At 32.9% G+C, this 144,179-nt stretch overlaps 8 protein-coding genes across 12 annotated transcripts; 3 read left to right on the plus strand and 5 right to left on the minus strand.

Annotated features, from left to right (window-relative positions):
• Positions 1-6,149: 6,149 nt before the first annotated feature.
• Positions 6,150-14,936, minus strand: LOC134712636 (uncharacterized). The gene is made up of 5 exons (XM_063574373.1): positions 14,859-14,936; positions 12,378-12,525; positions 11,025-11,201; positions 9,037-9,228; positions 6,150-8,708 (listed from the first exon to the last, which is right to left on the minus strand). Exons 2-5 carry the CDS (start codon positions 12,439-12,441, stop codon positions 8,485-8,487), a joined length of 657 nt encoding a protein of 218 aa, XP_063430443.1. The 5' UTR covers positions 12,442-12,525; positions 14,859-14,936; the 3' UTR covers positions 6,150-8,484.
• A 191-nt stretch (positions 14,937-15,127) lies between these two features.
• LOC134712637 (ras-related GTP-binding protein A-like) lies at positions 15,128-22,185 on the plus strand. The gene is made up of 9 exons (XM_063574374.1): positions 15,128-15,261; positions 16,956-17,055; positions 18,092-18,158; positions 18,710-18,932; positions 19,191-19,286; positions 19,679-19,801; positions 19,960-20,167; positions 20,711-20,804; positions 21,866-22,185. The coding sequence occupies exons 1-9, from the start codon at positions 15,250-15,252 to the stop codon at positions 21,891-21,893; spliced, it is 951 nt and encodes a 316-aa protein (XP_063430444.1). The 5' UTR covers positions 15,128-15,249; the 3' UTR covers positions 21,894-22,185.
• A 2,261-nt stretch (positions 22,186-24,446) lies between these two features.
• LOC134712640 (G2/mitotic-specific cyclin-B3-like) lies at positions 24,447-40,625 on the minus strand. The gene is made up of 10 exons (XM_063574378.1): positions 40,327-40,625; positions 38,033-38,137; positions 37,116-37,294; positions 35,345-35,438; positions 34,558-34,650; positions 33,558-33,788; positions 31,652-31,807; positions 30,048-30,197; positions 29,587-29,714; positions 24,447-26,902 (listed from the first exon to the last, which is right to left on the minus strand). The coding sequence occupies exons 1-10, from the start codon at positions 40,393-40,395 to the stop codon at positions 26,848-26,850; spliced, it is 1,260 nt and encodes a 419-aa protein (XP_063430448.1). The 5' UTR covers positions 40,396-40,625; the 3' UTR covers positions 24,447-26,847.
• LOC134712638 (uncharacterized) lies at positions 40,624-67,695 on the plus strand. 3 transcript variants are annotated; one of them, XM_063574375.1, is made up of 12 exons: positions 40,624-40,745; positions 50,436-50,603; positions 51,296-51,397; positions 51,947-52,114; positions 52,873-53,133; positions 54,295-54,362; positions 55,877-55,984; positions 57,131-57,308; positions 60,354-60,453; positions 63,815-63,921; positions 65,381-65,512; positions 66,136-67,695. In XM_063574375.1, the coding sequence occupies exons 1-12, from the start codon at positions 40,716-40,718 to the stop codon at positions 66,256-66,258; spliced, it is 1,545 nt and encodes a 514-aa protein (XP_063430445.1). In that variant the 5' UTR covers positions 40,624-40,715; the 3' UTR covers positions 66,259-67,695. The 3 variants fall into 3 exon arrangements, with proteins under 3 accessions (XP_063430445.1, XP_063430446.1, XP_063430447.1); XM_063574376.1 differs by lacking the exon at positions 40,624-40,745 and adding an exon at positions 48,292-48,453; XM_063574377.1 differs by lacking the exon at positions 40,624-40,745 and adding an exon at positions 49,431-49,546.
• A 1,472-nt stretch (positions 67,696-69,167) lies between these two features.
• On the minus strand, positions 69,168-96,886 carry LOC134712642 (vacuolar protein sorting-associated protein 4-like). Of its 2 annotated transcripts, none has more exons than XM_063574381.1 (10): positions 96,732-96,886; positions 82,398-82,527; positions 81,511-81,664; positions 81,012-81,164; positions 73,514-73,667; positions 72,436-72,484; positions 71,382-71,608; positions 70,598-70,788; positions 69,941-70,017; positions 69,168-69,475 (listed from the first exon to the last, which is right to left on the minus strand). In XM_063574381.1, exons 1-10 carry the CDS (start codon positions 96,752-96,754, stop codon positions 69,350-69,352), a joined length of 1,284 nt encoding a protein of 427 aa, XP_063430451.1. In that variant the 5' UTR covers positions 96,755-96,886; the 3' UTR covers positions 69,168-69,349. The 2 variants fall into 2 exon arrangements, with proteins under 2 accessions (XP_063430451.1, XP_063430452.1); XM_063574382.1 differs by lacking the exon at positions 96,732-96,886 and adding an exon at positions 91,653-91,743.
• LOC134712641 (uncharacterized) lies at positions 75,916-80,371 on the minus strand. Its single transcript, XM_063574379.1, has 2 exons — positions 77,903-80,371; positions 75,916-77,368 (listed from the first exon to the last, which is right to left on the minus strand). Exon 1 carries the CDS (start codon positions 80,328-80,330, stop codon positions 78,048-78,050), a length of 2,283 nt encoding a protein of 760 aa, XP_063430449.1. The 5' UTR covers positions 80,331-80,371; the 3' UTR covers positions 75,916-77,368; positions 77,903-78,047.
• On the plus strand, positions 90,927-114,586 carry LOC134712643 (coadhesin-like). 2 transcript variants are annotated; one of them, XM_063574383.1, is made up of 7 exons: positions 90,927-91,076; positions 94,426-94,496; positions 101,549-101,722; positions 106,146-106,319; positions 109,181-109,377; positions 110,146-110,299; positions 114,310-114,586. In XM_063574383.1, exons 2-7 carry the CDS (start codon positions 94,445-94,447, stop codon positions 114,381-114,383), a joined length of 825 nt encoding a protein of 274 aa, XP_063430453.1. In that variant the 5' UTR covers positions 90,927-91,076; positions 94,426-94,444; the 3' UTR covers positions 114,384-114,586. The 2 variants fall into 2 exon arrangements, with proteins under 2 accessions (XP_063430453.1, XP_063430454.1); XM_063574384.1 differs by lacking the exon at positions 90,927-91,076 and adding an exon at positions 93,091-93,132 and having other exon boundaries at positions 114,310-114,583.
• Positions 114,587-138,069: 23,483 nt separating this feature from the next.
• LOC134709776 (uncharacterized) lies at positions 138,070-139,603 on the minus strand. Its single transcript, XM_063569924.1, has one exon. It carries the CDS (start codon positions 139,485-139,487, stop codon positions 138,435-138,437), a length of 1,053 nt encoding a protein of 350 aa, XP_063425994.1. The 5' UTR covers positions 139,488-139,603; the 3' UTR covers positions 138,070-138,434.
• Between the last annotated feature and the right edge of the window lie 4,576 nt (positions 139,604-144,179).

Here is a 144,179-nt window from a genome sequence, read left to right on the forward strand (position 1 = left end):
CATAGTGTTTAAAAACTATTTATTGTAAGACTTGTATATGAAAAACAATACATAGCGTTAATCTTTGACACCCTATGATTTAGAGAATGATCTCATGTTCTCCGGAACTAATCTTTATGAATTGACACTTTTGTAAGATATTGACTTCTATCCTATACTAGTCTGTTTCATATTTTCTCCCCTAGTGTTGTAAATAGGAGAGACTAACAACTTTGATATATTAACCTGTTGATTATCATCAACAGACTTCCAGCTGTCCTAGCACTCCCTTTGTGTTTGGACTGATTTACCTTGTAAAATTGTTGAAAATACATCTTCATTAGTTCATTCAGGATGGGATATAAAGTACTACGGAAATAATCTTGAAAATTGGAACACTTTGATACGATACTTACTTTTTGTTCTGTTTCAATTTTTTCTTTGAAAATGTGGGAAATAGGAGGACCTTAAAACTGTGATATATCATTTGAATTAAAGACTTATACTTGAAATGAAAATAACACTTTGTGCAAGGATTTATCTAGTATCAAATCCAAACCTTGCTTTATGTAAATATATTATAAGTAAAAAAAAATTTAACACCAAATGAAACATTAATTCGACAAGACGTCAACGGTTTTACTTAGGAGTGACAAATAATCCTAAAAGTTAGATCTGGTCAACAAACTCAATAGAGTATTATTATACAATCTGTGTTTATTTGCAAACCATTTGTCAAACAGTTATGTTTGTCTTTTTCATTTTTAGCCATGGCGTTGTCAGTTTGTTTTAGATTTATGAGTGTGACTGTCCCTTTTGTATCTTTCGTCCCTCTTTTATGTTATTTCGTAAACTTTCTTATTGTCGCAATGACCTTAATTGTATGATCACGTTATGTCAGTTTATTTTCGATTTATGAGTTGGACTGTTACTTTGGGATCTTTCGTCCTTCTTTTATGGTTGGAAATTTAAACTATGTATTGAAAGTAAAGCACATACAATTTTTGCATTTTGAAGCATTTTCATATCACCGGCAAAATCTATTTCTATCGAACAGTTTTACAAATTCAATAAATACGAAGGTGTCAATTTCAAAGCTTGCATGCCAAATATATGCTGAATCGACTATGGGAATGTGCATCAATGAAGTTGTTGTTCATACCGTAATTGTAAGCATTATAAATATATATACCGAGACGCATTCATCTTTGTTCTTATTTCGAAAACCATTCGTACGTTGGTAAATTTGGAAAACGCCTTTCCCCATGTAAGAGTCGGAAGGCTTATTATATATATATTTTATTCTGAAGAACCTATGTTGATACAATGGTTTACAGAAATACATAGACATACATAATAATACTATAAAACATGGTGAGGTTACAGAAAAAAAAAGAGAAGAAAAGAATGCACAGGTTTGGAGGATTCCATTTTATCAGAGAGAATTGCTTTTTGTATTAATGATTCTAATGAGCTTACACAGCTTTTTAAGTTTTGATTGTTTTGAAAAATTCATAACTGCTTTAAACTTAAAGTATTTTAAAATGTTGGTACAGAATTTTTCATCTATACAACAAAGATATCACAGACGTCACTTTTGATAAAATGATCTATTTCAGTCTTTATCAAGAGAATAAGAGACAAAAGTCTACAGATATTACATCTAAAGATAACCAGGAGTTCTCTTGCTACACAGAAAGGATAGAGAATAGAAAGTAAAAAGTCGAAATGAGAAAACTACAAACTTCAATTGACAAGGACTTATTACGTATAGTTTCAAACTTATTCGCATGTCTGGTCGTATGATCTCCGAAGAAACTTGAGAAGAAAGTATGCTTCAAATGAGCATCAGTACCATCAACACATAAAACATCAGCAGCACCAACAATAAACAAAACAGCAACAACAGCAGCAGCAAGATTTCGTATTCAAACATCCTGGGGTTTCTCAACCATAATAACAAGTAAAATCACAAAAATACTGAACTCCCAGGAAAATTCTAAACGTTAAGTAACTAATCAAATGGCAAAATCAAAAGCTCAAACTCTTCAAACGAATAGATAACAATTATAATATCCATGACTTGGTACGGACATCTTTTTAAGCAGAAAATGGTGTATTAAACATGGTTCTATAGCTAAACCTCTCTTTTATTTGACAGCCGCATAAAATTCCATTATTTTTACAACGATGAGTGGACAAAACATACAGACTTAATAGGTAAAGGTGTAAACAAAACAAAAAGGGCTATAGCATAATTTGACCTCAATCTTTCCGTATACAAGTTACCTTAAACTTTATTCTAAGTTGTAGATGTGCTCATAAGGATATAATATTGATAATAGAAACGGGGAATGTGTCAAAGATTCAACAACCCGATCAAAAAGCAGAAGACAACCAAAAGGTCATCATAATAGGTCTGACTCTCCAACACAGAGAGAAAATCCCCTAAACAATAAAGGGGGTCTCATTGGGGGTTCCGATCCCGGATCCCGCTTACGGTTTGTCAGATTCCCGTATCCCGCTTACACTATGTACGTAACCAATTCTATTTTTTTTTGTCATTCCCCTGGTCTCGCAAGACCTCATTTCCTGTTTTCACGACACAATAATTTGACTCACGTTTCACGCTTACGAAAAATCGGCAATCCCGCGTCACGCTTAGACCCCAATGAGACCCACAATCAAATAAACAAGTTCTTCGAAGATGGATGCAAAAATTGGAAACTGAAATAAAGGGAACACCAGACGAGTCCAAACCAATTTGTTGACAGATTCGACCAAAACAAAAAAGAAACTCAGAAAGGTCAAATTTGTTTTAATCAATGACATGAACTCAAATGGCCTAGAAAATTCGTCATTACATTTTTGTGCATCTATTCATGTTTTTATCGGATCACATATCATCGGCGTTCTTTAGAGGTCATATCGATAGGTTTTTTTTCTTGTACAGTTTTGTTCTGATATGAACACTGATAGATAAGGTTTTGTTCTGATATAAGTTCCCCTAGGTGCGGTTTTTACTTTGATATGATAACTGCAATGTTTGTTTTTTCTCCTGATAAAATTTCTCCCATGCGTGATTTTTGTAACGACACATTTATTCTTAGGCATGACAGTAGTTTTGATATGAATACTTTTCAGGCATTTTTCCCTGATATGTCTACTTCTAAGCACGATTTTGTTTTGAAATATTATCTTCTATGTACATGTGTGTGTTGATAAAACAAGACGTTCACAAAAGAGGGACAAAAGATACCAAAGGGACAGTCAAACTCATAAATCTAAAATAAACTGACAACGCCATGGCTAAAAATGAAAAAGACATACAGAAAAACAATAGAACATGACACAACATAGAAAACTAAAGAATAAACAACACGAACCCCACCAAAAACAAGGGGTGATCTCAGGTGCTCCGGAAGGGTAAGCAGATCCTGCTCCACGTGTGGCACCCGTCGTGTTGCTGATGTGATTACAAATCCGGTAAATAGTCTAATTCGGTAGGTCTCAATCATGAAAGGGAAGGGGATTGTAGTTACGACGTAAGGAACATATCCGATATCATTTATGAAACGGTTATTTCATAACGGTCAACCAAATCGCAATGCAAGTATCGGCAAACAGGAAGCAACGATCTGAAGACATTCTATAGAGAACATTGTGAGAAAAGTGTGATGACAAAATTAAAGTTTAATCAATATATTGAATCATTCAAAGTACATGTATCAGCAAGCATAAGGTCTTACAGGCCCAAACTGTATTCATACGTTACAAGTCACCTGTCAAGCTGCTGATCAAACAGAAACTCCTTCTTTTCAGTAGTACATGAAAAATATATGACGGTTGTAATTACTAGAATTGGACGAACAGACGGACTGACGAACGAATAGATATATGTTGAAATCAATATATTCTCCACATTTAGTATAGGGTTGTAATAACTCCTAACACGGCAATTAACATGTGAACACTCTTATCCTATTTTCAGAAATGTGTATCACTGAATATTTTTAAATCTTATTTATATATACTGCTTCTTCTCCATGGATATGTGCAACTGGAATCGTCATGTGATTTTTACAGCTGGTTTTCGGAGAACACATGTCTTTGGAATTAGTATGTCTTTTATGTACTTTTGAGATATGTCTGACACTATAATATCTTCTCTGTAGACATTATATTAGAATTTCAATGCCAACATTGTTGTATATTACGTTCTCCTTTACCTCCAATTCTATATACTTTTAAGTATTGTGAAACTTCAATATATTAACTTTACACCTAGGGTGAGCTTTTGTACATTCGACAATAAGCTGGTTTCTGTTATGAAGTCATGAATGAACAAGTCATAACTAGTCCACTTCAACCAGTTGATACCTTATCTCAAATCATGATTTCCTTGATGGAGGTTGCTGCTCACATGGAAATTATTACACCAAGAGTTCCAAGTGGTTTAGTTGAAGTCATCCCTTCGTAAGTTTTACTAGATGATATCGGATATGTGCCTAATGATGTAACTTCTATTACGTAACAATTTACCAAATGTGACCTACGGAATAAGACTTTTACCGGGTTTGTAATAATATGTGCAACACGACAGGTGCCACACACAGAGCAGGATCTGCTCACCCTTTCACCTTAGTTCAATTCAATCTGTGGTGAGGTAAGTACTCAGGCTTTACTATGTTCTATGTTATGTTTTATGTACTATTGTTTGTCTGGATGTCTTTTTTGCTTTTTCAGTTTATTTCGACATACGAGTTTGAATGACACTCTGGTATCTTTCGCTCCATTTTTTGGATATGCAAACCCTATACAATTGTATTCTGAATTTTTGAACATGTGGTGGACTTTTAAGTTGTATTCCTTGCTATCCTTAAGTATGCTTAGAGTCAGGTTTTTATATTTGAAGTGGCATACCATTTCCAATGTAGAATTTCAATCATCTTTCGTAAGATTAGTACCAAGGACTATTTATAGGATCTTTATATGTTATATTTAGTCCTCAGGTCCAAATGTTTATCTTAAAGTTATCACTTTAGATTCACCATTTTAGTATATTTTGCATCTCTTTTGTTATTCTAGAAGGTTTAAATAGTTATCAAAGGTACAAGGATTATAATTTAGTACGCCAGACACGCTTTTCGTCTACATACTGGAAATATAGGAACCAAATTGAACAGCACATACTAGTACACCTAAGGATCTTTTTGTATAGTAAATTTCGCTCCGTGTAACACTACCCTTCACCATCACAAACAGTACAGCATATCATCCTTATGCAAATAATCATGTGTTAATGTGCATGGAAACTTTAACATTGCTGTTAGTTAGCTATAGCCATTTTTGAAGAATACAACTACTTAAAATTCAAAGGCATTTAAATAATAAGAGTAAGGATGTTCCAATAAAATCTTAACTAACGCCTCTCAGAAAGGTGATAACAACTAAAATGGTGTTGAACTATGTAATCATTAATAACAAGGTTGTGATGGTATAATTAAATTTCACTCCATCATAAAATGTTTGTCGTAGATGATAAATTAAAACAGGGGTGGACAAACAGACAGCAGAAAAAATAATATTATTTGTAAAATTTTGCATCATTGCAGGCATAGTATACAAAGTAAAAGAACCATTTTTGCATACACAATTCTGTTGAAGAATTTAAAATTTGAGAGGGGGAAACAGCAAGTGTGGTCTGTATGAAATCTAACTAGCAAAATATATCAAAAAGATGATTTTATTTAAAATATTTTCATTATAAAAGCATAAAACACAAGATATGTTTTTATTCATTGATAAGAGATTCACAATAAAAAAATGATAATCAAATAATTCTAGAAGGAATGTTAAAATAATCACAGTCAGTAGTAACATTTTCTCAGTAAAATATATCTTTATGTATCCCATGTATACAAAGCTATATGTACCATGTGCATACAAAGCTATGTGTACCAATTGTGTTCAAAGCTATATGTACCAATTGTGTACAAAGCTATATCTACCATATGTGTACAAAGCAAAATAAATCAGCATGTACCTTATGGGTACAGAGTAAAGGATACATAAAAAGATACACAACAATAACAACTACATGGTTCAATACATCTTATAAACAGCTGGGTAAACTAGAAAGCTTTGTGGATTGATCAATGGTCTTTCAATTCTAAAATCCATTAGCAGAAGCAAACCAGAAAATTATCAATTACATAAATATTGACCTTTCAGTGCGAAAAAAGCATTTATGAAAAATCACAGAACATTGACAGAAATGTCTTCCCTGTATTATCATATATCACTGAATAATATGCAATTTATCAGTCCTAACACACAATTCAAACACAAACATGTATATAAAAAAAATTGTACAATAAGTCAAAAGCCACAAAAAAACTTCAATCATGAAGCATAAACTCATAAAATGCTCTTCTAACATGTCTAACCTGTTCATCAGTAAATATTATGCACTAATTAACATTGAAGTCATTACTATGTGACAATCTGACCTACAATCAGACCTTATAGACAAAATATGATAACCTTTAAACTTAAATTATCTACAAAATGAATATAAAAAAATGTTGCATAAATTAAATAAAATAAAATCCTGTAAGCTTACTATTCTAAAAGCACAAAAGAATATCTAATCAGCACTTTGTACAATTTTCCTTTGATCCTTTGATATTCTTGCTGATCTCTTACCCAAGTCTGCAATATTATTGGTACTAGTATATATATATAGTACAATCATTTGTTGCACATATGTTTTGGAATAACAATACATATATTGGGCAAGTTCAGCACAGTTTTGATCCACATGAAAATACAACTGAATGTGTTTATTTAGATGTGACATGATTTCTTTTTCCTGAATATCTTTCTATATATACATTACAATTAGAATAATATATCACATATTGTTTTTGTGTATAAAATTATAATTTATATTCTCATAAACTGATAGAATGTAAATGTATTCCTCTCTACACTTTTTTCCGGTCTATCAACATGTGTTAACACATATCTGTACTTTTCAAAAAGAAACTGATTGTCTGTGATATATATTTCATCCTGTTTTCACTATATATTTACTATAAATGTTAAATATTTCATTACCAGGATAAAAGAGGTATTACATTTTTCACAATAATTTGTATTTCTACTATTTTTTTGGTCAATCAATCATCGTATGAAATAAAAATATAAACCATTCCTTCATCAAACAAAACAGATATCACATTCAATACACCATACAGTTACCGTACGTAAATGTGTGTTTAATTCTGTAAATGCCAGCATATACTCTGTACCTCAAAGTAAATTGTTTCAAAAATCGCTATAATTTTATTAACTCTAAAACATTTTACTATTCAGATAAATTTGAATTATTTGTTGTTAACATTTTACAACAATAGTTAGAGCAGGAGCAAGTCGACAGAAATTAAAACCAAAAGCAAAATTCAAATGGTCATGTTTACACATCATAAATAGGTTCATTTACTTTATCACACTTTTTGCAAACCTTTTATTATATAGGGAAATATATTGGTAGGCTTGAAAAGTGGTCGTTAACAGCAGGTGGTCATTCAATTGAGGTGGTCCCTACGGCAGGTTTGAATGTAGTATAACCATGATAATACTAGTTATTAAAATGAGACAACTGTATTTACAAAATTTCTCTCAAGTAAGAATAGAAGGGCTTTAGTACTTTTAAATAAATATCTCTGTTCTAAGCACAAGATGAGTCAATCTCCTTATTTCCATCATTAGTCTTTCAAATTGATGCATTGAATTTAAATTTCATTACATACCGCAATAAAACTGAAACTTATAACAATTCTAACATTAATTTAAACATTAAATTCATGGCATTTAGAGTTTATAAAAAAGAAGATGTGGTATGATTGCCAATGAGACAACTATCCACAAAAGACCAAAATGACACAAACATTAACAACTATAGGTCACCGTACATGTTTCAATCACAAAACAACCCTTAGAAGGTTTTCTTCATTGCTATGTAAATTTACATTTGCTAGAATAAAAAAGAAATAATGTAAAATGAATTGCAATGAATTTACAGAACATGTATAAACAATGTTAAGTATGTTACAGAGAGATGACAACCCCATAATATAACAAATTTACTTAGAATTTACACATAAATGTGAATAACACTTTTATATAATTGAACATGTTTGAATCACTTATCTGTATATACATGTATCATATAATAAAGTGTAATTGACCACCTATTTTAGGTTAAGTTGATAATTTCAAACAGTACAAATTTAATGATTTCAAGGCCCAATCTTGTTCTAGAAATTTCTTTTTGGGCTATGCTTGTCTTTGGTTCTGATCTTTCTTACAGACAAAATTTATACTGGGAGATATTATCAGGATTTTACACAAATTATAATAGGCAAGACGAATCCCTCATGGCACTTTATAGTGTAGATTTGGTAAAAGTATCTGTAGTTTATCTAACATTGCACTGTATCATATATGTACTGTTTCCTCCCTGGAATCAAATGAGGCTCGTCTTTCTTCTTTAGGATTTTTAAATGTTCTATAACTAAGTGGAATATGTCGTAGAAGTCCTTTTCTGTATGACCATACCATTGAACCAGCCATAAGAACAACCCCTAAGATGGCCAATGAAAACACAACCCCCAAAACTATAGATGTGGTTCTTGAACTTTCTGCTTCCACAGTAGTTTTTTCTGAAAATTACATTATGCAATATAAATATAAACATTAAGAAAAATGTGTTCATGAGAAAATTAATTGGAACAAGAAGTTCTGTTACATCTGTAGGTACTTTTAAAGATTCGTGTTATATATACTAGTTCAGTGATAATGGAACAAACTTTTCGTAGAGATTTAATCAACAGATGTATTGATATTCATTTGCACAAGGTTGATGTCTATCTAATGCAGCTCATGTTCTAAACTGAAAAGAGGACTTATGACAAACCACAGATGCAATGTGAAGGTAAATGGTAAAGTGTTCGGTACAGTAGATACTTATAGTCTTTATAAACTACCCACCTGTATTACTCATGAACTTGAACAGTGTAAAAGGTTTATTAGTTGGTATGGTAACATTTGCTGTATACATCCAGTATCTATGACTAGGTACCCACTGTATATGACCAGCAAGCTGGAATGATCCTGAGAATCTCTCACTGGATTGGTAGGTAGTTGTCTTGTTAAATATCACTTTACCAAAAACCGAATAACCTAAAACAAAATAATCATATAATTCTTGTACTACATGTTCTATACTGTTGTCAGGTCATTAAAGATTGCATATTTTGGCGTTAATATTGATTCACTTATAGGGTCTTTGCATCGGAACTAAACACATTGATTAAAAACCAGTTGTTGGCATGACACGGGTTATGTTTTTCTCATATATGTTATGATGGTTTGATACTAAACCCCTCACTGGAAGGATTGTGCCTGATATTCCTATGATGAAGACATTATCTTTCAATCGATTTAATTGAAGTTTGGAGCTGGCATGTCAGTTAACTGCTAGTAGTCTTATGTTATTTATGTATTATTGTGATTTTGTTTATTTTCTTTGGTTACATCTTCTGACATCAGACTCGGACTTCTCTTGAACTGAATTTTAATGTGCATATTGTTATGCGTTTACTTTTCTGCATTTGCTAGATTTTTAGGGGAGGGTTCAGATCTCACAAACATGTTTAACCCAGCCACATTTTTGCGCCTGTCCCAAGTCAGGAGCCTCTGGTCTTTGTTAGTCTTGTATTATTTCAACTTTTAGTTTCTTGTGTACAATTTGGAGTTTAGTATGGCGTTCATTATCACTGAACTAGTATATATTTGTTTAGGGGCCAGCTGAAGGACGCCTACGGGTGTGGGAATTTCTCGTTGCTTTGAAGACCTGTTGGTGACCTTCTGTTGTTGTCTGCTCTATTGTCGGGAATTTGTCTCTTTGGCATATATCCCCATTTCCATTCTCAGTTTTAAACATTGTTTTTTACTTCAGTACAACAATGTACTTTATTTACATTATTAATTTATGTAAATATCAGGATAAAATTCTATTTACAAAACCTGCCACTTCCTTCTCCCTATCTATATTGCCCTCTATTGAGACTTAAGGTGTAATACCACCATTGATTTTCCCCAATTAGTCTTTGTTAAATTTGGCAGAATTTATCTTTGTTTCAAATAAAGAAATACTTGGCATGAGTAAAGTTTTATCCTGTCCAGTTCTATAGAAAAAAATTCACATAACATTTCATTGCATATAGGAAAATAACCATCATTGGAAGTTAACCAATCAAATTTCTCCCCTTATTCTATGTGTGCACAAGGTTAAGTCACCATGTAACCTCAAGATTACAAAATTTTCTATAGAAATCACAAATAAAAAATAACGGTGTTTAGAAATACCCAAGACATATATTTATGACACAGAAATAGTTTTACTGCAATAAAATGTAGGATTAATTACCTACAACTGTCAAATTCAAGGGAATATTTTTTTAGACCTACTTTCGTATACAACCGGATGTGACATACCATGATTTGGTGGTATTACACCTGTCAATATGATCAACGACCAATCAAATCATCTCTTCTTTTTAGAAGTAGTAATCTCAATACTGAAAACAATCAAATTGTCTTTAATAGACCTAAATTCTCTTATTTTTCAGAACATACCCTCAAATTTCAAAATAAATAAAGTTATTTTTAGCCTGGATTTATAGTTTTTTTCGTATTTTTGTCTGATTAACCATGCTGATTTAGAGGTGAAGAATTTTCTCTGCTTTCAGATCCTTCTGTTTGAACATGTCCGGTTTTCTTACTACAACCGGCAAAGTACATGTGACATATATACTATTGGTATTGATATTTGATTCAGAATCAACATGGAACCTGTTAATGATCAGTTATAATAACTATGTGCTTGTCCAAATTGTTGAAGAACATATGGTAATGTGGTTGGATTAATAAGTTCTTCTGCTGTCCTACTGATCATAAATATGTATAATATATACCTGTCAGGTCTATATGTGTAGCACTGTCCACCAGTGAAGCTGTAACTTTACCATCTATGGAGTGTATTCCCATACGACATGCATATGATGTCTTGTTATAAATGTACTGTCCATTCCAGGTCGTGTGGTTAATAAAAACTTGTTGCCATTGTGGTAAATTTTCAACTTTTATTGACTCTGGAAAAAAATTAACATGAACATGATGAATTGTAAAATCATTCTAAAAGTGTTTTTTTTTTTCACATGTTTAAATTAGTTTATCAATTATGAAACAATTGGTTTCTTTGAATGTTTGTGCTTCACCAATTCTAAATGCCTGCCTTTCCAACATGTCTAATAGATCTGCTTTGAAGTGCAAAAGTTTTGAATTATCCTACAAAATGTATAAGTATGGAAATAATTCTATCATGATCTAGCATGCCATGCTCTATTCTCATTTTAACATGGAAAGACATTATATCTTACAACTGACTTACACTCCATATAAAATTATTAACAAACATGCCTACTCATGTTGAAACACGCCTACTCATGTTGAAATGAGCAAAACACATAGGATGAAAGAAATTGTTTTTAACCATGTTAAAACTGTAATGATCTTGTTCATGGTTTTAGTGGTCTATCTGGTGTTAACTGATCTTGTTCATTGTTTTAGTGGTCTATCTGGTGTTAACTGATCTTGTTCATTGTTTTAGTGGTCTATCTGGTGTTAACTGATCTTGTTCGTGGTTTGAGTGGTCTATCTGGTGTTAACTGATCTTGTTCATTGTTTTAGTGGTCTATCTGGTGTTAACTGATCTTGTTCATTGTTTTAGTGGTCTATCTGGTGTTAACTGATCTTGTTCCTTGTTTTAGTGGTCCATCTGGTCTGAACTGATCTTGTTCCTGGTTTTAGTGGTCTATCTGGTGTTAACTGATCTTGTTCATGGTTTTAGTGGTCTATCTGGTGTTAACTGATCTTGTTCATTGTTTTAGTGGTCTATCTGGTGTTAACTGATCTTGTTCCTGGTTTTAGTGGTCTATCTGGTGTTAACTGATCTTGTTCCTTGTTTTAGTGGTCTATCTGGTGTTAACTGATCTTGTTCCTGGTTTTAGTGGTCTATCTGGTGTTAACTGATCTTGTTCATTGTTTTAGTGGTCTATCTGGTGTTAACTGATCTTGTTCATTGTTTTAGTGGTCCATCTGGTCTGAACTGATCTTGTTCCTGGTTTTAGTGGTCTATCTGGTGTTAACTGATCTTGCATTGCTGTTTTAATTCATTGTCTGCTTATATTTTTCTTGATAAAAACCTTTAATGTTGTAAACATACTGAATAGAGGTGAAGTATTTCTATTCTCATACTTTGTACTTACTGACTTTTGATACCAGAACTAGACAGATAAGGACTGACAACAGAACATAGTTGTCTAGTTTCATTTTAACCACAGCCTGCAGGTGCCATACATCTATCTAAGGTGTAATTTGAGAAGTTTGTTCTGTGTTCATTTACTTCACATAAATCTGTACAAAAAACAAATAATGTTTATTATACGTATACTCTGTCTCAATCATGTCAATATTTATTATTTATCAGCTTCATCATACATCTAACATGTCTAATCAAAGAAAAATATCATTCAAAAGCATTGGTAGCATTTGAAAAGCTGGGTTCTTTTTAAAAGATGATAGAGATATACACAGTGCCCATTAGAATATGTAGAACATGTAGAAAATACTAGGAATTAAATTCATGTGTTTGATCTCCATATTTTTATTGGATTTGACAATTTACTATTGAAAGTAAGAGGTTTTCGTTCATTCATTAATACCAGGTAGTTATTTGAACTTTGTACATGTTATATAAAATTATCTTACCCAAATACATGTATATAATAATTACAAAACACATACTGGTAAATATGAGAACTCTGATAACCATGATAACTGTTATACTGTGATAATAAATTAATATATTTGCATTTCCTTTTATATTTCGCTGTTTCTACAAAATCCAAGCTTTCTAGTTTACTTTACAAAGTTACATGTTACTTTCATTATAAACATGATAAAATCACCAATTCAGTAATTTTACATTTGCCCTGTGTTCTTTTAATATTCCTGTTTTCCATTTGTTTGTTTCTGTTATGCATGACACATCAATTCATTACTCATAAAACACTAACCATTCATATTGGTTCATATAGATAGATATAAGAAGATGTGGTATGAGTGCCAATGAGACAACTCTCACTCAAATTCACAATTTGTAAATGTAAACTATTATAGGTCAAAGTACAGTCTTCAAAACAGATCCTAGGCTCACAACAAACAGCAAGCTTAAACATGTATAAAAGGCCTCAAAAATGACAAGTGTAAAACCATTCAAACAGGAAAATCAACGGTCTAATACATATATAACAAATGAGCACGAGAAACACTTAAGAACCACATCAAGACCACATTGCAAACCTACAACCATGACAACCTAAGATCCCAGAATTTTTGAAGTATCAAATTTTATTGGAATGGCTGTTATATATTGCCATGATTGGCAAATAGCAAAATATCTATTTATTTCACAACTTGTTTATGGATCTTTATCCATAAGCATGACAGGTAATTTAAAAACATGGCTGAAAGAACAAAGCACAAACACTATCTTTACAGGACGAAAGCAAATACTACTGAACAGACACAGGACTAACAGTGATTATTTCAGAACTGACACAGGACAATCTTTAATATAACAAAACGCACAGGACAAACTTTAATATTACAAAACACACAGGACAATCTTTAATATAACAAAACGCACAGGACAAACTTTAATATTACAAAACGCACAGGACAAACTTTAATATTACAAAACGCACAGGACAAATTAATATTACAAAAGGGACACAAGTCGAACAATAATATTAGTCTATAGCTAACAGACACAGGACAAATGTTAATATTACAAAGCAATTTTGGCAAACATTATTTCAACATAACCAACCTTGATCTAATATTTATAATATAAAAATTTGTCCATGTGGTTAAACAGGCTATGGGCATACAGGCAACCAGATTCGTATTCAGTTGTCTTGCTTTATTCTATAATTGGTTTGTTGAGACATCTGGTTGAACCCTTTAATACACTAATCTCAAATTGCTTTTTTTTTATAAATGAGTTACACCAATTATGGACCTGGCAGTAATCAAGGTGAACAATGACATCAAACAATTGGTTTTTACCATATATATTCATTTCAATTAACTTAGAATTATTAAGAAATAATTCATGGGGGCTTGAATTTAAACTCAGATTTTACCATTATATATATATATAAAAGAAATTTAGAATCGTAAAATGCTTATATTCTTAAGTCATCGTCCTACGTGTATGACGTCGGTAGATCTTTCATAAAAAAAGCATATGAGGTGGGAGTATGATCGGAACAGCCAAAACAATAAATTCATATTTTACCACGTGGGTGTACTCAAAGCATTCGAAAAGACCGTCATGTTAGAATGTTGAATATTTTAATTTTGACGTACAGAATAAATTAGAATAGTATTTCATTTCCTAATCACAGCGCCGAATGGGGGAGTAATAATTTAATCAATTATATACAATGATTATAATTTTCTTTTAACTAGAACTAGAACTAAAACTATAATAAAAGGAATAACAAGTGCTATAAACACCAAACCATCAAACTCACAACAGGTTTATAAAACCAGGAGTAAATACCAGCTGATATTTTTTGACAGTTTTTCATTGCTACGTTAAGTTTTGGTTTAAAAAAAAAAGCGTATTGAAACCTTAGGCTGATATAAGCAAAGATTATTCGAAAAAAAATGTAATTCACCTGTCAGAAGATCTGTTTATGTGTACTCAGTTGTTTCCCTTTTTCTCTTCCGAGACGATATGCGGAATGTTGACCAACTCGGCCCGGAGACAATTCGGACCGTTAATATTTAGACATGCTGTAAAATGTGGCTTTTCCAATTTTAATTTTTATTGTTATAATCGATATATAAAAAGCAGAAACATTCAAACGAGTGTTTTCAAACTGTGTTTGAAAGATTTTTATCACCTGAAGATTTATTTATTGTATGAATATTATTTTGTCCTGTGAGATCCTTTTTTTGCTACTTCCACCTTTTCCTTGTGAATTTGGCTCATGTGATTTGATCATGTGATAACAAAATGGCAGACAAGTTGATGTGATTGTTGGTCTTCATACGGAAACAAAAATCATGAAGAAAAAGGTTAATATAACATTCACAGATTTTCTTGCTATACAACATGTCAATTTTACGACTGTTAAAAATTATCTTAACATGGAATGGATACAAGCTAGCTAGGACAAATGAACCAAAGTGTTATATTTTATAAAAAAAAAAAAAGATTTGATGTGAACATGTCATGGTGATTGCCAAATTATTATAAATAATAAATAAATAAATAATAAATAGGCTTTATTTAGAGTCGGCATGGTATATAAAACATAGACAAACATAAGCTCTAATGAACTTTTAACCGACATATGAGACATTATTTAACAATACAACATTTATAACAATCCAGACACATGGAATAAATATCACAGCACAAAAATGAAGCACTAAAAGCAGAATATAAGCATAAGCTAGGTATTAAGGCTAAAAGCATATAAGTGTAAACTAGGCATAAAAGCTGGTAAAAATGCATAGCATAAAATTTGAAAAAATGGGATATGATCTAGATGGTAAATAATTTGCATAATATATAAACTAAAAGTCTACACAAACTGTGCACTTACAGTCATTTCCATTCCATGACTTTAAAATATTTTTGAACTGACTAAAATAAGCAATTTTTCTAAAATCATCAGGTAGATCATTCCATAAAACAGCAGCTGTGTATTTAAAAGAGTTCTTACCATAGGTTGTTTATGAAACAACTATTCACAAATTACCTAATGACACAAAAATAAACAAAAAATTGTCACTGTTCGGCATTCAACTATGAGCAGATCCCATTCTTTATATATATAGTCAATTCAAACTATAAAGCTGGCCTAATTTATGTACAAAAAAATGAATGTAAAACAAATATATATATAGTACAGCAACAACTGCATGACAGGCACATATATGTAACAAAAATTTTGTTCTGCTGGAACAAATTTCATATGCAATATGTTCCACCAGAATTTACAAAAAAAATGATTCATATCACAGAAATTATGTTCCAGCACTTTTGATTAGAAGAGACAGGAATCAGTGATAAATTCAGATTTAGAAAAAGAAAAAACTCTCACCAGATTGATATCATAATGTGTTACATGTAGTTCTTCGACCTACCTCCTGCTTTTTTTATGGTCTTGAATTGATACACAAAAACAAACATATTGTACTACTGTTAAAAATGCACAATGAATTAAAATATACAAAATTATTTTGTTTATAAAATGAACATTAAAAAAAATAGAAAAATATACATGGTAAGAATTTTGTATACAGGTAGTTTTAACATGATTAAAGATTGAGTTATTGCCCTTGAACACCATGTTGGAAGTGTGATTATTTGAGATTCTAACTAGATAGCTGATAAATTTTAAAAGCAAATTTTGCAATTATTGCATGACAAAAAATTAATTTGGTTTATTTATGTTGGAATATTTTGGAAAATACAGGATGAACTGTAAACCAGTCACATTGTAAAATATATTACTGTCAATGATCAGTCCAGTATATTTTAACACACTTGTTTCTGTAAATAAATCCAGTACATCGTAACATTTATTTTACTGTAAATCAGTCTAGTACATTGTCATGATTGTAACACACTTGTTTCTGGAGATCAGTCTAGTTCATCATAACACACTTACTCTTATTTGAGGGACTAGATGTCAGATGACATTTTGATTTGGTTAGGGCAGTTTGATTGTGATCATGATTGAAATTTCTTTTTTCTACAGGTTTTATTGATGGGCAAGAGTGGATCTGGCAAGACTAGTATGAGATCCATCATCTTTGCCAATTACATTGCCCGTGACACAAGGCGACTTGGTGCAACTAGTAAGTATGAGGGAGTTATTCAGTCTTCAGAAATATAAAAGTGCTATTATATATTAAAGATGGAGATATGGTATGATTGGTAATGATTTCAGCAACTTAGGTTACCCATGGCCAATTGTCATAAAAAATGAACAAAACTCATAGCAAAAATAAACCATCTAAAAAAGGTCCAACAGCCTGATTTTAGCATACAAATGAATGTGCACCATATATTAATAACTACTAGAAGAAAGAATCCTTATAACAATAGAAAAATGTATACAGGTTTACTAATGTCCAAATGATTTAAAAATTTTTGCATTACCCTTTTGACGGAGGTTGCCATGTTGTAAAGCATATGATTTCTGAAAAATTTGTATGTTTGATTACCAAAAACAAAATAGAAAATAATACAGACTTTGTCCTCTATTGTCTATTTTACAACACTTGCCTCATACTACATATAGTATTACAGGAAACTTAAGTCATGAAAGTCAGTGATATATGGTATCAAGTTTCATGCAGGGAACAAGTCATGAATGTGGTCATAATATTGATATGTAGGTTCTTACAGGGAATCAGTCATGAATGTGGTGATAATATTGATATGTAGGTTCTTACAGGGAACCAGCCATCCATAATAATAATAATAATAATAGTAATAATAAATTCTTTATTTAAAGAGGGTAACTCAATTAGAAATAGTCTAGTTTTCATTGAGGCCCTCATCTTGTGATGTTTGGTATGCAGTTTCCTACTGGAAACCAGTCATGAAAGTCAGCGTTATACAGTTTCAGTGATATAAATATATTTGAGCCAACTCAATTTGCTAAATTATTAATCAAAATTAAAATTCCAATACAAAGCTTGTATGATCTCACTTGTCTCCTAGTCCTTATATCATGTATATTCAAACTGACTAAACATTGTTGATATAAGATTGTTGATATTAATACTTTAAAATAATCACGAGTCATGACTTTTAAATATTAAATACATTTTCCATTTAGTCAGTTATGTTAGAAAACTTCAGTCATTTATTTAATTTTAATTACAGTTGATGTTGAGCATTCACATGTTAGATTCCTGGGTAACTTGGTATTGAACTTATGGGACTGTGGTGGGTAAGTCATCTTAGTAAGTTTGTGGTTTAATCCATGTCATTCTTGATGTGGACATTGATTCTAAGGTCATTATAATGCCCTTGAGTGTAATCAATACAGTATATATGGTCAAGATGGTAGCAGTCCTACTTTGTGTTTTCCCTCAAATTTTAATATATGGTGAGGTATGATTGCCAATGAGATTAACTTCAGAGACCATATGAAGTGGATATAATACAAGTCTGTTTTGATGTTGATGTAATATATATATATGTATACCTGAAAAGAAAAAGAAATCTTTTATCTTGTTCCTCTTAATCTTGATTCACTATTTTGCTATATTGTTTTGTTTACTTGATTTAATTGAAGAAGGATGGATTTATGAAATCGGTACAGTTCAGACCAGATGAACATACACATCAGCAGTGTTTTAATGGCAGTAGCTGGACTGTCTTAACTTATTACCAAGAACATACACCAAGATCAACCTGTCCTAAAACTTTGACTGTAGTGATACATACAACCATGTTATTGGTGTTAATTTTAAGTCTAATTTTATTTTTATTTTTCAGACAAGAGGCTTTCATGGAGAATTATTTTGCTAGTCAAAGAGACAATATATTCAGAAATGTAGAAGTATTAATTTACGTGTTTGATGTAGAAAGCCATGAGCTTGAGAAGGATATGCATTACTATCAGTCATGTTTAGAGGCTATATTACAGAACTCACCAGAAGCCAAAGTCTTCTGCCTCGTACACAAAATGGACTTGGTACAAGATGACCAGAGAGACTTGGTAAGCACATGATAGATTATGAATATTTCTGTTGCTGTCTACAGGTTATCTACGTTTATAAATAATCCCGTGACTGAACTTTTATTTTATAGAAACTATTAAACCATGTGACATCTTTTTCATTTTCAGTGACTTTGGTGTAGGATTTTACATATTTAATTTAGATAAAAAGAATTTAAATTTATCTTATTTATTTTCATAGAATGTTATAACACTTTTAGTATGAAAAAAAGTTATGAGACTTGTTTTTTTTTACAGGTATTTAAAGAAAGAGAAGAAGATTTAAAAAGGTTATCAAAACCTCTGAACTGTACATGCTTTGCCACTTCTATATGGGATGAAACATTATACAAGGTTTATTTATATATGTTGCCCTCTTAACTCGCATCCTTCTAATATCTCAGATTAACAAAGCTGAGAACATCACCTGTGTGAAACCAATATTTCTCCATAATTGGCGATTTAAATTCATGAAAAATATTTAAATTTCTAGACATATATCTCTGTGTTAACAGCTTATTTCGATCATTTATTTCATCAACTGTGACAGTTTCTAGTGGAGACAATGAATCATTTGTATAAAGCTTTAATTTTATGAATAGAGAAAGATTGAGCCAATCAATAGTTTAAATAGCTCATAGACTTACCGGTTTCTCACTATCACTGTCATAAGAACAGCAAGTCAAAAGAAACTGATCAACATTTCTTAGTGTTGAACAAATGTAACATTCCACTTTGTATTTCAGGCTTGGTCCAACATTGTTTATCAGTTAATACCAAATGTACAACAGTTAGAGAGTATGTTGGCTAATTTTGCTAACATCATTGATGCTGATGAAGTCCTCCTCTTTGAAAGGGCTACTTTTCTGGTGAGTAATGTTATCACATGTCGCCAGTTAAACTGCAGTACTGTTATTCCTTAATTCACATACTCAACTGTTTCATATGAAGTTATCTGGTATAATATTCCGTTGTAACTTCCTTCTATTATACTAGATTTCTTTTCTTTCTATATATTTTTCTGTAGGTAATCTCCCACTGTGAAAGAAAACCACATAGTGATGTCCATAGATTTGAAAAGATTAGTAACATAATCAAACAGTTCAAACTAAGCTGTAGTAAGTTAGCAGCAACATTTCAGAGCATGGAAGTAAGAAACTCATGTTTCTCTGCATACATAGATCTGTTTACCTCAAATACCTATATTATGGTGGTCATGTCAGATACCACAATACGTAAGTACTATTTTAAAGTGGCAGATCTTTACCATAATACATAATTTTAGATTTAGCGAGGAAATGACAAAGGCACGCTCAATTGATTGTCAGTGTTACTGACAAAAATATTTGCACTTCAGTTTAAAATGATAAACAAAAATATGCAGTCCTTTTTGTGACTGTATGTTATTAAAAGTTTTACTGCATATATATTTGTTATTTATGAAAGATGTCAAATTGAAGTTTGGGAAATTTTGACTTTTAGATATAGCTAGACAAAAGACATTTGTGGCCTTCAGCTGTTTTTACTCCTTGTTCAGATTGTTGTCCCTTTGACACATTCCCATTTCCATTCTCTATTTGATTAACATCATTTAATTATGTTAGATAAGTAAAAATATACTTAATTCTGGAATAGTTGTAATGCCACATTCCACCACTGATTTAGATCATATTGGTTTATCTGTGTTAACAGTTTTTGTCAGATCTATAAAGATCAGTATGATCAAGCTGAGTCTAATTTGAAGACTAATAATGTACAATGTATTATGACAATTTCAGCTTCAGCAGCAACTTTAATCAACATTAAAAATGCTAGAAAACATTTTGAGAAGTTAGAGAGATCAGAACCTGGACATCATACCATTGGAGCAAGGTGAGAAAACTTACAACAGAACATTAGAGTTTATTAATTGATATAACATTAGCAATAACATTGATTTTACTGGGATTATGCATGATTATTTGATTCAGAATTATTTAAAAGTAATCGATTGTGCCTTTTATTACACTTTGGATAAATAGGTGGCATTGTGATTGGTTAAAATTAACAAATGGTGACCCCTATGGATCTATATAGGGTCAGTAGATTTAATAGAGGATTCATGATAACACCCCTTCTATTTTTATACAACACTTGGAAGGAAAGTCCATTGCGATAAATTCTGCATGCAGTTAACTACCGACCCCTTAAGGATTCATATAGGTCAATAGAATTGATCAAATTATTTGGATCCATAGGGGTCAGTAGTAAGCCATATAACTTATATTATAAAATCAATGACACAAATGATTTAGCCCATTGCAAACTAATGTTTAATCAGTAAAGCACACCTTGACAGAGAGTTGAAATTGAAACTAAATAACAATTAATTTGCAATAAAAGTAGGGTTGACTTTTACTTCTTAAAATATGTGACCACCAAATATTTTCATAACATGTCCATTAAAGCTATGGTCTATCGGATACTTCATTACTTTGATTGATTGTGTCTGGCTTAACTTCTAGTTACTAATGTTTAATGTTTATTCAGGGCAATAAAAAGGAAATGATAAATTATCAATCTAAGTGCTTGTAAGCACTGAAAGGTAAAGATTGCTTTAATTTATCAGTGGGAAGTAAAATTAAACATTGTGTAGTTAATTCAACTAAAAGTATATACAATGGGAGATAACTCCAATTTTTAAAGATGACTTAAACAATGACATTATTTAAAATTTTAGAACAGATACAAGTTTCCTGCACCTTGCAAAGGTTATATAATTTTCTTGACAGGAGTAACATCATTTTATGTCTAGAATATCTGAGCATACATTACCTTCAGCGCTTGATTTATTTCACGAAATGTTTATGGATAGGATGTATTTATAGATTTTCCATATTGGCCCTTGTATCAGCCCTAGACATTTTATTCTAAATAAGCATTTTGTGTTTCAGTATAAGCAGTCATATGCAAGCAGAATAGTGACAAGCTGTAAATAAAGGGATGCACTTCTAGAATGGAGTAAAATAAATTATACCAGGACACTCCAAAAAGACGGAATTATTATTATACCACCATGACCACATTGATTAGCACAGAAGATTAAGAGAAGCCATAAGACATTATCTTCAAGGGACCAGATATATCGATGTGGACTGATAATAACTTAAATTATTTCTTTATTTGAAAGGAGTGAATTGATATGTTATATTCTGTATAAATGATGAAATAGAAGATTGGATTTTACATGATGTCAATAAAAATAAGAAGATATGGTATCATCTATGATTGCCAATGAGACAACTATCCACCAAAGTTGAAATGAAGTATATTTGTTTTATGTTTCTTATTTGCTTGGAGAAAGACTTTGCATTGCGTATTTTATTTGGCTTAAAAAATAAAGTACATAGCATTAAAAATCATATGATTTTAAGTTTGACCAAAATCTGTTAGTCTTATCATTGAAATACAAATGTAACATACTTAAATGGTCTTTCTATGGTCATAAATTGTGTTAGATTCCAAAATAAGTTGACATGTCTAGGGAGGTGAGGCATATGTATAACTTTTCATTTGCAATGAAAGCATTAAATATTTTCAAATAACTTCAATGCATAGTCCTCATTTTCACTCTGGAAGAGAAAAGTGTATAGATAGATATAAGAAGATGTGGTATGAATGCCAATGAGACAACTCTCCATCCGAGTCACAATTTGTAAAAGTAAATCATTATAGTTCAAAGTAAGTCCTTCAACACAAAGTCTTGGCTCACAGCAAACTATAATGGACCTGAAAAATTACTAGTGTAAATCATTCAAGTATATAAACTAACAGTCTAAGTCTATATGAAAAAAACGAGAAACACTAAAGAACCACATCAAAAAACGACAACCACTGAAATTCAGGTTCCTAACTTAGGACAGGTGCAAACAAATGCAGCAGGTTTAAATATTTTGATGGGCTCCACCTTCACAACAACCTGAAACTATAGCGGTTATTTATGAAATTAGGATTAGTTCTTTTCACATGCTATTTGTTTTCATTGAAATGTTTATATGCCATTGGGGGGGGGGGGGGGGGGGGGGGAGCGTGACATATGATAAAACAATCAAAGAAAAATGAGTAGCAAACTAATTTTAATTTGATTATTTCTGATCACATTGTGTTAGCAAGTCAACTCTAACCTCAATTTTGTACACATTTGGTGGCCAGGTAAAGTCTTCAGGATGAGGTTTGTACCTTAGTAACTATTACATTTTTGTTACAACATTCAATAAGTGTATTATTTGTGTTTTACAATCATTTCATTCAAAAAATATCATTGACATTTTGCTTTTTACACTTTGAGAAACAGCCTTAACCAGGAAAACCTAATATTGACTAATAAACCCTGAAAATGAGGTCATGGTATGTAGAACCTTGTCAATCACATGCCGCCCATGTTTTATTGTAATTAGAACATGGCTTTTTTCCAAAGCTATATAGATGGCTCATGTTATAGAGTTCCCAACTGTCGTCTGTCCATTGTCCTTGACCTCATTTTCGTGGTTCAGTGACTACTTGGCAAAATGTTAAGATTCTTAGTATTATTTAATAATCTATCTCTCTCTCTGAGTAATAGTAAAATTATATTTGGTATGTGTGTATTTTTCAAGGTCCTCATGCCTGTCGGATATTTTTCACTTGACCTCATTTCATGGATCAGTGAACAAGGTAAAGGGAAAGTTTTTGTGGTCAAGTTCATATCTCAGATACTTTGATCAATATATTTGGTATATGGAATGATAAGTTCAGTTGTACATGTCATAGTGGAAGGTGTCATGTGACATTAACTTTATTTTCATGTTCATGTTTAAAGTTATTTTTTTTGTTTTGGTCTTTTTCTAATACTGTATGCAATAAGTTAACTATTTGATGTATGAAAATATTTTATAATTTATATGTCAATCTTGCATGTTTCAATTGACCTTGACCTAAATTTTACAGTTCATAGCAAAATGTTCAGTTTTTTTAGGTCCGATTTTCTTATACTATAAGCAAAGTCAACTATTTGGTATATATGTCTGAATGGCAATTGCGATCTGACCATGACCTCATTTTCATGGTTCATTGGTAAATCTGATTATGTTTGTTTCTTAGAATTCGCTTTTTCTCATGGAATGTATCTAATAATTTCTTTGTTGATGCGTGTAATATCTAACATGTGGTGTTTTGTTAAGTCTTTTTAAGGAGGTCCATAGAAAAATCATTCCCAACATAAAGGAATAAACCAATTATAAAAGCAGCACAACTTTACCCTGTCAGGATACCAGTAGCTTGTTCGTTAGCTAATTTTAAAATGATGATAGAAATCACAATTCCTTTCGTTAAGCTATGAACATCAGTGACATTGATACTTAATTAATATAAGCTATCAAGAAAACTCTTTATAGAGTTGAATTAAGTTTGGTAAATATCATGGTCTCACATCTTCCAAAAGTTTAATTACCAGTACATGTTTCCAGGTGATGGTCATACAAATCAACAATTCATCTATATAAAACAACATTTATTAACAAATATGTACAAAGTTTAGGATCAATAGAATAGAGCAGGTAGAGGAGAGATTGACTTCAGACATAAATAAATGTTAGGTTGATAGAATATCTTAAAATAGGAAGCTACTTTTGAAGTCAGTTTCATACCACTGTTCACTGTATATGGGGCTAATATTCTTTACTTTCTGTTATATATTGGAATATTGAAAATTGGGTACAAGAAGGTTTATAAAGTTCAGTCATTTTTGGTTTCCATTGGCCTGATTTATTAAATATGTCCATGAAAGTTTATGCATCATTAGCAATACCTTTACATTAGACCATCTTTTTGTTCAATGGATTAAAACAGATCAAAGAAACTTGTATAATGTTACAAGTACATGTATTACAATATTAATTTAGTCTATTATAGCAGGAGTGTGAGTTTTTCTGTATTAAAGATCCTATGTAGTAATACTCTCTAATGTCCCTATGATACTGATCTCATTTAAAGGTGAACCTCTGTAACAGAGTATTTATTATTGAGGTAGATATTCACAGACATTTTCCTTGAAACCCAGGGATACATTGTAGTTCTATGAGGACAGGTTTGAATGACTGAAATAATTTTTTTAATACTTTTTAATGACAAACTGAAAAAATCAGATCAAACCAGTATGAACTGTTCCTCTGCATGAACAGAAAACATGACCATGTTTGAAAAAAGAGAGAGAGGATTGAAGAGTTGGAAAGAATGTAAAGTTAATAAGGAAAGAGTAACAGACACAAAATCAACACTATAATATGTAATAAAACTACCAATTCATGTTTCTGACATATTTCTTAGAGGATAGGGGTCACAACACTGATATTCTCTAGTTTGGTATATTATAGTACTATTTCCTAGTATGTACAAAGTTTATTCTGGGACAATAGTAAAACAAATTACCATTCTTACCAATGATATGCATAACAACCATATTTTAGTTTAATTGACCTGGAAGCTGTCTGGTTCCAGCTATGTCAAAACATTTCTAAAATTAATTAAAACAATCATAGTCTTTGACAGGTAAAAGATGTCAGAAGACCATTATCATCTTATAAATTCTAAGTCCTATAATAATTTCAGAATGTTCTTAAAATCTTAATATATACATATAAATAAAAAAATATCTATAAAATTTATGCCATGTCTAAAGGTTATAAATATATATTAGACCAAATTTAAAATCTAGGAGACTAGCTAATTCACATCAATGCTTTAATGCAACCACTTTTAAATTTAAGATGTTTGAGCTTTATGAGTTTGCTAGTATATATACCAATAACCATAATTGTATCTCATGATGAAATCTTCTCAAATAGTTAGTGTCAAATAATCTAAAAAATGATTCAAGTTATTTCAAAGTAGTCATATAAAAACTGTTTTTAAATCAAATGTTCATCATTAATAAAATAGAATACTCGCTGATTTTATCATAAAATTATCATGATTGTTTAGTTCTTAAAAGTTTATCTTACTCTAAAAAGATTTTTCAAAATGATTAAAATGAAAGAACAAAACATGTTCAAACTAGTTATTAACTGAATAAAAAGTGTGATATAAATTTGTAGAAAATATTGGAAGTCTTCCTTGTATTGCTAAAACATTCTATAATAATGATAAAACTTAAATTTATATATACAAAAGGAGGTAGGTTCATGAAGTGTCCTGAAAACCAACAAAATATCAAAACATTTCGGCAGGAATTTAGATTGACATAAAATTGAGTTATTTAAAATATATTTTTGCATTCATGACATAAATGTCTAACCTAAAACTTAATACCCCAAAAGACTAAATACCCCAAAGACTAAATACCCCAAAAGACTAAATACCCCAAAGACTAAATACCCCAAAAGACTAAATACCCCAAAAGGCTTAATACCCCAAAAGACTAAATACCCCAAATGACTAAATACCCCAAAAGGCTTAATACCCCAAAGACTAAATACCCCAAAAGACTAAATACCCCAAAAGGCTTAATACCCCAAAAGACTAAATACCCCAAAAGACTAAATTTAGGAAAAATGATGTTCATATTGTTTGCAATGACCTGTAAGCTGTGATTATAAACATCAATCGATGACAAATTAATTGAAGTCAGAAAGTGAAGCAGTTATATTTTGTTATGCTTTGGTTTCAAGGGTCGGCACTCATGGACCTATGTCCTTTTGTTGAAATGATTAGAGCAATTAAAATAAACACACGAACAGTGTGCATTAAATTGAAACTTGATGAGTAATAATGTCCAGTAGCACCATGTAACATGTGATTAAGATGTAAAACAGTTTGATGTCTCTTTATGGTTGATTTGATGTAAGCTCAGATTCCAGGACATAGTTGGAGCCAACAATATATGACTATGCTTTAACTAGCTTCAGCTCAATTCACTGGAACTTAATGCCTTGATCTTTGCTACTTCATAAAACACACTGAAAAATAAAAGATAATCATTGTAAAATTGCATACCAGAAGAGATAATTTTATTGTTATTATTAAAGCTATGAGCATGTATAATTGTAATATTTTGGGGCATACAAATAATAAAGGATAAACAAGTGAAACTGCGAGCTACTGCTCACTGATGATACCCCCGCCGCAAGTGGATAATATAAAGTGTAAAAATATGCAAGTGTTCGGTAAACAGGAAGTTGTCGAGTGATGAATCTGAAAACGCATCACACTGTAAAGCTGACTTATATAAATCCTGAAACCAAATTTCAGAAATCCTTGTACTGTAGTTCCTGAGAAAAGTGTGACGAAAATTTTCAACTTGGCTATCATGTGTAAAATCATACAAGTGTTCGGTAAATAGGAAGTTGTCAAGTGATCAATCTGAAAACGCATCACACGGTATAGCTGACTTAGATAAACCCTGAAACCAAATTTCAAAAATCCTTGTATTGTAGTTCCTGAGAAAAATGCGACGAAAAATATTCATGGGACGGACTGACTGACGGACGGACTGACAGACAGACAGAGGTAAAACAGTATACCCCCCCTTTTTAAAGTGGGGGTATAATTAAAGATGAATATTAAAGTGTATGTTTAAAAGAATGTACACAGTATTGTGTTTCATAAAGTATTGTGTTGGAATAAGGCTAACTTCTATATTCACCATGAACATGCTGTATGGCATTTAAACAAGAGTACACACACTGAATGTCTACTGAATGCTATTCAAACCATGTTTCTATTCTAAGTTGATAGTCTAAGGTTAAAGTTCTATCACATTAACTAAATAATATTATCAATGATTTCTCTAGCATGGACAGTGTTCTTGCCGGTTTGGTCATTTTCATAGGCAGTCCACCCGCCTTTTCCCAACAGACAAACTACTCTTTTAATACACCGTCAGATTTTGAACTTTTCCCCAGGTAAACTATCATGATCAGACAATAAAAAAAACATTGTTTCTCCTGATATTGTTTTTGATCAAGATGATTTGGCTAAATTGCATACATGCTAAATTTTGAATTTGTTTGGAATCATGATCATAGCAAATTATTTTTCAACTTAGCTGTGATTATTTTTATAACCTGTGAAATCATGTAAATTGGTAGTAAGATTTTTATACATTGATCAATAGTTGTAAAATTCTCAGTGATACTTAGGCCAAAAAAATATATGTCTGTTTCCTGCTGCCAAGGCAAAAACATCAGGGTCGGTAGGTCGGTTTAAAAAAAAAAAAAAAAATTATTTTTGCACTCCCTGTCAGATTTGCAGATGGTTAAATGTCATGTTTGGTTAGGGTCCTGTACCCTAAAATCATTTCATCTCTTTAAAGAAGCTTTAATTGAATAATCCTCCCAGTGCCAACATTTTTTAACCTTAATTGTAGCACATTTGTGCTGGGAGCAGCCATTTTTGATTGTTTGAGTATAGTAAAATACAAATCTGAATCAGACCGGAAACGATTTTTTTCCGGAATTGAATAAAAAGATCTAGACTGGGGGCTTTGAGTCAGGGTCAGTCGGGAAACAGACATATTTTTTTTTTGGCCTTACTTGTGTGAATATTTAGACAGTATCGTGTTCAGATGTTTATACATTGATCAATAGTTGTACTCAGTGATACTTACTGGTGTGAATATTTAGACAGTATTGTGTTCAGATGTTTATACATTGATCAATAGTTGTACTCAGTGATACTTACTGGTGAGAATATTTAGACAGTATTGTGTTCAGATGTTTATACATTGATCAATAGTTGTACTCAGTGATACTTACTGGTGTGAATATTTAGACAGTATTGTGTTAAGATGTTTATACATAGATCAATATTTGTACTCAGTGATACTTTATGGTGTGAATATTTAGACAGTTTCGTGTTCAGATGTTTATACATTGATCAATAGTTGTACTCAGTGATACTTACTGGTGTGAATATTTAGACAGTATCGTGTTCAGATGTTTATACATTGATCAATAGTTGTACTCAGTAATACTTACTGGTGTGAATATTTAGACAGTATTGTGTTCAGATGTTTATACATTGATCAATATTTGTACTCATTGATACTTACTGGTGTGAATATTTAGACAGTATTGTGTTCAGATGTTTATACATTGATCAATAGTTGTACTGAGTGATACTTACTGGTGTGAATATTTAGACAGTTTCGTGTTCAGATGTTTATACTTGATCAATAGTTGTACTCAGTGATACTTACTGGTGTGAATATTTAGACAGTATTGTGTTAAGATGTTTATACATAGATCAATATTTGTACTCAGTGATACTTACTGGTGTGAATATTTAGACAGTTTCGTGTTCAGATGTTTATACATTGATCAATAGTTGTACTCAGTGATACTTACTGGTGTGAATATTTAGACAGTATCGTGTTCAGATGTTTATACATTGATCAATAGTTGTACTCAGTAATACTTACTGGTGTGAATATTTAGACAGTATTGTGTTCAGATGTTTATACATTGATCAATAGTTGTACTCATTGATACTTACTGGTGTGAATATTTAGACAGTATTGTGTTCAGATGTTTATACATTGATCAATAGTTGTACTAAGTGATACTTACTGGTGTGAATATTTAGACAGTATTGTGTTCAGATGTTTATATATTGATCAATAGTTGTACTCAGTAATACTTACTGGTGTGAATATTTAGACAGTATTGTGTTCAGATGTTTAGGTGGTGATGCAATCATCTGATTTAATTCTTTCATAAGAGGTAGAATATCTTCATGTGTATAACCAGTGTAAAACTCTAATGTGCTCGTCTGAAAATAAATTGTATAGCAGAGTTAAAGCATTTCATAAATAGATAAATAAATAAATGGAAACTTTGTACTTTTATATTTTTTTAACTATTTTTTGATGATTTTATCATTGACAAAACTAAAGTTAAACTCTCAAGTTTTAGATATCATTATTTGTTGAATCAATTCATGTCCCATTTTTTGTACATAATTCAACAAGTCACTAAATTTTTTTATCTACAATTTACCATTAATTTCAGCAACTAGTGAGGTGAGAGGGGTAAAAGGGTATCAAAAATGGCAAAAGTAGATTTTTTTTTTGTTAATTTGTGTCGTATAAATATTGTTGTGTACCCATTCTCCACTTTTTTTCATCTTCTGAGCCAGATGTAAACAGGCACAAGCCATCTTGGATTCTCTGTACTTGATAAACTCATACTCCATCAGGGACATTTCTAATATAAATCTTGCAAGGGTAAGGGTTTCCATGGAAGCTCTGGCACACTGAAAATATAAAACATAAAGTTCTAAAATATTACATAATGGGCATTTCTAATAACGTTAGTCTGTGATAATGTCTATTTATAAAATTTCATATACTGCTTTTAAATGTTATTATCAAGGATCAGAAAATTTTATCAACACTTTTGGTCAAATTTTTTCCAAACTGTTGAAATTATTCATACTTGATTATAAGGCACTTACGAAATTGTATTTAAGAATTGAATGCTTTTTTTTGTAAATTTATTGGGGTGTAAAAGCGTTGACCGAAGTACATTTTGTATGAAGCGCAGAAGCAGAAGCGCTTCATACTAAAAATGTGTGCACGGTCAACGCTTTTACAACCCTATAAAGTTACAAAAAAAAGCATTCAATACTTATAATTACATTTTTACCTATTGGATCATGAAAACACGCCAGCTGAAGGACGCCTCAGGGTGCGAGAATTTCTCGCTACATTGAAGACCTGTTGGTGACCTTCTGCTGTTGTTTTTTTATTTGGTCGGGTTGTTGTCTCTTTGACACATTCCCCATTTCCATTCTCAATTTTATTTTATCAAGTTTTTATTTCATTTACCTGTGCACTTTATTGTGGGACCTCATGTTATCATGAATGAAAAGTTGCATTGTGTAATGCAATTGATTAAGGAATATCACGAGATTGCTAGTTAGCCAATCAGAATAACGTATTATAATGAAACATACATCTTGTGTAATTATTGGTGCTTGCATCACATTTAGGCATCAAAGTTTCTAACCATTTTTCTAGAAACGTTCAAAAATGATTTATTGAATGCAAGTTCAAAATTGAAATGTTTCAGTAACCTCAAAATGTAAACTTCCCAGGAATCACCAATGCTACTTTTGATTAAAAGCAAAATAAAAACTGGATTTTTCCAGTTGAGGATGTATTCTACTGACATTTCAGTCTCATTCAAATCTCGTTCTTGATCATTGTACTTTCGGTTTAAACTAGTTATATTATATTAAAACAAATGAAGGACAAAAATCCGTTATTTTGTTTGGTTTTTTTTAATTTCTTTCTTATATGATTGTTTATATAAAGTATATAGGATCACTGAATAATGTATATGTACTTTGTGCTAGTATGAATACTTTGTAATGCAACTAACACAAGATATAAATATATGATATATTTTGCTAATCAAATCCCCTGGTTTCATTAGCAATTAATAACACAGGGAGGAACCTTAGCGTCATTGTTGTAGCGCTAAGGGACATTGTTCATAACCAGGAGTGAAATAAAATATTTAAAGTTGAACAAAAAAAAAAAGATGTTTGGAATTATTTCCAAAACACGAGATATAAGTGGAAAATAGCAATGAATTACGAGTGATTTTTATAGCTGACTGCTGTATTGGCTACCAAGAAAATGTAATTTTGTTTATATTGTTTGTGAAATAGGCTTTGATTTTCTGTTTTAATTATTGACAAACCTTTGAGTATCTGCGTAGAAATCTGTATGACAAGGGCATGCCAATGTCATATTTTATTGTTTTAAATATGGATATTTCCAGCAAGATGAACTCTCTTCTGTTGTAAGCATCATCACATATGTAAAGGAAATCTTCTATTAATGGAGGACACCGTTCCTATAAAAATATAACAATAGCCAATATTACCATGTTTCAAACATGTACACATAATTTTCCTTCAATATATGGAATGACTAATATTTGTTTGTCTATGAAGAAATAACATCATTTTTTTATGTTGTTTCAAATAGACAGAAAAATATTACCCATTCCTTATAATTTAATTCTAAATTCTATTTTAAGCCAAAGTAAATCCTGAGTATATGTTGATGACAGCACGGTCACATGACAAAATTATGTCCATGAGCTGATAGACAAAACACTGTCAGCTAATCAGATGACTTGTTACAGCAACAATGTAACATCCAAAATCAAATTATCAAAGGATATCATTCTTAAAGAAGGCTAAAACAAGGATTAAGCTAGAATTTGAGGGCTTGAGTCACTTTAGCATGAGAAAGAAAACTTAACAATGAGATGTAACATCATAGGACAAATACAGTTGTTGAATGAACTTTAATCAATAAAAACAATTGAGGTTAATTTAGATTTTCTTTTTCAGCATACATTAGTATAGAGATTAAAGAACATGGTTTTAGGAGAATAATATCTAAATCAGCTCTAATCATGCTTATATTTATTTATTACCCGTTATTTTCATGGTTATTAAAGGTATATAATTTTATCTAAATTAAATTTTTTGAATGTACATATATATGTCAAACTTCTGTTGAGTACTACATATCAGTACTTTATGTCTTTTTGTTGTTGGGATATACAAGTACCACGTCCACTCTGTGTTTGTTACATGTATGTTATTTGTATCCATCTGATGAGTAAAGCCTTTTTCAATTGATTTTTATAGTTTGTTCCTATGTTGTACAGTTACACCAGTCCGGGTTAGGGGAGGGTTGGGATCCCGCTAACATGTTTAACCCTGCCACATTATTAATGTATGTGTACGTCTCAAGTCAGAAGCCTGTAATTCATTGGTTGTAGTTTGTGGCATGTTTGTTTTTCATTCATTTTTTGTACATAAATTAGGTCGTTACGTTTCTTTAATGAATTGTTTTACATTTGTCATTTCGGTGCCTTTTATAGCTGACTATGCAATATGGGCTTTGCTCATTTTTGAAAGTTGTATGGTGATTTCTTCGTCATTTGGTCTCTTGTGGAGAGTCTTCTTCTTTTCATAATTAATGAACTAAATAATATACTTTTATAAGTAATTTTTTTACAAACCCTAAAATTCTTAAAAAAAAGTTATATAAAAACTTGCCGTAAACAATTTTTCTCTGGTAAGCTCCTGATTTTATATTACAGTTTAACAATTCATCTCATTATTTCAAGAAATTTATTGTGCTTCGATCTGAAATAACTGCCCCTTTGAGATTTGTAAATAAGCAGTGTTTTGAAGACAACAGATATCATGGATATATGAAATTTTAATTGTCCATGAAATAACAATGAAATGATTAGCTAAGACATCTGCAAACATGGCAAAGTGGAAGGCAATTTAAATTCTTTAAGAGCAAAGAAGTCCAGAGAAATACAAGAAAAGAAGATAGTATGACTTTTTTACTTGCATTATAAGTGAAAGAATCTGAATGTCTAAGGGACATAACTAAGCAATTAAATATTCTAAAGCTCTCTGCACAAAATTCAGAAAAAGACAATCTGATGGACAGCAACATTGCTAATTAATTCAAAGTTGCTGGAAAATGATATAGAGGGAAGTGTCCAACTGAGATGTATTGATGAGTTTGAACAACTTAGTATTTAAAGTCTGCTCTGTTTTGTTTCTTACATCAAATTTACAAGCTAGGAACAACGATGTTGCTCCTACAAGTTGTAGAAGTTCTTTGGTGACGATCTGTTTAGATAGGTATGTATCCACCAGTTTGACAGCTAAATATAATGTTTCATGGTTAAGTTCAAAATTCTCCTGGACTTCTACCAACCAATCCACCAAAATAGATCTCATGTTTGTTGTCAGTGTTGGCTGATTGTCCATGTACATAGGTACCATAAACTGTAGCTACAAATAATAAGCAAGGTGAACATGAAATAAAAACTCACAATGGTAGAGAAAATGTATTATTTCTCCATATTTTAAGGGTGTACCTCACTACTTGGAGATAAATCTGTAAAATCAGCTTAACGTTTTAATCATGTTGTATTGTTATAAAGAAAATATTTAGCTTCTCAATGATCAAAGTAAGTACCGGTATTTGAATGAATGAATGAATACTTTATTTGCAAGAAGCATATACATGCTATGGCAAACGAAAATATATACAATATATGACAAACAAAAGACAGCAGAGAACAGTAGTTACAGAGTATACAATAATATTATGACAATATATGTGATCTAATATTCCAAGCTGCATTTAAATAGTTTATACATAGTTTTACTGTCAGAGATTTAGAATGAGCTTGTAATAAATTATCTAACTTGTGCCAATTTGGCCAAGAACAGTAGAATAAAGGTAAAAATTCTATATGCACATTTGTCAAACAGCTATCTATCTAACCATTTTTTTCCGAGAAAGTGATTGGTTCAAGTTTTCTGAAATTTTATATTTTTTGCAAAGGATCAAAGCAAATATTTTGTCAAAATTTTATGTAAATTAAACAAGCCAAATTAATTGTAGTTAAGGTGTTAGGTACCACCTTAAGTTAAATGTTCCTAAAGTACAGATCTTTGATGTCAAAAACTTAAACCAAAAGTGTTTGGATTTCATGAAAGAGCAGGAAATTAAACATTGTAATAATACTAGAAATGGTATGTTTGTCTTATATACCTCTCTTTCCTTATAGTAGTCGAAGATAAATGGAGCATATAATGCCACTTGTGCTATGTCTTTTAGGTTTTCTCTGTCAATATTGTCAACACCCTGAAAAATGAAAGCATTTAGGTTACAGAAAGAATGAAATCAAAAATCTATAATCTAAATTGCTCCATGCAACTCTGAATCCTTCAAATACATAACTTTCAGATAAATGGACAGACGCCCGGTATTTCCATATGCATGTCCCCTACAACATGTTAAGTGTGGGGACAATTAGATATAATCTTACCCTGCATTTCTGAAACTTTGGAAAACTACAAAATCGATACTTTAATGTGTGAATAATAAATCACTTATATCATTAATTCCCCGAACTGTAATAGGTCCTCTTCAAATGATAAAAGCTTTAAATTTTCCAATTAGAATTGAAATAATTCTATCATACCACGCTCTATGCTCAGTTTAACATGAGTAGGAATTATATTTGTCAACATTTTACACCCTGCTATTGTTCAATATAAAGATAATGCCTGCCAATGTTAAAATGAGAATAGAGCATGGCATGATAGAATTATTTCTCAATTTTGCTTCATTCTTTAGTGATGGTTTCACAAAAATATAGAATAGGAAACAAATGCTGCCAAGTGGCAAAAACAGCCAACTTATTACGCTTAAGCTAACAAAAAAGACTTGTATTATGTATATAAATAACTCATCGACTGTACTTGCAGGATGAGAGGTTACAATATATATTTATCCACATAATTTGTAGAACTATAACATGGATGTGCTAATATACCTCTGGTGTATTTATCTCAGGTTCAGTATCTTCTACAGTAAAGGTCAAGGAATGCTCTTCAATCTCTGTTTCTGACAAGTCTGATGTTGAATTGCTGTAAAAATGTTCTGTTTTAGTATGTTTTTCATTTTTTTTCCATAATGAAGTGTAAAGTTTTGATAAAATCCAAGCACTAAGTACTTTGAAAAAGGGAATCAATTTGGATTTATAGCATATTTTATCTACAATAGATTTTCATCTTGATTATTGAGATCCAAGCAATTTTTTTTATTTCTTAACAAAAACTAAGTTTTCAACACAATTTTGACAACAGGAATCAATTTGTATTACATATTTGAAATAATTCCACAGAAGTATGTATGTAATAATTTTCTTTGAAATTACAGCATTAAAAAATGTACCAGAAATTATGTGATTTAAAAAAGTTACCAGGGTCCAGACTGAAAACAAGGGTCAGTAGGTCTATTCATATGCAAATTTTCTGGCTTACCCCTGAAACTCCTATTGTGACGTCATGGAAAAAGGTGACCAAGCTTGATGACGTAATGCAGAAAGAACACATTTATTTGCAGGTTGTTCAAAATGAAGGATTCAGATTGTCTGTATATATTGTCCAAAATTATTAGAGAAAACCACTAAATCTTGTGCAATACAATGTTTATCATGTCTCTACAGTTAAATATTAAATATCTAAATTGCTCTGTTAGCCTTGCTTTTTGAATTTGAAAATATGTCTGGAGTGAATTACTTTTGTATCATAATCTATTCAGCATGTTCAGTGGTAGAATCTATATAACTAGCAAGTAATTTACTTGTCTTAAAACCTACCTTGTATTATTAAGCATGCAATCAACTTTTTACAGTTCAGCACACAATTTTAAACATGACATGCATGAAGTGATAATAAAGATTAAAAAATGCTTTGAACAAAAGCTTTTGCTATGGCTGCCATGGTTTTTGCATCACTATATATATATGTCTCCCACCTTTACACAATAACTAAGAAATTGTGGTGTGATTGTTATTAAAAATGAAACAATTTTCCACCAGAACAAATGTGTCCAAAGTACACGGATGCCACACTCGCATTATCATTTTCCATGTTCAATGGACTGTGAAATTGGGTAAATCATATTTGTTCTTAAAATTAAAAGATCACCCAATATGGGACATGTGTTGTATGAAGTTTCAAGTTAATTGGACTGTGTGTTTAACTTCATCAAAAACTACATTGACCAAAAACTTGAACCTGAAACTCCCACTTTTAATTTCTATGTTCAGTGGACCATGAAAATGGGGTCAAAAGTCTAATTTGGTTTAAAAATAAGAAAGATCATATCATAAGGAAAATGTGTACTAAGTTTCAAGTTGATTAGACTTCAGCTTCATCAAAAACTACCTTGACCAAAAACTTAAACCTGAAACTCACTTTGAATTTCTATGTTCAGTGGAGCATGCAAATGGGGTCAAAAGTCTAATTTTGTTTTAAAATAAGAAAGATCATATAAGTTTCAAATTGATTGGACTTCAGCTTCATCAAAAACTATCTTGACCAAAACTTTAACCTGAAGTGGGACAAACTGAAGGAAAGATGAATGAAGGGAAGGACACACTGACCAGAAAATATAATGCCCCTCTACTATCGTAGGTGGGGCATAAAAAGAATAAATAACAGTAAACAGATGTAAGATTTTTTGAATGAACTGTTGAATGTCTACGTGTATTGACTGAATCAGGTCATGACTGCTATTCATACTTCATATATTTATACCTCTCTTGAGAACTTGACACTACAGAACCCTGAGACAGCTGTATAACTTCATCATCCAAGTTTTCTTTCTTGTATTTCTTTGTCTTAGTCTGTTTAGATTTGTTTACAATCACAGCTTTCACAGGTATTTTTTGTTTTCCTTCTCCTTTCTTCACCAGCCCTTTATTTTCAATTATTGACTGTAAAAGATTGGATAAAATTACATGCATATACGTCAGTGCTAAATCCAGAAACTGAAAAACAGTAGAGGGATAGCTTTAAAAGGGACAGAGTACGTACACAGATAAAAACGTGAGTTCATTTAACATGTTTATCGCCATCAGTAAAATACAGAATTTAAAACATAATTCAAAATTTTTCCTTAGATGCTATTTCTTGGTCTTGGAGATAAGCCTCAATCCATTTTTCATAGTAATCCATGAAGATTTACAAACTTAACTTTTCAAAAAATATTTAATTTACTGTCTGTAAATGTTAACTAAAATACTAATTATTATAGTCCATCATCATGATCATGTCCATGTATGAATAGAGAATTGTAAAGACGAAGTACATTTTGTACGTAACATGTATGGAACATTTGCTTGACTTATTTAATGGATTTGTCTTAATTTCTTGACATTTAAAGCTTTCTGATGCAATAAAGACATGATAGAAATAGTGCTGCCCTTAGAAATGTGTGCTCTAGCTACAATGTCATGAATGTACATGATGTATATATAGAGATATATTGTAACAGCCCATAAAGAACAATTATCTATTCCTACATTAGTTATATATCTCCTATCATTTATATATAGAGATACATTGTTACAGCCAAAAAGATCAATTATCTATTCCTCATTAGTTATATCTCCTATCATGTATATATATAGAGATATATTGTATAGTTCATTAAAACTATTATCAATTCATACATTAGTTATATCTCCAAATGCAGGTCTTCTCTTCTGTATGGGATCAGCCATGTTGTCTCCTTGTCTTTTAAATCCACTGATGTGTAATTTAGAATCATGGTGAATCTGAAAGAAAGATAAAATAGTTAGTAGAAAAACAATTTGATGTTTTAGCCTATAGTGAAATTTATAAAAATAAAGTCACTAATGACTAAACAGGCTTAAAACTGTGTCCATTCATATCTCAAGTCAATATTCTATATAATATATATATGGCGTACTAAATTATAATCCTGGTACCTTTGATAACTTTCTATATCAATCAATAAAATTCATTACAATACAAATATGGATCAAAATCCATCACTTTTTTTTCTATTTTCTAAAATATATATATATATATATATCAAATTGCATTTAAATTTCAAGTCCACAATGCCTAAAAACATTTTCAAGTTGAACAGGTGGTTTTACTAATACTAAGCTAAATACATGCAGTATAGAAAGTGTACCAAAATATGGTGCGATAAAAAGGATAGGATCCTTCCATATGAGCCCCACAACGATCTTACAGACCTGTATATATACAAATGTAGTTGTACCATCAATGCAATTTGAAACAACTAATTATTCAACTAGAATTTGATTTAAAATTGGGTGCAAACTAGTAGGGTGAGAACACATAAGGGCAAGTGTATTCACTATTGGGCGCAAACAGACCTGATACCGAAATATTGTTCCTGTTTTTGTGTTTAATCAGAATTTGTAGAATCTTTAGTGGTCTGTATAGGTCTGATAGAATAAATGTGTGAATGTATTATTATTCTTGTATTGGATTGTGCGAGAAGATCTGTCGGGTAAGCTGCTGATTTTGAACACTCGAAAGATTTTTTAATAACCTTTACATACATGTATATATAATTCAGTTTGAATCAAACAGGTGTCAAACATGCAGAGTAAATGTATTTCATTTTAATAAAAAAATATACTTAAAAAATGAAACAATTTACCTGATCATAAAATGCATATATTATATATAGTGATGGTGTAATTTTTTTAATTGAAAATTTAACACTATGTTGAGTGTGGTAAAGGGGGGGTGCTTGCACGAAAAAAAAACGTGAAATAAGACAATTTCTGTAATGAACGTTGCACTTAAAAAATAAATACTTTTATTTGAACCTTTTGTGACTGAGTCACTGTCTTCTTGTATATATATTATCTCTTTGTTTTATTTGATATTCCTGATTTAGTATACACAATTATGATATGATTGGTTTATGGCTTATAAAAAAGTATTTCTTGACAATCCCTGCCAAGAGTTTGAATTTTATTTGAAAAATACCGAGCACGAAAAATAAGACTTTGAAAATGACGATGCACGTAAAACTAAATAAGCAGAACACGTTGAACGAGGCACCCGTCTTGCACAACTGAACGTCAATTAAAAAAGTAAAAACATGTTGAATGTGAAATAAAAAACAGCAATCACGTCGGTTGCACGAAAATAACCCCTTACCACCCCCTTTGTTGTCCCTTCAGAAGACCTCAGCGATAACAAGAACAATTCTAGTATATCTTCGACAACAGATAAAGCACATTGTAGAAGTACATATACCTGTAAAAATGGGCATGACTGTTCTACTTTACAATCCCAGGACGGAAGTGGGAGGGGGAGGGGGTTCAACGAGTTTCATGAAATTTGACCTGGCAAAAGAAATTATTTGTTTTGATCTACATGAAAGGAATGTCTGTTATTTCTTCTTCATTTAACTCCTTTTTGAAATATTCCTGCCTAAAATAAGGTTAGATACTGATGTGCATTTTATGTAATAAGTCTGGTTTTGAGGTAGCTGCGGAACCGTAGCTCATAGGTCCTTATGTCATGTTTTGAGGTAGTCCATATAATTATAACGTCTGGCAAGTCTATTTTCTTTTTTCTGGGACGCCTTCATAGGAAGGCGTCCCAGAAAAAAAATTAAAATAGCCTTGCCAAACGTCATAATTATTTGGACTAGTTTTGAGACTGAGCTCTGTGAGTGTGATAGATATTTTTGAGTATGATGATTTATGATAGTTTGTATGAGTGTTACCAATGTAACCATTATGTCAATGGGGGTTACAAAACAAGGGAACTGAATTATGGTGCACATTTTGTGCCTTATAATAGTTATATGGAGTGAGCATTGTAGTGCATTATTAACATAGATGGTACATTACTGGTGTTGTGGTAGTTGTTACTTACATAACGGAACGCACGCCTATGTATATTTTTTAGATTAATTTTACATTCTGCTGTGTGTGGACCAGTTTACCTGAGAAACAGCTGCTTTTGATTTTTTAACTTCAAAGCCTGTTTGGTGCTTCTGTTTCCTCGTGTTCATTTTTCTGTTCACAATTTCTTTACAAAACAATCACAAAATGTATATCTTTCAGCAGTCTAAAATTAATTACTGGTAAAATGTCATAATACTGCACCCTTTGGTTTTAACTCAATTATTTTTTAGTGTTGTAAACAAATCCGACATCAAGCTTTGAAATTTGTATATTGTGTATCTTCGTTTCATTGGATAAATCAAATATTCGTAAACCAATCAAAATGGTCATCTTGCGTCATGAATGGTCAAGAACAATAACTCTACATTTCCGGTGAGAAAAATGAAATTACCGCGGGAGTGAGAAATCTTAACAAACTGAAATCAAAATGACAGCACTGCCAAAATACAGATATTTAGTAAGGTTTAAGAAAAGTAGTTTTTAATTACTTCGAAAAAGTTGTGTCACTCTGGTTATATTTCAAAATTTAAGATTTAAAACTGAGACTATTATAAAGTCATAGTTATAGACTACTCGCCCCTATTTTTGTTAACCAACTCGCCCCAATAATAATCACAATAATAATATTTTTATTCAATAGTAAATCAAGCATATAAGTTTTACAATACACAAAATATTAAAACATATTTCATACAATAGAGCAGTAGGTGAGTGTACTGTTACAGTGTAGTAGTGCAAAAAATTATGGGGTCTTGAAAATATAAAATTTGGTAGTTGAAAGGCTATACTTTATTTTTAGCTCTGACACCTGGCCCAAAAATCTTCTACTCTGATACTACTGGGAAAATTTAACCAAACTTGGCTACAATCATCATTGGGGTAATTAGTTTTAAAAATGTTTTCCGGTGAACTGGCCAACCAACCAAGATGGCCGCCATGGCTAAAAATAGTACATAGGGGTAAACTGTAGAATTTGGCTTATAAATCTGAATTTTAAAGCATTTTGAGCAACTGACATAAGGTTACATTGTTTATCAAGTCAACATCTATCTGCCCTGAAATTTTCAGATGAATTGGACAACTGGTTGTTGGGTTGCTGCCCCTGAATTGGTAATTTAAAAAAAATTTTGCTGTTGGGTTATTATCTTGAATATTATTATCATGATTATAGATAAAGATAAACTGTAAACAGCAATAATGTTTAGCGAAGTAAGATCTACAAAATGAAATATGTCAACATGACCAAATGATGACAAAAATGGTCAGTTGACCCCTTAACATTTCCCTCCATTGAATTTTTTTTTGCATACTTGGATTTTTCAATAAAATGTTGAAAATATGCTTTAAAGTATTAATGCATTGTGAAAAACAACTATTTCATCAAATAAATTTAAATCAGATGTTCCTATGATATTCCTTTTCATATTGAATACCAATTTTATTAAGTCTACTGTACATAGACACTTTGTAGTCAAAGCATTTTAATTGAGGTACTACACAGGCGTCATTATGAAGGAAAGGGTTATTGCCCTTTATAGTCATTTTTTACCAATTTTTCATAAATTGTTGTAATTTTTTACAAATATATTCTTTTCTGAAACTACTTGGCCAAATTTAACCAAACTTAGCAAATCTGTCGAGGGGTTTGTTTATCAAGTCAATATCTATCTACCGTGAAATTTTCAGATGAATTAGACAACTGGTTGTTGGGTTGCTGTCTTAAATTCATAATTTTATAGAAATTTTTGCCGTTTTTGGTGATTATCTTGAATACTACATGTATTATAGATAAAGATAAACTGTAAACAGCAATAATGGTCAGCGAAGTAAGATCTACAAATAAGTCAACATGATTGAAATGGTCAGTTAACCCCTCAAGGAGTTATTGCCCTTTACAGTAAATTTTTAACAATTTTCATTAGTCATGTTGATTTGGTAAATTTTTGTAAATTTAAAAAAAAATATTTTCTTCTGTTACTGAAAGGCCAAGTTTATTATAGATAGAGAAATTGTAAGTAGCAAGAATGTTCAGTAAAGTAGGATCTACAAACACATCACCATCACCAAAACACAATTTTGTAATAAATCCGTCTGTGTCCTTTGTTTAATATGCACATAGACTAAGGTGAGAGACACAGGGTCTTAAGAGCCTCCAGTTTATATTATTTACTGAAAGTTTTAGCTCTAACTTTTAAAAATTATATCTGTTATAGTGCTTTGCATAGTGTTATTAGTGTTAGAAAGATACATGTATAATTAAAATTCAATGCTGAGCAAGAGGTAAGTGTGGTTGTTATATTATAACTGGTCTAAATAAAAAAAAGATGCATGTTTCCTAATACCGTCATGTTAACCGTACCCTCCCTTCTTTCTTTTTTACCACTGCTAAAAAATAGCATACATGTACCCTAAAGTTTTTTTTGTCATTTTGCAATAATCACTTAAAGTCAGAATGTCCCTCCCATTAGACGCAATGTAAAAAAAATATATGGTGAAATTACAAATAATCCTATATTTTACCTATTTTTTTCTAAAATGTAATAGGAAACTTGCATATATATATATAATTTTTGTTGGCCATATTTATTTGCATATTCTGCATGCCTTGTTTTATTTGTTTTTGCATATATGGACCATAATTTGCTATTGGGCTCCGTTTCCTATCACTATAGAAAAGTGATAAAATGTGAATTACTGTAAGAAAAGTTTTAACCACATCTAAAGATGCCATAATTTTTATCAACATACAAGTGTATGCTACTCTTCCCTAGAAAAAAATTTGAAATATACGAATTTCAAAGATTCTGCCACCGTATTTTTGTGTCGTTTCTCGCGTTATTTTTTGCTTCCAAAGAGCATAACGCGGACTGATTTGTAGATAATCGTCACCGGCAAATTCGTAACTTTTGCTTTCAAATAACAAATAACATCGACCAATAAGAATAGTGAGAAGAAAATGCCGAGAACTATAAGTATTTATGTAGCAGATGTAAGAACAGTGGCGTGATTTTTGTGTCCGATTTCATAACGCAAATTTTAGATGATGTAATCTGCTTTGTTGTAATAGAATTCTTAAAAACAATATGCAAATATGAATTCTCGCGAGATGTTCAAACAGGTAAATCAGAGATGATTTGCATTCTTGTTTTGATCTTCGTAATAATTAAGTAAGAAAATGACGTTAGCGTTATGCGTTACATTTCACACGAAACAGAAGTCCAGTTATTTATTAAAATTGTTTTTGTCCTTAAGTTCTAATCATTTCCGGTCATACGTGAAACATGTGACTACCATGTGATAACGCCATTACGGCCAGATGTACAAAAAACTAGGTCTAAACATTGTTTTTGTTTCCAACGGGATGTTAGCAAACATAATCTGTAGACTTGTTTCGTCTTGTTTAAAAGAGGAAAATACAATTGTCAAAGAGATTGCGCCGGTGGTCTGTTATTTTTCCTATGTGCAGAATGTTACATACGATCCTGTGTGAAAATAAATGCCCAATGACTTGACAAAATCGATTTCAGATTTGACAGACGTTAGAACACCCCTCGTTTCCCGATAATGACGTGAAGAGTCCTTGGAAAAATCAATCGAAATTACGTCTTTTATCATTGTACCAATGCTCGTTGGATTGATTTAACTTCAGCAGTAAATATTACTGGATATTTTAGGTAAATAAATATAATTTAATAAAAAATACATGTTAATATACCGCTACACTTGGAATGTACAAAGTTGGCATCTTGTCACAGTTTTTAATTAATATTTTTTATTCATGTTCTGCAAACACTTATCAGAAACGCAATAAACTTGTCAAAGGAGAAGTAAACTTTTACCATGCATGACTTGAAAGGAAGTACTTTATTGATTTTAGCCCACTAAAGTAGGTTAAAATGTGGAAACCATGTAGATGGTGTACAGGTCACAAGTATCACATTGTGCCTATTTTAAAGATTTTAATTCCAAGTTAAAAGTTTTTTTCTTTACTGGATTTAAAGAATGTTACATTGCCAATGATTTGGAATAAATTGTATATGACTGGAATATCAAAACCAAATATAAATACCTTTTTTTGGCTTAAACATCAAGATACAACGATTATGGTATCCTGTATCAATGAAGAAAATATGGAAAATTCTGAATAAATTGTACTAATTGTTTTCAAAACAAGCACATATTTAGAAGTTTTATAATACTGTTACATTTGAGATGGATTTTAAGAAAAAGTATACTGTTCAGATTATTTTAAGCAGATTTTGCAATAAAATAAAACTAAAAAAAAATGCTTTCGGTTTCTTATGGTTTCCTGTCAGGTTTAAAAAAAACTTTGATATAACATTGAAAATAGATTTTAAATATTAACATAAAGCAAGTAACACTAGTAATGGTGTTTATTTATGCCTTTTGAATTATATTGTGCAAAATAAAGAAAATAAAGATTGGTTTCCTGTTTGGTTTCATGTCACGTAAACGGTGAATCAAAATGTATTAATTTTTTCTCGAAAAACTCAATTGTTCCGTTCATACTATTCCAACACCAACACAACCCACAAAATAAAAGTTAAAATTTTAGAACTTATAAAAAAGGAAACAAAAAGAAACCAAAGGCCGAATACCAAATTATGGTCCATATATATGTTTTTATATTCAGTGAAAACCTCATTAATAAATAGACCTTGTGTTGTAGTATGTTTGTCCAATATATCCAAAACCGAATTAAAAGTTTTACTTACTACTTACATAAAATATTTGCTGTCAGACATTTATATGTATTAGCAATTTTTAATTACTCTGAAATTGATAAAAATATAGAAAAATAAAACACAATCCAGTATCCTGCAATACTAGTACTTTGCCAAAATTGAATTCTAGATCTCTTTTACAATATATTCATTGGTCTTTTCCCGTAATTTTTATTCCACTTTCAGTGGACAAACATGATAGATGTACTCAGACTTAAGAATTCACTGCGACCTACAACCCTTCTATTATCTGGCACCCTATCAAAGAATCATTCCACACAAGTAATTTACAACATGGTTTATTTTTGTTTATGAACATTGTTGAAGGTCATATAAATTTAGTACAATAAAGTTTAAATGTCTAGATCTTAATAAATCATTTAAAAATCAGAATTATAGTTGTGATTTTTAGGGCATTATGCCAATGAGGCTGTTGCTAAAATAGACATTGTGGAACAGAGCCTAAGATGTATTTTTGATTAAATTGCAGGTTTTTCTGGCATGGACGTGTGGTCTTCTTGGTGTTTATTAACATTTAAAAGTATTTACAGAGGAATAAGGTTTTCAAAAGTGTTAAATCTGACAAGTGCTGCATTATTACCAATCAATTTATTTGATGCAGGTTTTTTTCCTGAGCTTATAATGATCTAGTAGCATACTTGAACAATTAATTGACATGTTCAATTGAGGGGTACAACCATAAATAGAATTGGTTTCCATCATGACCATATGCAACATTTGAGACTAATTTTGATCAAATATTCCTGCTCTTCTCATCCTTTGCTTTCATGGGCTGGGGGATGGGGGAGAAATGAAATATCACGAATATACTGTTTATCTAGACTCTACATCATGTACATGTAGCTGTCTTATTCTTTCAAAAATTATATATTTCTGAAACCAATCCACTGTTGTCATGATTGTGCTAATTCTGAATCTTTTACTGACCATTATTGATATACATATACATTTGGAAAGAGTACGTAATGTTTGGTATGATGGACACTGGTTTATTTAGAAAGTGATTTTTGAACTTACCTGAATAAACAGATATATATCATGGTATATAACTTTGTACCTAAAGTTTGACCTTTTGTGTCAGACATTATAAGGGTTAATGTTTTATACATGAATGTAATTTTACTGTGACCTTAGTGTACTAAAGGTTATAGATTAGATGAAGTACATTGTATATTGATCTCTGTTAGACATTTAAAGTCCAGATATTGTTTTTAATTATACCTAATTTGACTTTCATTTTAAAAAACAAGACTTTGTCCTGTTTATAAAATGTTCATTTTTATACTTGATGGTGAATTCATGTTCATGGACAAGTGTCATTTCTGTTGTTTTCATATGCTTGTTGAAGACTGAGGACATAATGTGATAAACCATTGTCTGTTTGTCATTTCAAAGTTATTAGGACCCTTATCTTTTCAATTAAGACAACTTAACCAATGGATTTATTTCTTTTTACATTATTCTTCAGGGATTGATTCATAAAAGGAAGTTAGTTCCCTTTCAATTTTTTGATTTTCAGGTTTCAAGATCATTCTAGAGGAGCTGGAGATTTCAATAACTTTAGTTACAGTAAATGGATCTCTATGAAATTTTACGTTCAATGTCACCAAAGGAAGGTTGGGATTGATTTTGGGGGTAATGGTACAAACAGTTTAGATCCCCATGGGTGACTCGGAAGTAGAAATATGGTCACTTGGTCTTCTTTGACCGGCAGTAAAACGCTTGTCAAAGTAAGGCATCCATTTGGCTGTATAGGTTGTATCAAGTTTGAAGCAACATCCAGTCAGAATGGGGATGTTAAATCCAATGCCTCGTGTTAAGAGAGTGCCATGCTCTTTGCATGTTAAGAACCCTTGCAACAACTCTTTGAGGGTCCAAAGGTGGCCTGTTACAAGACAAAATTTCTGTCCGTATCCAAATATCCTCATTTTCCAGTTGCAGTCAAATTTTCCCCAACCATCATATGGCAGATTCCATAAAGAAAAGATTTGACACGAAATTATGTTAGCAACAGATTTGATAAAACTATTGATTAAATAAAGTAAATTGAAAGATCCAAAATGTGTATGTTTAATGTTTAATGGCAGCGGTATTTTGCAGGATATAAATATGACTTTCAACTAGGATAAGATCTCCAATGTTAGTTAAAAATCTCAAATATATATTGTCCGTCAAATTTATTTATGTATGCCCAATCTTATGTTAGCAACAAGTCTGTCAATATCTTATATTAGCAACACTATTTAGTCCGTCAAATCTTATGTAAGCAACAATAATGTCTGTCAAATTTTAAGTTAGCAACAAAAAAGTCCTTCAAATATTATTTTAGCAACAAAAAGTCCGTCAAATGTTATGTTAGCAACAAAAAAGTCCAGTCGTATCAGGATGCGCTCAGCGAGGCATTTTATTAGTTTGTTCTTATGTTGTGCTGTTACACTACTGTCCCAGGATAGAGGGAGAGTTTACCGCTTACAAGCATATTAAGGTGTAACACCACTACTTCGCGCCCGGCCTGAAAGCACATACCAGAAAGTAGTACATATATTTAACACAAAATAGTTCCTACGCATGGACATAACTTTCAAAATATTTAGAATATTTTATTAATTTTGGTGGTATCAAATGAAAGCTGCATGACTGGTGATCATTGCAGATCAATTTTTGACTGATAAATTTGAATAATAAAAAAAATGGCATGAAATTTAAAAAGGAGGGTACATTTTGCCTTTTTGTCAGATCGAAAGTACCTATTTTGGTACATCCGTAGTTCTGGGAACCAGTTCTTTCTTATACTCCATGTAAGGTATGTTTATTTTTTCATTACAGGACACCAGAAGGTGTTGCTTTGACATGTAATGATTGTCACTTTATTTGAACTTAAGATATAAGAGCTGTGACCACTGGAAATTGAGGAATTTAACATAGAAAGCAATGGGGCCATTACTTAGTGGTGTACTTCCTTAAACCCTGTCATTTGTGTTGTTTCCAATTCTTGATAGTATAGTTAGTAATTATATCCTTTATACTTCTGACACAATCAGAGTTTGACATCTGCACTACATGGACTAATGATAAAAATGTTCCCATATCAGTAAATTATCAACAATTATCTCATTACCTTATAAGGTTGCTAACACTATATAGGTAGTAAGCATCCTTTATTTAGGACAGGGTCTGTTACCTAACGTCAGTCTACCCTGGTTATCTTATCTTGATACATAGATGCACAAAAGTCATTTCAGTGATCATGACTTTGTAATTTGATGGTCATATATATCAAGAAGTGTTCTCTATAGAATATTTGTGTAATGTTTTATACCAAGTTTGCATCGGATAATGAACGTTTTGTACATTTGTGATTTAATTGGTTAAATAATGGTCACATATTTTAACCTTAAGGTAAGACTTATGGACAGTTTCAACATCTAAAGGGGGTAATTGATATTAGAAGATATATTCTATTCACAGAAATAACTACATGGACCTTTTTTCTGTCATTTCTAATTATAAAATACAATGCAAACTTATCATGCTTATTGCTCATGTGTTTTTATTTATTAATTAAAGGTAGATAGGTGGTCTAAATTAAAATCCATAGAATTTATTTAATAATTTTAAATCAGAATGAAGTTTATATCATGCATTTTTCAAAAATATTTTAAAAAGTATGGATCACCTTGCTTTTTTTTACGCTACAGGTTGTGCAAACCTGTCAGATTTTGTATAGATTATGAACATGATGAATGAAAAACTCAATTTTGTGTGATAACAGAACAAAACTACACTATAGAATTTAAGAAGATAGCTCAGACAAGAATAAGAAAAAATGGGGTTACCAGGCTCACTGTCTTAAGTACATAATACAATGTATTAATTCACAACACATTCTATTGTAAAAGTAACTTTCTCTGAGTTATCTCCCCTTATATGGCAAAATTGGAGAAAAAATGATTCAAACAACAAATCTGTGTTTTGTAAAATAAAGTTGAAAATATGCACATAATTTTTTTAATTCCGATGACAAGCCTTACTCATAAAGTACATACGACTTTCTAAATTTCAAAATAGCTTCCTTTTTTTTCTGGTATACAAACATCATCCTTGTATTTCAAGTATATATTTTTATTACTCTATATAAAGTTGTTTCAATTAAGTGGTCCTATTAGAAGTACTCTGAATAACTTATTTATACACATGTGTAAATTCCAAATATGATATGATAATTGTTTAGTATGATTTAAACATTAATAAGAAGCTGTATAAGGTAACAGGTGATATATTATTTACAGGATGATAATAGTGTCATACTCTGTTAACATGACTTCACATTTATATCCTGTGGAGGATATACATTTACTGTATGTATATAACCTGTATAATAAACTAAACATAAGTAATTGTCTGTCATCTTATGTGTACATCACATTATCCATTAAGTTAATGTGTTATCAGCTAGTCTAGGAAAACTTACAAAGTGAAAATCTTCATGTTGGTGAGTGGATAATTTATGTAATCATGTGGAATTAAAAATAAATAGTTTTGATTCCAAACTGGTTTAGATGAGGTCCTGAGTAATATAGCCGTTCTTATTATTTGTGATAAAATATAGCACATACACCTCTTGCAAAGCTTAGTTATGTTGTATTCAGTGGTTCATTTGATTGTGTTGAGTTTACAATGGTCTGACAGAGGGCAAGTTAGAAAAGGGGGATATTTAAACCCAGGGTCCATGAGTGTTTGTTCTTGTAACTATGAAGGCATGAACACTTTACTAGGCATATTTTTTCAGGAGTTGCAAATAAGATTTAGTATCTGGCTTCATATGAGCATGCAAATCTGTGTGGTACCTATCACATTTATAATTATAACTCAACAACTTCATTTTTACCCCTAAACATGATAAATACTCGATATATTTTTGCACAATATGACAACGTATGAAATTTAAGTCACATTTGTTATATGAACTACAAACCAGAGCTTCCTGAAATTTTTTAACCACATTCATTTGTGCATGATGTACAGTGAGTGTTTGATGTGTTAGTTAACATACATTGCTCTTCAACTTCCTGTCATATACATTTTTGTAATTGGTTACCTGGTTTAGCAGGGGTGCACATGTCATTAGTGAATAGGCAGTTCAAATTGTTTTTCTATTTTACACAATTTCAGTGGAGTTAGAGGGAGGTAAATTTTAAATAGGAGCTGACAGGAGTTGCAAACCTGAATTTCAGAAGGAAAAAACCCAAACTTTTCTATGATACAGATTTGACAGTGGGAGAGGGCTTGTACCCCCTTTGCAAAGCCTACCCCCAATGAATTTTCTTTGATAAAAAAACAAATCGCAAAGAATTTATTGCATGTATTTTTCTTATTTCTAGGAGGAACAGATGTCTAATGATAATGATTTAGAAACAAATGATATTGAAGAAACAAAAGATGTACCGAAGGAAGAGATTATTAATATGAGTACTTCAGGTGAACACCAAGAACTACAACATGCCAGCGACATGTCTGGGGATTCCTACACCAGTGCTATCAGAGTAGATGTATGTATTTCATCATAGAATTAAATATTTGTTTGTGTGTCCAGTTTGTAAAGACTAAATCAGGGATTTATAGTAGATCATTATAAAGTCCAGTATGGTAAATCATGATTAAGTTTAATATGGCATGTATGGTAAATCATAATTAAGTTTAATATGGCATGTATGGTAAATCATGATTAATCATAAAAAAGATTATGTGGTATGATTGCCAATAAGACAGCTCTCCACAAAAGCCCAAATGACACAGAAATTAACAACTGTAGGTCATGTACAACGACAACCACTGTATTACAGGCTCCTGACTTGGGTCAGGCACATACATACAGAATGTGGCGGGGGCATACATTAAACTAATATATGTAGCATCCCATACTTCTGTTCAATTTCAACAGCTAAAACCCTGATAATCATTGAACTTACTGACACATTTCTGTATTTTCTTGCTATTGATTATTTCTGACTCATAAAATAAATCACCCTTTTAAAATTAACACTTGAATTCATGGAACATTCAAATATCCTTGTAAAAAAATGAAAAGATCCCAATTGTGTGTAAAGACCCCTTTACTGCGAGACATGGAAGGTATAGTAATTAACATTAATTATGTCACAGTATTACATATTGTCTTCATGGTTTAAATAAACAGCAAAAGATGTGTATTATAATTATGTTTCCCTCATTGTTTTGACAGATTGCAGATTTGGATGGTGAAGACAGTTTAAATCTGACTACTACAACACTACGACGCTGTAAACAACAAATACTGAGACCTTATTGGAGACTTCTTCTGTTAGTGAGTAGGTGTAAAGATTATAAGAAATAAGTAGCTTGTGATAAGACAGAGAATCACTATGATACGCAAGAGTAAGATTTTACGTGTCTATCAAGTCTTGTTTTGAGTTGACAGTGATTCAGTGAATAAAGTATTTTTTTATGGTTTCTCATCTTTTTTTCAAAATATATGGTACATAAATGACATTATATATATTCAAGTTTCCGTTGCCAAAAGTACATGTATTCAAGTCTTCGTTTCCAATTGGTACATGACTACATGTATTCAAGTCTTCTGGCTTCATTACAATCCTACATGTCTTCAAGTTTCCATTGCCATACAACTTGACTCAAAAGCATCATTTATATATTGTTAATGATTAGTAATAAAATTTTACATGGTATAAGTAGCATATTATTTAATGTTCTGTAAATTGAGGGGGAAACAAATATTTTCATAAGTTTCAAATTTTTCAAATCTTTAAATTTTGTCACTCTTTGTGATATTTGAGATTCAATCGATTACACTAGTGTTAGAAACATGTCTTATGCTTAGTATGTATTGTTTCAGATAGGATGGCGAGGTTTTGGTCGTGAGTCTATAAACTCAGGCAGCAAAGTATACTCACTGTTGAACACTATTTATCCAGTATTTATTGTACTATTGTTGTGGTATGTTTATATCTATGAGATTGTTGCCTGTCAGTGGAAACTTAATGTAAAGAAAGATACCAAAAGTGTAAGTATTACTAAAGGCAGTAAAACATTGAAATATAATTATGTACACAAATTTTGTAAGAAGTCTTAAAGTCTGTGTAAAGTCTGTGTAAAATGAAAAGTCTGTATGTTGCAAAAAGACAGATGTTCATCTGAAAGGTCACTATTTACTTCTCAATAAAGAAAAGTAGATCAACATATGGAACCATTTACAGATAAAAATGACATATAATATGATGTTTTGAAATAATAATGTGGTTATGTAGAAGAAACCATGCCTGGGTTGCAAAATTATTAGGACTGGTTTCAATGATGAGCTATGAAAGGAAGTACACACCAACTGAGAACACTGAAAGGTCATTGAAAACTATAAAGTGATCTTATATCAAACTCAAAACCTCTAACATACTGGTAAACTCGATTATTTCCCTTATATCATTGTATTAATAAAGATCATATATAGAATCAGAGACTTATCTGGTATATTGATAGCTTCATTTTTGCTGATTGTTCTAATCAGTACATGCTTAAAACTACTTGCCGCTGGATGTTAAGCAACCAACAAATGAACAATCAATCTTTTTTCCTGAAAAATGATTTTTTTTTATCATTTACCGGTATTGATCATGTTGATGAAAGTGAAAAACAAATAATTATAAATTTTAGGTTTGATATATAAATGCATAAGTGCTATAAATTCTATAAATTCATTTAAATATTAAATGTAGTCAAAATAATTTAAAAAAAGTGTATGTCAGTAATTATGAACTTTTGTTTCAGATATTACAGACAACAACAGCAGCATTAACCACTCTATCTATAAATTCTACACATGAGTATCAACCGTTAGCTACATACAGCCCTGCAGACCTTATACTACAGAATCTCAGTCATTCCAAGCGATCCCTCCCGCCAGAGGCTTGTGAACATGTCATCACAACATATGTTATACCTAATATTTTACATTTTGTTGCCTTTATTATGGGCTTTGTACATTACAGAATACAAGAAAATGAACAGTTATATGCCATTATGGAGAAGGTCAGTAGTAGTTACATTTATTTGCTTCACAATGATTGAAACATGAGTATATAGAATTTAGCCCATGTTTATTGTATATACTCATCTTGGCTAGCTAAAGGTTACTATCCAAAATTTGTGAATACAGTGCTGCACCATGTATTGATACACCCTATATCATTCTTGACCAATGAAAGCACTTGTAGTTTATAAAGTTTGGACTTGTAAAAAATGGCTAGGAACAGAATTACAAACAAATTTGTGATAAATTTGATATTATTGCCTTTCAAACTTTAAATATGTCGGATAATATTGACATTCTATGTTTTGGGGTAGAGTCTCATTGCACATCTGCAAGTCTATTTGTTAACTTTTCCCATTTACACCGTGTCTCTGCAAGGTGCTTTTTGGTTGGATGCAGCCGGTTACACCTACAACCAATAGAAATTGTTATGTAGTGGATCACAAATTCTGGCTTAATTTGCCAAGGGTGGATAGAATGGAGCTGGATTGTAATCCTTTGTCAGTGACATTTTCTCTTTCATTGAAGACTTATTTTTTTTAGGAACTCATAATGTGTCTCTTTAAAGTGATTTTGATTTTGCCATTTGATATAAAAGGTGCTTTCCATTTTTCCATTTTTCGTTAGACTTTGATATTTTCAGTACTTTACTTTTTAGTAACATTATATAAGCATCTCAAATCTTTGATCTGCATTTCTAGTTTAATGACCAAAAAAGAAAACTTTATTGTGTGGTGAATACACAGGTCTGTAATATTTGATCAACATAACTAACATACCATAACATTTAAGTGGCACTTTAGTATTTTTCATGACCCAAAAAATAATGTAAAAAAAAGTTGTTTTCTAATTTCCAAAGGCAAAACATTGACTGTTCTATATTTTAATAATTGTGGAAGAGAAAATCTTTCAATACTTTCTCAACCAGTAACTTGATTTTGATGCTACTCTGAGACAACTTCATTTCTCAATATAACTGTTATTTACCATGGTTTTCTAGACATATATTCCCACTTGTTCAGTAGATGACTTATCATTAACACCATGTATATCTTCCCACTTGTTTAGTAGATGACTTATCATTAACACCATGTATATCTTCCCACTTGTTTAGTAGATGACTTATCATTAACACCATATATTTGCCATTTATATTACAGGTATTTTTACAAGCCACACCTTTATCAAACAGAGCATCATCTCAACATAGAATGATAAAAAAACTAAGGTATGACCTATGATGAGGATTCTGGTAATAAATATATAGGCTACAAGTTTACATTAGATAAATATTGCTTTTCTATAGACATGGCATTAATTGCAGAAACATACACATAATATGATTCTTTGGTTTTTATACGCCCGTCAAAATTTTGACGGGACGTATTATGGTATACAAATGTCCGGTGTCCGTCCGTCTGTCCGGTGTAAACATGTCGCACCGTAACTTGAGAACGACTCATCCAGACGTATTATGGTATACAAATGTCCGGTGTCTGTCTGTCCGGCGTTAACATGTCGCACCGTAACTTGAGAACGACTCATCCAAATTTCATGAAACTTAACATAGTTGTTTCTTATGATGGTCAAATGATCTGTATACTTTTTGGTGAAAATAAGATTAAAACTTTTTGAGTTACGGCACTTTGTAACTAAAACAGGGGTGTGTTTTTTTCACATGTCGCACCGTATCTCAAAAACGATTCTTGATTATGGCTTAAAACTTTAAACACTTCTTAGTTATATTAATCTTAATATCTGTATACTTTTTGGTGATGATTCAAAATTTTATTTTTGAGTTATTGAGTATTTTGTAAAAAAGGGGGAGGGTTTTTTTACATGTCGCACCATATCTCAAAAACGATTTATGATTATTGCTTAAAACTTTACACATGTCTTTGTTATATTAATCTAAAGATCTGTATACTTTTTGGTGATGATTCAAAATTTCATTTTTGAGTTATTGAGTATTTTGTAAAAAAAGGGAGAGGTTTTTTTTACATGTTGTGCCGTATCTCAAAAACAATTTATGATTATTGCTTAAAACTTTACACACTTCTTTGTTATATTAATCTAAAGATCTGTATACTTTTTGGTTTTGATTCAAAATTTTATTTTAGTGATATTTAGTTTTTTGTAAAAAAAAAAACAGCGTTGGGGGTTTCACATGTCCCGCCGTGTCTCAAAAACAATATATGGTTATTGCTTAAAACTTTCTCAGAAACTATTTATGATTATTACATAAAACTTCCACACAAGACGTCGGGCGTATCATGCGCTCATGGCGCAGCTGTTTATTATATGTCTAATGTAAAGTTGCAAATGTTTACAGTATAACTAATTGTCGTATATGAATATAGAAAATAAGATAAAGTGAGTACAATTCCAGCATTTAACAGGTGCACTGGACTCCCAATTTCAATTGACAAGGATTGTCAGTTTTTCTACCTAAGGCTGTGCTTCTCTCCAGGCACTCCGACTTCTTCCACCATTACAAACTGACTGACAGGAAATAACACAATACGACTGAAAGTGGCATTGAACACCAATCTATCAAAATTATATAAATTACATTAATTGTAATATAATAACAAGGAGATTTGGTATGCTTGGTAATTTACAGACAACTCTCTACCTACAGTCCAAAGCTATATATACACACCAGAGTCCAAAATGAAATGCTTGAAAGCAACTTGATTTTTTTTTAATGTGTAGGAATATTCCATTTTTTGTGTATTTCAGGTTATTCCAAGTTTTAGGAGCATTATGGGTTTTCAGCACACTTATTTTACAAGGAATGTATGAATGGGCATTTGATTTTCCCAAGTTGATTTTTTTTCAAGCCACAGGGTAAGAATTAAAACTATTATTTAGTGGTAAAGAATGTTATATTTTTATTATACATTAATCTGTATATCTGGTAAAAATATGTAGATTCTTGTTAAATAGTTGAAAATTTATTAGGACTGCACCAAGTTGCAAGTTGCCCTATAGTGATCAGTCTGTCTGTCCGTCCGTCTGTCCCTAACAAATGTGATCAATTGTATCAACTCTGTATCTAGGGAACTGTTATAGTTTCATACTTTATACTTGATATGTATATTAACCAACACTTAAGGGTGTGTCATAATTTTTGAATAACTTTTTATGTCAAAGTTCAAGGTCAAAAAATTGTTTCAGTTGACCACCCGTGTCCCATGAATCCTATGTCACAGATTTTGTCCCCTCTATATCTTGAAAACTGTTATGATTTTAAAGATTATATACTTAGATTAGATGTATATTAACCAACACCAGAGGATACACCATAATGTATGTACAATTTCCTTGAAAAAGATCAAAAAATTTCACAAATACAACACTTTTACTAAAATCGTGGAATAAATCACTCAGCACATATAGAGACTATGTAATAAATTAACAAACATGCTCCATATCAGCTTATCCACATCTCCCATCTCAATTATGTCTAGTTTTTATGGGTAATAAAAATTTGAAGTAAAATATTTGTTTGTTAATCATAAATTTTGTGCTATGATTTCATATTGTATGCATAACATATGACATTTATGAATATATTTCTGGATCAGTTGCCATTTTTATGCCCAATTTATGTTTTCTAGTCTGTGTCTCCTTTAATTGGTTAGTTCCTTCGTCCATTTGTTGGTTCGTCCATTTGTCCGTCTGTCAGACTTGGTCAAGGTAGTATTTGATTAAGTTGAAGTCCAAACAACTTGAAACTTAGTAAACATGTTCCCTATGATATGATCTTTCTAATTTTAATGCCAAATTAGCAATTTTATCCCATTTTCACGGTCCACTGAACATAGAAAATGATAGTGCTGATGGGGCATCTGTGTACTTGGAACATTTTCTTGTTTTAATGTTTGTATGTGTTATGTGCCATACACTACAGTGTTGTTAGAATAATAATTATTATATTTACCTTACCTTTGTATTTTTATAGCATTATTAATGAGAGTGTTATTTTTACAGTAAAACAGTACATTGGGTGTTATTTTGTATAGAGCTGTTAGGAATAATGGTGCTGAATTCTGTGTCATTGGCTGTGGTAGCTAATTATGTCACTCAATGTGAAATGATGTTATTTTATATACGTGGACTGGCACTTAGGTTGCAAGAAAAATCTTCAGATCTTAGAATTGCCATGAAGGTAAAACAATTATAGATATGATATTTGGTATGTTAACATTTAATAAATTCAATTGTATAGCTCATCTGAATGAGTAAGTAGTGTATAACAAAGTTCTTTCACTTTGATATTTAACTAATCTTTGAGCCTTTATGAATATCTATCAGACTTTGCAATGTTATTTTATGGACCAGCATGTCCAACTTTTGCCAAACCTGGTTCAAAAATGCTGCAAGGGGTGATGAAAAACCCAATCAATAAGCTATTGAAAGACTGAATTGTTTATATGTGTTATACAATGAAAAGTATGTCCAGCTTTTACCAAGTATAAAAAAAGAAGATGGGGAATGGGTGCCGAGGAGACATTTTCACAAGAGACCAAATGACTGAGAAATTTACAACTATTTGTCATTGTACCACCTTCAACAATAAACAAACCCCATACTGCATAGTCAGCTTTGAAAAACCCTAAAATGATAAATGTGAAACAATTCAAACGGGAAAACTGACAGCCTAATTAATGTACAAAAGAAATTAACCAAAAACAAATAGTAATCACAGCAACAAACTACAACCACTGAGTTACAGGCTGCTGACTTGGGACAGGCACATGCATACAGAATGTGTCTGGGTAAAAATTTGTTTTTTTTGCTGCAGAAATGCCCCTTCGGATTTAGAAATCACTAATGATTTTTGGTCAATATCTCAAGCTGTAGGTAACAGTAGCTAATCAAATACTGAAATTTGGGCACATAATGTTAACTTTGAAATGTTGAACATTTTCATCACCCATCAATTGCCTGCAGACCTTTTTGTGGAAGGGGCATTTGTAATTTATTAAGGTTGCAATTTAGGTACTCCTCATTACAGAATCCTAAATTATTTGAAAGTGGATTCAAATCCACTTGTTAATGATTCAGTTTAGATTCAAAATAAAACTTTTGAAACTATATGTAAATATTTAAATCAAAGTCCATCTCCACAATGAACACAAAACGAAATTTTTTGTCTGTTTCTTAAACATATGTGGGTGAAAAAAATATTATAATCAGTAAAGTTTTATTAGCCTCTTATTAAAGATTACAGGGAGAGACCATTATCTTGATCAAATGTTTTCAAGTTTTGGAATAACATTAAAGACCAAAAAAACAGGTTAATATAAAAAAAAAGAAGATGTGGTATGATTGCCAATAAGACAACTCTTCACAAGAGACCAAAATGACATAGAAATCAACAGCTATAGGTCACAGTACAGCCTTCAACAATGAGCAAAGCCCATACCGCATAGTCCGCTATAAAAGGCTCCGAAATGACAATGTAAAACAATTCAAATGAGGACACAAAGGTGTCAGTATTCACCTCAGAAACTTACAAAACCTTTGAATAGACTTATTAAGAAGGGATATAATTACGATACTGTTGTCAAGTCATTAAAGATTGCATATTTTGGCGTTAATATTGAGTCACTGATAAGGTCTTTGCGTTGGAACTAAACACATTTATTCTAAAAACAGTTGTTGACATGACACGGGTTATGTTCTTCTCATATATGTTATGATGGTATGATACTAAACCCTTAACGGGGAGGATTGTGCCTCATGTTCATATGATGAAATCATAATCTTTCAGTCAGTTTAATTGAAGTCTGGAGCTGGCATGTCAGTTAACTGCTAGAAGTCTGTTGTTATTTATGTATTATTGTCATTTTGTTTATTTTCTTTGGCTACATCTTCTGACATCAGACTCAGACTTCTCTTGAACTGAATTTTAATGTGTGTATTGTTATGCGTTTACTTTTCTACATTGGTTAGAGGTATAGGGGGAGGGTTGAGATCTCACAAACATGTTAAACCCTGCCGCATTTTTGCGCCTGTCCCAAGTCAGGAGCCTCTGGCCTTTGTTAGTCTTGTATTATTTTAATTTTAGTTTCTTGTGTACAATTTGGAAATTAGTATGGCGTTCATTATCACTGAACTAGTATATATTTGTTTAGGGGCCAGCTGAAGGACGCCTCCCGATGCGGGAATTTCTCGCTACATTGAAGACCTGTTGGTGACCTTCTGCTGTTGTTTTTTTATTTGGTCGGGTTGTTGTCTCTTTGACACATTCCCCATTTCCATTTTCAATTTTATTATATATATTTAATTTTTTTTTAAATGAAAGAAAAAATTGTTTTGAAAAATTTTATGAGAAAAGACTGATTACATTACTTTATGTTAGTTTAAATTGTAGAATATGCATATTTTTTCTGTGTGAATTTGAAGTTAATGACTATTGAAGAAATCATTTATGATATTTTACATGGAAGTTATACACCTAACAAAGCATATTATTATATTTGAAAATTCTGTCTTAAAAGGGCACTAGCTGTCAAATTCATGGTCATCAATTTGACTCAAATTCTCATATTTGATTTATAACAATATAAAATATTTATCCACACTATCAAAAGTCTAAAATAAACAGTTTACAGAGCATGGGATAGATAAAATATAGGTTCGTTTCGTGTGTATTTTAGTCCAGACGCCATCTAATTAACAATCGATTTGACCTCAGATGACTATATAAGCGATGTAAACATAAATAAAGATATGAATTGATTAAATCAACACGTGCAATTGTATTTTTATAGGTCTGTTTGATTTGATTTTATAGATTTAAAATAGATGTCTCTCATTGCTTTTAACCGTATTAGAATGATTTTATGTGCATAAAATTAGTAATCACATGATTTACCATAGTTTCACTTTCATTGTTGACATTCTTTTTCTATAAAAAACCAGTACAAGTACAATGCATGCGTTGTCAATCTCTAGCTAGGGGTTAAATTGAAGTTCACATGAATACGGATTTAAAGGGTTGACTCATTCACTTGCAAGTGAAAACCTAATTATCAATGTTTCTTAGCGTAATTTGACAAAATTGAACCTTTTTGCCTGCAAAAAGCTAATTGTTATTTCACTTTCATTATTGATTGAACAAAAAAAATCAAACTTTAAATTTTTTATATATCTCGTAGCTAGTGCCCCTTTAAAATATCCTACACAACCCAAATTATGTTTTCAGGATGTTTTATCAGTACGACAGAACCTGAGTGTTTTAAATGGTCCTATGGCGAGAATGACATCATTGATTTGTGTTATATTTTGTGAACTAACTATTATAGGTAAGAACTCAACATATTGAGCATGATAAAGTTTGAGTCTTAATTTACTTGAAAGAGAATTTCAAAAAAATATCAGCATATATGTGATATTTGATAAAAATAATGAGATAGCCTTATGTCACCTGGAAATTTATATCCAGTATGAAAAAACATTTGTGAATCTTTCAGGCTCAAGTGGTCTTGTTTTAAGTTTTCAAGATGATGTCTTTGTCCTTTTCCTATCCATGGTATGTCAACAATATTTGGTTTGAAGAATGGACGTGTATATATATATTTGACCGAGAAATTTCTGTTAAACTAGCTGTACATAATAAATAATATTTCCTTTTTTCATCAGTCTGTATGACATGTTATGATAGAAATGATTCATTTGTTTTCCATGTGTCTTTTTTTTGAAAGATGAAAAAGATAGCAGAACAATATCAGTTTTGTTGGTTAATTGGTTTAGTTTAGTTTAAAAAAATTTAGGCAGTTAAGCTGCCTTATGCCAGCACCCTGGATTTGTGTGCTACCCAATAAATGCTGAAATACGTGCCATTGTTACCATCTAGCTGGATACTATATTATTTATAACTTATTGGACAGTTTTTTCATACTTTTCATTCTGGATTACAAAAAATATGACCAGAAAAACCTTAAATGATCATCGATTTTCCCAAAAGTTTTGAAGTTGCACATAGGAAGTAGAGCACATTAGGAATCCTTATGTTGTTTTTTATCCCCTGAGCTTTTGGCTAAGATGTCAAAGAACAAATGTATGAAATATTTAATCGCTGAAAATCTCTAAAGACAAGTAGTTAAGATTTCCCAAATTGCAAAAGTCGTAGGAATATTGTTTGTCGTCTACGTATATATACGTCAGTAGTCTATTCAACTGATTACGCTGTTGGTGGCAATTTTGAATTAGAAGACGAAATTTTCGTATCTTTTCAATTTGGACGTAGGGGTTCAAATTAGCGGTGGTCCGAGGTCTGCGCCCTTCCACTTTTGCAGTCGGACTTTCTACTTGGTTACTAGCTACGCCCGACATGCCCGACGGACCTTGAAAGAAAATAAAAAAATAACTGTGCAAACATTTTTACCAAAGTTTCCTATAAATAAACGATCTCAAACTTATTTTCATCATTACTATTCATGACAGCGATGTCCAATTTGTTCAACCGCTATCTTTATACAGAAAATAGCCGATAAATAATGTGTAAATCCGAGTAAAATCGTTTCTCACTATCTGTCTAAAAACAACATTGAAAATAAAATGGCTGCCACGAGATTACAATATCAGATTTGATTCCGGAAGCGGATGAGGGTTATTCCGTTTTTTTAGCTATCAACAAAAAATATCCAAACGGGTGACAAGATACATGCATGGTAAATAAATATAAACACTGGAATTGAAAACAAAAAGATAAATGTAAAAGAAAGAAAAAGCAGAAAATATTTTGTACACCAATTTTAAAGTCAAAATCCAATACAATGTGACAGCTGGGAACAGAGTTTATGTAACAATATATATGTTCCTGATAACAGTATAATTTTTTTTTATCAGTGATAAATGTTGGTAATGCATGTTAAATGCTTTTCAAGTTAAACATATTACTGCAATTTCAAGGGGTATTTTTTTTCTTCTCAATTTTGATAGGTCAGTTAAAATATCTGGAAGTTTCTTATAGAAAAAAAAGTTGTGGTATGATTGCCAATGAGACAACTATCCACAAGAGACCAAATGACCAAAACTTGGTAACGGTCAAGATCCCCACCCCTAAACCATATATATTCATGTATGGGACAATATAACAAATCATATGAAATATAGATGGAGTTCGTGGGGCCACTCTACCCCTTCCTGTTTGAGAATTTATAACGGTCGAGATCCACAATCTTAAACAATATATATTTATGTATGGAACAATATTACAAATCAAATGAATTATGAGAGGGTCCCTATGGTCACTGTACATCCTCCTGTTTGAGAACTTGGAAAAATTCGAGATCATCACCCGTTAACCATATATACTGATGTATAAGACTATATAACAAATCAAATGAAATATAGGGAATGTCCCTGTGGTCACCCTACCCCTCATGTTTAAGTACTTTGAAACAGTTGGGATCCCCAACTCTAAATCAAATGAAATATAGGGGGAGTCCCTGCAGTCACCTTATTGAGAAATTGGAAACAGTCGAGATCCCCACTTTTAAATTAAACCATAGATATATTCATGTATGAGAACTAATCAAATGAAATATAGGGAGAGTCCTTAGGGTCACCCTACCCACTCCTGTTTGATAACTTGGAAACAGATGGGATCCCCACCCCTCAACGATATATATTCATGAAATGGACAATATAACAAATCAAATGAAATATAGGGGAAGTCACTGGGGTCCCCCACCCCCTCCAGTTTGAAAACTTGATAATGGTCGAGATCCCCACCCATAAACCATATATATTCAAGTACGGGACAACATAAAAAATTAAATGAAAAATAGGGGTAGTCCCTAGGGTCATCCCACACCCTCTTGTGTGTGTTTTGAAAACTTGTAAAAGATTGAGATACCAACGCCTAAACCATATTCATTCCTGTTTGTCATTTCGAAAAAGATTGAATGACATACAAGGTCAATCTCATAGGCGACACATATGCATATCACTTTGCTAGACCCTAACACCTGTCATTTATTCCAAACTTAGACATCATGGACTTGGGGTGAAGGTGGGAGTCATTTACATTTACTATGGACAGGTCAGTCAGACCACACCATTGATCCCTGTAGTAATTAACATTTGTCTGATTTGTGTCTCAAAACTTTTGTACTGTACAACACAAAGTCAGTTTTCTTTCCAGGGAAGCAAGTCCATTCATACTTTAACAAGCTCATACTAAAGTCAGCTTGAACTACTAATGTTCAGTCAACTAATACGAACAATTACGATCAACTAGAAGAACTGCAATTATTGCAAATTTGTACCACTGCTGACTCATGAGAGACTCATGACCATTCGTGGTCATGTGCGTTGCTATTGAAACCTTGATAAAATATAAATTATTTGCCTTAATGATTAATTCATTAAATGAACAAAAATGTACAATTATATATGAATGTTTAATGTTTGTTCTTTTAAATTTTTAAAAAAAAGTTGAAGCAACATTGCCACAGTTTTCATAATTATGTTTGCCTTGGTTTTTGGTTAACTGCCTACAGTGCTTACAGCGCTTTGATTATTGATAGTGGATTGGTTTAATTCTGATGCATATAGATTGCATGCATTTAAGATTGACATATAAAGAATAAAAATACCTTGTATAATGTTTAACTAACTTTGACAATGTGATTAATATTTTCTACTGGATATTTGTAGGTATAAGTATACTAGTCCTGAATAAGAATGACCTACCAAAGATCTGGCTGTATAGGACTTTTTTTCCAATGGTATTTTTTATCATGTTGTGTTTTCCTTTGTTTCAGGTAAGGCAATAGATCATTGTGCAATACAAAAGAAAATTATGCCATTCTTTCAAAACTTTAATTTAATTGATTTTATTGTGAAATCTGTATACTTCTGTGCAAAAAGTTAACTTAATGTTGTCACATCTTTTGTGTCATAACATAAACATGTTTAAATTGACATATATGACAACAAATATAAAAGAAAGATGTGGTATGATTGTCAATGAGACAACTCTCACAAGAGACATAAAGACACAGAAAAAAAACCAACTAAAGGTCATTTTATGGCCTTCAACAATGAGAAAAATCTATACTGTAAAGTCAGCTATAAAAGGCCATTTGGCATACAACAGTTTTTGGACAAAATAGATCTAACTAATAACTCACACAAATACAACTATGTGAAATACATATTGTAGCAAATCAACTCATCATAGATACCAGGACAAAATTTTGTATGTATACACCAGATGCACGTTTTGTCTACAAAAGACTCATCAGTGACTCAAATCCAAAAAAGTTAAAAAGGCCAAATAAAGTACGAAGTTTAAGAGCATTGTGGACCAAAATTCCTAAAAGTTTTGCCAAATCCAGCTAAAGTAATCTATGCATGAGGTAGAAAAATCTTAGTATCTAAATTTTGTTAACAGTTAAAAATATCTTCTTGGGTAAAGTTGTTGCTCATATCTAAATATTAGTGCAAAAAGACCTCACAATAAGTTTATTTTGGCAGATTTTACAATTTGGCATTAAAATTCAAGAAGTTTTAACCCTTATTGTAAATATCTAAGACAAAACTCATATCTTTAAACTCTTATATCCATCAGTGTAATGACTGGTGAACAACTGAAGGATGTAATCTGGTAGATTTATTATTATTATGGGACAAGACAGTTTGCCTAAACAAACCTCCTTTGTGATATTCAATTTCTAATAAAAATTGTGCTTGCTAGTATTGGAAGTAAAATAGTTTGTCCTCCAGTAAAAATTTCTTGAATTAATTGAATACACTACTCAAACAAAGGGATAAACCAACGAAACAACTGACACCCAAAAAACTCTTGTTCATGAAAAATAGGAAATTTTGAATTTTGACATTCATCTAAAATGATCTAAAAAGAACAAACTTTATGGTTGTAATAAAGTAGCATCAACAACCATTCAAGACTACATCTTCATTTTACAGAATATTTCTGCAGAAGTAAACTCAATAAAACAATGCTGTGTTAATGTTTGGGTAGTTCACACTAAATTTTCACGTCAAAGATTTATAAGTAGGAAGATGATGTAGTTTTGTGATGTAAGTGGTCAAATTATCTGTTATGTATTTGCCATTCTATTTATTTGCAAAACTTGTTTGTTTGTACTAAATTTACGTTTTTAACCTTCTGTATGGCACATATTCTAAGTAAAGCCAGAGTAAATTCTACGTGCATTTATAACATATAAAGATTATATTAGAAATGTTTTATTTCAGGCAGCCAGAGTTAATTCTGTATGCAGTAGGATTATAAAGATTGCATTAGAAATGAGAGTATTTGGTTACAAAGGAAGTTCTCAGCTAGATCTCGATTCATTCATGAACTTTGTATCAAATACTAAATTAAGGGTAAGATAATTATCTAATTTGTAGGATTAAAAATATGACTGCTTTATTTTCCAAATAAAAAGAAGACAAAATAAAACTATTACAATTTAATGAGACCCACCTCATATACCTCATTGTAGCATGCTTGTATCTAGAGTGGGTTTGTTCCATGTCAGGTCAAAGAATAGAAAATTTATATTTGATGCATTTACTCTCAGCAAGCAGCATTTAGAAGTCTGAGCAAAGACTGGTTAACTAGGTGTCATTTCTTCCTTCAGAAAATTACAGCCTTGTATAAATATCCATCTCAGCTTGTTAAGGTAGTTCACAGCATTGTTCACACATTTAAATCTCGTTAATATGTTTTCATCATGATTTGACTGTAATATTAGCCACTGGATATTAAACAAAAGTATCTATCCATCCTAAAACTCTGTTACTATTTTTTTTATTACTTTTTTTAAAGAGGATATGGATTTAACAATTCCAAGATATCTGTTCCATCATTACTAATGATTTTATTGTTATATATGTTTAACAGGAGAGGATTCAAGGTCCTAATTAAAGGAGCCTTTTGTTGTTAGATAAACAAAACAGTAGCTTTTATATGTCTAAAGTTACATGAAATTATTTGTACATTCTAGGCCAAGTTATTCCACATTCCAATAATGCCAGCGTACTTGATAACCATCATTGTTCTGTCCTGTTTGGTTCTACTGATTCTGTTCCAGACCAGTATTATTGGCCCTATCAACTATTGGTTCTAAACAAGGAAAGATTACTCTAGATACCAACTGCTTTTATTCAAGATGGAGAAATATGATATAAGACAGAAATGTTCCAAACTGCTTATTTCTGTGGTGTTGTTGTAGCACAAAGAAGGTAGAAAAGAGAAAAATATACAAGAGGACAACTAATTGACAGACCAAAAATGCATATGAAGATTACTTTGAATAACAACACATACTATTCAATTATCAATTTGTTTTTGAGAAAGTTTGAGATGGGAGATAAAAAAAGTGTATACAAGCAAATTAAAATAATGTACCCAAATTGTAGTCACTAAGCTTATCTGGTTTGTTAACACAGTCATTCCAAGCTTGCACAAATCCATGACTAGAATTTATTTTTACATTTATAATACTTTTCAAAAAGTAGTTTGTAAATGTGATATTGTATTTAGAATTAGCATAATGTGTCATGACATTGCATGAATCATTAAAGAAAAGCTGTTTTAAAAGGACCATTAATTTTCACCTATTCTAATGTTGTGTTGAAAATTTTGCAAGGGTTAATATAGGATTTTTTTCTTCTTTTTTGAAGCATACCCTTCACAGTGTTTTGTGTAAATTGTGATATTCAGTCATGCATTAACTTAGTGTAAGAAATACAATTAAATGTCTCATTTGTTTGAGTCAAGAAGTAGTTATTCTATTTAAACAGAACATATACAGGAATGTATTTTTAACATCTCATGTTATAAAACGTATCAAATCAGGACAATAATTAATTCAGAACTCTTTTTACTAAAGATTGGCTGTCTGAGAAATACTAACTGCACTATTCTAAATGGTGCAAGTGGAAATCCATAGTGAGCAAGCTCTTGTATGTTTATGGTAAAAGTAAGTTTGCTTTGTAAATGTCAATATATGTATATATAACTGTATTTTTTCATTTCACAATCATCTCAGGACAAGCCATACTCATAAATGACATTGTAGATTCTCATTCAACTGTAGCACAGCAAAATATGTACTTACTCATGATTTAATAGGAGTAATTATTTTACTGTATTTAAAAGTAACTTGTAATGAATTTGTTTTTACTTTTGTTTGTGTAAAATTGTAATTGAGAAAAGGCTAATAGCTTTAAATCTATGAATTGTGATAGTATAAATTAATTTATAGTATTTATTGATATGTTTTGAGGCATGAATGTATTGTAATGGTAGTAGCAAATGCTGGAGAAAGGTTCTAAATTATGAGATAATCATTTTGTTTTTTTAATGTTATAGATAGTCTTTCATAAAAATATTATATATTCAAAATATATTATGGCCATTTATTACATTACAGACAAGTTAGCAAAGGTGGTGTTTGTGTGCCAAAAAAATGTATTATTATAAAATAAAGACAATTGATATAATTTTGTACGGTTTATAAAATGTGATAATTCTTTTCTTCAATGTTATTACTTTCTGTGTCACTGGCCTAAATCATTGTAAATGTTAATCTTAAATGATAGAAGTTTATATTGATATTATGAATAATTATCATTGAGGTAGATAACTAAAGTGTAAATGTATTTATATGTATTTAAATGTTGAGTGCTTTATTTATAAGTCTTTATACAAGATTTACATGTTACTTCAAAGTGCAATAAACAGTTCTACAGTTATATGTCAACAGAAAGATTTGTTTACAAATTTTTAAGTGCAATATTATAAATTATTTTCATATATACTAAAATGTTCACTTGTTTCATATCTGTTGTTACTTTTTTGTGAAAATAAAAGATATCAACAAAACCAATCCATTTTTTAAATGCCTACCTTAATCTGATATACAAAATAATGCACAACTAAGTTCCAGATATTATATTACAGTGATCATTTCTCAAACAAACTACACAGCTTACTTTCTTTTTTTCTTTTTATACCACCCCCAATTAGGAGTTTGTCTTTAGATGACTGCATTACATCAGACATGGGGTATATAAGGGGACTTGAGGAGAGAAGGCTATATAGTAATCACCCTGGTGGTTCAATCATCTGTGATTTTTGTTGAGCCTGTGACTCCTGTTGCAGAAAGCTCAACATAGGGATAGTGATCCCGCATTGGCATTAGTTAACCTCTTAAAAGCTTTATATTTTAGAAAGTTAAAGACCTTGATGCTTCATACTTTGTATATAGATGTCTTATGTTACAAAGTTTCCGTCTGTCACATATCCATTGTCGCTTATGTGACTTCTTTTTATTTTTCTTTAATAAGCAGTATATTCTAATCCTTCCAGAGCACCTGGTATTTTTTTTAGGTAAAGATTGCATGAAATGCAATCAAAACCATCTGGGACTGACTTGATATCTAAATCTTCGAGGACGCATGACTACCTTTTTTGCTACACAAAATATAGTGCATTGATCATAACATTCTATACATCCAATCTATGGACATTTCCAGTAATTTATCAATGTAATATATGCTCAGATATTCAAGGCACAAAATGATGATACACTTGTCAAGAAAATTACATTACTTTTGCAAGGTGCAGGAATCCAATGTCTGTTCTAAAAATATACATGAAGTCATTGTTAAAGCTATCTTTAAAAATTGGAGTTATCTTGCTTTGTCTAGAATTGCTGTTTAATCAACTAAAACCAACGCAATATTTAATTTCACTTCCCATTGATAAATTGAAGCAATCTTTACCCTCAGTGCTTACAAGCACTTTGGTTACTTGGCCTTGTCAGATTGTTATCCACTTTTGAGTTTGAATATTTCTTCGATATCTTCTGTCGTCTTGCAGAAGAGATGAAAACCACTAAAATTTAATATAAGGGATAAATAACTCCTTAAGGGGTCAATTGAACGACGGCGGACGACAAGTGAAAAGAAAGCTCAAGTCACTTGTCATCCGTTGTCGTCATCATCTTACTACAATGAATTAAAATAAACATATTTAAATCCAACAAGTTTAATCTACTTATGTGTCAAGTCACAAATTTTCAACTATAAAATAATCGGCATAGAACTATTCTTTTGCTTAATTGCACAGAAGGAAATCATCTTCATTCATAAATTCTGCTCTTCAAAGTTGTTACAAGATAGATCACAAATTTCAGTTTTGAGATGATCAGATTAACCACTTTCTCCAAAAGATGTGGTAAAGTCATCAAACCTTTTGAGTTCCACATCTGTAACAGTTCGACCATGGCTCTGTACAGACTTCTCAAAGTCTTGTAATGCTACATTTCTAGGAATTACCTACAATATAATAAAATAGCAATCTATATAAAAATAAATGGAGGATGTGTCAATGGGACACAGATGATGACATGCTTGCTTATAGCATTATAAAGGAACTCAACTCGAGAACTGTAAAAGTGAAGTTTAATATGAAATTGATATTGAAAATGGTGAATGTGTCAAAGAGACAACAACCAGACCAAAGATCAGTTAACAGCTCGATGCCACAAAGGTCCCCAACACAGCAAAAGAAATCCCTGACCAGGAGGTGGGCTTCAGCTGGTCCCTAAACAAAAATGTTTTATAGTTCAGTGCAGTAAATTAGTTATGCCAAAGGTTGGCTATAGTTGAAATTTCTCCTCCAGTCTTCAGTAAATGAGTAGCTATCTTTAGTACATACTATGGCTTAAATTTGGTATTATCTGTAATGTACATATGCATGCGAGTAAGGTAAAGCTCCTGGAGTTACAGATAGGGCCTCACCTTTTCTGGTGGAAATGAACTCATTGTAGCCTCTATGGATAAATCTTCATCTGGATTACAAGGAATAAACTTCCCATCTGCATTATAACAAAATATAATATCTATAATCACCAGTGCATAGATAGTTCTGAGCTATGTATCAGTTGTTAAGGAAACTTTTATTTTATAGGTAAGTGTTGCAGAATTAATATTAATTCTAAATATCAAAAGAACTCAACCTTGTCAATGCAAAGATTTTAAAAAGTCTTAAAATCTAAATTATTTAATAATTAGCTGAAACAGAAAAAAAATTGTACACATTTAGGTTCAAACAAAAATACCTTAATTAATAACATACCTACTACCATTTACATTTTTAAAAGCTGATGAAAAATACAAAACTAAATTAAATTCCATTGCATATCCTTTCTTGTGAAATCAAAACGTTTGCTTATACAACTGAAGATATAAGTGTGCATGGTTTCTGCAGGAGGTACCGTAGCCATTTTTGTACAATGCAAAAAAATATTGTAGCAATCAAAATGACTAATTGCCAAAAACAATTTGGTGAAAGAAATAAAAGGGTTTAACTTTGTCCATCTTGTTTACTCTTTTATGGTTTCTCAGACTTTGTCAAAAGTATCAACTTTAAGAATACATGTGATATACATAACCCACCTGGTCTCTGTTTCCAGTGAGTAGAGGCCTGGAGATCCCTGATTGGACCAAACAAAGACTCTAACATCATATTAGCTATATCACTACCAGAATACCCTTCAGTCCTTTCACACAACTGATCCCATTCTGTATCAGTCAGGTCTATCTTATTGTCTCTCGTGTGGATTTTCATCAGGACTTTTCTGGCCTCTCTACAAATGAAATGTAAACCAAATTCATTATAAAAAATAAAAAAATTCATGTCTTACAACAAGGTTTTTCCTGAACAAATCCTCAATATTGTGGAATAATGTGATTTTGAAAATAATATTTGTCCTACAAAGTTTCTGTCTCATTTTTCTAGTTGAGCACCTCCTGGAAATGTGGAATTCATATTTACATAAATTTTACAGTTGCAGTGTAATTATGCTTAAGATAACTTCTCTCTTTAAGTCCGAGACAGTTTTATTTGTTTATAGAAAATTTTTATGTGGTGCAAGTCTCCATGCAACTAAATTGTTTGTCCTATGCATACACAAATTTCCTGCACAGTTATAAAATATATATCTTAATGTCGCCCATGGTTGTCTAAATGTTAGTATTGTGTTCATGTTTTACAATGTGTTTTTCAGACAATTTATGAAAGTTTTCTTTCAATTTCTTTGCCATAAATAATTTATTGATACAACCCTATACAGTTCTCAATGTACAGAAGTAATGTGACTGATAATACAAAGAATTCTGCATAAGATGGCGCAGTGATGTTTAAAAGACACCTTCCTATTGATGAAATAAAATTTCTTACTTTCCTGGAAGTGGAATATATATCCTTTTCTGAAATCTCCTAAGGAAAGCAGTGTCAAGCTCCCATGGACAGTTTGTTGCACATAACAAGAATATCTTATCTGCAGAATCTGAGTTGTCTGCTCCTTCCATCTGTTTTAATAATTCTGTCTTAACACGTCGTGTGTGTTCTTCCTCTCTTGAATTTCTCTGTCGACAAATACTGTCTATTTCATCAATAAAAATAACCTAAAAAAAAAAACAATAAACAACATGTCAGCATTGCATATTATGACAAGGGACCAATTGCTGGTTTCCAATAAATATATAATTCAAATCTCAAACTAATAACATTCTCTAGCACAAATATATGATAACCCTGTATAAATCCTTTGAAATTAAATACAGTTTAGAAACTACTTTGAAACATAAGCTAGTAGAACTTAATATTTAATTTTTATCTTTATCACTAGATGGGTCCATTACCTCTCCTAATATATGTTATAACTTCAAAAGACTATTTTCATGTGATTATACTTGTTTTTCAATTCAAGTATGATTTTTTTTAATTTAATTAGAAACATAAAAAAATTATAATCTAACGCTGCCTTACTTACTAATAGACCATCTTAAATTGACATACTGGTTTTCAACTAACCCTTCCTTCCTTACAAATTTTCTCTTTCAATAGATTGCCATTTTACTTTTAATTTTAATATTTAACTTTTCCATACTCTGCTTCTAACTTACAAATCTTCTCATTTAGATGGCCACTTTACTTTCAATCCTAATAATCAACTTTTCCATACTCTACTACTAACTAATTAATCTTCCATCGAATTTTGCCAAACTATTGCTAACTAGCCTTACCTAGTGATCTACAAATCTTCTATACTAAAATAACAAGTTCTAATTTGCACCTTAAAATCAGAATTACTTTATCAGATGACAATATGAATACTAAAAATTCCATAGTAGATACTTTCAGTTATGGACCTGTGATGTCACTGGTGTGTTCTAGTCACTTACCATCTAGCTGTACTAACTTATCCAGCATCATACTTTGTCTTACTTACCGATCTACCTTCTTGATGTGTAGCATGATGAAACAATTCCTTAATCAACCTGTTAAAAAAAAATCTTTTGGGTTTTCAAAGTAGTTTTTCTTGTGGTTTTTCATGGTTCAAAATACATTATCAGTCATTTGTTACTGTTTAATGTGCTATTATGATGCTATGGAGATCTGTAAGCATTCTATATACTAACTAAAACAACAAAATACCATTTTGTGAATGATCCTTTAACAGTGGGGTTAATATAAAAGAGAAGATGTGGTATGATTGCCAATGAGACAACTATCCACAAAAAGAACATGTTTCATGATATTGAAACCCTCCCCCATACCTCTAGCCAATGTAGAATAAAGCAACACATAGCAATGTAGAATAAAGAAACACATGGCAATGTAGAATAAAGAAACACATGGCAATGTAGAATAAAGAAACACATGGCAATGTAGAATAAAGAAACACATAGCAATGTAGAATAAAGAAACACATAGCAATGTAGAATAAAGAAACACATAGCAATGTAGAATACATTAACACATGGCAATGTAGAATAAAGAAACACATAGCAATGTAGAATAAAGAAACACATGGCAATGTAGAATAAAGAAACACATAGCAATGTAGAATAAAGAAACACATGGCAATGTAGAATAAAGAAACACATGGCAATGTAGAACAAAGAAGCACATGGCAATGTAGAATAAAGAAACACATGGCAATGTAGAATAAAGAAACACATAGCAATGTAGAATAAAGAAACACATGGCAATGTAGAATAAAGAAACACATGGCAATGTAGAACAAAGAAGCACATGGCAATGTAGAATAAAGAAACACATAGCAATGTAGAATAAAGAAACACATGGCAATGTAGAATAAAGAAACGCATGGCAATGTAGAATAAAGAAACACATGGCAATGTAGAATAAAGAAACACATGGCAATGTAGAATAAAGAAACACATGGCAATGTAGAATAAAGAAACACATGGCAATGTAGAATAAAGCAACACATGGCAATGTAGAACAAAGAAGCACATAGCAATGTAGAATAAAGAAACACATAGCGATACAATAAAGCTTACTTTTCACTCTCTCCTACCCAGCTTGACACAAGATCAGAACTAGACACACAATAGAATGTTGAATTAATTTCTGATGAGATGGCCTGTGCTAGTCTAGACTTCCCTGTACCTGGAGGTCCATATAGTAATATCCTTTTCCAAGGTTTTATTCCACCTGTAACATAATTAGATCATAAATGAAATAAGAAATCAAGCATAGTCAAGAGCTTCTAATATAAGCAGTTCCATATAGTACCAAATGCATACTCTTCACAAGGATATAAAACACTAAGTAACTTACCTTACATGTAAACAAATGATGGAAATGTAATGACACGATAATTGACTCACACATTGCTTGCTTAACCTTACCTGTACACAAGAAAAATCACCTCAGATATGTGAATTGGCATCCTTAGGTTTCTTTAACCTGTAAATAATTGGGGGTAGTGTAATGGCATGAAAATTGCCTCCCTTAGGGTCTGCTTTCCTTACCTTACATCTAAACAAGTATGGGTATTGTAATGACACGACAATTGTCTCCCTAATGGCCTGCATACTGAACTTGACCTGTAAACAAATAGGGGTAATATGATGGAATGTTTACCTAACTTTACCTCTAAAGGGATGGGGGTAGTATAAGGGCATTATACTTACCTCTTTCTGGCTACCGAATAAATGGCTACAAATGGGTATAATGTAATGGCACAATACTTACCTCCCTTACAATCTACTTAGCTAATCTTATCTGTAAACAAATGGGTATAATGTAATGGCACAATACTTACCTCCCTTACAATCTGCTTAGCTAATCTTATCTGTAAACAAATGGGTATAATGTAATGGCACAATACTTACCTCCCTTACAATCTGCTTAGCTAATCTTATCTGTAAACAAATGGGTATAATGTAATGGCACAATACTTACCTCCCTTACAACCTGCTTAGCTAATCTTATCTGTAAACAAATGGGTATAATGTAATGGCACAATACTTACCTCCCTTACAATCTGCTTAGCTATTCTTATCTGTAAACAAATGGGTATAATGTAATGGCATGATACTTGCCTCCTTTACAACCTGCTTAGCTAATCTTATCTGTAAACAAATGGGTATAATGTAATGGCACAATACTTACCTCCCTTACAATCTGCTTAGCTAATCTTATCTGTAAACAAATGGGTATAATGTAATGGCACAATACTTACCTCCCTTACAATCTGCTTAGCTAATCTTATCTGTAAACAAATGGGTATAATGTAATGGCACAATACTTACCTCCCTTACAATCTGCTTAGCTAATCTTATCTGTAAACAAATGGGTATAATGTAATGGCACAATACTTACCTCCCTTACAATCTGCTTAGCTAATCTTATCTGTAAACAAATGGGTATAATGTAATGGCACAATACTTACCTCCCTTACAACCTGCTTAGCTAATCTTATCTGTAAACAAATGGGTATAATGTAATGGCACAATACTTACCTCCCTTACAATCTGCTTAGCTAATCTTATCTGTAAACAAATGGGTATAATGTAATGGCACAATACTTGCCTCCCTTACAACCTGCTTAGCTAATCTTATCTGTAAACAAATGGGTATAATGTAATGGCACAATACTTACCTCCCTTACAATCTGCTTAGCTATTCTAATCTGTAAACAAATGGGTATAATGTAATGGCATGATACTTGCCTCCCTTACAACCTGCTTAGCTAATCTTATCTGTAAACAAATGGGTATAATGTAATGGCATGATACTTGCCTCCCTTACAACCTGCTTAGCTAACCTTATATGTTAACAAATGGGTATAATGTAATGGCATGATACTTACCTCCCTTACAACCTGCTTAGCTAACCTTATCTGTAAACAAATGGGTAAAATGTAATGGCATGATAACTACCTTATCTTACATGGTTAACAAATTAGGGTAATCTAATGGCGCATTTACCTCTTTCAAGGGTAGTTTACTTAAATACATATAAACAAATGGGAGTAGTGTAATGGCATGATAACTGCCTCCCTCAGGAATTATCTACTTAAATTAACCTATTTACAAATGAGGGTAATGTAATGGCATGATAATATCAACCCTCAGGGGTTGTCTACCTTATCTGTAAATGAATGGGGTAATATATTGTATAGTGATTGTCTACTTTTATAACACCAAAACTTAATAATTGTAAAGAAGTGAAGGTATTGTATTATGGCAGGTTGATTGCCTTCATCAGGGGTTGTTTATCTAACCTTAGGTGTAAACAAAGGGGGTAATGTAATGACATAATGATTACCTCCCTTAGTGCTTGTTAACCCAACCATACCTGTAAATAAATGTGGTTATATTCTCCCTCACTACGTTCGTCCGAATATAAAGTAATTAATATTCTATGGCCTTAACAAAGAACAAACGACATAAAGTAGGTGTGCTACTCGCTATAACCTTTAATTCTATATAATACAACAATGTATGTACCACATACAAACATAATAACAATAATATCATAATTCCAATTACAAATTCACATTAAATCAACCGTGAATACACGTGTCTACTTTAGGCTATAGCGAGAGTCGATGGTCAGAAAGATGACCGCACGGGTTTTAAGTGCGGACAAATGGTCACATGTCATGAATATTCATGAACTACTTACGTATGACGAACTAAATTTTATTTATATTCTCCCTCACTACGTTCGTCCGAATATAAAGTAATTAATATTCTATGGCCTTAACAAAGAACAAACGACATAAAGTAGGTGTGCTACTCGCTATAACCTCGAGACAAAGGGCAAAAAATAGCAAATTCATAGTATAATTGAGCTGAATAATATCACCAAAATTGTTAAATATCTATAACCTGTTATATACCAAGATTTGACGAAACCGTTAGTTGCTTTTTAACAGAATCTTTGATATAACCATCTTTAGCAAAATCGGTACGCCACCTTCCATGCTCTTTAATTAAACGATCAGAAACGTCATTTCTTACAGCAGCAGTTGCACCACCACTGCGCAAACTATGAAGACAAAAAAGTTTACAATCAAGACCAATCGCAGTTAATGTGCCCAAAAGTAACTCCCTAGCTCTAGTATAAGATAACGGACGATTAACCTCTGCTAACTTATAAGAATTTATTGATTTAAAAAATCTAACAGAACGAAACACATATTGATTAGAATCCAAAGCCAATTTAGCTAAATTAATGTATGTCAATAACCAAACTACTGGACAGGTAGGCAAATTTGTTTTAGAAATTATAACATTATTACCCCTTCTATATACATCAGTTTTCCCAGTTTCAATATTCAAAGAAACATAAGTGTCAAAAAATTTTATGTTACACATTTTTAAATTTGCTATCTCACTGTAGCGTAAAAATCCTGCATAACCAACTAACATCATAGCACAAATTCTAACATTCGGCAAATGAGCACGATCACTACCAATTTTGTCCACTATCTTCTGTAAATGATCTGCTGTAATTGGCTCTTTTTTCAAAACTGGTTTACTTAGAATTCTCTTAGCTCCTTCAATCATCATCTGAATAAGCTTGTCTTCACACGGATTGCACACTAAACTGAAATCATGATACCACTTTATGCTATAAAAATGAGCTAATAAAACAGACTCAGATACGGATCGCTGCACAAGGCCACTAATATAAACTGCAACGGAGGATACACTTGCAGGTAACGGAATAACTTTATATGAAATACACCATTCTTTAAATTTTTTGAAATACACATCATACTTTTTATTTGTAGAAACTGCTTTACTGCTTCTCACAATATTGAAAATGCTTTTTTCACATCCGGTAAACTCTTGATTTGAATTCGCAAACTGAGAAATTTTCCTCCATGTTGCACTGTCCTGTAATAATGAAACATAAATAAAACTAAGCACAACTTAGCTTAATGATAAATATAAATATATCACTTTAACGGATCAATCATGCAAAGTGCATCTTAAACACCTGTACAAGGAGCATATTTTAAAGCGCACTCAGTGCATCTCTTATCGTAAATCTTTTGTACTGTAACCGCATAATGTAATTCTCAATTAAAGTCTGCACAAGGTGCATTTTTGCATTTAAACTGCACAAGGTGCTTTGTGATTTTATACTGCACAAGGTGCCTCTCAATTATAAACTGCACAAGGTGCTTCTCAATTATATATTGCACAAGGTGCTTCGCAATTACAAACTGCACAAGATGCATCTCAATTATAAACTGCACAGGGTGCATCTCAATTATAAACTGCACAAAGTGCTTCTCAATTATATACTGCACAAGGTGCATCTCAAAAATAAACTGCAAAAAGGTGCATCTAAATTATATAATGCACAAGGTGCTACTCAAATTATAACCGCACAAGGTGCATCTTAATTCTTTAAAGCTAATATACTTTGAACTAATAATGTATACATATGTAAGCGTGTGGGTCCATTCCGTAGTAATTACCTATTTTGATACGTGTATTTTACCGTGTAGTAAAAATTTACACCCGATAGTAAAATTGTGCATTGAACCGTACAAAGGAATGTGACCTCCTACGATGAACAATCAAGTTTAAAAACAAGGACGCTACTGATGAATGGGGATTTAGCAAAAACACTGTCTCTGTCTGAACCAGATAAAAAGAAATGTTTAGGACGATCAAATTCAACAACATCTGTGATAAAATCGTTAAATTTATTTTCTGTGTTGTTCCAAACCATAGGCCAAAATAGAGCAGATTTCCATTTAGGAACTACCAATACACCTTTTGCGCGACAAGTTAACATATGATTTAAAACTCGGCAAACTAAGCAGACTGGAGGCACAATCCAGTTGTTTTCTCCTGACCAGTCGAAAGCGAAAGCGTCGACTCCTGTAGTTCCTGGAACCCAAAACTTTGAATTAAACCGTGCAATTTTATGATTTTTATCGTCTGCAAATCTGTCAAACGTAAATTTCCCCCATCTGTTATTAAACATAAGAAAAACGCTGTCGTCCACAGCCCAATCATCAAAATCAAAAATTCTACTTAAGTAATCTGCTTGTACATTTTCGGATCGAGGGATCCACTCAACCTCAATCGTAATACTATTAACTATGCAAGTTGTATAAATATTCATAGCAAGTTCATGTAAATCAGGCTTCATGCTGCCAACTCGACAAATATGCACGACATTTTGATTGTCAGTATAAATTTTTACAAGTTTTCCTGCTAACTGTGCAAACATACTTTCTAATATAAACTCGACAGATTTCAACTCTCTCCATGTGGAGCTCTTAAGTCTTTCTTGTTCGCTAAACATATAATGAGCAATTTGTAAAACATTACCATCGACAAAACCTGCTCCAGCATACATACTGGCGTCGGAAAAAATAATACGTTCTGGAATCTTGTGTATAGGACATACCAATAAATTAGGTATAGATTTACAATTACTTTTCCAAAACTCAAGTTCGGTTTTGACTTGGGTGGAAATTTCAAAATATGAGTCCCAAGTATTTCTCTGGCAAACAGACACGCATAAATTACGTGTCATCAATTGGCAAATCTGACCAAAAGCTGGAATCAAAGATATGATTTTACCAAGAACACATGCCAAGTTTCTAGCAGTTGAACGATTATCTGAAAGAATTTTTTCAATTTTTAACTGTATTTTTTCAATTTTCTTTCTGGGAACTTCAATAACGCCAGATACCAGATTCCATGAAAAACCTAACCAGTCTAATTTTTGCACTGGTGAAAAAATTGATTTCTCAAAATTTGGTAAAAACCCAGATTTCAATAAAGTATGTAAAACAGATTTTGACATGCGTACACATCTTTCCCTACTGTCACAAGCCCATCCGTCGTCCAAATACACAATAATCGGGAAACTTTGTGATCTCCAAAAGTTAACTAATGTACGAACGACTTTAGTAAAAATATGTCCAGCTGAAGATAGCCCAAAAGGTAAAACTGAGAAAATAAAATATCTTTCTTGTCCATCAATTACCCAGGAAAAACCTAGAAATTTCTGATGTTCTGGGTGTATATTAATATGATGATAACCATGCCGTAAATCGAACTTTAGCATGAAAAAACCCTTTTTTGCGTATTGTTTGGCCTCTTTAACCCCTTCAAATTTTATTTTCTGTTTTTGTACATATTTGTTAACATGTCTCAGATCTAAAACTAATCTCTCTTTCTTCGAATCACTGATGGCTACAGTTAGAGGATTTATTACATAAGGTTTATTTGAAACTTCAGTAATACAACCATTCAGTTTTAATTCTGTAATAGCTTTCAAAACAAATGAGGAATTATTAAATGCTGATCTGTTATTATTCAAATAAACTGATGGAGGTTCTTGAATAAAAGGAATAACGTAACCAAATTTTACAGTGCTTAAAACTAATTCAGAAGGTTTTAAACTATCTTCCCAAAACTGAACATGATCTTTTAATCGATTTTTTACGGTCTTATTGCCATCGGTATATTCATAACTATCAAATTCTATATCATACTCAACTTTTTCATTAAGACAGGGATGGAGCACTTGTAATAGTGGCTGGTGCTGACTTGGTACTACTGAAGGCACGTGCTTTGAAGGGACAGAAACGGGCAGTGTGTCCTGGTCTTTTGCAGTAAAAGCACAGTCCGTCGTTGTACTGCTGCTGGGAGTTGTTTTGTTGACTGTAGTTGTCATTTCTGGGTCCAGATTCTTTGCTGAAGCCACGAAAAAATTCTCTAGCATTGAAACCTCCTCTGCCACCACCTCTGCTGTAAGGCTTGTTAGCTGTACGTTTACGGTTAGCTCTGAAAACGGCAGTGCGTAACTTTGAAGCATCTTCAACATTGTCAGCAAGAGGATCGTCCAGATATTCGTGAACGGTATCCCACCCATGACGATCAGCGATTTTCAGAATTTTGTTTTGCTGGTTCAAAGTGTCAAGCTCAGTTTTAACAATAGACTGTAGGTCAAGAGTTTGGTCAAGTGACTCGGAAGTTAGCAAATGTTCAATTCTTCTTAATGAAGAAATACGGTCGGTGTTAAAATTAAACTGTATTTTAATCCCTTCCTGTCTGAATTCAAATGACGGAGACTGGGAAGCAATTGTAGAGGGTTGACCACTGACTAACGTGTGTGTGTTTGTATTGACAGAGCTTACTTGGGTCTTTTTGAACTCCGATAAAATCTCACTTTTCTGTCTCTGAAGGGCCTTATTTAAAGAACTGTTAAATAAGGAAACTGCATCAGCTGTAGTAAGATCACTTTCGTCGTCTTTTAAAAGTTGACTTTCGTCCATTGGCTCCACGGCAGAAATTTCTTCTTCGGACATAATACACGTGTCTACTTTAGGCTATAGCGAGAGTCGATGGTCAGAAAGATGACCGCACGGGTTTTAAGTGCGGACAAATGGTCACATGTCATGAATATTCATGAACTACTTACGTACGACGAACTAAATTTTATATAATGTAATGGCATAATGATTGCCTCCCTTAGTCATGTTAGTGCTTGTTAACCCAACCTTACCTGTAAATAAATGTGGATAATGTAATGGCATAATGATTGCCTCCCTTAGTGCTTGTTTAGCATCTTTTAAGCCTGCAATGTCATCAAACATCAATCCACCTTTTCCTATGATTGTTTCCTCAATGGCACTTCTCCGCTGGCTCTTTTCAGAATCTACAAAAAAAGTTAAGTGCATAATTATGGTTGTAACTTGGACCATATAATATTATAAGTATCACCAAGGTAGCATTTACTTGAATGCTTTAACAAGAAAGGGAAGAATCTTCTGTTTTCTCCAAATTAACAAAGTTACAAGGAAAATGCAGTCTGACTCTACAAAGTTTATATATTTATCACATTTATATATTTTGTATATACTTATCTCATAAAAAAGAGAAGAAAGAATTAAATCATAGCAGTAAGCTAGAACCAGTGTTCATAGTTTATATTCTAACGACGTGAAAAACCTTAATATTTGTTGTGAGAAATAATAACAGACCAAAGTGATCTATGTTTTAACCTGAAACTGTTTCTGGTGATTTCTTTCTTTTCTTTGCTCCATCTGCTATTGTAGGGATGGTACCAGTTGATTCATTACCATTCAGCTGTTTGATTTTAGCTTGAAGAATGTCTGTATGGTTATTCAATGTCTGTTCTAAGTTTACTAATACATGCTAAAATAAATTGAATGTTGTGAAAAATACATGTATGAGGTTATCCAAAAATTATTTTATCAAAAGATCACAGAGCTTCTTTTTGTGTAAAATACCTTTTATTATGTGCACACAGTGTACAAACAGTCATATCATTTTTTTTCAAAATCTTACTGTAAGGGACGACATTAAAAGTTCAATGTAAGATAAAAAACTTAATTCACATAGCACAGAACCCCCCCGCCCCCCCCCCCCCCTCTTAACTTAATTTGGGAAAAATTGATTTACCTATATATGGATGTATGTAAAATCGATTTTGGATTAACAAAACTTGCAGCAATGTTGAACCCCCCCCCCCCCCCCCAAAAAAAAAAACCCAAAAAAAACCTATTTGATTTAAGTTTTTTATCCTACATAGATATTTGCCTTCTATCACATCTTTTGATGTCGTCCCTAACTAGATAAATATTTTATTGTATTGATTCTCTTTTATTATTATAATGATACAAATAGTTTATTAACGAGGACTTTATAAGTCTGTGTAACTTGTGTATCATCCCTTAAACAAACATAATATGTTTTAACTAAAAACCAGCTGACTGGCTAATGAGTGTTAAATATATGACAAGAATGAAATAGAGAAGAAAATGTACCTTTAAGCCTTGATGTGGTGACAGATGGAAACAGAAGATCAAAGATTACAGGCATAAAGGATAAATTAAAGGATAAAGGATAGATTTCATTCTTTACATACTGAATAAAGTTGGTCTTTTTCTGTACCATGTAACTGCTGTATAATTTGTCTACATCTTTCAATGTTAATCCACATCAAATATATATCTACATTGGCAGGTTTCTGTCCCTCTGACAGGACTGTCTCCAGGCTAAAATAACCAATACATTGAATTTACCAGACAAGAATCATTTTGAGAATTGTATACTAAACATTACTGGCAATCCTAGTCAATTAATATTGAAAATAAAAGCACCTGCAACATAATAGTTTGATCTAACAACTACATGCAGTGTTGACATGTTAGAGATTGCTGTAGATGAAATTCTTCAGTGTTCTAGTCAGGATTTGAAAAGGGCAATTTAACACATAAATGTCATTGAAAAAAGGGCAATTATTTATTGGGTGTTAATTTATTACAGTGACTTGACTGTGTTGCTCTCCACCAATTGCAACTTATTCAAAATTCTGACCAAATTGCAGTTTGTTTTATTATATCAAATTGTTCAACTGGTCAGAAATATGAACGAACTGCCAAGTCATGAAAGTGCAAGGTGATAAAATAAAACATACTTAAAATCCTATAAGACTTTAACTCCACTTTAATGATGCAGTGACAAAATTTGTGACATTTTTATAGCAATTCAAAATAATAACAGTTCACATTCAGCATTGGAAATGACTATAATATACCTATACAAACTGATAAACTAATTTTGTCACAACATTATTTAAGGTGGTACCCAACACTCTCCCTAAAATTAATTTGGCTCGTTTAATTTTCATAAAATTTTGACAGGGTATTTACTTTGACCCTTTTACAAAAATATAAAAAAAATCAAAAAATTTGAACCAAGCGTTTTATCATAAAAATTACACTGGTTGTATAGCAGTTTGACAAAGACTAATTTTGATCATTGAGAAGCTTAACATTGCCTTTACAATGAAATGTAATTAAAACGTTTAGCTCATATTACAGAGTTATCTCCCTGTAGTGTTAGGTACCACCTTAAGTGGAGTTAAAGTCTCATATAAATAGGATTGTAAGTATGTTTTATTTTATCACCTTGCACTTTCACATTTGGACTGAACGATTTGTTCAATATTCTGACCAGTTGAACAATTTGGTTTAATAAAATAAATTGCCCGTGGTAAAAATTTGAATGAGTTGCAGTCAAGTGACTGTAACAATGTGTTGGACACCAAAGTTGTCAAGTGAAGCCATGCATTTAATGAGACAAGCAATCTAAGTTTACGCAGTTAGCTGAACTTACTGTTCATGACAGAATTACAAGTTTGCTGGTATTTCAAAGGCAGAAAGGCAAAGATTTTTGCCATAAAATGGACGGGCACCCAAGAAACGACAGAACAAAGGCAAGGGCCCCAATAATAATTGGTGGTCGCTGTCGGGCTGTTCAAACTTTGTCACCAAGGCCCCTGGGAGTGGAAATAATAAAGAACAGGAGCTTAATATTCTGTAATACAAACATTACATTGAATGCAAAATAAAATCCTTTCGTTTACCAGACATGGGTTATATTTCATCTATTCCCATTCCAAAGAGGATAAATCTCAGTATCCTGTATTCCCTTCACTTCAACATGTTATCTTGTAGCAGTGGCGGATCCAAAAATTATCAAAAGTGGGGGTTCACTGACTGCCTAAGAGGGGGCCCAGCCCGCTCCAGTCATGCTTCAGTGATTATATTAGCAAACAATTTTTTTCCCAGATAAAGGGGGGCCCCTGAAAAAAACTCTAAATCAGCCTCTGATCTGGCCTACAGAAGTTCAGGATGAAATCATTTCAAAATTTACAATGGTCTCTGAATGCAGGACTTTTAATATGGCAAGGTTGGCAAAAACTGTTTTTTTATTTTTAGTAATGCCTTGACCAGTGGGAAATACTGGGAAAACACCGGTTTTACTGAGTTTTAGTGGGTAGAACTGGGCAAATCAAAATATTATTATGACTTTCCAAGAGGAATCAGTGATTACAATTACAAATGCAATATGCATTAAAAAAAAATTTAAAGACATATAATTTTTAATTTATTAGCTCACTTGTTTTGAGATTTATATTGTAAAGTGCAATGATTTATGAAAGTTTTGGCCCATCAACTATTAAGACATACATCATTTACATGGGCACACAGACTCAATCTGTTACAATCTTATACCCGCGGCTCTCCTTAACTATATTTTTTATCATGTGAAGTTCATGGTCACAATGGTATTAAAATCTCCACATGTACATTGTGTACATAAAACAATTAATGTTCTACATGAAATTGAATTATTATCTTTAGTCAATACTGTATAAAACAGATTAATTGATCTAGCAAAAGTACTTTTTTCTGTAAATGGATCTAAATACTTTATATTTGGCGTTGAATAGTAGAAAGCAAAGGACATATATTTATACATAAAGCACCTTGCCTTGATTGGCAATATTTGTTACAGATGAGAAAATATTTCAAATATACAGAATTATGTAATAAAAAAGAGACAAACAGAAACTAAGAACATTTTTTAAATAGAAGATTTAAACACTACTTTATTGTACAAATTGAATCAAACATAATTTTTCAGTAACTCACCATACAGCAGCTTCTGAGAAGAGACAAATGACACTTGTTTCACATTGTATCAAATTAGTGCAATCAGATCAAGAACGGACTACATTAGTATACATTCTAACACTAATGTTAGAATTTCAGGATTAAATATAAAATAAAATTTCCCCAATAAGCCTTGTGATATGGCCTCTAAATAAAAACAAGACATAACTAGAGGCTCTAAAGAGCCAGTGTCGCTCACTTTGGTCTATGTGCATATTAAACAAAGGACACTGACACATATGGATTCATGACAAAAATGTGTTTTGGTGATGGTGATGTGTTTGTAAATCTTATTCTACTGGATATTCTTGCTGCTTTATCTTTAATGAACTTGGCCCAATAGTTGCAGTGGAAAATATTTTGTAAAAATTTACAAAAGGAGTAGGAAGTATGGGCATTTCGGCCTGGTTTGGGCCCAAGAAAATAAAATATTTGATAAATGTTTCAAATTGACACATAATGTAAAAAGAAATACACGTTATGGGCTTTGCTCATTGTTGAAGGCCATACACTGACCTATAGATATAGGAAGATGTGGTGTGAGTGCCAATGAGACAACTCTCCATCCAAATAACAATTTAAAAATTAAACCATTATAGGTTAAAGTACGGCCTTCAACACGGAGCCTTGGCTCACACCGAACAACAAGCTATAAAGGGCCCCAAAATTACTAGTGTAAAACCATTCAAACGGGAAAACCAACGGTCTAATCTATATAAACAAAATGAGAAACGAGAAACACGTATATATTACATAAACAAACGACAACTACTGTACATCAGATTCCTGACTTAGGACAGGTGCAAACATTTGCAGCGGGATTAAACGTTTTAATGGGCCCAAACCTTCTCCCTTTTTCTGAAACAATAGCATAACATCACAACATATAAAAACATACGATAAAATATCAATTAGCAGACTTATAGCTGTTAATGCCTGTGTCATTTTGGTCTTTTGTGGATAGTTGTCTCAATGGCAATCATACCACATCTTCTTTTTTATATAAAGGTTATGAGACACAAATCAGACAAATGTTTACTACATTGTACTACAGGAATCCATGGTGAGGTCTGACTGACCTGTCCATAGTAAATGTAAATGACTCCCACCTTCACCCCAAGTCCATGATGTCTAAGTTTTGATTAAAATGACAGATGTAAGGTCTAGCAAAGTGATATGCATATGTGATGTCTATGAGATTGACCTTATATGTCATTCAATCTTTTTGAAATGACAAACAGGAATGAATATGGTTTAGGAGTTGGTATCTCAATCTTTTACAAGTTCTCAAAACTTAAAACACACACAAGGGGTGTGGGTGACCCTAGGGATTACCCCTATGTTTCATTTGATTTTTTATATTGTCCCATACATGAATATATATATGGTTTAGGGTGGGGATCTCGACTGTTATCCAATTTTCAAACAGGAGAGAATGGGGGACCCCAGTGACTTCCCCTATATTTCATTTGATTTGTTATATTGTCGCGTACGTCCAATACCTGAATATATATGGTTGAGGGGTGGGGATCTCATCTGTTTCCAAGTTATCAAACAGGATTGGGTGGGGTGACCCTTAGGACTCTCCCTGTATTTCACTTGATTAGTTCTTTTGTCCCATACATGAAAATATATGGTTTAATTTAAAGGTGGGGATCTCTACTGTTAAATTGAGACTGTTTCCAAGTTCTTAAACAACAGAAGGGGTGGGGTGACTGCAGGGACTCCCCCTATATTTTATTTTATTAGTTATTTTGTCCAATACATGATTATATATGTTAAAGGGGTGTGGATCTCGATTGTTTCCAAGTTCTCAAACATGAGGGCGCAGTGACCCTAGGGACTCCCTCTATGATTCATTTGATTTTTTATATTGTCCAATACATGAATATGTATGGTTTATGGGTGGGGATCTCAACCTTTTCAAATTCTTAAACAGGAAGGGGTAGAGTGGCCGCACGAACATTCATATGATTTTTTATAGTGTCCTATACATGAATATATATGGTTTAGGGGTAGGGATCTCTACTGTTTCCAAGTTCTCAAACAGGAGGGGTGGGATGACCCACAGGGACTACCCCTATATTTCATTTGATTTATAATATTGTCCCATACATGAATATATATGGTTTAGGGGTGGGGATCTTGACTGTTTCAAAGTTCCTAAACAGGAGGGGTGGGGTGACCCAAGGGACTTCACCTATATTTCATTTGTTTAGTTATATGTAGTCCCATACATAAAATTGAGAATGGAAATGGGGAATGTGTCAAAGAGACAACAACCCGACCATAGAAAAAAATAACAGCAGATGGTCACCAACAGGTCTTCAATGTAGCGAGAAATTCTTGCACCCGGAGGCGTCCCTCAGCTGGCCCCATAACAAATATACACTTGTTCAGTGACAATGAACGCAATAGTAATTTCCAAATTGTACACAAGAAACTAAAATTAAAATAAAGATACATATTGTCCAATACACCAATATATATATGGTTTATGGGTGGGGATCTCAACCTTTTTCAAATTCTTAAACAGGAAGGGGTAGAGTGGCCCCACAAACTCCTATATTTCATATAATTTGTTATAGTGTCTTATGCATGAATGTATATGGTTGAGAGGTGGGGATCTCATCCGTTTCAAAGTTATCAAACAGGAGGGGATAGAGTGCCCCAAAGGACTCCACATACATCATGCACATATCATATGATTTGCTTACATTCAGGTACAAATTATTATAATATAATCTAGTTGCACTATATGTGTAAAATAAGAAATTTACAGCTTAAGTTAACTGACCCATAAAAATATCCACTTCTGGAATCTGATCCGATATTGTAATTTTCTTCTCATGTCAGCCATTTTGTTTTCAATGTTGTTTTTGTCAGATACGATTTTACTCAAATTTACATATTATTTGTCAGCAATTTTCTGTATAAAGCTAGCGGTTGAACAACATGAACACTGCTGTCATGAATAATAATGCTAAAAACAAGTTTTGAGATCGTTTTTAAAATAGGAGACTTTAGTAAAAAGGTTTGCCATGTTATTTTTTTATTTCCTCTCAAGTCAGACATTAAGAGCGTAGCTAGTAACCAAATCTAAAGTCCAACTGCAAAAATGGAAGGTGGCAAACTTCGGACAACAGCTAATTTGAACCCCTACCTCCAAATTGAAAAGGTACAAAAATTTCGTTTTATAATTTAAAATTGCCGCCAACAGCATGAACAGTGGAACTTATTATACAGCTGATTTCCTAATGCTTGCAAGGAAAAACTTCGTTTGGCATGCTTGCCTTGTTTGTATAATTGGTAAACAAGCTTTGTGAATAAGATTGACATCTTTAAACAATATATATAGGCATTGTTTAACCTGAATATATATTATATTTAAATTTGATTGGGTGTTATCCTATGGATTGTACAATATAAAAACCAAGCAAGCAAGCTAACCAAAGTTTTGTTCTACATGCATTAGGAAATTAGGTGTAAGACAACTGACGTATTGACGATAAATAATATTCCTACGACTTTTGCCATTTGGAAAATCTAAACTACCTGTCTTTAGAGTTTTTCGGCGATTAAACATTTCATACATTTGTTCTTTGACAGCTTAGCCAAAATCTCAGGGGATAATAAACTACATAAAGATTCCTAATGTGCCCTACTTCTTATGTGCAACTTCAAAACTTTTGGTTAAATCGCCGATCATTTAAGGTTTTTCTGATCATATTTTTTGTAATCAAGAATTAAAAGTATGAAAAAACTGTCCAATTACAAATGAATTAGTTATAAATAAAATAACATCCAGCTCGATAATAACAATGGCACATATTTCAGCATTTATTGGGTAGAACAAAAATCTAGGGTGCTCCCATAAGGCAGCTTAACTGCCTAAAAAATGCATTTTACCCTATAGACTATTTCTAGCCATGTCGGCCATCTTGGTTTGTGAGCAGGGTCATAGAACACATTTTTTAGACTAGATACCCTAATGATGATTGTGGACAAGTTTGGTTATATTTGTCTAGGTAGTTTCAGAATAGAAGATTTTTGTAAAAGATAACAAAAATTAAAAAAAAGATGTTAAAAATTTAATATAAAGGGCAAGAACTCCTTAAGGGGTCAACTGACCATTTAGATCATGTTGACTTATTTGTAGATCTTACTTTGATGAACATTATTGCTGTTTACAGTTCATCTCTATCTATTATTGTCTACAGTAATATTATTCAAGATACAAATGTAATAACCAAAAACGTCAAAATTTCCTTTAAATTACCAATTCAGGGGCAGCAATCCCACAACTGGTTGTCTGATTCATCTCAAAATTTCAGGGCAGATAGATTCTGAATTGACAACAATTTGACCTGTGTCATATTTGCTCTAAATGCTTTGGTTTCAGAGGTATAAGCCTAATAACTATATTTTAACCCTATGTTCTATTTTTAGCCATGGTGGCCATCATGTTTGGTTGGACAGGTCACCATGCACATAATTTTTAAAAAAGATACACAATGATGAATGTGGCCAAGTTTGGTTAAATTTGGCGAAAAAGAGAAAAATTTGGAAAAGTTAACGACGATGGACGACAACGACGGATGGTAACGGACGTCAAATGATGAGAAAAGCTCACAATTGACCTGTAATCCACCAATTGAGGTATATTGGTATAGACCAATTGATGTATAATGCAAGTTTTTTGTAATTAAATGCTAGTTTGAGATAGGAGCATGATTTTGCAACTTGCAACCTATTTCTAGACCCTAACCCTTTCCTCCATTGAAATTTTTTACTTGCTTACTTGATATGCATAGCATTTTTCAATAAAATGCTGAAAATATGCTTTAAGGTGGTATGGGTGTCTTCCTCCATCTTGGATTGTAAAAAACAGAGAACCAAAGGTCCATATTTTCTATCAAGTTAGCAAATTTTGATGCAGGAATGCAGATATTTAATGTGAATTTTCATTTAAAAGAACCAATTTATAAGAATATAACTTATAAATATTAATATTTCTGCAAATGTTGATTATTTTTGATTGTTTTTATTTATTTTTTTAAATTGGCATTTTAAGGGGAGGTAACTCTAAAACAGTGCATTTTCTGAAGGATTCTACATGGAATTTTCCTATTTTGTATTTTAGCCTGAAAAAATGTACGGTGACCCTATCTTTTCTTTTGATATTATCAAAGCATTGTCTGAGAGCTATCTTTTCCTTAAGTATTTAACAATTCCATCATTTTGTTTAGTTTCTAATCACAAAATGGTGTTTTTTCCTGTATAATTCATACAAAATTTGTCATTTTGTCACGTCCTGTAGCTCGAAAAGATGCGCGGTGACCTATCATTTTTATTATATTTCTCAGCATATATCAAAAGATACTACGTTTTGGCAAAGTATGAACAAATTCTATCATTTTTATTTTAGACACCCATACCACCTTAAAGTATTAATGCATTGGGAAAAACAAATATTTCATCAAATAAATTAAAGTCAGACATTCCTATGATATTCCTTTTCATATTGGATACAAATTTTATTGAGTCTACTACAGACACTCTGTAGTCAAAGTGTTTCAACTTAGGTACTACACAGGCGTCAAAAGGAGTCATTATGGAGTAAAGGGGGTGGCGTCAAAAAGCGTCATTATGGAGGGTTAATTGAGTCCTCCCAAAGTTTCAGTTTTGTCAAAGCCTGCTGCATCTCTTGAGAATGCATGTGTACAACAATTCTTTTGTTGAAACATTTGTACTATTGACCATGATTGACTTTTGATAATGAAAGTTAAGTATTAACAAAGAGCTCCATTCACCTGTGGAGTTGTACTCATGATCGCATGACTGCAGACAGTAATGATGTCCATAAACCTATTTACACTTTTGGTATTTAGCTGTATTTTGCCTCCGAATGACCTTATATCACCTCCGAATAACCTTTTGACGCCAAGCAACAATCACTTTTTAGTTGTGACGTCAAATATTTTGAATTATGAAGTCAAAGTTTACGGAACCTGTGTGATGTTATGTAATGGCGGACAAATTTGCTTACAAGTGTAAATACGTCTATTGACAGGTGATTACAGGTAAATTTGCCAATCAAGAATTGACAAGATTACAATAGAAGAAACTTCAAATACAATTATTGATTAAATGTAATATGTTATTTTACAATACTAAACTAGGAATGTTTGACAAGTTTTCATACCATAATATGTTTTTTTTTTTAAAATGCGCCATTTTGGTAGAATAATTTGTTTTGAAAAACAAGGAAGTATACACCAATTGGTATATACCATCAGAGACATATAATACATGTCTCTGATACCATTAAATGTCAATTGGTGGATTATACGTCAATTTAGGTATAATCCACCAATTGGTGGTTATTCCTGACCTGTTCAATGACTGGGGCACAGGCATTTGTTTCTATCCATAGGAAGGTCGACTAAAAAAATTTGTTTGCCACCTTCTTCTATTTATATGGCTAGTCGAACTTCCTATGGATAGAAACAAATGCCTGTGGACTTGGTAAACCTCGGATAGAAAACGCGAACCTGAACAGAGCATGTTGAGGTCTTACTTTAAGAGCAAATCAACTCTGCATATAAAACTACAGACAGTTTGAGTGGATGAGAAATGCTGCAAAATAAACATATTACCAGCTAACAAAGATTGTTCTCTTAGATCCATATTAGTTGTGTTCGTCTTTGGGCAAACCGGAAACTTCAAAACTAATATTCAGATAGTAAAATCGGTAACGCTCGAACTCCGCTTCTTATTCAGACCTCCAGAAATACTTGACTGAACCCTCCGTAATTTTACAGAATCTAGTCCTTGAAACTTCAATCTGATTCTCTACTGTAATATTATAAAGATCAACCCTGTTTGTATTGAATAACTACCAACAAACCAGCAGTGTCATGATAACAGTCAATGCTTAAAAACTCTACAGTGACACTGAACCACTCAGCCAACTGCGAAGTAATGATGTACAGAATAGTACATTGGCGGATCCAGGGGGAGGGTTCCGGGGTTAGAACCTCACTTTTTGTTATGGCCGATCAATGCATTTGAATGAGGACATGTAGTTGGACACCCCCCCCCCCCCCCCCCCCTTTTGTCCTGGGTTGGGACCTCCTCTTTTAAAATGACTTGATCCGCCCCTGTAGTACATGTAATCGTAGCAATACCACCACTAGAGCTACACAATACAACATTTGTAGCTAGAGTACACACAATACGATTTTCTTGTATCGTATGCCAGAACTTCAATAATTATACAGACATTCCTTCCACTGATTCCTTCTCCCCAGACAACATACGGATATGGAACAGCCTACAACAAACTTTGGCGAACAGTACCTCACTAGATGCTTTCAAGCAGAGGGTACTGCAGTATCCCTTAATCGCACCATCAGGCTGTTTTTAACTTGCACCTGTAAATATTTTCTGGCACCTTTGTTGTCACACTCAGCATGGGCAATAGTGCGATAATACTCAATTAGAAGAAGAATTATTCTGCTCATGTTATGTCTCTTTCTTCTCCGTGCATATTGTTTTCATGATATATCATTGGAACAGTTGCAATATAAAAGACGTATAAAAAACATGATGAATTTAATGAGCCAAAGTGCTTTTCTGGATTAACCTTTACCAAAAAAATCTGTGAAAGCTAATCATGTACGAGAAAGCCAAGAATGAACAGTTTTATAACTTACATGAATTAAAGCCGTTAACTTTTAAAGTATTTGCTCAAATTTAACAATAAGCACCAAAAAGATATCTAAAACAACCATACAATCATTTCCCCGAAGCAAATATCTATGCAAATGAAAATTGACAGTCATACATCACCATTTTTTTATATAAATGATAGCATTAGAAGATACACGACACAGGCAAACAATAATAATGATAAATCTTTTACGAAGTTATCTAAAAAATGATAATCCTATATTTATACGAATTAAATACCGACCTAAATTTTATGTCAAAATTAAACCGCACACTAAATTAAAATTGTTAATCAGAAAATAAAAAAGAATAGGATCAAAAGATTAAAAGCTTTTAAGTAATATTTCTTAATTATTTAGAACGTATCAACCTATATCCAAAAAGTGAAAATATTACCTTAGTTGGGTGAGTAAACTGTTGTAAATTTTATCTTAATAATTATGTTTTAGTATAATAGCGTACACTTTGTCAAAGACTTCTGCAGTTTTATTTCTCTATTTTTTACAAGATGTTATAAAATTGAGAATGGAAATGGGGAATGTGTCAAAGCAACAAGAATCCGGTCATAGAGCAGAGAACAGCCGAAGGCCACCAATGGGTCTTCAATGTAGCGAGAAACTCCCGCACCAAGATGGGCGTCCTTCAGCTGGCCCCTTAACAAATATGCATGTACTAGTTCAGTGATGATGGACATCATATGAACTCCGAATTATACACAAGAAACTAAGATTAAAAATCATACAAGACTAACAAAAGCCAGAGGCTCCTGACTTTGGACAGGCGCAACATTGCTTTTTTTGTAAAAGAAAAACAAAAAAACTACTCTATCTGTGATGAATTGACCAGAAATTCCTGTTTGATATGATCAACTTATAAGATTTAAATGTACAACCACATCAAATTCCGATTTATCATCATGTAAAGTTATGTAATGTTGGTTTACTCTCAAGCTAATGTTCCTCAATGATTAATGTACATAACAGAGGGGGGGGGGGGCTGTTCTCGGTAAATTCTCTTCGTAATGGGTTTATTTCGTCTGTTGTTCCAGAATGATAAGGTTTTATCCGTAATTCAATGATCTTTTCAATTATTTTGAAGTATCTAGGTCCTCCATATATAGTTTTTCGCATATATAGCATCACCCTTATTCTTGCATTGTGGTATACATTTGGTTTCTAAGAGATTCTTATCCACAATTCATACCATTGTGCATACTGTAGATAATATAAAGTTGATGTAGTATTATTGCCGATGAGACAAACATCCATCCACGTTCAAATCCAAGGGATGTAAGCATTTATAGGCAACCATGCGGCCATCTGACAACAATGAGAAAACCCCATATACAGTATGACCAGCTTTAAAACGTTACGACATGACAATTATGAAGCAATTCAATTTAGAACAGCCTCATTTATAACAAAATAATTTACAAAACACAAATATGACGAACATAAATCAACGACAACCACTTAACTACAGGCTTCTGACACAGGCACTTTCAGAAATTATTTTTCCATATTCTTTGTTATATTCAGGTATATAGGATTTTTTTTCTGAGACAAGTGCCTGTGGCTCCTGACTTGGGAAAGATGCAGGTAAAGAATTTTCGTTTATTCAATACATTTAAACGAAGACGATTATTATTCGATTTCTAACGCAATAGAATTCTGATTCCATCAAATTACTTGTTTTCAGATGACAAACTGCCATTAAGATGTTACAGAGCATAATTCCATTTCTCTGCATTGTCTCTGGAGCGCTAGCAGGTACCATCATTTATCTAGTACTAAATACATGAATTAAGTATATCTAATAAAGTGTCTTTACTCCAGTTTGTATCATCTACCCTGTATCGCATACTAGTAGCTAAAAAGTAAAATCACAAAACTACTGAACTCCGAGGAAAATTCGAAACGGAAAGTCTCTAATCAAATGGCAAAATCAAAAGCACAAACATATCAAACGAACGGATAACAACTGTCATATTCCTGGCTAGGTAAAGGCATTTTCTTATGTAGGATATTGTGGATTAAACCTGGTTGTAAAGATAGCCAAACCTCTCACTTGTATTACGTATAGTTGTCGTATTTCTTGGCATGATACGAAATAAGATAAGATAAGATCAGATTTGTTTTTCCGAATTAGGTCCCCAAAGGGGCATATACACATAACATATACACTTGTTATAACATGCAGTAATTTATATGACATTCATAAAATAAACCTTAACTATTGATATAAAGTTATACAGGCTAGTATATGTCAAATACAAAAGTATTTAAGAGTTGCTTCTCCAGAGATTTGGCAAACTTTTTTTTCTTTCATGTTCACATATAAACATTACAAAGTGGGTCATCCAAAAGAAAATTTTCATTATCCAAAATAATAAAATTAGGGATTCATGTTAAAATCTTCGGCCCTCGGGACTGATATTCTCGTGGTCATACAGCATGCCATGTATTATTCTATGTATAACACGATTTAACTTATCTCTGCCATCTTTAAGGGGGCTCGTGGGTCTAAATCAAATTTTTTATTTAATATAGGATTTCTCTATATTTTTCTATAAATGCACTAAATCTTATACTTAATAAAAATGGAAATAAACTAGAGGCTCTAAAGAGCCTGTGTCGCTCACCTTGGTCTATGTGAATATTGAACAAAGGACGCAGATGGATTCATGACAAAATTGTGTTTAGGTGCTGATGATGTGTTTGTACATCTTTCTTTACTGAACATTCTTGCTGCTTACAATTATTTCTATCTTTAATGAACTTGGTCCAGTAGTTTCAGTAGAAAATGTTAGAAAAAATTTACAAATTTTAATGAAAATTGATAAAAATTTACTATAAAGGACAATAACTCCTTAGGAGGTCAACTGACCATTTTGGTCATGTTGACTTATTTTTAGGTCTTATTTTGCTGAACATTATTGCTGTTTATAGTTTAACTCTATCTATAATAATATTTAAGATAATAACCAAAAACAGCAAAATTTCCCTAAAATTACCAATTCAGGGGCAGCAACCCAACAACGGGTGTTGGATTCACCTGAAAATTTCAGGGCAGATAGATCTTGACCTGATAAACAATTTAACTTCGAGTCAGATTTGCTCTAAATGATTTGGTTTTTGAGTTATAAGCCAAAAACTGCATTTTACCCCTATGTTCTATTTTTACCCATGGCGTCCATCTTGATTGGTTGGCCGGTTCACGCCACACATTTTTTAAACTAGATACCCTAGAGATGATTGTGGCCAAGTTTGGTTTAATTTAGCCCAGTAGTTTCAGAGGAGAAGATTTTTGTAAAAGTTAACGACGACGGACGACGACGACGGACGACGACGGACGACGACCGACGGACGACGGACGCCGGACGACGGACGCCGGACGCCAAGTGATGAGAGAAGCTCACTTGGCCTTTTAGGCCAGGTGAGCTAAAAATGGGGTCACCGTTCATTTACGCTCACAATCAGCCTTCGAAAGGTTAATGTCCTTTGTTTTCTGTTGAACTAATAGGAGAAATAGCGGTAATATCGAAATAAAAAGAGAACTAAATTATAGAAATCGCTTAAATTTTACAATTATTTAGTTTATGTACAGCTTATTCGAAAACAACAATAAAAAAAATATAGGTCACCGATGAGTTAAAAAAGATATTTCAATTTTAATGCCAAAAAAAGGCTATTTGCACAAAAGTGAGATAATTTGGAGGTTTTTCAATGATAAAAAATTATCTAAATTTCAAAAATCACCTGGGGCCTACACAAATTGATTTTTTCTGGATTTTTTTTTTGGTACCATGTGATAAAGTAACAACTATACTAAAGATAATAAATAAAATTTGTAATGAAAAATAAATGCTCATTTTTTTTCTAAAATCTTATACCCGCGAACCTAAACAGTGTGTCTCGAACTCGTCTGTGCATGGTACAGGGTGGTACCACCTACATCACTCCATTACTCTTCACCCTTAAAGTGCGACCAATTGTGCAACATACCTTTCTATATTTCTCTTCTCCATTGCCGTGAGACTTTAAATAGTGTCTATCCTACTTGACTCTATTTCCGTGCGACTTATTGTCATGCCTATCTTTACCATATAAATCGAGATATCAAATAAGCCATCATACATTTTACTGTTTTTACGCATTTTCGTATCTTTTTCAAGTTTAAGTCTTTAGTCCGGGATATTCATAATCGGTATACAATTTATACAATCCTTGTTTAAATTTGTTGAAAACATATTAAATACGATTTCGTGCGAAAATCTGTTATAATTGTGAAGCATGATACTTTCGGCATGGATTAGACCTATCAAGTATGAAAGTTAAATGTTCACTGTTGTCCCCATTGATATCATCATTGCCTCATGTATTGTATGTTATGTGTTATGTTGATGAAAAAAGTTTTCCTTCCAGACACGTTTCTCACCTTATGGTTCAAATGCCATCATTAAAAGAAACTTGAGGATACATTTATACTTAGAGAAACTTAAGGATGTACTGTACATTTGTACTAAGAGAAACTTAAGGATGTACAGTACATTTATACTATTTACCGATCACACTATAAGAAACTTAAGGATGTACTGTGCATTTATACTATTTACCGATCACACTATGAGAAACTTAAGGATGTACTGTACATTTAAACGATGATTCAAAATTTACTCCAATTTTTGATACATACCCTACTGAAAAAAACATTATGACAAGAAAAAGTCGAGACCAAAAAATTGATCAAAGAGGCAAAGAAGTTTTGGATTTTTGCATTAGTAAACAAATAAGAATTTTAAATGGCAGAGTTCTTGGTGATACATTTGGTAATTTTACTTGCTATACCCCCAACGGTGCAAGTGTGGTTGATTATGTTGCTGTGTCGGAAGAAATTCTTGAAAATGTACTGTATTTTAAAGTATCCAGATTTATTCCCACATTATCTGATTGTCATTGTAAACTTGAGTGGGAATTATCTGCAAAATATTGTGTTCCTGGAGAAAATGATATTCCAATCCAGTTGAAAAATATGACACCTAATTATATCTGGACTGACTGTTCAGCAATAAAATTTCAAGAAACACTTTCTTCAGATACACTACAAAACTACATACTAGAATTCAACAACAGCACAATTCAATTTACTCAGACATCAGTAGATGAAGCATCATCAAAACTTTCAAACATCTTTTTATCAGCAGCAAATCTATCACTTAAACGACCTTTAAAAAAACACACAAACAAACAAAAAAACAAAAAGTGGTTTGATGCAAGTTTACAACAAGCTCGAACTAACTTGCTTAATTATGGAAAAATTTATTCAAGATTTCCATATGATCCAATTATCAAAAATCACTTTTATAAACTGAATCGTGAATACTCCAAACTAAGGAAATATAAATACAAACAATACAAACAATCATTGATTAGTCAGCTGGACTCCTTGCACGAAGAGAATCCAAAACTGTATTGGAACTTAATTAATGAACTACAGGAAAAAAATGAAACTAAAAAAAAATGTGGAGTACAACCATCAACTTTGATATCACATTTCCAAAAGTTGTCACAACTGAAAGGTGAATTTCAAAGTAGATATACAGAGCTATGTGAAAAACTGAAACAGTTAGAAAACTCAAAATGTTTCAACGAGTTGGACTCCGTTATCACTGAGTCCGAAATATCCAAAGCCATTTGCAATAAATCATCAGGCTTGGATAACATTAGTAATAATATGATAAAGAATGGAAAGACTTTCCTTTTAAAAAGTTTTCAACAGATGTTTAATACTTGCCTGTCTTCAGGTATATACCCAACATCTTGGGCTGAAGGTTATATTACACCAATTTTTAAAAGCAACGATACAAGTGACCCTAACAATTATAGAGGAATAACAATAACAAGTGCAATTGGAAAGCTTTTTAATAGAATATTAAGTCTAAGACTGGACAAATTTCTTCAGGAACATAATATTATACATGATAGTCAAATTGGATTCACAAGGAAAGCCAGAACTGTAGATCATATGTTTATTTTAAACTGTCTTATTAACAAATACTGTAATTCAAAAGAAGGTAGACTGTTTGCCTGTTTTGTTGATTTTCAGAAGGCTTTTGATACTGTTATACATACAGGGATCAAGATTAAATTACTAGATATTGGTGCTGGGTCTTATTTTTATAACATTATTAAAAGTATGTATGAAATTAGCAAATCATGTGTCAAAATTCAAAATCAAGTAAGTGATTTTTTCCCATTAGATATTGGAGTCAAACAAGGTGACAACCTCAGTCCGAATTTATTCAAGATATTCATAAATGATTTGCCCAGATATTTGTCAGATACTAGAGACCCAGTTAATGTCAATGACAAAGATCTACATTGTTTAATGTATGCTGATGATATTGTTTTATTATCTACATCAGCTGAAGGACTACGAGAAAAGCTGGGAATGCTTGATAAATTTTGCAAAGATTGGTGTCTCAATGTGAATACTAATAAGACAAAGGTGCTGATTTTCAACAAGGCAGGCAGACATGTAAAACAGATATTCACATTTCAGAATATAAATCTGGAATGTGTTTCAAAATACAAATACCTAGGTTTATATTTAAGCTCATCTGGTTCATTCAGTTATGCTCAAAATGAACTATACAAAAAATCCCTGAAAGCTCATTTCAAATTAAGGAAAGATCTTTTATCACTTAATCCTGATGTAAAAACAAGTATTCATGTTTTTGACCACACTGTAAAACCTATTTTATTATATGGTAGCGAAATATGGGGGATGTTTAATTCTCTTTCCTCTAAATGTAAGAAGGAAGATATATCTTTTGAAAAATTATATTCAGGTTTACCCTGTGAGAAACTTCATATAAAATTTTGTAAATTTATACTTGGGGTACACAAGAAAACAACAAATGCTGCAGTGTTATCTGAACTTGGAAGATTTCCAATATATTTTAATATTATAAAAGGAATGTTATTGTACTGGTATAGATTAGAAAATTTAGGTGATAATTTTCCTCTATTAAAAGAGGCATATACACAATCAAAGACAATACATCACATGAATATAACATCATGGTATGGTTCAATAAATGTTGTTTTTAAAATACTTGGTATTGACTATACAAATGCCATAAATGCTCCATTTTGTGAATCCTTATACAAATTTAAGAAATATATACAAACCAAGCTATCAATATTGTTTATTAGCTGTTGGAAAAAACAAATAGATAAATTTTCAGACAGTAAACTGAAAACCTACCTTTTATATAAAACAAATTTTGGTTTTGAAAAATATCTAACATTGATCAAGAATTTTGAACTTAGAAGAAGTTTTACTAAATTACGTGTATCTTCTCATAGATTACAAATAGAATTAGGTAGATATCAGGGTATTCCCCGAATTAACAGAATATGTAATAAATGTTCTTCCAATACTGTCGAAGATGAGGCTCATTTTCTATTTGATTGTAACAAATTTGAGGATGATAGAAATTGTATGTTAGCTAGTATTGCACAATATAATTCTTATTTTAATCATATGAACAGTCAAAGCAAAATTATCTGGTTATTTAGTGTAGAAAATGTTGAGTTACTTAAAATAATATGTAATTTTATATACAAACATCTTCCTTAGTGAAGATTAGTTAAAGGAGATCTATGTGTGTATATACATTTGATTGGACATAGAAAATTATATTCATCTGAATATCACAAACATACTAGCCGATTAAAAAAAAAAAATTGTTAAGATATATTATTTATTCAAATGTTCTCTTATATCCTTGAGGCATCGTCCCCTGGTATCAACTGCATTCAAGTTACCTATGATGCTTCCTTGTTTGCTTTTGATACAGGTAGGAAAGAGACATTTACACACATTTTACATGCCTATGGCCCATAAGGTATCGCCCCCTGGTGTCAGCTGCCTTTAGGAAACCATAATGCTTTCCTATTTGCTGCTGACACAGGATGAGTCATGGACATGTTTAATTTCTACTTTCTTTTTGGCTAATTATTATATATTTAATTGATCCAACTTTTTGTGTACTATACATATGTGGATATCTATTTTTCTTTTTTTTTCTTTTTGGGCTACTTGTTTGTTATCTATATCAACCACACTTGCAATAAAATGCATTAGTATTAAAAAAAACATACTATAGATTCTTTATCTGCGTATTCTTTAAGAACTTAAATAGTTCTCGTTTAACTTTTTTTTTTTTTTTATCTCATTGTTTGTATTGTATTAATTATTGATGTTGTAATGTTTTATGCCCTTTGGGGCCCATAATTGGAAAATAAAATATCTTATCTTATCTTATCTTATACTATTTTGGGTCCACCCTATGAGAAAGTAAAGGATGTACTGTACATTTATACTATTTACCGATCCACATTATGAGAAACTTAAGGATGTACTGTACATTTATACTATTTACGGATCTACACTATAAGAGAGTTAAGGATGTACTGTACATTCATACTATTTACGGATCCACACTATGAGAAAGTTAAGGATGTACTGTACATTTAAACTAATTACGGATCCACATTATGAGAAACTTAAGGATGTACTGTACATTTATACTATTTTGAATCCACCCTATGAGAAACTTAAGGATGTACTGTACATTTATTCTATTTACGGATCCACACTATGAGAAAGTTAAGAATGTACTGTACATTTATACTATTTACGTATCCAAAATATGAGAAACTTAAGGATGTACTGTACATTTATTCTATTTACGGATCCACACTATGAGATGATTCAGAATGTACTGTATTTAATACTGTCATTTGATTTTCAGTTGATGGGAATTGGTCTGCTTGGGGATCCTGGGGTGGATGTTCACAGACATGTGGATCTGGCACCAGATATAGGTCACGGTCTTGTTCAAATCCGTTCCCGTCTTTCAATGGTGCGGATTGTGTTGGTGATACACAGGTGTCACAAACATGTAATACAAATACCTGTCCGGCAGGTAAGTTGACAAACATGTAATACAAATACCTGTCCGGCAGGTAAGTTGACAAACGTGTTATACAAATACCTGTCCGGCAGGTAAGTTGACAAACATGTAATACAAATACCTGTCCGGCAGGTAAGTTGACAAACATGTAATACAAATACCTGTCCGACAGGTAAGTTGACAAACATGTAATACAAATACCTGTCCGGCAGGTAAGTTGACAAACATGTAATACCAATACCTGTCCGGCAGGTAAGTTGACGAACATGTAATACAAATACCTGTCCGGCAGGTAAGTTGACAAACATGTAATACAAATACCTGTCCGGCAGGTAAGTTGACAAACATGTAATATAAATACCTGTCCGGCAGGTAAGTTGACAAACATGTGATATAAATACCTGTCCGGCAGGTAATTTGACAAACATGTAATACAAATACCTGTCCGGTAGGTAAGTTGACAAACATGTAATACAAATACCTGTCCAGCAGGTAAGTTGGAAAACATGCAAAACAAGTACTTGTCCAGCAGGTAGGTTGAAAAACATGTAATACAAATACCTGTCCAGCAGGTAAGTTGGCAAACATGTAATATATAAATACCTGTCCAGCAGGTAAGTTGGCAAACATGTAATACAAATACCTGTCCAGCAGGTGAGTTTGCAAACATTTAATACAAATACCTGTCCAGCAGGTAAGTTGACAAACATGTAATACAAATACCTGTCCAGCAGGTAAGTTGGCAAACATGTAATACTTAGTATACAAATACCTGTCCAGTAGGTAAGTTGACTATCAATGTAATACAAACACCTGTCCAGCAGGTTAGTTGACAAACATGTAATACAAATACCTGTCTAGCAGGTAAGTTGGCAAACATGTAATACGAAAACCTGTCCAGCGGGTAAGTTGACAAACATGTAATACAAATACCTGTCCAGCAGGTAGGTTGACTAACATGTAATACAAATACCTGTCCAGCAGGTAAGTTGACAAACATGTAATACAAATACCTGTCCAGCAGGTGGGTTGATTAACATGTAACAGGTCGAGAACTCTAGATTTTCTGACGTCAGAATATCTTTGCATAGTAATTTCCAAAACACAAGGCCAATATGGCCTTGAACAACTGACCAATCGACTCAATGAACTTCAATGCATTGTGGGCTACTACGAGTAAACTACTACTTAAAACACTTGGAATTAGTGGTAAAACAGTCAACTAATATATTGTCTGGGACTCTCATTACCAAAGTTTTTATTCTGAAAATATATTTAATGTAAAATATATAACGTAATCTTTAATTTGCATGCTCAGATTAAAAAAAATATTGTTTATTGGCTTCACGATTCGACTTTCTATTTCGTCTTGCAAAAGTAGTTGAACCGGTTTTGTGCATTGTTATGAATTGAACCTACATTTATTTCACGACATGACAGTGCAATATTTAATGAAGTGACCACTGTCCAGTAAGAAAATCATTTGAGCTCTTTTAAACCTGCATAATGTCATTCCAAAATCATTTCTGCCTAGAAAAACACGAAAACTTATATTGAAACACTTCTTTCTGTACTGAATGTGTATTTTTTTTATCAGGACCTGAACTAATGGTAAGAACATCATAATATTCAGTATGCTAAAAATAAGTGTTATGAAAGCGGCAGGGGCGGACCCAGCCATTTTAAAAAGGGGGGTCCTAACCCTGGACAAAAGGGGAGGGGTTTCCAACTACATGTCCCGAACCAAATGCACTGATCGTCCTAAGAAAGGGGGTCCATCCCCCGGAACCCCCGCCCCCTGGATCCGCCACTGAGCGGGTACGGTATATAGCTCAATACATTTTTTTATAGTTTCATACATTTATATATAATATCCGTTACCAATTTTGTCACAAAATATACCTCAGAGGTTTTTTATCGTTCAGCTGCTGTCCTGTTGACATATGTAACATATCTCCAATATTAAAAGTCTCTGGATCATAGTGGTGCCATATGACCTATTATTGTTTTTTCTTTCTAAAACGTGCTTTGTATATAGAAATAAGAAGATAAGGTATGAGTGCCAAAATGATTGATACATCTTTCCGACAAAGACATGATTTAGTAAAGTTAGCAGTCATAGGTTCAATGCTGAAAAGTAAGCTATTAATGAAAAAAATACTTGTGTAAAACAATCCCTCCCCCCAAAAAAACAACAAAAAAACGGCCCAATTAAATATATAAAAGGACAAGAAATATATCCTATAAAAAAAATATATTGTATAGGAGCCTGTATTTCAGTGGTTGTCATTTGTTTATGTGTTACATATTTGTGTTTCGTTCATTTATTTTTATATTATTAAGGCCGTTAGTTTTCTCGTTTGAATTGTTTTACATTGTCATATCGGGGCCTTTTATAGCTGACTATGCGGTATGGGCTTTGCTCATTGTTGAAGGCCGTACGGTGATCTATAAATGTTAATTTCTGTATCATTTTGGTCTCTTGTGGACAGCTGTCTCATTGGCAATCATATCACATCTTCTTTTTTTTTTATTTTAGATCCAACGCTGGCAATTTTCACAAAACATATAAAATATTCAACCTTGTCGCACATACATATGAATAAAATCATTACAGCTTATTTCCTAATGCACGTAGATCAAAACTTTGGTTAGCTTGCTTGCTTTGTTTGTATATTGTATAAAATATGAAATATACTAGTTAAACTATGCCTATATATATATATACCAAATACCGTTTCGATCCCTAACATCACTGAAGAGACATTTATTGTCGAAATCCGGATATGGTGTACTAAAGAAATATTGACACCGAATGTTTGTGGCACAACATCCTGTCCACAAGTTAACAAATTTTTTTTCTGTGACGTATTAAATTTATATTAGGATCCATTTTGTTACATCTTGTGATCAATTTTATTTGGCAATCGTCAATGGCAGTCAGCAGGGTTAAAGAACATCAGTTGTTCGACCTGTTAGTCAAATGCGTTTTGTTTAAATATTCTTTTTCACTCTTTTGGAATTTTTTTTTTGAGACAAGTGCCTGTGACCGGCTGTTATCGACGGATTACTTTACACTAGTAAGTTTGTCTCATGGGTAATTGTGTTTTTCGCTGTTGTTTCGTTGCTGTCTGGTGGACAAATACATGATATGTCTGTGCCATCATCAAACATGTTAATGGCTATAATATATCGGGTAATTCAAACCCTTTTTTCTTCGCATAGAAACAACTCTTCGTTAATCTGAGCATGGAAGTAATACTTTATATCACGAACTATAAATGAGGATACACAAAATGAAAAACTAAGCGAAATTGTGAATCCCGCATTGCACGAAAAAATGTGTTGTATTTCAGTAAATAACACGTGTTCTTGGTTGATTGTAAACACGTAGTTGTCCATCATGCATTGTGACTCATTCAGTGGATTGGTCAAAAACCTAGGTAAAAATAAATTGCGTAACATGTAAATAAACAATTACATGTGCGAGAACATAAGTATGCTAATTTATGTATTTCCATATAAGGTAGTGGTCCTGACCGGTGTAATACAAATACCTGTTTAGCAGATAAGTTGACAAAAATGTAATACAAATACCTGTCCAGCAGGTAAGTTGATAAACATGTAATACAAATACCTGTCCAGCAGGTAAGTTGACAAACATGAAATACAAATACCTATCTAGCAGGTAAGTTGACAAACATGAAATACAAATACCTGTCTAGCAGGTAAGTTGACAAACATGTAATACAAATACCTGTCCAGCAGGTAAGTTGACAAAGATAAGGAGTTCCGCGGAACCATGTGTCTCGCCTGCTTCTGTCAGTGTTAGAGTTGTAATTTTGTAGTTTGGTGTAATATAGTGTGTCCATTAATCAGTAAAATACAGAATTTAATAAAAAAATCAAACTTTTAGTATGCAGCTATTTTATATATCAAATTGGTTGATCCGTAGATTTACTGACAGTGTTACCTGAAGCAATGTTATAGTGATCCGGTGATTTACTGACAGTGTTGCCTGAAGCAATGTTATAGTGATCCGGTGGTTTACTGACAGTGTTGCCTGAAACAATGTTATAGTGATCCGTGGATTTACTGACAGTGTTGCCTGAAACAATGTTATAGTGATCCGTGGATTTACTGACAGTGTTGCCTGAAACAATGTTATAGTGATCCGTGGATTTACTGGCAATATTGTCGGAATGACCCCGTTGATTGAATCACTTGTGATTCGTAGATTTATTGATTCACTATAATGCACCACATATAAATATATGCATTAAAAAGAACAAAATTAATTTACATTCTCCTTGTCTTTAATAATTAAGTGCGTCCATTCGAAAGTTTACTATTAATACACACATAAACATTCTTGAGTGAAACCTTCTGGAAATCTTGGTTCATCTTTCTATTGAGTACTTATATATGTATTTAGTGAATGGTGCGTGGTCTGACTGGGGAGACTGGGGCGACTGCTCTAATGCCTGTGGATCAGGAACTAAGACAAGAACCAGGGATTGTACAGACCCAACTCCCATGTACGGGGGATCAGATTGTTCAGCCTCAAACACACAGTCACAAAGTGACATTTGTACAGGGCCATGTGCAGGTAGGTCGATCGTAATTATATATTGAATGATACGAACATTCTAACAAAAATATTCTCATTTAGATTTTTAATTAAAGATCTAACCAAGTTAATATTTAGCTAAAACCGTATTTATTAAGAAACAGGAATGATTTAAATGACTTAAATTTCACCCTCACTATACTAGTATCCGAAAGCTTAAGAATTGCGTATTAGTTCTGACTAATCGAGACAGTGTAATAACAATAAAATAATTTCTATCAGAATCTTTATATACACTAGAACACACCCGTGATATCGCGGGTCCGTGAAGGAATTAAGGTATATAACTATGCGCAAGCCTTATTTTAGTATTAGTATTGTCATCTGATAAAGTCATGCCGATTATAAGATACACAGTTTTTCTCTGCTTTCAAATCTTTCTGTTTGAACCCGTCGAAAACTGGAACTTATCAATTATTGGTAATATTAATTATTTGGAAAACAAAAGGTCCTGGAATGGAGTATTTTTTAATCAACAACATTGTCCTATATTAGTTATAAATAAAGATGAATTCTTTGATTCGCTGTTTTACGTCATGTATGCCCACTAACAAATTGAAAACTGTTCCTCATTTTTAGACTTGTTATCTTAGAAAGTCTTACTGATTAAAATACTACAATAGGTAGCTATTTGACAATTTATTAGTGTCAACCCTGTGATTATGACCCGTGTATATAGCATATTAACCCTGAATACACCGTTTGGTGTGCGCCTGTCAGATGCGGAACGTACAGATTAGGTAATAGGTAACAGGTGAATATACTATTGGTATCGGTATCGGACTCGACCCGGAACTTCTTAATTATTGCCAATATTAATTACGTGGAAAACAAAAGGGCCTGGAGTGGTTTTATTTTCAATCTACACCTTTGTACTATATTAGTGATATATAAAGTTGAATTGTTTGATTCGTCGTTTTTACGTGATGACGGCTGAAAAATTGGACTTCGTAATTTTAGTATTACAGATTTACCTTCGAGCAACGATGAAGATTCGAAATCCGCATCTGGTACAGTTAGAACCAGCTTATACAAGTCAAAAACAAACTATTATTTCACATCTGAAACCACCCAGATATATCAACAAATAGGGTATCACTAGATAGGGTATCACCAAATAGGGTATCACTAGATAGGGTATCACCAAATAGGGTATCATCAAATAGGGTATCACCAAATAGGGTATCATCAAATAGGATATCACCAAATAAGGTATCACTAGATATGATATCACCAAATAGTGTATCATCAAATAGGGTATCACTAGATAGTGTATCTTCAAATAGGGTATCACAATATAGGGTATCGCCTAATAGGGTACCAATAGGGTATCACCAGATAGGGTATCACTAAATATTGTATCACTAGATAGTGTATCATCAAATAGGGTATCACAAGATAGGGTAACACCTAATAGGGTACGAAATAGGGTATCACAAGATAGGGTATCACCAGATAGGATATCACTAAATATTGTATCACCAAATAGGTTATCGTCAAATAAGGTATCGCCAAATAGGGTATCACCAAATAGGGTATCACCAAATAAGGTATCACTAAATAGTGTATCATCAAATAGGGTATCGCCAAATAGTGTATTATCAAATAGGGTATCGCCAAATAGGATATCACCAGATAGGGTATCACCAAATATTGTATCGCCAAAAAGGGTATCACCCAATAATGTATCATCAAATAGGGTATCGCAAAATAGGGTATCACCAGATAGGATATCACTAAATAGTGTATCATCAAATAGGGTATCACCAGACAGAGTATCACCAGATAGGGTATCATCAAATAGTGTATCATCAAATAGGGTAACACCAAATAGTGTATCACTAAATAGTGTATCATTTTGCATGAGGAAGTTAAACGTGTTTCTAATGAACAAGGGTTCAGACACTGAAATGTTCCGACCATTGATTTTATGTGGAAAGTCTCAAATATAAAGGTTTTTAACTGCAAGTATGAAATACTCTCAACATTTTTATAGGTCCATGACAATGAGATCAAGGACGGATAAATCCTGATAGACATCAGTGATCACCTTACAATTATTCCGTACACCAAATACAGTTGAACTATTGCGTATGACAATTGAAAACAAACCAAAACACAAAACTTTGAAAATAGGTCAAGGTCTGATTGTACCTGCTAACAGACAGGTAAACCTTACAACCTTTCCATATGTGCCAAGTAAAGTTAACCCACTACTTAAAAAGAAAAAAAAAGAAAAAAATACAAAAGCCAAACAATGACCAATTTATCATGAAAACGAGGTAAAAGTCAGATGATACCCACCAGACAGACATGTTCAACTTACGATTACTCCGTACATAACGTATAGTTGACCTACTGCTTATTGTATCAGAGAACTATGCAGGCATAATCGTGTAAGGTTAACTCTAATCAATGATTCATATAATGAGGCCAAGGTCAATTGAAGTAAGTCTGACAGAAATATTGACATTGCAAGGACTCCATTATGATACACCAACTTTATTTATCATATTAATCATATAATAATTGAGAAATTCACATGACAAAAAAATGTATGTTTTTTCAAGCAGTCACTGAACTATAAAAATAAGGTCAAGGACAATAGTTATCGTTACGTGTATATGATATCCGGATACATGGTATGGAGCACCCAAGTCTTCTAACTCATGAAATATAAAGCTTTATACAAATAGTTTACATTGCCGTAGTCGCGGTAATCCCAATGTCTCGCTTATTTCGATTTTTGTCGCAGACAAAAATTAAAAGAGAATTACATTCCATACCAATTCAATGCGTATGGTGATTTTACCTTATTGAAATATAGTATTTAAATTCAGTTGATGGTGTATGGGGTAGCTGGGGTTCGTATGGGGACTGTACTCATACATGTGGAGGAGGGAAGAAAGCTAGGAGACGTTCTTGTGACAATCCAGTACCCTCCAATGGGGGAGACGACTGTTCCGGAGATACTTACGACATAGCAGATTGTAACACCGGGGCATGTTCCGTTCCGGCAGCAGGAACATATGTTCAGGTAGGCTTCAAATCAGACATTATCTGCTCCAGGATCATATGTCTAGGTAGCATTCAAATTTAAATCATTGGATCCAGGTTCATATGTTCAGGTAGGCTTTAAATTAGAAATCATTGGCTCCAGGATCGTATGCTCAGGTAGGCTTCAAATTAAAAATCATCGGCTCCAGGATCAAAATATATAAATGTCTAGGGGCCAGCTGAAGGACGCCTCCAGGTGCGGAATTTCTCGCTGCATTTAAGACCCGTTGGTGACCTTCTGCTGTTGTCTGTTCTATGGTCGGGTAATTGTCTCTTTGACACATTCCCCATTTCCATTCTCAATTTGATTTAAATTTGAAAGCATCGGCTCCAGGATCATATGTTCAGGTAGACTTCAAATCAGAAATCATCGGCTCCAAGATGAACTGTTCAGGTAGGCTTCAAATTAAAAATCATCGACGAGGAAACATGCAATGAAACTTCAAAATAATAAATCTAACTGCAAATACTGCAATATCTGACACAAACGGATTTTAAGCCAGGTGAATAAAAAACAATTTATTAAAAAATACCCTTGATAATTAATTATTGACTTCTAATAATGATCAATAATGTACAAGAACGAAAACAATGTTATCAAATAATCATTTCACACATTTATCTAGACCTAACAATGATTTTTTTTTGGAAGAATTGCTTCTGATTGATGTTTTGAATTGATGAACATTCATCTTTTCATTTATTATCTCTATAATGTTTATAATGGTTTTTATTGTAAATATTTTAGATTTGTCCAACAGGATTTTTTACATGTGAATCTGGAATAGTTGGTTGCATCAATAATACATTACAATGTGATTGTACAAACCACTGTTCTGATAGCAGCGACGAATCTACATCATATGCCTCGTGTCCAGCTGTCCCAACATGTACAGGTTCTGGTGAGTAACAATCTAAAGCGACAACACTTGCAGAGGGTCTGGTGAGTAACAATTTATCGTGTGTGTGTGCCACAACACTTGTAGAGGGTCTGGTGAGTAACAATCTGTCATGTGTGTGCCAGAACACTTGAAGAGGATGCAGTGAATAACAATCTATGTTTTTTTTTTGCCAGAAACACTTATAGAGGGTCTGATGAGTAACAATCTATGTGTTGTGGGCCACAATTCATGTACAAGTTCTCGTGAGTAACAGTCTATGGTGTGTGTGCCACAACACTTGTAGAGGGTCTGGTGAGTAAAAATCTATGGTGTGTGTGCCACAACACATGTACAGGTTCTGGTGAGTAACAATGTATCGTGTGTGTGTGCCACAACACTTGTAGAGGGTCTGGTGAGTAACAATCTATCACGTGTGTGCCACAACACATGTACAGGTTCTCGTGAGAAACAATCTATCGTGTGTGTGTGCCACAACACATGTACATGTTCTGGTGAGTAACAATCTATCATGTGTGTGCCACAACACTTGTGGAGGGTCTGGGGAGTAACAAACTATGTGTTGTGTGCCACAACACTTGTAGAGGGCCTGGTGAGTAAAAATATATCTTGTGTGTGCCAGAACACTTGTAGAGGATGCAGTGAATAACAATCTGTGTTTTTTTTTTGTGCAAGAAACACTTATAGAGGGTTAAACCCATGTACCATATTGTCAACTATAATTCACAATCTTTATTTAAAATCTTTACTGACGTTTCAGTTGCATCATAATCTAAGTGCTGAATGTTCATTTCTACTCAAATATATATATACTTATGACATTTTAAACGTCGCAGTGACGTCTAAATAAATATTACGCAAGTGATGAGTGTTCTTACGTGTGTTTTTGAGCTGCATTTCTGTCACGTAGTGTTGTCATTTTGGCAATTTTTAACATTGAAATATAAGTTGGATGTTTGGCTAGCCATGAAACCAGGTTCAACCAACCGTTTTTTTTCTTCTTAAAATGTCCTGTACCAAGACAGACATATGGCAGTTATTATCAATAGTTGTTTCTATGTATTAAATTGACGGGGTTTTTTTCTTTCTTATTTTTTTCTTCTTTCTTCCCCCCCTCTGTCTTTTGACATAAATTCATATGGATATTTAAATAGATTTAACATTCTATACATGCATGCTCATACCTATATTTTGTATTATATTGCTATAAACGTTAAATGGAGAAGACTTCATAAATCTGCTTAACTTGTGTCTTATCCAATATTTGTACTTGATCAAATAAAATAAACATTTAATTCTTTGTAAAATCCATGTATAATTGCTGGCGGAATATACTTAGTATTGGAACCAAGTTTTGCATACACAATTCTGTCAGAAAATTTAAAATTTGAAAGAAGAAGAGAAAGGGAAATAGCATGTGATAATTGGCGCTTGTTTTTGTTGCACTTCAGTGTTCCTGTTATTTCTCTGTTGCTTCACACCATGGTTTGAAGCTATCAGTGTTTCTGGTGTTCCTTTGTTGCTTCACACCATGGTTTGGAGCTATCAGTGTTTCTGTTATTCCTATGTGGCTTCACACCATGGTTTGGAGCTATCAGTGTTTCTGTTATTTCTCTGTTGCTTCACACCATGGTTTGGAGCTATCAGTGTTTCTGTTATTTCTCTGTTGCTTCACACCATGGTTTGGAGCTATCAGTGTTTCTGTTATTCCTTTGTTGCTTCACACCATGGTTTGGAGCTATCAGTGTTTCTGTTATTCCTTTGTTGCTTCACATCATGGTTTGGAGCTATCAGTGTTTCTGTTATTTCTTTGTTGTTTCACACCATGGTTCGGAGCTATCAGTGTTTCTGTTATTTCTCTGTTGCTTCACACCATGGTTTGGAGCTATCAGTGTTTCTGTTATTCCTTTGTTGCTTCACACCATGGTTTGGAGCTATCAGTGTTTCTGTTATTCCTTTGTTGCTTCACACCATGGTTCGAAGCTATCAGTGTTTCTGGTGTTCCTTTGTTGCTTCACACCATGGTTTGGAGCTATCAGTGTTTCTGTTATTCCTTTGTTGCTTCACACCATGGTTCGAAGCTATCAGTGTTTCTGGTGTTCCTTTGTTGCTTCACACCATGGTTTGGAGCTATCAGTGTTTCTGTTATTCCCTTGTTGCTTCACACCATGGTTTGAAGCTATCAGTGTTCCTGGTGTTCCTTTGTTGCTTCACACCATGGTTTGGAGCTATCAGTGTTTCTGTTATTTCTTTGTTGCTTCACACCATGGTTTGGAGCTATCAGTGTTTCTGTTATTCCTTTGTTGCTTCACACCATGGTTCGGAGCTAACAGTGTTTCTGTTATTCCTTTGTTGCTTCACACCATGGTTTGGAGCTATCAGTGTTTCTGTTATTCCTTTGTTGCTTCACACCATGGTTTCGAGCTATCAGTGTTTCTGGTGTTCCTTTGTTGCTTCACACCATGGTTTGGAGCTATCAGTGTTTCTGGTGTTCCTTTGTTGCTTCACACCATGGTTTGGAGCTATCAGTGTTTCTTGTGTTCCTTTGTTGCTTCACACCATGGTTTGGAGCTATCAGTGTTTCTGGTGTTCCTTTGTTGCTTCACACCATGGTTTGGAGCTATCAGTGTTCCTGGTGTTCCTTTGTTGCTTCACACCATGGTTTGGAGCTATCAGTGTTTCTTGTGTTCCTTTGTTGCTTCACACCATGGTTTGGAGCTATCAGTGTTTCTGTTATTCCTTTGTTGCTTCACACCATGGTTTGGAGCTATCAGTGTTCCTGGTGTTCCTTTGTTGCTTCACACCATGGTTTGGAGCTATCAGTGTTTCTGTTATTTCTTTGTTGCTTCACACCATGGTTTGGAGTTATCAGTGTTTCTGTTATTTCTTTGTTGCTTCACACCATGGTTTGGAGCTATCAGTGTTTCTGTTTTTTCTTTGTTGCTTCACACCATGGTTTGGAGCTATCAGTGTTTCTGTTATTTCTTTGTTGCTTCACACCATGGTTTGGAGCTATCAGTGTTTCTGTTATTCCTTTGTTGCTTCACACCATGGTTCGGAGCTATCAGTGTTTCTGTTATTTCTCTGTTGCTTCACACCATGGTTTGGAGCTATCAGTGTTTCTGTTATTTCTTTGTTGCTTCACACCATGGTTTGGAGCTATCAGTGTTTCTGGTGTTCCTTTGTTGCTTCACACCATGGTTTGGAGCTATCAGTGTTTCTGGTGTTCCTTTGTTGCTTCACACCATGGTTTGGAGCTATCAGTGTTTCTGGTGTTCCTTTGTTGCTTCACACCATGGTTTGGAGCTATCAGTGTTTCTGGTGTTCCTTTGTTGCTTCACACCATGGTTTGGAGCTATCAGTGTTTCTGTTATTTCTCTGTTCTTTCTTATTGTTGATGTGTTTCCCTCGGTTTTAGTTTGTAACCTGGATTTGTTTTCCCTCAATCGATTTATGACCTTTGAACAGCGGTATACTACTGTTGTCATTATTTACACGATAGAAAAATTTCCACTACTGCTGATATCTGTAATTTCCGATGCCAAATAATGACTTTATCATACCTCATAATTGCTACAAACACATTTTGAATATACAAGATAATTTTAAGATAAATTTAATATATAGATTTCTAAAGAAGATATGGTATGAGTGCCAATTAGTCAATTCACCATTCAAGTCACTGTTTGTAAAAGAAAAACCATTATAGGTCAACGTACGTGTAGGCACAAAAGTCAAATTAAAAAAAAATGTTTTGTTATATCCAATATACTTGACTATTTAAAAGTTTAAACTATTTTTTGTTGGATATTCATTCTTGTAAATTTGTTGACTTTGATATGTTTTATCGTTCCAGTAAGTAATGTCACAACATGTGTATGACATTGTTATTCCTTGATATAACCAAACAAAACTATTAATTGAATGACCAAAATATAACGAAGAAAATTGTTTTCATTGTTGTTTGTCCTCTTGGTAAACAATTTATTGTCATGTTTTTGCTTTCGTTTCAGATGTAAAGAGCAGCATAACCATATGTCTACTTTTGGGTTTAATGCGATTTGTTGTTGAGAAGATAATTATTTGAGATCGTTATGAAATGTTCAGAACGAATGTCATTGTGTAATGAACTTATTCATCAACATAGCTTGTATGATATATTGTGAACCATTCTGTTACAAGGGCTTGATGTTATGTGTTATGAAAGAAGTACTTCACTTGTAAGATAAATGCATTTATATATATAAGTTTTTTTGTTATTTTTTACTAATCTTAATGCGTATTTTTTTATTTATATTCAACAGGAACGCTCAGAGCCAAATATTTAAAAAGGCAATTTGATACATATAAGAACCGGAACAGTAATGGTAAAAGAAATCTCGAACTGAATTCCCTTCTGAAATCTAATTATATAACATGTAATGAGTGTTTCAGCCTTGGAATGAACATCTTGAAGTTCTTGCAATGGCGAATTTCAAAAGAAATATAAGTTTATTGTAAATAATAACAATACGGAACAATGAAATGAACTTTCTTTGACTTGTCAATATACAAAAAGCCTATTTCATTATAGTCTGGTATGAATAAATATACAATTTCCTTGACACATATGATGTCTGGTGTTGTCCAGTCCAGTTAAATCAAGTATTGGACAAATATTGTTGACTAAGATTTGAACGTACATAAAAAAATATATTTCAGTACACAAATACTTTAAACTAAAGTTATCTTAATAATTATCTTCAAGCAATTTTGTAAAAAAACCGTTTTAGCAGTTTTTATGCTTTTTTGTTTTGTTATGAAATTTGGTGCTATAATCAAACAATTCTGACTGTTTTAAGTTTGAACACTGTTATCTTAGCAAGAAAATATATCTTGAAGCCAACATGCTTACCTCACAATATGTATTTTCCCCGTCGCTTCCATCTCTCTCATAACTATGAATTTTAAAGACATTTGTGTTTAGAACTTTTCTCAGATCAAGAATGACATTTTATGTTCGTTCCAAATTTGAAATGTATGCTAAAAATAAAATGTTATTGAAAAAAGACAGCGTGCAGTATTGTGTAAAAGAGAGGCGAAATATAGCAGATGGACAGTCAAACTCAAAGATAGAAAATAAACTGAAAACGCCATGGCTAATAATGAAAAACAGACAAATAATAGCACACATTACACAACACAGAAAACTTAAGACTAAGCAACACGAACCCAACAAAAACTGGGTGTGACGTGATATCAGGTGCTCTGGAAGGGTGAGTAGATCCTGCTCCAGATGTGGCACCCGTCGTGTTGCTCATGTTATTACAAACCCGGTAAATAGTACAATTCCGTAGGTCACATTCAAGAAAAGCCCAAGGGAAGGGGATTGTGGTTACGACGTACGGAACATATCCGATATCATCTATGAACCGGTTATCCATAGCTGTCAACCAACTCGTGATGGGTAAAATATGACCAATAGGCACCCCCGTCGAATAAAACATTAGCCTCTATAGTCTGTCGCTCGTATTAAACTGGCGCTATATCTGATTTCAATAAAACGCTTGTGTGTTTGCCGTGAGGGAAACATAACTACTATTTCTGGTTCTTCTGTTTTTACCAACTTTAAGCCTCGGTCACACCTTACCGGATATCTCGAACGGGTAACTTTTATTCAATCCGTTCACGTTCGTTAAACATCCGTTCTTATCCGTTAGACGTCCGTCTATATCTGTTGCATGTCCGTTAAGCGTATGTTTTATCCGTACACGTCCGTTCTGTCCAGTGGAAAATTTTGAGCATGTTCAAAACTTTGAATGGACGTCCAACGGATAAAATGTCCGTTGAACGTCCGTTAGGCGTCCGTTTTGTACGATACTCGTCCGTTTCGTTTCCGTTTTGTATCCGTTACGTGTCCGTTATACATCCTTTGGTAGTCTGGAAGATAAATTCACCAACGGACTTCTACCGGACGTTTAACGGATAACACGGATGTTGAACGAATGAGAAACGGACTTCTACCGGACGTATAACGGATAAAACGGATGATGAACAGATAAATGCCGATTGAAAATTTCGCATCAGAAATGCCAATTATTGATATGTTAGATTTCTTAAGGTTCATGAATTCTTATTATTCATAATCATCTTAGAGTAAAAGCACGTATTCACAATCAAGTAGCTCTTATTCATGCCAGACACTGCCCTTTGGCGGCATTATGAAAAAGAAACCAAAACAAGTTACACAGAAACATTTTGAATATTTATGCGATTTACATGTGTTATTATTGTCGCCTTTAATTTTTCCGTATATCTTGTTCATCCGTTTTAACCGGTAGGCTTCCGTTAGGTGTCCGTTTTATGCGGTACTCGTCCGTTGGATGTACGTTCGACATCCGTTCTGTCCGGTACGTTTCCATCCCTCGTACGTTGAACATCCGATGTGTGTCCGTTATGCATTCGTTACACGGTCAGAACATCAACGGATTCTCAACGGATAACAATTTTTTCAACGGACAACTTTTATTTTCATCCGTTTGACTTTGACGTCCGTTCGTGCTATCCGGTAAGATGTGACAGAGCCTTTACCATTGTTGATTTCTCCTTGCCCTGTTTTTTTGTCACCTGTAACTTTTCCACCGCAAATACTAGTGTAATGTTATTTGTTGCATTTCATGCTTCTCACAAGGAAGCTATCAAACTAAGAGTTCCAAATGGTGAAGTTGAAATCATCCCTTCGTAAATTTTACGGACGCCATCACGCGTTAGTTGACTGTTGTGGAATAACCATTTCACAGATGATATCGGATATGATTCTTATGTCGTAACAATATCACCACGAATGTGACCTACCAAATTATACTATTTACCTGGTTTGTAATTTTCGATCTATGAGTTTGACTGTCCCTCTAGTATCTTTCGACTCTCATTTTCAACGGTTACACGGTTAAAACTCGGAAATAACTTAAAAATAAAATTGAGAAAGGAATTGGTGAATGTGTCAAAGCGACAACAATTCTACCATGGAGCAGACAACAGCCGAAGGCCACCAATGGGTCTTCAATGTAGCGAAAATTCCCGCACCCGTAGATGTCCTTCTGCTGGCCCCTAAAAAATATGTATTTTGCTTTGACATTTCGTTGTGTCTTATTTCTTTCCTCGTTCGATCTGGAGGTAAGAGCATGCAATGAGGAATGTGTTGATTCCTTTATGTTTAAGGACATGGGATGTGTTACAGTCATCCCATAGTTAAGAGGATGAGACGTATAAGTATATTCGACACGTTTTATGTTTATATTTATTCACAGACAAGACCATTTCCTCAATTGAACATTAGTCCTCGTATAGAAAACGAACACACATGTCAGTAACCACTGAATTCACTATTCTAGTATAATATTAGAGTACAATTACTAAATTAAACATTTTTAGTTTTTTTCCGAACACTCCGGTTTCCTCCAACTATAAAACCCGAAATTGCTTATAGGGCTGAAATTGGCGTTTATTTATCAATTAATCTGTACAACGCTGAGAGAGGTTCGTTCGAAAAAGGTGACGCAGAAGTCCTTTAAGGCTGTAGAAAAAAAAGCTTAGATTTGATCTAAACCTGATTTTCTAATAAGTATGATGGTAAAATAAAGAAAGTATAGTATAATTTGTTATAAACACAAATATTTAAACAAAATTAGGCATAAATAAGGCCGTTTGAGTTAAGAGCCTTCCTTTTTTTTAAATGCTGAAAAGACAAATACATAAAAGAGACATTCTTGTTTAATATCATATGCTACATTGATTTTGTAAATTCAATTGTTTTAAACGTGTTTCAACATCATCTGTCACTTTATTAAATAAATTATTCTGGAAAGGTGTGTTTTTTCACAGAAATATAAGTTTATTGTAAATAATAACAATACGGAACAATGAAATGAACTTTCTTTGACTTGTCAATATACAAAAAGCCTATTTCATTATAGTCTGGTATGAATAAATATACAATTTCCTTGACACATATGATGTCTGGTGTTGTCCAGTCCAGTTAAATCAAGTATTGGACAAATATTGTTGACTAAGATTTGAACGTACATAAAAAAATATATTTCAGTACACAAATACTTTAAACTAAAGTTATCTTAATAATTATCTTCAAGCAATTTTGTAAAAAAACCGTTTTAGCAGTTTTTATGCTTTTTTGTTTTGTTATGAAATTTGGTGCTATAATCAAACAATTCTGACTGTTTTAAGTTTGAACACTGTTATCTTAGCAAGAAAATATATCTTGAAGCCAACATGCTTACCTCACAATATGTATTTTCCCCGTCGCTTCCATCTCTCTCATAACTATGAATTTTAAAGACATTTGTGTTTAGAACTTTTCTCAGATCAAGAATGACATTTTATGTTCGTTCCAAATTTGAAATGTATGCTAAAAATAAAATGTTATTGAAAAAAGACAGCGTGCAGTATTGTGTAAAAGAGAGGCGAAATATAGCAGATGGACAGTCAAACTCAAAGATAGAAAATAAACTGAAAACGCCATGGCTAATAATGAAAAACAGACAAATAATAGCACACATTACACAACACAGAAAACTTAAGACTAAGCAACACGAACCCAACAAAAACTGGGTGTGACGTGATATCAGGTGCTCTGGAAGGGTGAGTAGATCCTGCTCCAGATGTGGCACCCGTCGTGTTGCTCATGTTATTACAAACCCGGTAAATAGTACAATTCCGTAGGTCACATTCAAGAAAAGCCCAAGGGAAGGGGATTGTGGTTACGACGTACGGAACATATCCGATATCATCTATGAACCGGTTATCCATAGCTGTCAACCAACTCGTGATGGGTAAAATATGACCAATAGGCACCCCCGTCGAATAAAACATTAGCCTCTATAGTCTGTCGCTCGTATTAAACTGGCGCTATAGCTGATTTCAATAAAACGCTTGTGTGTTTGCCGTGAGGGAAACATAACTACTATTTCTGGTTCTTCTGTTTTTACCAACTTTAAGCCTCGGTCACACCTTACCGGATATCTCGAACGGGTAACTTTTATTCAATCCGTTCACGTTCGTTAAACATCCGTTCTTATCCGTTAGACGTCCGTCTATATCTGTTGCATGTCCGTTAAGCGTATGTTTTATCCGTACACGTCCGTTCTGTCCAGTGGAAAATTTTGAGCATGTTCAAAACTTTGAATGGACGTCCAACGGATAAAATGTCCGTTGAACGTCCGTTAGGCGTCCGTTTTGTACGATACTCGTCCGTTTCGTTTCCGTTTTGTATCCGTTACGTGTCCGTTATACATCCTTTGGTAGTCTGGAAGATAAATTCACCAACGGACTTCTACCGGACGTTTAACGGATAACACGGATGTTGAACGAATGAGAAACGGACTTCTACCGGACGTATAACGGATAAAACGGATGATGAACAGATAAATGCCGATTGAAAATTTCGCATCAGAAATGCCAATTATTGATATGTTAGATTTCTTAAGGTTCATGAATTCTTATTATTCATAATCATCTTAGAGTAAAAGCACGTATTCACAATCAAGTAGCTCTTATTCATGCCAGACACTGCCCTTTGGCGGCATTATGAAAAAGAAACCAAAACAAGTTACACAGAAACATTTTGAATATTTATGCGATTTACATGTGTTATTATTGTCGCCTTTAATTTTTCCGTATATCTTGTTCATCCGTTTTAACCGGTAGGCTTCCGTTAGGTGTCCGTTTTATGCGGTACTCGTCCGTTGGATGTACGTTCGACATCCGTTCTGTCCGGTACGTTTCCATCCCTCGTACGTTGAACATCCGATGTGTGTCCGTTATGCATTCGTTACACGGTCAGAACATCAACGGATTCTCAACGGATAACAATTTTTTCAACGGACAACTTTTATTTTCATCCGTTTGACTTTGACGTCCGTTCGTGCTATCCGGTAAGATGTGACAGAGCCTTTACCATTGTTGATTTCTCCTTGCCCTGTTTTTTTGTCACCTGTAACTTTTCCACCGCAAATACTAGTGTAATGTTATTTGTTGCATTTCATGCTTCTCACAAGGAAGCTATCAAACTAAGAGTTCCAAATGGTGAAGTTGAAATCATCCCTTCGTAAATTTTACGGACGCCATCACGCGTTAGTTGACTGTTGTGGAATAACCATTTCACAGATGATATCGGATATGATTCTTATGTCGTAACAATATCACCACGAATGTGACCTACCAAATTATACTATTTACCTGGTTTGTAATTTTCGATCTATGAGTTTGACTGTCCCTCTAGTATCTTTCGACTCTCATTTTCAACGGTTACACGGTTAAAACTCGGAAATAACTTAAAAATAAAATTGAGAAAGGAATTGGTGAATGTGTCAAAGCGACAACAATTCTACCATGGAGCAGACAACAGCCGAAGGCCACCAATGGGTCTTCAATGTAGCGAAAATTCCCGCACCCGTAGATGTCCTTCTGCTGGCCCCTAAAAAATATGTATTTTGCTTTGACATTTCGTTGTGTCATTTCTTTCCTCGTTCGATCTGGAGGTAAGAGCATGCAATGAGGAATGTGTTGATTCCTTTATGTTTAAGGACATGGGATGTGTTACAGTCATCCCATAGTTAAGAGGATGAGACGTATAAGTATATTCGACACGTTTTATGTTTATATTTATTCACAGACAAGACCATTTCCTCAATTGAACATTAGTCCTCGTATAGAAAACGAACACACATGTCAGTAACCACTGAATTCACTATTCTAGTATAATATTAGAGTACAATTACTAAATTAAACATTTTTAGTTTTTTTTCCGAACACTCCGGTTTCCTCCAACTATAAAACCCGAAATTGCTTATAGGGCTGAAATTGGCGTTTATTTATCAATTAATCTGTACAACGCTGAGAGAGGTTCGTTCGAAAAAGGTGACGCAGAAGTCCTTTAAGGCTGTAGAAAAAAAAGCTTAGATTTGATCTAAACCTGATTTTCTAATAAGTATGATGGTAAAATAAAGAAAGTATAGTATAATTTGTTATAAACACAAATATTTAAACAAAATTAGGCATAAATAAGGCCGTTTGAGTTAAGAGCCTTCCTTTTTTTTAAATGCTGAAAAGACAAATACATAAAAGAGACATTCATGTTTAATATCATATGCTACATTGATTTTGTAAATTCAATTGTTTTAAACGTGTTTCAACATCATCTGTCACTTTATTAAATAAATTATTCTGGAAAGGTGTGTTTTTTCACATTCAGAAGACGGCTCAAACATGATGTCAATCATTGCAGCAGCATGCACTGCTATTTTGTGATGCAAACACCCACATGCAATATTACGTGCAATCTTAATCAATAAATGAGCTTTTAATATTTGTTGAAAAGTGCAATATATTTGATCATCTCTTTTGTTTTCCTTGCATAATACATATACACATGAAAATTATGAGTTTTTCAAGGAAGTAAAAGTACAATTTTTTTCTTTTTCTTTTTAAGAAATCATCTGTTCGTTCAAAGTATATTCATCTTTATATCATATAGTCATGACTAAAACAAATATTATACTAACTCCGTAAATTACTAACCACAATGCAAATTTCTAATTACAAAGTAAGTTCCTGGTTACAAAGGAAATACTCAAATGATTACAAATTATAGTAATGTCAAACTTTATAAAAACTAGTTTTACTGAACAAAAACAAGGAAAACAAGGAACAGAAAAGATTTATGTTGATCAGTGGTGACAGTTAACCTTAGTATCTGACATCATCATCCACAATGTCATATAGAGAAATCTTAAATTATAAAGAAAAACAAAATAGTGAATATGGAGAAGAGAGATAAGGGACTCCATCTGCTTACAAGGATACATAGTTGTTTCTGTTCTACCATCTGGTGCATAGGTTAAATGGGTTTTATTGAAGATATCAATCTTATTTTATGTTGAATAAATATTTATTAAAAAATCATTGAAAAATATACAATAGGTCTTTTAAATAACATTGAGAATACATTAATAGATTGAACTTTTTTTCGTAATACGCAAGTAGTTTTTTGCTTTATTTAGACGTTTTTAATAAATAATTTCAAATCCAAAGAATTCAATATAATTCTTTTAAAATTCAGAAACAAAAATGAGATACTTGCAAAATCGTGTTTAAGTAAAAATGAATTATAAGAATAAACATAAAAAGACACAAATGATAAAAAGTACAATAGTGACTAGCAAAATTGTGTGTTTTTTTTTTTACTAAATTACAAGTATTATCGTTTAAATGAATATACAATGTTGATTTCCATTGCTTTTTGAATCTTATATTAAATAAAATTATAGCTTTAGAAAATTAAGTACACATTTGCTGCTTCCTTTAACATAGTAGTGCCAAACTTTGAGAAAGCTTTTGATTACCAAGTTAAAATTACCAAGTTAAAAGTTACAAGGATTGTGCCTGATGTACATATGATGAGATCATAATCTTTAAGTCAGTTTAATTGAAGTCTGGAGCTGGCATGTCAGTTAACTGCTAGTAGTCTGTTGTTATTTATGTATTATTGTCATTTTGTTTATTTTCTTTGGTTACATCTTCTGACATCTGACTCGGACTTCTCTTGAACTGAATTTTAATGTGCGTATTGTTATGCGTTTACTTTTCTTCATTGGCTAGAGGTATAGGGGGAGGGTTGAGATCTCACAAACATGTTTAATCCCGCCGCATTTTTGCGCCTGTCACAAGTCAGAAGCCTCTGGCCTTTGTTAGTCTTGTGTTATTTTAATTTTAGTTTCTTGTGTACAATTTGGAAATTAGTATGGCGTTCATTATCACTGAACTAGTATATATTTGTTTAGGGGCCAGATGAAGGACGCCTCCGGGTGCGGGAATTTCACGCTACATTAAAGACCTGTCGGTGACCTTCTACTGTTGTTTTTTTCTATGGTTGGGTTGTTGTCTCTTTGACACATCCCCCATTTCCATTCTCAATTTTATATATATGCTGGGTTTTTTTTCTATGGTTGGGTTGTTGTCTCTTTGACACATTCCCCATTTCCATTCTCAATTTTATATACATATTTTTTTTATTGAAACTAGCTAATAGAGGATCTAAAGAGCCTGTGTTGCTCACCTTGGTCTATGTGAATATTAAACAAAGGACGCAGAAGGATTCATGACAAAATTGCTCTTTGGTGTCAGATGGTGATGTGTTTGTACATCTTTATACTTAACTGAACATTCTTGCTGCTTACAATTATCTCTATCTATAATGAACTTGGCCCAGTAGTTTCAGTGGAAAATGTTAGTAAAAATTTACAAATTTTATGAAAATTGTTAAAAATTGACTATAAACATGATAAAGGACAATAACTCCATAGGGGGTCAATTGACCATTTTGGTCATGTTGATTTATTTTAAAGTCTTACTTTGCTGAACATTACTGCTGTTTACAGTTTATCTCATCAGGAGAACATTTTTGTAAAAGCTAACGACGCCGGACGCCAAGTGATGAGAAAAGCTCACTTGGCCCTTTGGGCCAGGTGAGCTAAAAAATGAGACCTTATTTATATTGATCCAAGGCCGTCAGCAAGAAACAGGTTGGGCACAAATCAGGGAACACCCTAGTTTTCTGGTGTTAAATTAAAATAGTTTACAGGGACTTCCTTTTTCTGTTTCAATTTATGGCATGAAATTTAGAGAAGCGCACGTTTAAAATGTATCAGTAGCATTTGTTAATACTTTTAGTATTTCAGTAACAACAAAACATGAATACAATGTAAGCCAAGCCTTTTTTTTTCTAAAACTCAAAAACATACAAACGGTACGCAAGTAGTTTTTTGCTTTATTTAGACGTTTTTAATAAATAATTTCAAATCCAAAGAATTCAATATAATTCTTTTAAAATTCAGAAACAAAAATGAGATACTTGCAAAATCGTGTTTAAGTAAAAATGAATTATAAGAATAAACATAAAAAGACACAAATGATAAAAAGTACAATAGTGACTAGCAAAATTGTGTGTTTTTTTTTTTACTAAATTACAAGTATTATCGTTTAAATGAATATACAATGTTGATTTCCATTGCTTTTTGAATCTTATATTAAATAAAATTATAGCTTTAGAAAATTAAGTACACATTTGCTGCTTCCTTTAACATAGTAGTGCCAAACTTTGAGAAAGCTTTTGATTACCAAGTTAAAATTACCAAGTTAAAAGTTACAAGGATTGTGCCTGATGTACATATGATGAGATCATAATCTTTAAGTCAGTTTAATTGAAGTCTGGAGCTGGCATGTCAGTTAACTGCTAGTAGTCTGTTGTTATTTATGTATTATTGTCATTTTGTTTATTTTCTTTGGTTACATCTTCTGACATCTGACTCGGACTTCTCTTGAACTGAATTTTAATGTGCGTATTGTTATGCGTTTACTTTTCTTCATTGGCTAGAGGTATAGGGGGAGGGTTGAGATCTCACAAACATGTTTAATCCCGCCGCATTTTTGCGCCTGTCACAAGTCAGAAGCCTCTGGCCTTTGTTAGTCTTGTGTTATTTTAATTTTAGTTTCTTGTGTACAATTTGGAAATTAGTATGGCGTTCATTATCACTGAACTAGTATATATTTGTTTAGGGGCCAGATGAAGGACGCCTCCGGGTGCGGGAATTTCACGCTACATTAAAGACCTGTCGGTGACCTTCTACTGTTGTTTTTTTCTATGGTTGGGTTGTTGTCTCTTTGACACATCCCCCATTTCCATTCTCAATTTTATATATATGCTGGGTTTTTTTTCTATGGTTGGGTTGTTGTCTCTTTGACACATTCCCCATTTCCATTCTCAATTTTATATACATATTTTTTTTATTTTCATTGATTTCATTTTTGTATAAGATTAATGAAGATCAACTATTATAATTTGGCGATCTCTCCCTAATATTATTGTTAATCAGATATTTTTGTTAAATAACCAGGTCCAATCTGAATGTTTATTCAAGTTAAAGCCATAAGCAGATTTTTACACTAACTGACCATTGAATTAACAAAGAACAGGTCCTGTCTTTTCAACTTCAAATGTTTATTTGTCTTAGGAAATATTGGCAGCTCTAAATTGTAATGTTAAAGATTTGGAGAAGCTACATGTTTTTATATTTGTATGGATTTTAATAATGACTGCTTTGTGAAAATAAAAGACTAATCAAGCATCATTCTTACAATTTTGCGCGTCATACGCGCTCTTTGTATAGAAATTACATAAATCAGAATGGTAATAAGTAAAATAAGTAACCAAGCTGCAGAGCGTTCGGACCTATAATTCGACAAGTAACCAAGCTGCAGAGCGTTCGGACCTATAATTCGACAAGTAACCAAGCTGCAGAGCGTTCGGACCTATAATTCGACAAGTAACCAAGCTGCAGAGCGTTCGGACCTATAATTCGACAAGTAACCAAGCTGCAGAGCGTTCGGACCTATAATTCGACAAGTAACCAAGCTGCAGAGCGTTCGGACCTATAATTCGACAAGTAACCAAGCTGCAGAGCGTTCGGACCTATAATTCGACAAGTAACCAAGCTGCAGAGCGTTCGGACCTATAATTCGACAAGTAACCAAGCTGCAGAGCGTTCGGACCTATAATTCGACAAGTAACCAAGCTGCAGAGCGTTCGGACCTATAATTCGACAAGTAACCAAGCTGCAGAGCGTTCGGACCTATAATTCGACAAGTAACCAAGCTGCAGAGCGTTCGGACCTATAATTCGACAAGTAACCAAGCTGCAGAGCGTTCGGACCTATAATTCGACAAGTAACCAAGCTGCAGAGCGTTCGGACCTATAATTCGACAAGTAACCAAGCTGCAGAGCGTTCGGACCTATAATTCGACAAGTAACCAAGCTGCAGAGCGTTCGGACCTATAATTCGACAAGTAACCAAGCTGCAGAGCGTTCGGACCTATAATTCGACAAGTAACCAAGCTGCAGAGCGTTCGGACCTATAATTCGACAAGTAACCAAGCTGCAGAGCGTTCGGACCTATAATTCGACAAGTAACCAAGCTGCAGAGCGTTCGGACCTATAATTCGACAAGTAACCAAGCTGCAGAGCGTTCGGACCTATAATTCGACAAGTAACCAAGCTGCAGAGCGTTCGGACCTATAATTCGACAAGTAACCAAGCTGCAGAGCGTTCGGACCTATAATTCGACAAGTAACCAAGCTGCAGAGCGTTCGGACCTATAATTCGACAAGTAACCAAGCTGCAGAGCGTTCGGACCTATAATTCGACAAGTAACCAAGCTGCAGAGCGTTCGGACCTATAATTCGACAAGTAACCAAGCTGCAGAGCGTTCGGACCTATAATTCGACAAGTAACTAAGCTGCAGAGCGTTCGGACCTATAATTCGACAAGTAACCAAGCTGCAGAGCGTTCGGACCTATAATTCGACAAGTAACCAAGCTGCAGAGCGTTCGGACCTATAATTCGACAAGTAACCAAGCTGCAGAGCGTTCGGACCTATAATTCGACAAGTAACCAAGCTGCAGAGCGTTCGGACCTATAATTCGACAAGTAACCAAGCTGCAGAGCGTTCGGACCTATAATTCGACAAGGATTTTGTTAAATACAGTCAAGGTGAACTGATATCCTTCTCGGTTGAAAATGTTACTTTTTGGATACACATCGGAACATGCAATTAATAAAGGAACGCTCTAGGCACACAATTTTGATTTTATTGTGAGATAAGGTTAATTTTTTAAAGAAGATGTATAGTTCTGGTATGGCTTTACCATGTCCCACTGTTGTAGTCATATCTTATTTCAGTATGGCATTAGAAATAGCAAATACTCAAGTAGGATCATCCTAGTTACAACTGTGTTTAAATACGCGAGACAACTTATGAGGAAATACTATGTTTTCTATGTATTTTTCATAGTTTTAGGTTTAACTGTGTAAAGTGGTGTTGGTCATCTTGAAATTTGGAATGGCTACACACTCAAAATTTGTATTAGGCTATTTTTAGGACAAGCTGAACTTATACATTGTAGAAGCATAATCTTAAATGCTATTGCGTTTCTAGAAACTTTTCACATATGCCTAGATATATAGGGGAGGATTGCGATATATATAACAAAACACGTTTAAACTTGCCGCATTTTTGCCCCTGTCCGAAGTCGAGAGCCTTTGGCCTTTGTTAGTCGTGCACATTTTTAATTTTTATTTCATTAACATGCTTTAAAGTATGTTGTGATGTTCATCTTCATTGAACAAGTGCACATTTTGTTTAGGGACCAGATGTAGCCTGGTTGCGGGATTTTCTCTTGCTGTATTGAAGACCTATTTGTTGTCCGTGTTGAAGGCCGTACTTTTAACTATGATGATTTACTCTTTACAAACTATGTATGATATGAATGGAGAGTTGTCTCATTTGCACTCATACCACATCTGCTTGAATATCTAGTAAATTATTATCAATAAAAGTGTTTTGGGACAAAACCAATTGCGTGAAATTTTTAAAACATTTGGTTGCAGTCAACTTAAGTGAGGAGATTGGAAAACATTTGTTTGGACGTACGAAACGGACACACCTTATGTCCGGCGGAAAAAAACAGAAGTTCTGACTACTGATGATAAAGATTTAACCTCCACTAGCACCTTTATCAACCCACACACAATTTAGATTTGTTTAGTTTTGGCAAATACAGCTATTACTACGCATTCCCTTCACAAGGAGTGTCAAATTTTACATATTTATTCTATATACACATCTTTTGTAACATTTTAAAGCTTATCAGTTTTAGTTCAACTTACAGACTTAAATTGTTCATCATTCTCTTTTTTAAAAGGTCTTTAAAAACATCTGTTGTGAAAAGAACGATTATTTTTTTTACATACAATGCACATGTATTTCGAGCGAATCGAAAATTATTTTCACTATTCTAAACATTATCATAAAGCCACTCAAATAAAATTTAGTCGAAGTTGAAAATATATGTTCAATCATATATATGAAAGTCGTCAAGTGACTTTATTCACATATCACCATTTGAACGACATGTTCTATTTAGTGTTTTTAAAACTTCGAAAAATATATTGACAGACATATATAATAGGTTTATTCCTTGAATGCCAACATCCTTTGATCTACCGACAATTTACCTGTAAATTTATGTTGGCATTCGAGGAATAGGTGTAAGTAGTTATCACAACAAAAGTGCATGCTTATCAAAACAATCATACTAATTAAACAGATGGGTAAATTGCAGGTAGCTGAATCTAACTCCTGTTTGTCAAGTTGTTGAAAATTATTTGTTGCTGTTAGGCAGCAACCATTTGATTTTCTGGGGGGGGGGGGGGGCTATAGTTTTTTTTGGAAAAAAAAGTTTGTTTCCAGTTTTTAGAGAGAAAAAATAATTTGTTTTTGATTCTGAGAAAAAAAAATTGTTTGTTTCACCCTCAGCTGCCACTATATGTAATGCTAAAATTGAAAGAAAAAAAATGTTTTCGACTTGTCGCGAAAAAAAATAGATTGTCCAGAAAAAAAAAACATAGCCCCCCCAGAAAATCAAATGGTTGCTGCCTTACTGCTTGAACAGATATGGATTCTTCTAAAATGAAACTTTGAAAAGTGTTGCATCACAGGGTCAACATAAGCATATTGAGAGAAATTCTAGTTTGCACAAATTCTACAATAGCCTCTTTGGACTTTTTTTTTACTATATTTCATTAGTTGTGTGTGCTGTAATAAACTACCATATAGCTTCAGGGAATTTCTTTAAACTTTGTATCACGTGTTAGATTACTCTGTTTTATTTTGATCAGTTTGTTCAGGATATTTTGCTTGGTAATAAAATTATTACCTTTTTTGATTGCAAGTAATTCATAAAATAATATTGTTTAAGTGTTAATTATATTTGCAACTCATCTGAATTCTTGTTACCCTATGTTATTGATTTTCTTGAAACTTTGTAGAGTTTCCATCTGGCATGTCTAGGAAATAATCAAATTTACTTTATCATTTCTGATGATTTTTAAAGTTTAATCAATAGTTCAATTTAAATCTTCATATTGTTCATATTAACCATATAATTTAAAATGATATGGAATTAAATAAATCTCTTATGTCCTTTTTTTAGTTTAAAAATAATTGTATTTAACTAAAATTTCTTCAATATTTCTAATACATGTATGTCTTATGTTAATTAACATTTAAATTGCCAATATATCTTCTTTTTAATAAAAAGTTTTTATTTTATTATTTTATTTTTTTTATTTCAAAATTCATAATAATTTTAACCCTAAAATCTACAATTTTCATATAAAAAAGTGATAAAATGTTGCAATTCTATCAAGTTCACTAATTGTTTTTAACAGTTAAATACTTGTAAAAACACCTATTGTTATTATATAAACATCTATTGAAATATTTTTGTTGGCATTCAAGGAAGACACCATATAATATATAAGAAATATATCTATTATTATAATTTGGGATTTTTTTTTATATATTTCATATGATTTATAACATAGATAATACTAAGCCGTAAGTTAAGTTAATGATGAAAATAGTCAAGTTACCATAAAATACTTCTGAAACATTTAGAATATTTTGAATAACATTGAAAATATAAATCACAATTTTTTTTTGATTTTTTTTTATCAGCTTGTTTTATTTATATTTTAAAGTTGATGCATATAAGTATGTAAGTGTTAATGAATATTGCGTTGAAGTATTATTATGATTGATTATTGTGAAATTTAAATTTCAATACTATATTCAGTATATTGAAACAGGTTAAATTTCATCTTTTTTTAAAAACATTTCCTAAATTGATAAAATTCAATTAATAAATACAAAGAACATGTCTAGGTTTGTAAAGACTTGGTCGATTATGGTTCAGATAAGGTCGAGTAGGATTCGGATTAGATCGAATATGGTTCAGACTAGGTCGAGTATGGTTCAGACTAGGTGGGGCATGGATCAAACTATTAAGTATGGTTCAGACTACAGTCGAGTATCATCAAGTAAATTTCAGACCAATTTAGACTGGTCGAGTAAAAACAGTACAGTCGAGTACAGATATAGGCCATTTCAGACCTTTACTGGTTTTAATGATAGTAGTCTACTGTTTACAAACTGTGACTTAAATGGAGAGTTGTCTCATTGGCACTCATACCGCATATTTAAATATATCTAATAACTCACGAACAATAACAGTGATGCCACAGACTATCGTACGTGATCTGTCACATAGTGTTTTGTGGAAATAAGCATATTTTTTTTTTTATCTCTATAGAAGTTGCTACTCACTTTCCTTCTACCTGTCGATACATTTATTTTTGGCATTGCACAAGTCATGTCTTCTCTGACTGTTAATGACGTTAAAATACTAAATCCCTGGGATGTGTTTTAGTTGATTTTAGTCTCTGATGCATGATTTTTTTTATTATTAATTGGTTTTGGCTTTTAACTAGCTGTCAGTAACTGTGAGTACTCTCAAATCGTATTTTCTTGTTAATTCTACCTGTTGATACTATTTTTAATGCTTTTTTGTTATTTTATATTTATATGGATCTTGTCTGTATACCAGCTTTGATTATTTGGAATATCCTTTCACTTATTCTTACTACATTTGTATAAAATTATTTGTTTTAAAACCGGATTTTTTTCTAAAGTGAATATTGATCAATATTTTCGAAGGGTTAAATATTTCTCAGTGGTGGCTTGCCATGGCTTTGGACTTGTTGTTTGATTTTTGGCCATGTATTTTTGTCTCTAATATTTTATTAACTGTGCATTTGCAAAAAAAATATTAAAAAGCAAATCAAATAAATTTCAGTCGAGATTGAAAATAAATGTTCAATCAAATATATATGCAAGTTGTCAATTGAACGACATTTCATAATTTGATGTTTTTTAAACTTATAGAACACTACAGACTTGATTAAGGGACGACATCAAAAGTTCATGGTAGATAAACAAAATTATTTCACATAGTTTTTACTGACACCCCCTTTTCTTAACTTAATTTGGGAACAATTCATTGACCATAATAGATGTATGTGAAATTGATGCCAAACAAACAAAATTTGCAGCAATTTTTACCCCCTCACCTCCAAACTATTTGAATTAATTTTTTTTATCCTACATTGATCTTTTGATGCGTCTCTGGTCAGAACGAACCCACGACACATTTATGCAGCTCCATGACATGATTTTTTTCCTCAAATCGCGGGTCATCTGTAATAGTCGTACGACAGACGCACGATATTTTGAGCATCGTGGCGCTGTTGCGTGTCGTGATACGAAAAATGAACATGCACCTTTTTTGCTCTACGATTTTTTGTCGTGTCACTGTCGTGTGGCTGTCATGAAAATGTCTTGCAATAGTCGTGGGACTGTCGTGCGATAAACACATTGTCCTGGGTGCCAACATAAACCATTTAAATAAAAAATAATCATACGACTGTACCACGACGGTCGTAAGACAATCTCACGAATACCAAATTTTGTACGATGCTCGCACAACATTGATTGTATATCGTACGTCAGTGGTACGTTCGTGTTGCAACATGTCTTCGTTTTATTTCGAATTACACACTTCTTCGGGAATGAACGTTTGGAAAAAAAAACATTTCGTCTGCCGTTTATAGAGGATGGTTATTCCACCAGAACGATTACGCTTGGCCCTAATAAATAGTCGCCTTGCCGGAATCCAACAAGGGCAAATCATGGCCCTGTTAGCGTGGATTCGAGCATATAAACAGCATAGGAACCAGCGAAACGCCCGACATTAGTGGGTTAAGCACGGATCGAACTGCGCCTGATGTTTTGGGCAGTATAGTACACTGATTCAAGAGTTGAAGCGGGAATCTGCCTGTGATTTCGTTGGATTCATGCGGATAGAACCTGGTATGCCCCAAGAACTTATGCTGAGAGTCGCCCCTCACATCACTAAAGCCCCGGTCACAACAGATCGTACGATTTTTTTTCTAGGAAGATTTATAAAATAGTTGTAGTGGCACTGTCGTGCAAAATCTAAAAACAATATTTCGAGTGGTCACATCAGCTACGACATGTCCGCGATGGGTACACGACAGAGAAAAACGAATTGTAATTGTACTGTCGTGGCATTGTCGCAAGTCGGTCGTGCGAAAGTCGTACATCAGTCGTGAATTGTTTTAGACTATTTTACAGGTTCTCTTGTCATGAGATGCGCCTGTAACTGTCGTGTCAAGGTTTGTTCATACTGCGGATCAGATCAACTCGTTGATCCCGATTGTTCAAATGTCCACGACCAAGCGTGACCGAATTCTTGATTGGTCCGACTGTTTACGACCATAACCCAATCATTCACGACTCCTTAACGACTTAATCCCGACCACTAATTGAATGCATATTCGATAATTCCGACCAATTCCCGATCTCTGCACTTTTTTTTACTCGACTAGCTTGACAAAATCAACTATACTCGAGCTCAGACCGATCTCGGCTAGACTATATTGACTTGATCGTATAGGGGTCGTACGGATAATCGGGCATTGGTCAGGTATGTACAATTTCAATATAAAAGCATCTGATTTTTTTTATCATCCGATGCAGCACAGGAGGCCCGTCCGTGAGTACGTAAACGTACGACCCAATAATTAGTTTCCATTCTCTTATTTTATTTTGCATCAATCAAATTTTATGAAACGCAATACCATAAAACATATGTCAAGGGCGAATCTGGTTGGTGACACTTTTACCTTTCTTTAGTAATGACTCTTATTGACTTTATATGCAGGCTGAGGCATTACATGTGTCCAATTGACGCGTTCCCCGTTTATTTGAATAGATTCAGTTGTTCACAGAAGGTCTGAGTAAAATTTTACATTTAAAATTTCTACATGGAAATAAAGCAGTTCGATTGTTTGGCAAGGTTGTTAGGGCTCACATAGTCAGGTTGATAGCTGTGACGGAGCTTGACGAGAGCATAGAAAACAATCTAAAAGGGATAGTTTATTCGACAACAAAGGGGGCAGAATAATCTAGATATGCAGTGGCTGACTGTTTGGGCAGTATAAATAGTAGTCACAAAAATATTCAACTGGAGGAAAATTTTAAAGTTAAACGGAAAGTCCTTAATCAAATGGCAAAATTAAAAGTATGAGAGACTTGCAGAAGCTGAACAAAGAGGACCCGAATGGTTATAAAAAAATCCGGAAAGTAGAATAGAACGATTTACAATAGGAGTGTTACTGCTCTTTTCTTCAAAATGAGATTTGTCACTCAGGATCTGATACCCAGTAGTTGAATGGTTCAAGATATCTCTTTTCGGTGTATCCTGCCTTTTTTTTACTAATAAATTGAAAACAGAGGACAAAGATATCACATATTTTTCCACAATTCGGCCAAATATAGAATTTCAATCCCCTTGAGGATACCTTTTCTGAAACTGTTAACATATATCTATCACGAGTTAAAATGAAAATCATTTGTCATTTTTTGATAAAATTGCATCAAAAAGCGTATAAAAAAAGTGTTTGTAAACATTCGACCGTACGGTGTCATATAGTTTTTAATTTCTGTGTCATATGGTGTCCTGTAGAGGGTTGTCTCATTGGTAAATATACCACATTTTCTTATTTTCATACTACAAAAATGTCTGAACATATGGAAATTACGGACAGTCAAACAAAAATAGTCCATTAAACAGCTAAACTTTAATATTGATGCTCTTAAAAACTAACTTTGTATGTTAAATTAGTTATCAACTGTCTTATAATAAATTTTAATGCACAAGTACTTTCAAAATAAATTCTCTGGGGCCAAAATGCAGAATCTACTTCCCTTCCGAAACATCTGAGATCATCCCAGGTTTTATTGGGTTTGGTGTTGCTATGTTTTTAGTTTTTTTATGTTGTGTTGTCGTCGGCTTTCGTTTTTCGCTATGGTTGTGTCGGTTTGACCTTTGGGTTTGATTGTTCCTTTAGTTTCTGTGATCTCTCTTTTGAAATTGTACACCTCCTTGCAAAAGTACAGACGCGTACTGTACATGGAGGATTTTTTGTACAGTTAAAAATAAAGAGAGACACTATATTTTTTGCAGAAGCAAAGTTATGAGAGTTAACCAGAGCTGCAGACATTTTTAGAGAATCGTGTAGCAGTCTTGTATACTTGTGTATGGCCGAGTACAGATCGAAGAGTGGTCGAATGTGGTCGCATAGAGATCGGGTATTGGTCGAGTTGGTCTGGGATGAAAAAAATATAGAAGTCTCAGTGATCATGAAGCGATCGGGCATTGGCCGAGTTAATCTTGACCACATATCGTACAGGTTGTCGTTGATCTGGAAATAATCGGATATTAGTCGAGCAAAGATCGAAATGATCGAGTACTGATCGGTAAACTACTTGTTATCCGACCAAACTCGATCTCTACACGATCCTTTCCCGATCAATTCGTTCGTTAGTCGACGAATTCTCGATTTCCGTCTTTTCGATCCTTACTCAAATGTTTTTGACATGGGTAGAAAGTCAGATCGATGACGACCAAAGTAGAACACCCCGAACATTCTTGTCGATTGAGTCAGACCAGTCTCGCGATCGCTTAATTTGTCTTGATCGAGTTGGTCTGATCGGCAGTGTGAACCTAGCTTGAACTGAAATTCGATAAAATTTGAAAAACAATAAACGAAACATAAATCAAGGTTGTTTTGCTTGAGTGATTTACCTGTACAAAGCTCGGGTCTCAACGATGTTTAAAACGAATTGATGCCAGTTTGAAATAGTTTAACGGGGGCGTTTTACGTACATTACCATCAACTTGATTTCAATTGATTGACCGCAAAGAAATCTATTTGACTGGTGTTAAAATAAATTGAAATGAATTGAAATGAATTAAAAATAATTTTTAATTTTTGTCAATCTTTATCAAATGACGATCAATCTCATTTAAATAGCATTAACACGTTTTTGTCCGGTCAAGCTAAATTCGGGTTACTAGTGTTTCGGTTAGAAAGTCAGATCGATGACGACCAAAGTAGACCACCCCGATTATTCTTGTCTCCCGATCTCTTAATTTGTCTTGATCGAGTTGGTCTGATCGGCAGTGTGAACCTAGCTTGAATTGTCGTTCAACTGTCGTGTCACTTTTATACGATTGTACGATTGTCGTGTCACTGTCTTGAAACATGACAGGATCCATCCTCATGAATCCAACTAAGTCACCGACAGATTCCCACTCCATCTCTTGCAACAGTTTATACTATAATGCCAAAACATCAGGTGCCGTTCGATAGATGGCCTAACCCACAAACGTCGGCCGTTTTCTGATTCCAATTTTGTTCATGGGCTCGAATCAACACTAACCGGACCATATTTTGAACTTGTTGAAGTCCTGCAAGGCGCATATTCAGCAGGGCTAAGCGTAATCGGTCTGGTGGAATAGCCAACCTCTTTATACGGTATTTTTTTCCAAACATTTATTCCTCCGAATTGTACTTTTTTAAATAAAACAAAAACATGTTGCACGACGAACGTACAATTGTCGTAAGACAGACAATCAATATTATGCGAGAATCGTACGAAATTGTGTAATCGTGAGACAATAGTGTGACTGCATCACACGTGTCTTGCGACAGTCGAGGGATTGTCGTATGACAGTTGTGCAACAGTCGAACGATTGTTTTTATCAAAATGGTCCATGTTGATACCCACGACAATGTGTTTACCACACGACAGTCGCACGACTGTGGTGGTAAGACAGTCTCAAGACAGCCACACGACAGTGACACGACAAAAAAACGTGGAGCAAAAAAGGTAAATATCCAATTTTCGTACCACGAACGACACACGACAGGGCCTCGATGCTCAAATTATCGTACGACTGTCGTACGACGATCACAAATGACCCACGATTTGACCAACTGTCATGTAGTGGCGCTGCATAGATGTGTCTTGGGTCTTTGTGACCAGGGCTTAAGCCAATAAATCGTGTCTTCTTTATATACTAGTAGTTAGGAGTCAAACGCGCGAGTGACCAATGACTAGTTTGGGACAGTCGTACGATAGTGGCACGACAGTTATACACGCATCCCATGACATGAAAACCTAAAAACATAGCCCAAAACAACTCACGATTGTCGTACGACTGTCTTACGACCGACTTGCGACAAACCCACGACAGTACAATTACATTTTCTTTTCTGTCGTATTCCCATCTTGGAATCATCGTGGACATATGGAAGCTGATGAGACCGCTCGAAATATTATTTTGACATTTTGCACGGCAGTGCCACGACAACTATTTGATAGATCTTCCACGACAAAAAAATCGTACGATCTGTTGTGACCATGGCTTAGCGATGAGTTGTGAAAAATGAATGAATTGACAGAACGACTGATTTAAAAAGAAAAAGATATTCGATATACTTGATATTTATGTTTATTCTATATGTTTGTCCAGTTTCTTATGTCAAAATAATTTAAATGAGAAGATATTTACCTTGCAGCTTCATTTTCCTAATTTGTTACATACACTTAGTTCACATGTATTTCTATCAAATCTGACATAGCCTATTAAAGAAAATTCAGTCGAACTTGAAAATAAATTTTCAATCAAATAGATATATATATAGTCGTCAAGTGGCTAGATGCACATATCGTTAGCCAATGGAACGACATGTCCTAATTGGGTGGTTTTAAAACTTCTAGAAATATTACGGAAATAAGGAATGAGTGATGGGAGAAAATGAAAACGGATCGACTGATTTAAATAAAAGAATGTTCGATATACTGTATATTTCGGTTTATTTTAAAAATCTACACGATACTTAATTTTTGTCTAGTTTCCAAATCAAAATAATTAAGATGAGAGGATAAATACCTTACAACTTCCTTTTCCGTCGATGCTGAAATTTTTAATCTTACAAGTTTAGCGTCTTTGACCTACTTTATCTTTTTATTTGTATACTTGCGGATATCTTCTCCATTTTCAACGGAACATAAAAAAAAAACCCCAGATGGAACCAAGAAGTTGGGTTGCTTTAACCAAACAACTGGGATGTTGAACCAGTTACCATGGTTTTGAACCAAAGAACCCGGATAGAACCAAGATTCAGAACCAAAAAAAACAGATGGAATCAAGGTTTTGAACCACAGTGCCCGGATAGAATCTAATTGCATTCGGAATTCTCATGACTTTTATACCTTCAACGTTTTTTTCAAATCATTTATTTGTGTAGTATATTCATATATAAATATAATTTATAGAAACTAATACGAAAAAGAAAAAATGTTTAAACAGAACACTTTATACCTTAAAAAAAGTTAAAATGCTATTCTTTTTTGTGAAGTATATGCTAGTATTGAGCACTTCGGTGGTGCAATGAATATCAATTGTATGGCCATTTCTATAAATTTTCCGTTACAAAACTTTAAATATTTCGAGAAACTAAGGATTTTCTTATCCCAGGGATACATTACCTTAGCCGTCTTTGGCACATCTTTTTGGAATTTTGGGTTTTCAATGTTCATGAACTTTGTACTTGTTTTAAAACTATTTTGATCTGAGCGGTACTCATGAGACTTATGTAGTCGACGAAACACGTGTCTAGCGTATTAAATTCTAATCCTGGTACCTTTGATAACTATGGACATACATGCACAACAAGGGTACAACATCACTGATATAATAAGAGATGCATCTTTATAATGCATACATGACGTGTGGGTAATCTTATATTTGAATTAGATAGAAATAAAAAAAAACTTTATTGATATCAGTTTTTTAATTCATTACTCCAGAGCGCCTCTGTAATACTAAAATAAATGATAATGTGTTAAAGGTGAATCGTCGTCGTGGTTTTTACCTATAACGAATAAGTGGCAACAGATATTTCGCGATTTGAAATCTTTCTTCTTTTTTTTTATAAAATAATGCCGTTGTTGCATGGTTTGTTAATGAACTTAAACAAAATAACTTCAAAAACTATTTTTCAGACACTTATATTGAACAAGATTGTAAAAAGAAAAAGCACATGAAAATTATGAAAAGAAAACACCTTCACAGTTTACATTTTTTTTTTATTTAGAAAGAGTGTCTTTGTTTTTTAAAGTCTTATCTTCGTCAGCTTTTATTTTAAGTTCATTATTTTATATTTCCAAATATTAAATAGATTTGCTGAAGCACCCTAATATAATTTTACAAGGTCTCGCCTTTTCCACGATTCCCATATAAACTTATATTGGTAAGATAACATGTGTGTCCTATATAATAATTCCTGAATTCTGCAATATCTGTATGTTGGCTCTTTCAAGTATTTTAAGGTTGAATGAGTGGCAAATTGTATATTTTTTATGTAGTTGAGAATATTTGTTTTTAGAAGTTCTTCTATAACTTCGAATTCACACCCTTCACAGTTTATAGTCAATAGATCTAGTTGGTTTTCACAACTAAAACCTAACTGTATAAAAATCTGAATAATGTTGAAGATCTGGATTGTTGTATTCTTATTTGCTGTTTGTTTTATGAAAACTGACGAGCTTTCACCATTCGGTCCACTGATAGATATATCTAATTTGGCATTTTGTTTACCAACACCAAACTGATAAACTTCAACCATATGTTCCGATGAAAATGTTTTTACTAAATGGTCATAGTATTGCTTTAACGGCTCTAAAATGATATAACGCTTTGGTTTAAATAACGAAATGATGTGACTTGCATCTATTCCAGTATTGCCACCGATGTCCAGCACTGAACTTCTATCATTAAGGAACGTATGGTTGTTCCAACGTATTTCAGCTTTGTTCCCTGTCCAAATTGAATTTCCTATGTTATAATCCAATAAATAGTTACTAACACAAATTGTCAGTCGCTTCTTCTCGCGGTCTGTTAGAGACAGCACATCGGCACGTTTCATCTTTATTTTCTGACAGTCATGTAAATAATTTCCCTGCGATCCTGAGTCAGATAATATTTGCAGACGAGAACGAATTGTTACAGACAGAGGTGAATTAGACTGATGACTTTTTGTGTCAATTTTGTGATCTGTATGTTGTTCAAGCTGTGTGGATTCCGGCGTCATTATTGAATCCTTCGATGACTTTGTTTGGAATGCAGATTCGGACTGTCTTCTTTGAAGTGCTTTGTTTTCGTCGAACATAAATTTGCTAATAAATGACGTGAGAACCATTATGATACACACTTTGAGTAGGATTAAGAATATCTTTGACATTGTCATGAAGACGAAGAACAAACTGTCAATATATCAATTACTACTACTAAATGTAAAATTCGTCCAACATTTATATAAAATGGATAAACACATTCACCTATGTTGCAGTAGATAATATCAGCTGTCTTCTCTTTGACGAAACTGTTTCATATATAATTCGTCAAATTATTTTTGTTCACTTAAATTGAAAATATGTTATAACGGTAATTATGCGTATGATTGAAATCGATCGTATTAACTCCTCCCCTTTATAATTAAGATGGAACAGCAGCTGCGTGCAGTCAATGTTTCATATGAATACGCAAATAATATGGTAAATATATTTTAAGTAGATATAGTAAGATGTGTTGTAAGTGCCAATGAGACAACTCTCAATCCAAATAACAATTTAAAAAAGTAAACCATTATAAGTCAATATACGGCCTTCAACACGGAGCCCTGGCTCACACCAAACAACAAGCTATAAAGGGGCTCAAAATTGCTAGTGGCTAGTGTAAAACCATTCAAACGGGAAAACCAACGGTCTAATCAATATAAAAAAACGAGAAACACGTATCAATACATAAACAAACGACAACTACTGTACATCAGATTCCTGACTTAGAACAAGTGCAATCATTTGCAGCGGGGTTAAACGTTTAAATGGTACCAAACCTTCTCCGTTTTTCGGAAACAATAGTATAACATCACAACAAAGAAAAACTAAGGTACTCGTAGTATGGAGGTATTAAAAATAGTGTGAACATTTTTGAAACCATGAAAAAAATTGAAGTACATATATTTTTGTTTTCAAACAATTAGTTTAAAGACATAGGCCATCGAGCTTGTTTTAAAGCTACTGTATGTGCAAAATCTGATGCAATTTGTAAAGATTATATAGAGAAAAGTAATTTCCATTTTGTTTTACAACGATAATGAATTGAACCATGTTAAAATTTTGTTCATTTACAACGATTGACAAAAGAATATGTGTGTAAACTAAACATAACAAACAGGCCATAGTAGATATTTGCTCTTACTATTTTTGCGAATTCGACCCTGATTCTTTGTCCCCCTCCCCCTGACACTCAAAAGTAAAATCACAAAAGAAATATCCGAGGAACATTCAAAACGGAAAGTCCCTATTGAAAGGCAAAACCAATCGCTGAAACTAATAAATAACAACTGTCATATTCCTGACTTGGTACAGGCATTATCGTATATAGAAAATTATCGACTAAACCTGGTTTTATAGCTAGCTATGCCTCTCAATTGTATGCGATACTCATCAAATTCAAAAGTTCAACTAAAATCAGGAAAGTTAACATATTGTAACACAGGTAAATGTTCCTCCATAGGTTAAGAAGAATCATCCACTATAGATAAGGCATGTGAGAGTCAAAATATCCAGTCAAAGACTCAAATTTGCGATGAGAAAAATGTCCTATTTAATAAAACTTATACATTGTACACATTGAGTTAATTCTTTTTAGAATAGGCAATGATTTATAAAAGTGTTGGTCGCTATATACTTATTGATTTTTTTAGATTTTTAGCTGATATCTCCATAGAACATATTTTATTTGGAACAGACGAAATTACTGTTGAATAAAACACAATACTTTTCAGAAATGTACATAGTTATATACGCCATACAAAAAGATTCTTTGATTAATATTGCTGTATCCTAAAATGTACTCGTATCCAACTGTTATACTGTTTAAACATCATATATCTATAATTGTATATATTTTTCATATTGTACTGAAATATATAATTGCTGACCTGTCATCTTGAACTAATTGATTTTTGAATAGGGAAAATATCTCTGATTAGATTAAATTCAATTAGACTAATGACACAAATGTTTCACGAATGATATCAACTTTCTCAAACTAATCATGCCTCAATCATCAATAAATACACACTTATCAATAAACACACACTTATCCACAGTTAGATTCGATCGTATTGACTCCTCCCCTTTATAATTAAGATGATGTACAAAACGAACACCAGCTGCATACATTCAATGTTTTATATAATATGCGTAAATTAAAAGTAAACATTGAAAACAATTAAGGAGGTATAATAAAAAACTTTGAACTAAACTGAACGACTTTAGAAACACAACACTAGATTATTGTTTGTACTTCCCATGTTCAAATATTCATTTTTTGTGAACAAACGTATAAACTAAAAGTTCTCACATTACTTCAATTTTAAAAAAAAATTCCAGGTAGAAAGTTCAATTGATTACGTCATTTTCAACGTTCAAATATTGTGGTCTACACTGAAACCCTGGTTTCCCCCTTACCAATGAACGTGTAACCGTCAAAAGTAATGACTGTCTGTAACAAAAGCAAAAATGATTGTCAGAGAGGTCAACCAACTCTGTTCGGTACGTTTTGGGTTCTGTTTGCACCTTTTGATTTTATCGTTGTTCCGCCCATTACAATGGGTTTTTGCATTTATGCATTTGAAACTTTAATGCTTTAAATGTTTTTCTGCAGTCGATTATTTGGCAGCTCAATTAATGAGAAACATTCAGCAATTTGATTAGCAGTTGACGTTGCTGCCGTATTTATAACTGTCTCGCAAAAGACGTTGCGTAATCAAATTCTATTGACATTGCATTGTCAGTACATGTTGATCTGGTCATTGATGGTCTTCAACAAATCCCTCCTACCGGTATCATTGTCGGATGGACAGTAAGACGAGTTTCTGACGTTAAATCGTCTGATTGCATCACGTTCGCGTGTTCCTGTTTGCAGTATTCTAATGGGTTTATTAGGTTTTTTATTCGTCAGTCTTGTCAATATGGAGATGCAACATTTTTTAATTGATTAAAATGCGGCCAAGGATTGAAAGAACTGTTCCACAAAGAATTTTTTTTTTTATTAGTTTGAAATTTCGCTTTCTGAAATTCGTGCGATCTCATTATTTCGGTAGGTTTAATAACCATAGGCAAGTCAGATGTTGATTTTTTTCGAAAGAGAAAGAAGTGTGATAATCATGAATAATAGTTGTATGGGGACCAAACATGATTCGGTAAAAAAATCTACTAAATGAGTGTTACGTTTTTAAAGTCGGTAAGTATATGCTATTTCATGTGAATACCATCAGGAGTGTTGTCTCTTTTTTTAATTTCCATATCTCTTTCTATATAAATTGCTTGATCGAAAAAAAATTTGGTGGTCTTTGATCGTCTATTGGTCATTTAAATATTTCACCAGAATACAAATCAATACTTTGTGTATAAAAAACTTAACTACGTATATCTTATTTATGCAACATTGATACGGTTTCATTTACATCAATTTATAAGGCTCCACATGCATGCATCAATGCATATGGTTTCACGTTCAACCACCCATATAGTTCCAGAAACATGTTCCAATGCGTATAGTTTCCCGTTCAACCATTTATGAAGTGCCAGAAAGATACGGGTTGTGTTTATCTCATATATTTTATGATGGTATGATACCAAACCACTAACGTTAGGAGTTGTACTTGATATGCATATCATTAAGACATAATCTTTCAATCAGTTTAAAAGAGGGACGAAAGAAACCACAGGGACAGAAAAAAAACTCATAAATCGAAAACAAACTGACAACGCCATGGCTAAAAATGAAAAAAAGACAAACAGACAAACAAAAGTGCACATTCCACAACATAGAAAACTAAAGAATAAGCAACACGAACTCCACCAAAACTGTAGGGGTGATCTCAGATGCTCCGGAAGGGTACGCAGATCCTGTTCCACATGTGGCCGTCCGTCGTGTTGCTTATGTAATAACAAATCCGATAAATAGCCTAATTCGGTAGGTCACATTCATGAAAGGGAAGGGGATTGTAGTTACGATGAAAGAAACATATCCGATATCATTTGTGAAACGGTTATTCCATAACAGGCAACCAATTCGTGATGGCCTCCGTAAAAATTACGAAGGGATGATTTCAACTTCACTATTTTGATTGAGGTCTGGAGCTGGCATTTCAGTAACTGCTAGTAGTCCTTTGTAAATTTTTGTGTTATTGTTATTTTTGTTGCCTGACTTCGGACTTCTTTTGAACTGCAAGGATTGATGTCTGTTTGTATTTGTCTATGTTGGCTAGAAATATAGGGGAGGGTTGAAATTTCACAAAACGTGTTAAACCCCGCCGTATTTTGGCGCCTGTCCCAAGTCAGCTGACTCTGTCCTTTGTGAGTCGTGTGTGCAATATAAGACTCTTTCATCTTGCCATCATATACACACATTTGACTATAGCCTACACTTTTCTTAAGTGTTCCCCATTCCGAACTTAAAGACAAATTGAAAGAGTTGATATTGCTTTGTTTCATAAAAAAAGAACGGCCAACGTATCCTTTAACTTTACTTTCCGCTATAAAGATGATGTTCTTTCACTAAACAATTCAACACTTAGTGACTATATTGAACGCATCTATCCCAGCGAACTAGAGATAAAGGATACAACAGATACAATTAAGTCTGTCTCAACAAAAACAAAAAACTAAACTTTTTGACAAACGAGTTTATGTCAGCTTCCCAATTGTGAGCATATAACTTTCCATTTCTATGTAGTAACATTCCAGTAGCGCCTGGACATGGAGTATATATCTGCCAATTATTCGAATTCTTATCTTGTATTTCTATCATGAGTTTCCTGATAGAGGATTGCTGCTCATGAGGAAGCTATTGAGCCAAGATTTTC

The sequence above is a fragment of the Mytilus trossulus genome, chromosome 3 (assembly GCF_036588685.1).
Source record: "Mytilus trossulus isolate FHL-02 chromosome 3, PNRI_Mtr1.1.1.hap1, whole genome shotgun sequence".
In the NCBI taxonomy this organism is placed as follows: Eukaryota; Metazoa; Mollusca; class Bivalvia; order Mytilida; family Mytilidae; genus Mytilus; species Mytilus trossulus.

Bases quoted from the DNA above. Each gene is read 5' to 3' on its own strand.
- LOC134712636 (XM_063574373.1), bottom strand. From the start codon at position 12,441: ATGAAACTAGACAACTATGTTCTGTTGTCAGTCCTTATCTGTCTAGTT. The intron at 9,229-11,024 runs GTATATATTATA...ATTTTGTTTTAG, and splicing joins TACACATATAGACCTGACAG to GTTATTCGGTTTTTGGTAAA. The intron at 8,709-9,036 runs GTGGGTAGTTTA...TGTAATTTTCAG, and splicing joins CAAGTTCATGAGTAATACAG to AAAAAACTACTGTGGAAGCA.
- LOC134712637 (XM_063574374.1), top strand. The intron at 18,933-19,190 runs GTAAGCACATGA...TTTTTTTTACAG, and splicing joins AAGATGACCAGAGAGACTTG to GTATTTAAAGAAAGAGAAGA. The intron at 20,168-20,710 runs GTAAGTACTATT...TGACAATTTCAG, and splicing joins CATGTCAGATACCACAATAC to CTTCAGCAGCAACTTTAATC.
- LOC134712640 (XM_063574378.1), bottom strand. From the start codon at position 40,395: ATGAACACGAGGAAACAGAAGCACCAAACAGGCTTTGAAGTTAAAAAA. The intron at 33,789-34,557 runs GTATATAAGACA...TATTATTTGTAG, and splicing joins ACTACTATAAGGAAAGAGAG to CTACAGTTTATGGTACCTAT. The intron at 31,808-33,557 runs GTAAGAAACAAA...ATATTTTTATAG, and splicing joins TCCTAGCTTGTAAATTTGAT to GAACGGTGTCCTCCATTAAT.
- LOC134712638 (XM_063574375.1), top strand. From the start codon at position 40,716: ATGACAGCACTGCCAAAATACAGATATTTA. The intron at 40,746-50,435 runs GTAAGGTTTAAG...TCTTATTTCTAG, and splicing joins TGCCAAAATACAGATATTTA to GAGGAACAGATGTCTAATGA. The intron at 50,604-51,295 runs GTATGTATTTCA...TTGTTTTGACAG, and splicing joins CCAGTGCTATCAGAGTAGAT to ATTGCAGATTTGGATGGTGA.
- LOC134712641 (XM_063574379.1), bottom strand. From the start codon at position 80,330: ATGTTGAAGATGCTTCAAAGTTACGCACTGCCGTTTTCAGAGCTAACC.
- LOC134712643 (XM_063574383.1), top strand. From the start codon at position 94,445: ATGTTACAGAGCATAATTCCATTTCTCTGCATTGTCTCTGGAGCGCTA. The intron at 106,320-109,180 runs GTAGGTCGATCG...ATTTAAATTCAG, and splicing joins TTGTACAGGGCCATGTGCAG to TTGATGGTGTATGGGGTAGC. The intron at 110,300-114,309 runs GTGAGTAACAAT...CTTTCGTTTCAG, and splicing joins CCCAACATGTACAGGTTCTG to ATGTAAAGAGCAGCATAACC.
- LOC134712642 (XM_063574381.1), bottom strand. From the start codon at position 96,754: ATGGAGAAGAGAAATATAGAAAG. The intron at 81,165-81,510 runs GTTAAAACATAG...CTTTTTTTGTAG, and splicing joins ATCACCAGAAACAGTTTCAG to ATTCTGAAAAGAGCCAGCGG. The intron at 71,609-72,435 runs GTAAGTAAGACA...TTTTTTTTTTAG, and splicing joins CACATCAAGAAGGTAGATCG to GTTATTTTTATTGATGAAAT.
- LOC134709776 (XM_063569924.1), bottom strand. From the start codon at position 139,487: ATGACAATGTCAAAGATATTCTTAATCCTACTCAAAGTGTGTATCATA.